At 35.9% G+C, this 131,810-nt stretch overlaps 3 protein-coding genes across 5 annotated transcripts; all 3 read left to right on the top strand.

Annotated features, from left to right (window-relative positions):
- The first annotated feature begins 17,385 nt into the window (after positions 1-17,385).
- LOC128215510 (adhesion G protein-coupled receptor L1-like) lies at positions 17,386-41,490 on the top strand. The gene is made up of 20 exons (XM_052922192.1): positions 17,386-17,391; positions 17,662-17,804; positions 18,348-18,469; positions 18,928-19,547; positions 19,803-19,908; positions 20,065-20,168; positions 22,774-22,956; positions 23,231-23,414; positions 23,786-23,905; positions 24,215-24,399; positions 24,652-24,828; positions 29,554-29,657; positions 30,337-30,420; positions 31,059-31,161; positions 31,893-32,046; positions 36,847-36,913; positions 37,034-37,100; positions 37,490-37,584; positions 38,848-39,016; positions 39,348-41,490. Exons 1-20 carry the CDS (start codon positions 17,386-17,388, stop codon positions 39,534-39,536), a joined length of 2,982 nt encoding a protein of 993 aa, XP_052778152.1. The 3' UTR covers positions 39,537-41,490.
- A 17,799-nt stretch (positions 41,491-59,289) lies between these two features.
- On the top strand, positions 59,290-81,395 carry LOC128214568 (adhesion G protein-coupled receptor L4-like). 3 transcript variants are annotated; one of them, XM_052921101.1, is made up of 21 exons: positions 59,290-59,495; positions 62,308-62,465; positions 63,331-63,473; positions 64,031-64,152; positions 64,629-65,089; positions 65,330-65,435; positions 65,614-65,717; positions 69,519-69,701; positions 69,955-70,138; positions 70,454-70,573; positions 70,862-71,001; positions 71,643-71,819; positions 72,321-72,424; positions 73,547-73,630; positions 74,145-74,247; positions 75,792-75,945; positions 76,893-76,959; positions 77,092-77,158; positions 77,963-78,057; positions 79,243-79,411; positions 79,895-81,395. In XM_052921101.1, exons 1-21 carry the CDS (start codon positions 59,390-59,392, stop codon positions 80,081-80,083), a joined length of 3,036 nt encoding a protein of 1,011 aa, XP_052777061.1. In that variant the 5' UTR covers positions 59,290-59,389; the 3' UTR covers positions 80,084-81,395. The 3 variants fall into 3 exon arrangements, with proteins under 3 accessions (XP_052777061.1, XP_052777060.1, XP_052777059.1); XM_052921100.1 differs by having other exon boundaries at positions 59,291-59,495; positions 64,644-65,089; positions 70,862-71,046; XM_052921099.1 differs by having other exon boundaries at positions 59,291-59,495; positions 70,862-71,046.
- Positions 81,396-99,745: 18,350 nt separating this feature from the next.
- Positions 99,746-123,986, top strand: LOC128215508 (adhesion G protein-coupled receptor L2-like). The gene is made up of 20 exons (XM_052922190.1): positions 99,746-99,801; positions 101,412-101,554; positions 102,064-102,185; positions 102,412-102,626; positions 102,878-102,983; positions 103,154-103,257; positions 104,764-104,946; positions 105,187-105,370; positions 113,708-113,827; positions 114,080-114,264; positions 114,508-114,684; positions 115,715-115,818; positions 117,747-117,830; positions 118,359-118,461; positions 119,806-119,959; positions 121,457-121,523; positions 121,657-121,723; positions 122,808-122,902; positions 123,320-123,488; positions 123,798-123,986. The coding sequence occupies exons 1-20, from the start codon at positions 99,760-99,762 to the stop codon at positions 123,984-123,986; spliced, it is 2,613 nt and encodes an 870-aa protein (XP_052778150.1). The 5' UTR covers positions 99,746-99,759.
- Positions 123,987-131,810: the final 7,824 nt, after the last annotated feature.

Genomic DNA, 131,810 nt, shown 5'->3' with positions numbered 1-131,810 from the left:
ACAGTGACAGTAATTCTTCTCCGTATTCTTGTGTACTGGTACAGTGACAGTCATTGTTCTCCGTATTCTTGTGCACTGGTACAGTGACAGTAATTGTTCTCTGTATTCTTGTGCACTGACACAGTGGCAGTAATTGGTATCCGTATTGTTGTACAGCGACACAGTGGCAGTAATTGTTCTTCATATTGGTTTAGAGTGACACAGTGACAGTAATTGTTCTCCGTACATTTGTACAGTGACACAGTGGCAGTAATTATTCTCTGTATTTCTGTGCACTGGCACAGTGACAGTAATTGTTTTCCGTATTTTTATAAAGGAGCATCGTGACATAAATTGTTTTCCGTATTTTTGTACATTGGCACTGACAGAAAATGTTTTCCTTTTTTGTTATATGGCAACGTGACAGAATTTGTTCACCATATCTTTAGTTCCACACATAAAAAACTATTGTTTATTTCCCAATAGCACGGTAGCAGAAGACGGCCACAGCCAGACGAGGCGTGACGCAGACTTGGTTGGTACGCTTGCCTGAACCCGCCAACTCACTTTTATAATAATAGCGCATGTGAGGTTACAGTGAACAGTATTAACTGATGTCATTTTCAAAATAACCTCTTAAACCGTATGTTCAGTGATATTCCTATTGATTTAAGGCGGAACCGATGTATGTAAAGTTGGAGTGAAGTGTTGGCTCATATTTAAGTGGGCTTTTCCGTATCGTATTAGTTAAAATTGTGAAAATAACTATAAGCTGCTTAATATGATGATGTGACTGTTACTTTTGAACGTTAATTGTTGGAAGGATATATTCTGATAAAACAAAGAGTATAATTATTTTAAATCATTAGAGAAGGCTAGTTGTAACAATTGTTCAAAACAATGGATTTCAAAAATCTGTGGATCTTTATTCTGTTGATAATTTTGAAAGAAGGTAAGCTACCGATACCATTTGTAATTGTTTATATGCAAAATGATGAGTAATATCTAAATCCGGCTTAAGCAGTCATTTAAATATTAACATAACGACACAGGGAGTGACTTTTGGTGTAATGATGTTTATAAATACGTTTTAAAATAGCTTTACAATATCATCGATGAAATGTGTTTAAAAGAAGAAATGAAATGTCTTAAGACATTGTTATTGACACACGGACTTAGATTAACTTTTAGAGAAAATGTATGATTTTTTTGTATATTAGACCAACCTGATAGTTATACCAGTATTGTATAGCCTAGTATTTTTAGTTTTTGAAATAATGTTTTATTCATGTATATATTGATATAAGGACAACCTTTGCTTGTAACGGCTTGTTATTGATACATTTCATGTTCCTATCTCAATAAATATACTCATTAACATAAAAAGTAAACACATTCTTAACAGGTAGAATGAAAACACAGAAAACATTGATTTTACCACAAATATTTTATAAGGTAAAGAAAAGAACACGCAGATAGGAAAATATTGACTAATTCTCTCATCGCGTTAATTGCCTCAGGTGAATACTTTCATAAATTAAAATTGTTTGTTAAAGGGACCAACTCACATATTGTATTTCGGCAAACGACCTTTTAAACCCCTGTTTTATGAACCAAGCAGCAACTGGCAGAAATTAATTTGAACATGATTTTGTATCAAAATAGTATGGCAAACTTGTTATCTTTTTATCTCGTTAAAACGACTTACATTGTAACGAGATAGATATAAGTAGTCAAGATAAAGATACTTAGTCGTTTTAATGAGTAAGTAAAACACGTATGTCACTTGTATTCCATTGTAATTTTGTCTAAGGTAAATATGTTTAAAGTGACACTCTTATTCAAAATCAATACATACACATGTATAACAAGCATACTTTTTGAGTGATAAACCTTTAACTACTTACTAAATAATGCCATAATGGAAAATATTTATTACTTATCAATATTGTAACGTGTATTTAATAGCTGAAAACGCAAAAATATTAAATGATTGGTGAATGCTAAAAGATTTACTGTGATCTACTATAGTCTCATAACGTGGAAATACCGTGTTTTATGCACATTTCTTTCAAATTAAACTCGGTATCCTTCCTAAGAACCATTGGTTTCGACATTTAGTCATCCTTTTTGGAATATTAAAACAAAAGGTTTAATTGTGGTAAATCTTACATGGGAATAAGAGTGCATCTTTAATACGTCATATATCTCTAATTTAAACTTATAATGATGATGATTTATCATTGAAACCATCATTTGGTTCGTTTATCGTTGCCTGGCCTTTTAAAGCGTGAATGTGTCCCTTTAACCTCAAATCAGTTGTAAACAGTTTCAGTTACCCACGTAGTATTAAACATCTTTTAAACGCCCTGTTTTGATAAACCTAACCACCAATAGAAATATGTGACACTATTATAACGTAGTTAATTTACAATTTTTTGCATGATTAAACAGGGGTATGAAATTGCTACCGTATAGCCGCAAATATTTCAAAACTAACATTTATGGAGTCTTTTTAAAACGAGAACCCCAGTCAGGTTTGATATTTTTTCTTTAGTTCATGGTTCAAAAGAATTCATTAAGTCCTCTTAACTATTTCATCTATAATTAAGGTATCGTGTGATATCTATACACCGAGGTTTTACTAGCTATGTTGTATCATTGAATAGTGGGGAGGGGGAGGGAGACATTTTCACGACGCTAGAGGGAAATTCATCAATCAGCGTCGGACTAAGTTGGAGTAGTGTTCTTTTTAGGTTGTGGACCATAGTACACAGATAGGGATTTAACCTTGTTTAGGGCGACTTTGGTTCTTTAACCTGTATAACATTATTACGTGTGACACCAGTTAACGTCCCTCCAAGAAGAGTGTTACTTTTGTAATCCCCATGATTGAACCAGTGACCACTGCACTGGCAATCCTGTGTCTTGCCACTTGATCATTGAAAACATGACCAACTGAGGCTGACATGTATATACGGAAAGTCAATTACCAGCAATTTCTTGCAATCAGTTTTCTTAATCAACTCATTAATTGCTCTAGATATGTTTCATTATAGAAATCTAAACTAGAGCGAACCTCTGTATACGGACGACGATTAATTACTGAAATATGTAAATGCACACAGTCTAGTGTCGTAAATAAGTATATGCACCAAACCTTAACCTGCCTGTCCTAAAACTAGCTTATGTAAAGTAATTCACTTTTGAAATACATTTTAAATGTACATGGTTCTTTAAATATACAATGTTGCTTTAGATGCTTAGTATGCAGGCTCATGTCTCCGTCACTCGGTTTCTGTGGTAGGAATCACATTTAATCATTTAGAATCTGACGAAAACAACCGCATTTAGTCATTAATTGGTTATATTGCCAAGATTCCATTTAGTTATTAGTTTGTTTTATTTCAGTGAGGTTTAAAAGCCGGCAATGACTAGTATAGAGTCATTCGATATCAATTTCGCGCTGAACACTAAGAATGTTAGCATTTATTATTTGTCTTCTTAACAACTAAGACTACAGGCCGCGTACAGTCAGATACAGACTTAATCGTTAAGAATACCAAAAATAAACATATTATTTCATATTTGTTATGCAAATCTAAAGCTCTTTAATTACAAGGTGAAACAGATTCCATGCACAGAGAGAGTTGAATTCAAGAATTCGTTCTCTCTTGTACACGAGAAAGACATCTTACAGCCTTGATTTCCTTAGACTGAAATTCAACTCGCAGTCGGAAATAAAAACACATTTTCTAAGAAAAGATTTTCCCACGCAAACAACATCCCTGTTACAACTTAGCTGGGGTCCTTCTGAGTACTTTATAAGCATGCTTATCAAATTATGAGCATTTTTTCTACTAATTGAAAGTCTGGCGTTCTTTAGAACCGGCAGACTATATCCTTTCGAATACCGCTACCGTACATCGACGCGCTACCGTAGCCGCCTAATGCAGACCAACTTTTCAAGGGTGCTGGTTACCGCTACCGTTTTACTGTAGGAATACTGTAGACGACTGAAACGTACCGAAAAAGTAGGTACGTCCAGTTCCACAGCCGCAAAATGCACATTTTTCGCAAATTTGTGGTAAGTTTTTCATTGAAATAAGAAGGATTGTGAATTTTTAAAACAGCATTAATACGCTATGGTACTTTGTCTTAGAAACAGTTACTACACTACGGTATTTCTTTCAAATATAATAATCATGCAAAAATAAGCAACGGTATTTCTTTAAAAATCGCCATTCACCATTATTCGCCTCTGGCTTTAGTAAATTTGCTTTAATAAAACAGCATGCTTAAGCTTTTCCTCTTGTATCAGGAGTACGCTGTGGTATCACTGTTAAATTTAAGAAATGAGCAAAACTGCGCAGTGGTATTACTATGATATTTGTTTTACGGACTGTGTGTTAACTTCGATAAGGTAGACATTTCATGTTACTAAATCAGTCACTTAAGTGCACTTTGGTAGCGTTCTTGAATCTAGAAGTATGCAAAACTACGCAACGGTATTTCCTGTATAAACATAATACGTAATCAACATAACACAACCCATTTCAAAGGCGACGTTGCCTTTGAAGGTCATTTAACACTAGTTACGCTTCCTTTTAAAACTGTTGAAATATATGCTATAACTTTCTTATAAATCCAACCGGACATCTATTACGTGATCTCTATAAAGTTATCATGGAAACCAATAGTGACTGCAAATATATCAATATATCAACAGAACATCCATTAAAAAATAGCTGTCACAGTTGCCATGAAAACCACTGCAATAGACAATAAACCAACCGGACGAATATCACAAGGTCGCATCAAGGTTACATTGGAACCACAGTGACCCCTGTTATGAAAGTTGTATGGGAAAGGAGCATGACTTAATACAACGTGCATCAATACATATCTGTCGATGAAACAATGATCAAATGTCACGGTCACCATTCAAGAATCGTTGGTGCTCCATGTGTCATGGGGTATCACAGGAATTACCAGGCGTACTTAAGTCGAAAGATAAAAGTAAGGTTGACTCAAACAGTTGTAGAGAACTGAAGAGAAAACATCACAGGATGATCATGTTGTATTTGCCGACAAGTTTAAAACATCAGTTCCTCTTGCGTTTGGGAAAAAAAATCTATACAGTCGTGTCACGCATTAAACACCGGAAGAACATATCAATTGGTCAATCGCAAAATCAGTCCACGAAAAGAGATGGCAAAGTTAGGATGCTCAGCAGAGGAGAACACATGGCATGAAATATTTCGGACCGGAAGCTTATGTCCACTGCATGGGAATAATCAAAACATGTGTGCAACCCGATGACATGTTTCAATCCTATACTATAATAAATAGCCGACAGAACAAGGTTTTGACCGAAGAAGTAAATGCAAAAGGAAAGTGGGGAAAAAACATGCATCGAAGTTATTTTTTAATTCAAAAAGGGCATGGGTGTTGTAGACAGTGAACATTTACAGTGTACCAACACAAAGTGCTTATTTGTGGACCTAATGTGTGTGGGTTTGCCGTGGACATCTGGCTTGTGATTCATCATGTATAAAGCGTCAACCCTCCGGCTACCTATAAGCTGTTTGAGAGAATGGTAATACTTTTTTTACAGTATATTACAAACATGCTGTAGAATGTTAAATAGTAACCATAATCAGGTTTAATATCATGTTGATCTTTGCACGTACCACCAAAATGAAACATGAACAACATCTTTTAAAATCAATCATCTGTTTAATGTTTTATGTTCTGTTTTTAGGTTGCAGAACAACTTATCGGCGGGAATAGCACACGTATAAGGAAATCCAAACAAACAAGTGACATTTTTTAACCTCACCTCTTTGGCGATGTGCAGTGCAGAGTCAGCTTGCACAAGTATAATTCTAATGTTTATAAAATAAAACTCAAATGAAATCTTATTTTATTGAAGGGAATGTTTTATTTCGTATCGTGGCATTACCTCTAGGAAAGGCCGAATGGAGGTCAAGTCCAACAAGACTATGGCTCCAGAAACACACAGGAACGAAAAACAACAACCCATGTATGTAAAACATTTTCAATAATATATGTTTTTTATATAATTGCATTTTGAAATGACCCTTAAATCGAAACAATGAACGGCCTCTGAAGTTCATGAAAATGCATACATTACATTATTTCTACTGTTTAATGGCACATCTTGAATTTCAGAGTCTAGTACAAGAAAGCGCCGTTTAGATCAATCATGTATTAAAATAAGTATTAATGAAATAATCATAACAAAATGTTGTTCAGGTGTCAACCTTTTGTTCCTGAAGGGACGAATAATGTTTGTTTTAATGTTTTTATAGAATTAAACATGTCATACTTAAAATGTGGACATATTTTTCGAAATTACATATATACAATGCAATTGTCGCTAACAACGTGTCTTTATAACAAATATTCATCAATATGTGATTTCTTTTAACAGACCGATGATATTGCATTGCACCAGAAACTCCACTAGACTCTGTTGCCGTTTCGTTAATCGCATGCTGTGATTATACTGGTGTTGTTTCCCGTGACAAATCTGGCGATATTTTTAGCAATATAATAGTTACAGTCAAATACTTTGATTTATGTTTAGGTCTATGTTTTTCTATTATATAATTATGTACATGTGTTCTTTGTTGATTGGAGAAAAAATATTATCATTATTGATTTTTGTCATGTTTGATTTTATCCCTATGTATTCCTCAAGTTCCTATGATGTATATAATTGCTCTATACATTTTATAACCTTGATGTATGAATTAATTGTGAATCCGTATTTGGATTTTAGTCCTATAAGTATACATTTGTATAGGAAATGAATGAACATGTGTGTAAAATATTATGATAGAGAATTGTTATTTTAATTCCTTTCTGATTTATTTAATAAAAAATATATTGTTTTGTAATCGCTTTATGCATGTGTAAATACTAAAATAAACAAAAATATGTATAATATAATGAAAACTACAGGGACAAGCCCATTAGTTGAACAGTAAAAAATAAGCCCTGTTAAGAGGTACAAGTCAAGGACCCAAACAACAATGAACTAGACACACAAACATTGTTACACCACTTCTTAAATCATAAGTTTCACTTTTTATTTTATTACTGAATTTTACATAGAATGACACGTGCCTGGAAAACTGTGATAATGTGATGTCTGCATTAAAATTAAGCATGGCTAAAATAGCGTATTTATACATACATAGTTTAGTTACACATGGCATTCCAGAGAGTGTTTATGTGGATTTTTTTTTAATTTACTCAGATTCAAGCACACACATGCATAATATGATTGAAATAATAAAAACATTTCGCAAAGTTGCCTTACAAACATCTTTTTAAGCATTGTACTTTTGAAATATTTTGGAAAACCTTTTTCTACTACTGTAGTACAAAAATGCTGTTTTAAAAATATCAAATAATAGCCGTAGCGTATTTATGAGGAAAACAACAGACATAAATATCGAGTTACTACAAAAGTTAAAACTGCCATAGTGTATCTATGCATGCACACGTGGTATAATCATAACATTAAACGTCTCCGGCAATTTTGAAATACATATAACTGAAATGTTTGTACTAGAACTACCAGAGTGTATTAATGCATAATATTATCCTTTATGTACTTTAACAACTTGTTCAAAGAAGTAATTCCTATCTACATAACTCGCCTATAGTAGTTTTATAAACATTAAAAAGTAGCCAACACCGAAGATGAAAATTACCACAACCTACATATCACAGGATTACCATTGCGCTGTTTTGCATGTGCGCTTACCTACTGATGATTGTCTTCAATCAAATTACTACAACACACGTCTACGGTTATTTCTACATTTGTTCAAAATTCATCATATCCGTAGTGTATTAATGAGAGTTTTGTATTTTTCCGAAGTCAACCAGAGCGTAGTTATGCCGAAATGTCATATATATTAATAAGTGAATATTTTAATTGCCGTTACATAATAAAACCAATAAAATGCATTTTATTGTATTAATGTGTCTATTAAAGGGTTTAAGTAAAAGGAAAAATGTACATTTTCACTAGAACATTACCTAATTAGGGATAATGAATATGTCACTAATTCGTGAAATGCAAATTTGATTTATAAGGGTGTTATGTTATATAATTTTATGTACTATATATTGTTTGTATTTAATTTCTTTAATTGTGTTATAAATTTATACTGTTACGAAATTGATAAACATTTTACCTAATTGCTAACGCATTTTAATCGGGAGATTTAAGTCTCTGCTTTTAGCAAAACATGTACAAGATTATAAAAATAAGCGGTATTCCCACGCTGTACGATAGCGGTAATCAGAAGCCGAAAATTTGAGTACGGTTTACACTGCTGTGGTAGTTCGCCGGTGTATGATAGAGGTAATGGGGACACCCGAATTTAGGGTCTGCATTAGGCGGCTATGGTAGCGGAAAGGATATAGAACAATCGGCATCATTAGTTTTATGTTTAAATGGTCCGCATTGAATCTGCTTTATACTATTACATCATAATTATACATAAATGTCTTTCAAAAATGATAAATGATTTTATTGTTAACCATTGAAGCTGAATTATTCCTGCTTGTTTTATTTCCAATGAAAAGATGGTATAGATTTGACGATACATTTGCAATATTCAACTTAAGGTATCTCATTCATCATTGATACACAAATTAATTTTAATGTTTCATTTTAAAGTGACAAAAAGTTATGTTTGAATGTTTTTAATGTTTTCATCGAGAAGTTTTTAGTCAATGTTTTTTTTAATGACACAAAGTTATTAAAGAATCAAATTAATAAAATTGCTGTACTCTTACAGTAACATTTTGTTTAATTACCCCCCCCCCCCCTTTGATATTTCATATCATTATAGCAGCGTCGTTATGGTGCCATTCAAAAATGTAATCCGGTCAAAATTAATGAAATGTTTGATCAATACATATTAAACATAGAAATAATCTCGATGTTAATATCTAAAAGGCACTTTCACATCTTTGACTCCAAATGATGGATGACATATCTTAAACAGCACGACGCTGATTAAGAGAATAACGAGTGATTCAGTGTAATGCACGAGAAATTTGGGGGATAACAGAGAAATTAATTTCGTTAAGAGATGATATCAGCAGGCAATCCTCATCCGGTAAAAGATTCGAGATGTCAGCTTCCGTTGTTGTTTCAGAATATATTTCAGATGTCTGGACCTCACTCTATGTTTCTATCACAGTTATTAATTCTGATTAGCTTATCTCCCGCCAAAACCTGTTGTTTTTCTATCCCATCTTCTCAGAATGGGAAAAACTGACAGAACAAAGTTCTTATTGTAGAAGAATCACGCTTCCTTTCGTTCTTTGTTCTTTTGTTTCGAAACAGGATACATTAACTCCGCGATAAGGCACTATTTTCTTTATAACACTCTCATTATTAATTTGAGATTTCCCGATTCTGTCCTGATTTTTATATGATTCATTGTTGATAAATGTCAAGCTGGGATCTGTTTACATCATTATTGCTATGGGCGAACCCAATTTATATACTTACTAATAATATTGTGAGTGGTTTCATGCTGTTTTACAGTCATATTAATATTTTGTGGTCGGTGTAGGGAAAGGAAACGGTTGATATAGTTTTTGCTAATTTTTTAAGTTTTAACCCGGGTAATTGAAAACAAAATGTTATAAAAACACCGGGCCACATAATGTATTTTATGACATTTTGAAATAATGTTTTATATGCTATGACTATGTTCTTTGTCGGTACACGTCAAATAAACGTTCTGTTATATTCTATATTGTTTTGTGAACATTCTAGAAGATGCTTTCGTTCTTGTGTTCATTTCATTGATATACAACCCCCATCACATTTATCATTAACTAATGACACTAAAATGCATAACATTATTATAATTCACGATTTTAAACACACATGGGAGATCAGGCGCGTAGCTACCCATTTGTGTGTATGCGGCTGAATCCACATGACTCTGGTAAAAACATCAGCCAAAGTTGCAGTATGCGTACTTGACCACTTGATCCTAAAACTGTCCATTTTCCAGAACTAAGAAAAGCACATCAGAAGGCCCAGGATGACAAAGATTGCATCATTGTTTTCAAAATTGTCCGAGGGGGCATGCCCCCGAAACCCCTAGCATAATTACGAATCCACATGAATAGAGGGCTAGCTACGTCCATGGACATGTACAAAATGAAAGATGATATTCAGCGAGGGCTTATAGAATAGGCTGTAAAATAATAACTGTCAACCTTCAAAAAACAAGGTTAATCGCCGTTGTTATATAAACATCTAAATAAAAAATACAAACACATCATTTTGACCATCTTAAGATGGTACCATACAAACTTGTATAATTACACAGATTCTGGAGAAAATGCCCCTTTGGGCCAGTATTGGTGGCATTGACATTATGGAGACACCGGCAATCTATTTTCATACTTGTTTCTTTTCAAAGGATCAGATGCCGCCGATGATTGTAAGTACATGTACACTTTCCCACTGCTCTAAATGATATGCAATCAGACGCATGCCCTTCGTAGAAAGAAATACTGTACTTGATATTTGCACACAAATAGTCAGATCTTGAAAATGTTAGCATTCGCAACCATGTAGATGCTATATAGTATAAGTACTCGTAAATTATTTCATCTGCTGTATTTAGAACTTGATCTGGTGCCCGCCTCCCACCCAAGAGGTTGTGGGTTAAATCCCAACCAGTCGAACTTTTTTTGTCACTGAAAATGGACTGAGAGAGATTTTATTAGCTATCGGCTTTCGTCACAATCACGCTGAAAGAAATTAGTACACACTGATTAATTGCAATTCGAGAATAGTTTATTTATAAAAGTCCCAAAAAGAACCCCTTGACAACAATACATGTACACTCTGTTGATGCTTTAGTAACCATGTTCTATGCTATGTTTCGTTTGAAAAGTATAGGTATATTACTATTATTTGAGACTTATAAGGCACGGTTTCACATAACTTACAATTTATACGTTTATATATTTATAAACAGTCAAGAGTGGCAGTTTCACATTTTACATTGCGTTGATTGGTGTATATATTGAGAAACGAACCATCCGGAAAACACTTGTTAAATCGCAGAAGGCTCGCAAACATAACAATCATGTTTGTTTTAAATGTTGAACTTATTTCCCACATCTTTGAAAACACATGTGTGTACGTTGCCTTTTTCTTCTATTTTTTGTTTAAATATTAAACTATTTTTCCCATCTGCTAACACTCACAATATATACCAGGGAGATTGTAAGATTTATGTTATTGTAACAGTGTAGCTTTGTTTATTTCAGAAATATACAGCTATCTAGATTTATGGCATGAAATGTACCAGCATCTTCAACGTAGTCTCTCCAAAACTGTACATACAGTTTAGCGCCTTTTATAGCCCACTTCATCACAGGAAATTTAGTGCCTGCACATATTTGATTGTAATATAGAAATGCGTTATATTTGCAGTCAGTATATCTAATTACATAGTGGCACGCATTTATATGGTAATATACCGTACATATATGGTGTATATGTGTATATGGATTGTATGTATCATATAGTATTGTATACTGCGATAGGTAGTCTTTTTTAAATCATTAAAGTGACACTCTTATTCAAAATCAATACATACACATGTATAACAAACATCAATTTGACTGATAAACCTTTAATTACTTAATAAATAATGCATTTATGGAAAATATTAATTACTGAATACAAGATTGTAACTGTATATTTAATATCAGAAAGCGCAAAAATATTAAATGATTGGTGAATGCTAAAAGATTTGCTGCGGTCTACTTAGTATAGTCTCATAAGGTAGAAATACCGTGTGTTATGCTCATTTCATTCAAATTAAACTCGATATCCTTCATCAGAACCATTGTTTTTTACATTTATTTATCCTTTTTGGAATATTCATACAATAGTATTAATTGTGTTAACTCTGGAGTAAGAGTGCATCTTTAAGGCAGTTTAACTTATTATGCATCTTTTTTGTATTTTTGGAAACCTTTATACGCAGGAGAAATCTAATTAGGAAACATTGATACCACCAAAGGATATTCATTAATTTCGTACAAATAAGTATCTTCTTTATACTTATACGTTTGTTTTCTATTGCACTGCCCAAAAGTTGGTAGGTGGGGATTTTGTGTGGTTAAGTTGTGTCATAATATCATTGTTTCTCTTCAAAACAGCGCCATTGCCTCTGGACTAACGTAATCGGAACTGGAAACTACCGAAAAGATCGGCGATATTGGCGATCAAAAAATAAACATGGCAATATAAAAACATTATATATTTAAGTTGGGTAGGTTGGGAAACCGGAAGCAAACCATTTTTCATACACCTCAGCTTATGTCAATCTGTTATCAGATAGTGGAAAATTCGTTTTTATTAACATCCAGTCTTAATTGGCAAAATCTTCCCCGGCAGCTGTTAACAAACTATGACTAACACTAACCGTAGCTATTATTGTTCGTTTGAAATATGTTTTAATTGTAAAACAACTTCTATCTTTTTCACAGCCTCCTCGGAAGAGGAAATTATATGCGCGGAACCATGGACGCGCATCCACCGCTCATGCATCTTCAACAACAGCACCTTGACGAGCCAAAAGGAATCAGCCGCCATGTGCGACTCCATGGGCGGGTACCTGCTTGTGATCAGTAACGTTGCAGAACGAGTAAGTGCATAGATTATGGTCTGATAGTCAAAAAATATATGATAGAAGTTTCGAACAGTGCGGGTCAGTTGTCGAAAGATATGTATACTTCTGCGAAATAGTATGATGCCTCTATTGTCTGGTATCGTCAATGTGTGTCTATTATCGAATGTTGGCTCTATTGAAAACTAATTTGTTTCTGGCATCGACAATGTGTGTCTATTATCGAATGTTGTCTCTATTAAAAACTGATGTGTGTCTGGCATCGACAATGTGTGTCTATTATCGAATGTTGTCTCTATTGAAAGCTGATGTGTGTCTGGCATCGTCAATGTGTGTCTATTATCGAATGTTGTCTCTATTGAAAACTGATGTGTGTCTGGCATCGACAATGTGTGTCTGTTGTCGAATGTTGTCTCTATTGAAAACTGATGTGTGTCTGGCATCGTCAATGTGTGTCTGTTGTCGAATGTTGTCTCTATTGAAAACTGATGTGTTTCTGGCATCGACAATGTGTGTCTATTATCGAATGTTGTCTCTATTGAAAGCTGATGTGTGTCTGGCATCGACAATGTGTGTCTATTATCGAATGTTGTCTCTATTGAAAACTGATGTGTGTGTCTGGCATCGTCAATGTGTGTCTGTTGTCGAATGTTGTCTCTATTGAAAACTGATGTGTGTCTGGCATCGTCAATGTGTGTCTGTTGTCGAATGTTGTCTCTATTGAAAACTGATGTGTTTCTGGCATCGACAATGTGTGTCTATTATCGAATGTTGTCTCTATTGAAAGCTGATGTGTGTCTGGCATCGACAATGTGTGTCTATTATCGAATGTTGTCTCTATTGAAAACTGATGTGTGTCTGGCATCGTCAATGTGTGTCTGTTGTCGAATGTTGTCTCTATTGAAAACTGATGTGTGTCTGGCATCGTCAATGTGTGTCTGTTGTCGAATGTTGTCTCTATTGAAAACTGATGTGTGTCTGGCATCGTCAATGTGTGTCTATTATCGAATGTTGTCTCTATTAAAAACTGATGTGTTTCTGGCATCGACAATGTGTGTCTATTATCGAATGTTGTCTCTATTGAAAGCTGATGTGTGTCTGGCATCGTCAATGTGTGTCTATTATCGAATGTTGTCTCTATTGAAAACTGATGTGTGTCTGGCATCGTCAATGTGTGTCTGTTGTCGAATGTTGTCTCTATTGAAAACTGACGTGTTTCTGGCATCGTCAATGTGTGTCTATTATCGAATGTTGGCTCTATTGAAAACTGATGTGTGTCTGGCATCGACAATGTGTGTCTATTATCGAATGTTGGCTCTATTGAAAACTGATGTGTGTCTGGCATCGACAATGTGTGTCTATTATCGAATGTTGGCTCTATTGAAAACCGATGTGTGTCTGACATTGTCAATGTGTGTCTATTATCGAATGTTGGCTCTATTGAAAACTGATGTGTTTCTGGCATCGTCAATGTGTGTCTATTATCGAATGTTGGCTCTATTGAAAACTGATGTGTGTGTCTGGCATCGACAATCTGTGTCTATTATCGAATGTTGTCTCTATTGAAAACTGATGGGCGTCTGGCATCGTCAATGTGTGTCTATTATCGAATGTTGGCTCTATTGAAAACTGATGTGTGTCTGGCATCGACAATGTGTGTCTATTATCGAATGTTGGCTCTAATGAAAACTGATGTTTGTGTCTGGCATCGACAATGTGTGTCTATTATCGAATGTTGTCTCTATTGAAAACTGATGGGCGTCTGGCATCGTCAATGTGTGTCTATTATCGAATGTTGTCTCTATTGAAAACTGATGTGTGTGTCTGGCATCGACAATGTGTGTCTATTATCGAATGTTGTCTCTATTGAAAACAGATGTGTGTCTGGCATCGACAATCTGTGTCTATTATCGAATGTTGTCTCTATTGAAAACCGATGTGTGTCTGGCATCGACAATGTGTGTCTATTATCGAATGTTGGCTCTATTGAAAACTGATGGGCGTTTGGCATCGTCAATGTGTGTCTATTATCGAATGTTGGCTCTATTGAAAACTGATGGGCGTCTGGCATCGTCAATGTGTGTCTATTATCGAATGTTGTCTCTATTGAAAACCGATGTGTGTCTGGCATCGACAATGTGTGTCTATTATCGAATGTTGTCTCTATTGAAAACTGATGTGTGTGTCTGACGTCGTCAATGTGTGTCTATTATCGAATGTTGTCTCTATTGAAAACTGATGGGCGTCTGGCATCGTCAATGTGTGTCTATTATCGAATGTTGTCTCTATTGAAAACTGATGGGCGTCTGGCATCGTCTATGTGTGTCTATTATCGAATGTTGTCTCTATTGAAAACTGATGTGTTTCTGGCATCGTCAATCTGTGTCTATTATCGAATGTTGGCTCTATTGAAAACTGATGTGTGTCTGGCATCGTCAATGTGTGTCTGTTGTCGAATGTTGTCTCTATTGAAAACTGACGTGTTTCTGGCATCGTCAATGTGTGTCTATTATCGAATGTTGGCTCTATTGAAAACTGATGTGTGTCTGGCATCGACAATGTGTGTCTATTATCGAATGTTGGCTCTATTGAAAACTGATGTGTGTGTCTGGCATCGACAATGTGTGTCTATTATCGAATGTTGGCTCTATTGAAAACTGATGGGCGTCTGGCATCGACAATGTGTGTCTATTATCGAATGTTGTCTCTATTGAAAACCGATGTGTGTCTGGCATCGACAATCTGTGTCTATTATCGAATGTTGTCTCTATTGAAAACCGATGTGTGTCTGGCATCGACAATGTGTGTCTATTATCGAATGTTGGCTCTATTGAAAACTGATGGGCGTTTGGCATCGTCAATGTGTGTCTATTATCGAATGTTGTCTCTATTGAAAACTGATGGGCGTCTGGCATCGTCAATGTGTGTCTATTATCGAATGTTGGCTCTATTGAAAACTGATGGGCGTTTGGCATCGTCAATGTGTGTCTATTATCCAATGTTGTCTCTATTGAAAACTGATGGGCGTCTGGCATCGTCAATGTGTGTCTATTATCGAATGTTGTCTCTATTGGAAACTGATGGGCGTCTGGCATCGACAATGTGTGTCTATTATCGAATGTTGTCTCTATTGAAAACTGATGTGTTTCTGGCATCGTCAATGTGTGTCTATTATCGAATGTTGTCTCTATTGAAAACTGATGGGCGTCTGGCATCGACAATGTGTGTCTATTATCGAATGTTGTCTCTATTGAAAACTGATGGGCGTCTGGCATCGACAATGTGTGTCTATTATCGAATGTTGTCTCTATTGAAAACTGATGGGCTTCTGGCATCGACAATGTGTGTCTATTATCGAATGTTGTCTCTATTGAAAACTGATGTGTTTCTGGCATCGTCAATGTGTGTCTGTTGTCGAATGTTGTCTCTATTGAAAACTGATGGGCGTCTGGCATCGACAATGTGTGTCTATTATCGAATGTTGTCTCTATTGAAAACTGATGGGCGTCTGGCATCGACAATGCATGTCTATTATCGAATGTTGTCTCTATTGAAAACTGATGTGTGTCTGGCATCGACAATGTGTGTCTATTATCGAATGTTGTCTCTATTGAAAACTGATGGGCGTCTGGCATCGTCAATGTGTGTCTGTTGTCGAATGTTGTCTCTATTGAAAACTGATGTGTGTCTGGCATCGACAATGTGTGTCTATTATCGAATGTTGTCTCTATTGAAAACTGATGGGCGTATGGCATCGACAATGTGTGTCTATTATCGAATGTTGTCTCTATTGAAAACTGATGTGTGTCTGGCATCGACAATGTGTGTCTATTATCGAATGTTGTCTCTATTGAAAACTGATAGGCGTCTGGCATCGTCAATGTGTGTCTATTATCGAATGTTGTCTCTATTGAAAACTGATGGGCGTCTGGCATCGACAATGTGTGTCTATTATCGAATGTTGTCTCTATTGAAAACTGATGTGTGTCTGGCATCGACAATGTGTGTCTATTATCGAATGTTGTCTCTATTGAAAACTGATGGGCGTCTGGCATCGACAATGTGTGTCTATTATCGAATGTTGTCTCTATTGAAAACTGATGGGCGTCTGGCATCGACAATGCATGTCTATTATCGAATGTTGTCTCTATTGGAAACTGATGGGTGTCTGGCATCGACAATGCATGTCTATTATCGAATGTTGTCTCTATTGGAAACTGATGTGTGTCTGGCATCGACAATGTGTGTCTATTATCGAATGTTGTCTCTATTGGAAACTGATGGGCGTCTGGCATCGACAATGTGTGTCTATTATCGAATGTTGTCTCTATTGAAAACTGATGGGCGTCTGGCATCGACAATGTGTGTCTATTATCGAATGTCGTCTCTATTGAAAACTGATGTGTGTCTGGCATCGACAATCTGTGTCTAATATCGAATGTTGTCTCTATTGAAAACGGATGTGTGTCTGTTGTCGAATAGTATGTGTCCTTCGTGGAAAAATGTATAATTTATGTTATTGTAAGTTTGTGTTTGTTAACAAATACTGCATGTCTGTTCAAGAATATTTTGTGTCTGTTTAAAGGATGTGTCTGTTTAAGAATATTGTATTCCTATCAACAATTATTGTTTTGCTGTTAACAAATATTGAGTGAAGTGCGTGTCTGCTTAAGCATATAACATGTCTGTAAACGAGTAGTGTATGTATGTTAACGGTTATTGTGCATGTGTATATATCATTTCTTTTAACGAGTGCGTGTCTATTAACAAAAATGATATATATTTAATATATACACAATATATAATATGTAAGCCTGCGTCTGTAATGAAATTGTGCACGCCTCTCCGTGCAAAAGTTTTGTCTTCTATCGAGATAATGTATGTCTTCCCTTAAATCGAACATGTTACTTTTCCTCTGTTTGGTTTTAGTTTGACAGGAATCCTTTTTTATTTTCAGCAAGGTGTGGTAAATGAACTAAAGAGGTTAGTCAACACGTATAGGTCGACCGATTACCTAAACTGGTGGGTGGGGCTAGAGTTTGGTGGCGAGCCCGCGCAGTGGAGATGGGTTAGCGACGAAGAGTTCAACTCTAAACTAACGTGAGTAGCTTGTCGTAAAGGTGTTGGGTTAAGATTAAAAAGGACCGAGTTATCAGGGGCGGTTCCAGGATTTGACGTTAGAGGGGGCGTAGCCTTTTGACTTGCGCCCCTTCCTCAGAACCGAAACTAATTTTAGTTTAAATGTTGGAAGGGGTAATTTTGAAGTACTTTGCCAATTTTTTTTTGACAATTTCTTCTCCGAAATAGTGCACTTTGGGCGTATTTTATTACCTTTTTTCATCCTATATTGAAATAGAAAAGTTAATTTGGAAAAGTTTCCTCCCCGGGGTCCGCTTGTGGTTATTTAAGAATTTTAGATATTTCATTTTTACGACATAAAGACATACTACGACCTGTGTTGACATTAATTATATCTTTCACATTCTGACTTGAAACAACAACAACAACAACAACAACAACAACAGCAACAGCAACAGCAGCAGCAGCAGCACCATCACCACCACAAACAACAACAACAAAAACAACAACAATAACTTATTCAACAACATGAACCACATTAGTATCATGTAATATTCACTTCAGTGATTGGGCTCCGGCACAACCAGGAGCACCGGCAGACTGTGCTATGTTCGACTACCAGGGGTATCTCATTGAAGAAGACTGTGAATTGCAGCACCCGTTCATCTGTGAACAAAACCGTACAGGTACGTACGGGATTTAACAAGTGAAGGTCGCTCGGTAGTATGCGAAATACAGAAAATATATTTGTGTGAAACCTTGGAGTTTAGGATATAAATGTTCAATTTTAAAAGGTCAGAAGTCATGTTAATCATATTACTTTATACTACGTACGTAACTTAATCATGGATATGTCAATGTCATTCAATATTTCAGTTTCATTTTCCTACTATCAAACGGCCGATTTGTCGTCAATTAATGCTCAATGTTACCGCATGACTTGTAAATTAACTTTAAAAAGTAATTTAATGTCACTGTTTTACAAAAACAGCAGCAAATAATACCCCGCATTGCAGTCCATAGGAATAAATCACCTTTAGCCGTAATATGCAACTTTCTTTCTTTTCTTTTTAAAGCTTTAACAACCACAACGGCCACCACAACTTCAGCTACAACAGTGGCACCAGTCACAACCACTGAGGAGATGGTAACGGAACAGAATCCACTTCCGATGAACCAGAAATCTCAACAGTGCGCACCGGGCAGCCGAGTACTCAGCATACGACACCCGATGTCGGTCCCAACCAGACGACGCGTAACCACACGGATGAACCGACGGAACTTCCGGATGTCAGCAACCAGACTAGCGGTACACCGCGACCCGACGGCGACACCAGCAGCACACAGGATCCTGGCGTTTCGACTACAGGCCAACCGGATGTGACGGATCCAGCTAATCAGGGGACGACTACCGATGGTGAAGGAGGCTCAGGCTCAGAGTCGACGCCTAAACCGGATGTTCCTAGTGGTGGAACCCGACGATCGAATAACGTGACCGGAAATCCGAATCCTACAAACAGACCGACGCAAAACCCGAACATCACAACGGATAACTCTAGTCAACCCACTGATCGCACAGACAACCCAGATGTACCGACAGACAGGACGCAGAATCCAAATAGGCCAACAGACAGGACCCCAAATCCAAACAAGCCGACGGACCGACCACCGAACACCAACAAGCCTACCAGCAAAACCAGCCCGCCAACGCCGACGACACCGTCTGCAGAGAGAGAAAGAGAAATTGAATTGGAAAAGTTTAAGGTTATTTTACCTTGTAATAAAACTGTAATACTATGAAAGAAACACAAAGGTTGAAAAAACTGTGACGGATTATTTTTAAAAATAAAAAAGAACTAGTAACAAAGGCACCCCAACGGGTTTGTCAATTTTGTCTACACTTCTGTCTACATTGTAGTTATTTAAATCAAAAGCTAAATTTTCAATACAAATTACCATATATATAATTAAGAACCCATTTTGACATTCAAATAAGAATTATATTGTCCTCCCCAACAGGACTGTTACGCTGTGAACTACGAGAGCACGTGCCCGCCTGTGCAGGCTTTCGGGATCTCGTGGCCGCGCTCCAGCCCTGGACAAGTGCAGGTTCAGTGTGAACACGGTACGTCACGTGATTAGTCGTATTTCTCGCCCCACTCGATTCTTTCTTTAGACATGTTCGTACACCAACCTATTTCTGAAAACGCATGGGTGAATTTTTATACAGACTACACATTATGTAGAAGTATTGACATGCTTATGTTCACTTTTTTTCCAGGAAATGCAATGTGGCACTGTTCTAGGAACCCTGTTGTGTGCTGGCGAAGAGAGCCCAATGTTCAACAGTGTACTTCCCCGGCTGTCCAGAATCTTACCAGACAGGTAACAGTTTTCTAATAATGTGTAACAGTCAATTACAAATATGGTGTTGGATAGAGCTGGCGGGTAAAGTCATATGACTCGTGTCCTGCAGAGACGTAATACATTGTATATAGAACCAGAAGAACCTCATGCGCTGCCGAGGCGTCATATCTCTCGTGTCTTGATGAAGCTTATAATCCCTCGTGTCCTGTCGAGGCGTGATAACCCTCGTGTCCTAATGAAGCTTGTATTCCCTCGTGTCCTGCCGAGGCGTGATAACCCTCGTGTCCTAATGAAGCGTGAAATCCCTCGTGTCCTGCCGAGGCGTAATATCCCTCGTGTCCTGCTGAGGCGTGATAACCCTCGTGTCCTAATGAAGCGTGTAATCCCTCGTGTCCTGCCGAGGCGTAATATCCCTCGTGTACTGCCGAGGCGTGATATCCCTCGTGTCCTATTGAAGCGTGTAATCCCTAGTGTCCTGCCGAGGCGTAATATCCCTCGTGTCTTGTCGAGGCGTGATATCCCTCGTGTCCTATTGAAGCGTGTAATCCCCCGTGTCCTGCCAAGGCGTATTATCCCTCGTGTCCTGTCGAGGCGTGATATCCCTCGTGTCCTATTGAAGCGTGTAATCCCTAGTGTCCTGCCGAGGCGTAATATCCCTCGTGTCCTGCAGAGGGGTGATATCCCTCGTGTCCTCTTGAAGCGTGTAATCCCTCGTGTCCTGCCGAGGCGTAATATCCCTCGTGTCCTGCCGAGGCGTGATATCCCTCGTGTCCTATTGAAGCGTGTAATCCCTCGTGTCCTGCCGAGGCGTAATATCCCTCGTGTCTTGTCGAGGCGTGATATCCCTCGTGTCCTATTGAAGCTTGTAATCCCTCGTGTCCTGCCGAGGCGTGATATCCCTCGTGTCCTGCCGAGGAGTGATATCCCTCGTGTCTTGTCGAGGCGTGATATCCCTCGTGTCCTATTGAAGCTTGTAATCCCTCGTGTCCTGCCGAGGCGTAATATCCCTCGTGTCCTATTGAAGCTTGTAATCCCTCGTGTCTTGTCGAGGCGTGATATCCCTCGTGTCCTGCCGAGGCGTGATATCCCTCGTGTCCTGCCGAGGCTTGATATCCCTCGTGTCTTGTCGAGGCGTGATATCCCTCGTGTCCTGCCGAGGCGTGATATCCCTCGTGTCCTGCCGAGGTGTGATATCCCTCGTGTCCTGCCGAGGCGTAATATCCCTCGTGTCCTGCCGAGGCGTAATAGCCCTCGTGTCTAGTAGTGAAACTTTATATTCCTCGTGTCCTGTTGAAGGTTGATATCCCTCGTGTCTTGTTGAAACTTTATATCCCTCTTGTCATGTTGAAGGTTGATATCCCTCGTGTCCTGTTGAAACTTTATATCCTCGTGCCCTACAGAGATGTGATATCCCTCGTGATCTGCCGTGGCACGAAATCCCTTATTTATTTATTTTATTAATTTATCTTTTTTATTTATTTATTTTTTTGTTTATTTATTTATTTATTTATTTATTTATTTATTTATTTATTTATTTATTTATTTATTTATTTATTTATTTATTTATTTATTATAATTATAAACCGTTATGCGCGAGTTTAAGCGGGAAAACATAGATCAGACAGCAACATGATTGAGGTGTTTATTATTGTAACCTTGTAAAGTGATGTATCATCGGCCTCCAACCAGCTCGCATTGACAATTCTAGGATTTTTTTGAGGAAATACTGTATTTGCCGATGTTTGGACCATCTGGTGTCTAGTCCCTTTAATGCTTCTTTTTGCATATGCAGTTATTGAGTTCTTGCTCTAGGCTGACGCATTACACAGAAACACGTGAACACCATTTGTGATAAACTCATCTCAGCCGGAATTTATCTCGATGAATATCGCGGAGTTCATTTATCATAATAATTATAATAAAAGAGAAATCAATGGGCATCAGAAGGAATGCAGCTTCATTTAAATCCGTCTGATATCAAGAATTCGCAGATTATTCGCAGCGCTGCATAATTCTGCCGAATGTAAAAGTGCATGCATGCATCATTTGTAGATCCCCGGGCGAAATGTCTTAACTTCACATGTCTGCAAAATCTGTTATTTCATTAAAATGTCATTATGTAATTAAATCACAGAGCGTACACATGTGATGCACTTGTAGATCTAAATGCATTATTGGCTTGGTTAACGTAATCCCGAAGTACAAGATTTAATAATCAGACGCTGGAGTTTTCCATCATTTTCCGGATGCTTTTAGTGATTGGAAAATCTAAAAACGCATCAATGCCAAGCCATGTTCGATTAACTTAACTCCTTTCCAAATATTATTCAATATTCAATTATATAACTATTTTGACAGACAACAATTTCTGGCAAACTTCTTGTATTTTTTTCTTTCATTATTTTAATATCGTCATTGCCGTTCGTGTTAGCCGGAAATTGACAAAGCTTGTAAATCCCACAGTCAAAACCAAAAATGGACGTTTTCCCATCTGCATTTAGAAATTAATACCTACAGCTAAACCATGGCATTGTTTTGATCCTGTTTGGTTTTTCATAATTAGAGACTCTTAGACTCTTTTTGGGCATCTATTTTAATAGAAGTGCACATTTTTTTTTTTCAGAGTGAGGCGTTTCTGGAGGACCCTGATAATGCGGAGGCGGCACTAGCGTTCACCGGAAGTTTGGCGGCCGCGGGCGAAACCCCGGCCATGTCGGAGCAGGATCTCTACCAGACAACCGTCCTCTTGGAGACGGCCGGTCGCGCCAAGCCTAACAACGCCTCACAGGCCAAAACCATCATAAAGGTATTTATATAGTATGTTGCTTTAATATAACATTCAGTTCATGCAGTGCTTTGATTGAATTAGTTCATTACAGAACAGTGTTGTAGCTTACGAATGTGGTGGTGGTGGTGGTTTTGCTGCTGCTGCTGCTGCTGACGATGATTTGTATGATGTAGTGATAAGAATGCTGCTCTGGCTTATAATATAATGCTCGAGAGCGGATCGAAAAGACTTTTAAAACTTTTGCAATTAGATTGAATCCAGAGTTTTTAAAATGTAATAATGCTGATTTAAGGACGTCCTAAAGTGTGGAAGCGGTCTTGTCGCCAATGACAAGAAGAGCACATGGGCGGGAATGGAGCCGGCGTCACAACGGATCGTTGCTGCCTCCCTCATGCGTTCCGTCGAGAACGTGACGTTGGCGATGGCGGAAACGTTCACGGAACCCGGGGTTCAGACGATTGAGGACGAGAACATAGGTAACATTTTGAAGTTCGAAGGAGATATTCTAATAGGAATCTGAGTTTGTATTTGTTGAATTAGGTAAACGCAGCGAACAGTGTGTCAAAAATGTCATTGAACTATTTTTTAATATATTTTTTTTTACTTGTTTTAAAGAAAAGGTTAATCGACGGTCCAACAGTATTGTTTTCTTATTTAAAAAAAATGTAATAATCCTGCCATGACAATCCGAATGATTACTAAAAAATGTGAATGAATACAGTATTGCATCAGTTTCCATGCATAAATGTGAACTTAAGTTTATACATATACCACACACTAAATATAGTAGTTTGTACATATAATTCACGCTTAATATACATGTATGTATGGACTCGTCTGATTTTAGCCGCTGAAGTGCACGTGTTATCAATGGCGAACACGCTTCCAGGGGAGGGAAATGTGAAGTTTCAACGGGAAGACAACTCTTTCTACATTCCTGAGGAAAATTTATTAGCTCATAGCTCAGGTAGGGTAAAATAAAGTTTAAAATAAACGTGAAAAGATAGTCAGTAACTATGAAGTTGTTCATGAAAAAGGTATTGAAGAAATGTGCAGTTATTTAATGTGATATTTTTTACCTTTTTATTTCTATAATGGAAATGCTTGAGTTGGAATCTTTTTTTTTCAAGGGTAAAATCATATTCTCTTTTTTTATGAAGTAACTCTTATTGCCAAGTGCATAATTATCAAGTGCATAAACATGTACAACATGTTTGACATCTTAAGATATAAGATACCTCTAATTTTCTAATTTAAACATAATCTGCAATTTAAGGCGGCGTTTCGCGGGCGGTATTCCTTGAATATCGAACATTTGGCGGTCTGTTGGAACCCGAGCAGTCAGCGGATGTGACGTCAGAGCGTCGTGTAGCCAGCCGCGTGTTGAGCGCTACCCTCGGAGGAACGGAGGGCCAGGTGCAGCTAACAGAGCCGGTTATAATAGCCTTTAAAACGGAAAAGGTACATTGTTACATGCCTGTTGTAGCTACACCACTAAACCCAGTATAGGGTTACATTCCGACGGAGAAATGACCTTTCTTCTTAGGAACAAATCGCTTTAAACAGACAGCATGTAGTTGGAATTTACCAACTATTTTTCTAGGCACTAATCCTTTGGTACATAGAGCTCTTTCATGCCCAATTGAAGTGTATTTCCATTGGGACTGTGGCAAAAGTGAACAAATGATAAACATGTATTCACTCGATACGCAGGTGGACGGGGTTGAGCGATACCAACACAAATGTTCGTTCTGGAACTATAGCCTTGGTTTCTCGGGCTCCTGGTCCCAGAAGGGCTGTGCCCTGGACAAAACTAACGATACCCACACTTTGTGTCGCTGTGACCACCTCACCAGTTTCGCCGTTCTCATGGACATCCATAAAACAGAGGTATTCCAACGTTCTTACCTGTATCCTTTAATATGTGATCCCATTCGTCGCGGTGGCATGTGACTTATACCAACGCGCCATAAGTTATTTCCTAATCTTTGTGGATAATATCTTTTTAGTAGCTTTCTTATTTAACGAACCACATTGGCGTTCAATTAATCATTGTTTGCAAAGTAATTTAGCTACCTTCAATATGCACCCCAATAAAAGGAGTATCTGTCTTTAAAAATGGATATGCTCATCTGACTCTAAATACATATAAGATCATCTGGCTATATAAAAATATGACCATCTTAATCTAAAACGTATAATATCACCCGTCTCTAATAACATATTTGACCATTTATCTCTAATAACGTATATGCTCGTCCGTCTCTTATAACATATATGATCTTCTGACTCTAATAACATATATGATCTTCTGACTCTAATAACATATATGATCATCTGACTTAAATAACATATATGATCATCTGACTCTAATAACATATATGATCATCTGACTCTAATAACATACATGATCATCTGACTCTAATAACATATATGATCATCTGACTCTAATAACATATATGATCATCTGACTCTAATAACATATATGATCATCTGACTCTAATAACATATATGATCTTCTGACTCTAATAACATACATGATCATCAGACTCTAATAACATATATGATCATCTGACTCTAATAACATATATGATCATCTGACTCTAATAACATATATGATCATCTGACTCTAATAACATATATGATCATCTGACTCTAATAACATACATGATCATCTGACTCTAATAACATATATGATCATCTGACTCTAATAACATATATGATCATCTGACTCTAATAACATATATGATCTTCTGACTCTAATAACGTATACATGATCATATGACTCTAATAACATATATGATCATCTGACTCTAATAACATATATGATAATCTGACTCTAATAACATATATGATCATCTGACTCTAATAACATATATGATCTTCTGACTCTAATAACGTATATGACCATCTAACTCTAATAACATATATGATCTTCTGACTTTAATAACATATATGATCTTCTGACTCTAATAACATATATGATCATTGGTCTCTTATAACGTATATGATCATCTTACTCTAATAACGTATATGCTCGTCCGTCTCTTATAACATATATGGTCATCTGACTCTAATAACATATATGATCATCTGACTCTAATAACATATATGATCATCTGACTCTAATAACATATATGATCTTCTGACTCTAATAACATATATGATCATTGGTCTCTAATAACATATATGATCTTCTGACTCTAATAACATATATGGTCATCTGACTCTAATAACATATATGATCTTCTGACTCTAATAACATATATGATCATTGGTCTCTTATAACGTATATGATCATCTGACTCTAATAACATATATGATCTTCTGACTCTAATAACATATATGATCATCTGACTCTAATAACATATATGATCATCTGACTCTAATAGCATATATGATCATCTGACTTTAGTAGCATATATGATCATCTGCCTTTAATAACATATATGATCATCTGACTCTATAACATATATGATCATCTGACTATAGTAGCATATATGATCATTTGTCTCTAATAACGAATATGATCATTTTACTCTAATAACGTATATGATCTTCTAACTCTAATAACGTATATGGTAATCTGGCTCTAATAACGTATATGATCTTCTAACTCTAATAACATATATGATCATCTGACTATAGTAGCATATATGATCATTTGTCTCTAATAACGAATATGATCATTTTACTCTAATAACATATATGATCATCTGGCTCTAATAACGTATATGGTAATCTGGCTCTTATAACGTATATGATCTTCTATCTCTAATAACATATATGATCATCTGACTATAGTAGCATATATGATCATTTGTCTCTAATAACGAATATGATCATTTTTCTCTAATAACATATATGATCATCTGGCTCTAATAAGGTATATGGTAATCTGACTCTAATAACGAATATGATCATCTGACTCTAATAACATATATGATCATCTGGCTCTAATAACGTATATGATCATCTGACTCTAATAACGTATATGGTAATCTGACTCTAATAACGAATATGATCATTTTTCTCTAATAACACATATGATCATTTGTCTCTAATAACGAATATGATCATCTGACTCTAATAACATATATGATCATCTGGCTCTAATAACATATATGATCATCTGACTCTAATAACGAATATGATCATCTGACTCTAAAAACATATATGATCATCTGGCTCTAATAACGTATATGATCATCTAACTCTAATTACGTATATGGTCATCTGACTCTTATAACGAATATGATCATTTTTCTCTAATAACATATATGATCATCTGGCTCTAATAACGTATATGATCATCTGACTCTAATAATATATATGATCATCTGACTCTAATAACATATATGATCATCTGACTCTAATAACGAATATGATCATCTGACTCTAATAACATATATGATCATCTGACTCTAATAACGTATATGATCATCTGACTCTAATAACGTATATGGTCATCTGACTCTAATAACGAATATGATCATTTTTCTCTAATAACATATATGATCATCTGGCTTTAATAACGTATATGATCATCTGACTGTAATAACATATATGATCATCTGACTCTAATAACATATATGATCATCTGACTCTAATAGCGAATATGATCATCTGACTCTTATAACCTATATGATCATCTGGCTCTAATAACGTATATGATCATCTGGCTCTAATAACGTATATGATCTTCTAACTCTAATAACATATATGATCATCTGACTATAGTAGCATATATGATCATTTGTCTCTAATAACGAATATGATCATTTTTCTCTAATAACATATATGATCATCTGGCTCTAATAACGTATATGATCATCTGACTTTAGTAGCATATATGATCATCTGCCTTTAATAACATATATGATCATCTGACTCTATAACATATATGATCATCTGGCTCTAATAACGTATATGGTAATCTGGCTCTTATAACGTATATGATCTTCTATCTCTAATAACATATATGATCATCTGACTATAGTAGCATATATGATCATTTGTCTCTAATAACGAATATGATCATTTTTCTCTAATAACATATATGATCATCTGGCTCTAATAAGGTATATGGTAATCTGACTCTAATAACGAATATGATCATCTGACTCTAATAACATATATGATCATCTGGCTCTAATAACGTATATGATCATCTGACTCTAATAACGTATATGGTAATCTGACTCTAATAACGAATATGATCATTTTTCTCTAATAACACATATGATCATTTGTCTCTAATAACGAATATGATCATCTGACTCTAATAACATATATGATCATCTGACTCTAATAACGAATATGATCATCTGACTCTAAAAACATATATGATCATCTGGCTCTAATAACGTATATGATCATCTAACTCTAATTACGTATATGGTCATCTGACTCTTATAACGAATATGATCATTTTTCTCTAATAACATATATGATCATCTGGCTCTAATAACGTATATGATCATCTGACTCTAATAATATATATGATCATCTGACTCTAATAACATATATGATCATCTGACTCTAATAACGAATATGATCATCTGACTCTAATAACATATATGATCATCTGACTCTAATAACGTATATGATCATCTGACTCTAATAACGTATATGGTCATCTGACTCTAATAACGAATATGATCATTTTTCTCTAATAACATATATGATCATCTGGCTCTAATAACGTATATGATCATCTGACTCTAATAACATATATGATCATCTGACTCTAATAACATATATGATCATCTGACTCTAATAGCATATATGATCATCTGACTCTTATAACCTATATGATCATCTGGCTCTAATAACGTATATGATCATCTGGCTCTAATAACGTATATGATCTTCTAACTCTAATAACATATATGATCATCTGACTATAGTAGCATATATGATCATTTGTCTCTAATAACGAATATGATCATTTTTCTCTAATAACATATATGATCATCTGGCTCTAATAACGTATATGATCATCTGACTCTAATAACATATATGATCATCTAACTCTAATAACATATATGATCTTCTAACTCTAATAACGTATATGATCATCTGACTATAGTAGCATATATGATCATCTGACTTTAATAACGTATATGATCATCTGACTATAGTAGCATATTTGATCATTTGTCTCTAATAACGAATATGATCATTTTTCTCTAATAACATATATGATCATCTGACTCTAATAAAGTGTATGGTCATCTGACTCTTATGCTGAATTTGACCATTTGTCTCCAATAACGTATATGATATTCTGACTCTTATAACAAATATGATCATCTGACTCAAATAACAAATATGATCATCGGATACAATAACAAATATGATCATCTGAGATAAATAACAAATATGATCATCTGACTCAAATAACAAATATGATCATCTGACTGTTATAACATGTATGACTCTTATATCACATATAATATAATGATTATCTGACTCTAATAACGTATATGATCATCTGACTTTAATTACGAATATGATCATCTGTCTCAAATAACAAACATGTTTATGATGTCTGAACCTAAAAACGTATTTAATCATCTGTCTCTTACAAATTATGCAATCCTCTGTCTCTAGATCAAGGGTGTACATGCGGTGGTCCTGTCATACATCACCTACGCCGGGATCATCATCTCTGCCGTCTGCTGTTTCTTCAGCTGGCTCACTTTTATTTGCCTCAGGTAAATAATTGTTCCGTACGCCTTAAATAAAACGGGGAAAGATCGTGCCATATATTCAGTTAAAATATCATTCCATTTACCTCAGGTAAACAATTGTTCTATATATTCAGTAAAAAATGGATCCATTTACCTCAGGTAAACAATTGTTCCATATATTCAGTAAACAATGGATCCATTTACCTCATGTAAACAATTGTTTCATATATTCAGTAAAAAAATCCTGAATGCATGACATTTTAATAGAGATCTTAAGGGAGCATCATGTAGATAACGAGTCTGCAATGCAGTTATGACTTTATTTATTCCAAAGCATGGTATAATAATGGTTATTGTTCTATACAGCTGCTTGCCTAACAAGATAATTTTGATAGAGGTATACAATACTCTAAGATCCAAATTCTCAAAAATACATGACCCCCTCTCGAAGTGTAAGTGTTTTTGGAAAATTTGTTTACAATGCGGTCTAAGTTTTGTTTAAAGGTTCCTAGAAAAAGCAAGTGTTCTTGCATATTGTACTGGGTATATTTAATATCAATATGATAGTGAAAACGACCCTCATGAATAGTTTTGATGCATCCCGATTCTCATTGAACTTACTAAAGCATGGCAAAAACCAACTTTCTCTTGCCTTGTAAACTAACACGTGACTTTTGCTGCATGACTGGTTCCCGTTTTACAGCTGCCGCTGCATTAAGGGACATCGTAGCAGCGCCGACGAGCGGGTTAACAGTGGCGGTAGTAACTATGCAGGCTCCGCCTCTCGGTACGGTTTACTTCAGGTTTTGATTGTAGATTTGTGTGTGTTTGTTTGCATGCATATTTTATTTAACTGCAAAAAAACCAAAGTCATGCAAAAGTAACCATTTTCATTTAAAAATGCCTATTTATATTTCATGATTTTATTTTTATTGATATTTTCAACGCTGCAAGATCCTTATTTGATCATTCAGTTGTCTGTTTGTTTTCACTTACAAATTATTCGTACCATGACTTATTATTAAGGAACTCATTTAAGGCGTTAACCGTTTAAATAAACTTGACTTCTTACACATAATCTTGCATGTGCATGGTTACAAGTTCACAACTACGCCTTATAATGCACGTGTTTGTGCAAGTTCTTAAGTGGTTCGTGTCCCCTAATTCTTCATGATTCATGAGCATGTATGAGTTAAACGGCGCCAGTCTTCATTTGCTTAAAAACTATCATACCGCACCCGTACTAAGTACTTTCTTCGTAAATAAGAAACCACGGTCGCTTCGCTGCGCGCCGCTCCACATATGGTTACTTATTTACGAAGAAAATACTTAATATACTCAAACCTATACTAATAAGAAAACTAGTTAATTTCTTTTCCAATCCTCAAGCCGCTCTTCACTTTTTGCGTGCCTCGCTTGTTGCAGGTCTGTTCATGGGGAGCGGAACTCAATCCACAAACATCTCGTGTTCACGATCTTCGTGGCGGAAATCCTCTTCCTTGCCGGTATACAGAGGACGGATGATAAGGTATGTACAAGAATAGAGAGTGATAGTGGTCCAGTGGAAGAGGTTGTGGGTTCCATACCCGTTAGGTCGTGGTTGATATTGTGGTAATACTTGTCAGCCTCTCATTCAAAAGGTTTTGGGTTTCGATCCACGCCAGGTCGATAGTGACATAGTGGTAAAGTTGTCCGCCTCTCACCCAAGAGGTTGTGGGTTTCAATCCACACCAGGTCGAGACTGATATAGTGGTAAAGTTGTCCGCCTCTCACCAAAGAGGTTTTGGGTTCGATCTCCACCATGTTAACTTTCGCATAGCCTCCAAAACACACACACACCATCACTGGGTTCTACCTAGGAAACGGAATCGAGCGTGATGCTATAATCAGTTTTCGCCACCATCGTGCAAAATGCCATTAGTGTACAATAAGTTGTACTTGAATAATTTATATCTGCTAACGCTGCAAACATATAGTATTGTTAAAACCCAATACCTTCCGTTTCATATAATATGCCAGAGAAGTGACAATTAAAATAGACTGTGTTAGTATTGAAAGATGGCGAACTTGCGATTTCCGTAGGTTGTAATGGTATGCATATTAAGGTAACTCGTTAGTTTGTACTTGAAACAGGCCCCCTTGTCAGATCAATCGGCACAAACAAGCTTTTTCATGCACAGATCAAACCATGCCTGTTCTGTTCTCGGGTGAAATACAATACTATCTAAAAGTTATAAGTGTCCTTTAAACATATTTCAGATCGCGTGTGCGGTGATCGCGGGCGTGCTGCACTTCTTCTTCACATCAAGCTTCTTCTGGATGTTTCTAGAGGGTATCCACATCCTCTTCATGCTCGTCCAGGTGTTTGATGCCGCCAGATCAAGGGTCAAATACTACTACCTCGTTGGATATGGTACGTATTGTGGCTGGTCAAGGGTAAAAACCTTTTCGTATCGTGGCCGGTAAATTTCTTCTACCTCGTCGGATATGGTACGTATCGAGGCCGGTCAAACACTACTAACTCGTCGGGTATGAAACGTATCATGATCGGTCAAACACTACTATCTCGTCGGGTATGAAACGTCTTGTGACCGGTCAAACACTACTACAGCGCCGGGTATAAAACGTGTCGTGCCTTGTCAGAAACTACTGCCTTTTCGGATATGACACGTTTCGTGTCCGGCCAAACACTCCTACCTTGTTGGATATGGCACGTATCTTGTCTGGCCAAACACTACTACATTGTCGGATATGGCGCGTATCGTGGCCGTCCTAACACTACTACCTTGTCGGATATTGCACGTATCGAGGCCGATCAAACACTACTATCTCGTCGGGTATGAAACGTCTTGTGACCGGTCAAACACTACTACAGCGCCGGGTATAAAACGTGTCGTGCCTTGTCAGAAACTACTGCCTTTTCGGATATGACACGTTTCGTGTCCGGCCAAACACTACTACATTGTCGGATATGGCGCGTATCGTGGCCGGCCTAACACTACTACCTTGTCGGATATTGCACGTATCGAGGCCGATCAAACACTGCTACCTCGTCGGATATGATACTATCGTGGCCGGACAAACACTACTATCTCGTTGGATATGATACTATCGTGGCGGTCAAACACTACTATCTCGTCGGATATGATATTATCGTGGCGGTCAAACACTACTATCTCGTCGGATATGATACTATCGTGGCCGGTCAAACACTACTACCTTGTCGGATATGACACTATCGTGGCCGGTCAAACACTACTACCTTGTCGGATATGATACTTTCGTGGCCGGTCAAACACGACTAACGTTCGGATATAATACTATCGTGGCCGGTCAAACACGACTTCCTTGTCGGATATGTTACTATCGTGGCCGGTCAAACACTACTACCTTGTCGGATATGATAATATCGTGGCCGGTCAAACACGACTATCTTGTCGGATATGATACTTTCGTGGCCGGTCAAACAATACTCACTTGTTGGATAAGATACTATCGTGGCCGGACAAACACTACTACCTTGTCGGATATGACACTATCGTGGCCGGTCAAACACTACTACCTTGTCGGATATGATACTTTCGTGGCCGGTCAAACACTACTAACGTTCGGATATAATATTATCGTGGCCGGTCAAACACGACTTCCTTGTCGGATATGTTACTATCGTGGCCGGTCAAACACTACTACCTTGTCGGATATGATACTATCGTGGCCGGTCAAACACGACTATCTTGTCGGATATGATACTTTCGTGGCCGGTCAAACAATACTCACTTGTTGGATAAGATACTATCGTGGCCGGACAAACACTACTACCTTGTCGGATATGACACTATCGTGGCCGGTCAAACACTACTACCTTGTCGGATATGATACTATTGTGGCCGGACAAACACTACTGCCTTGTCGGATATGATACTATTGTGGCCGGTCAAACACTACTACCTTGTCGGATATGATACTTTCGTGGCCGGTCAAACACGACTAACGTTCGGATATAATACTATCGTGGCCGGTCAAACACGACTTCCTTGTCGGATATGTTACTATCGTGGCCGGTCAAACACTACTACCTTGTCGGATATGATACTATCGTGGCCGGTCAAACACGACTATCTTGTCGGATATGATACTTTCGTGGCCGGTCAAACAATACTCACTTGTTGGATAAGATACTATCGTGGCCGGACAAACACTACTACCTTGTCGGATATGACACTATCGTGGCCGATCAAACACTACTACCTTGTCGGATATGATACTATTGTGGCCGGTCAAACACTACTACCTTGTCGGATATGATTCTTTCGTGGCCGGTCAAGCACTACTACCTTGTCGGATATGATGCTATCGTGGCGGTCAAACACTACTAACTTGTCGGATATGATGCTATCGTGGCCGGTCAAACACTACTACCTTGTCGGATATGATACTATCGTGGCCGTCAAACACTACTATCTCGTCGGATATGATACTATCGTGGCCGTTCAAATACTACTTCCTTGTCGGATATGATACTATCGTGGCTGGCACGTATCGCGGCCGGTCAAACACTACTATCTCGTCGGATATGGCACGTATCGTGGCCGGTCAAACACTACTATCTTGTTGGATATGATACTTTCGTGGCCGGTCAAACACTACCATCTCGTCGGATATGATACTATCGTGGCCGGTCAAACACAACTACCCTGTCGGATATGATACTATCGTGGCCGGTAAAACACTACTACCTTGTAGGATATAATACGTATTGTGGCCGGTCAAACACTACTACCTTGTCGGATATGGTACTATCGTGGCCGATCAAACACTACTACCTTGTCGGATACGATACTATCGTGGCCGGTCAAACACTACTATCTCGTTTGACATGATACTATCGTGGCGGTCAAACACTACTACCTTGTCGGATATGATACTATCGTGGTCGGTCATACACTACTTTCTTGTCGGATATGGCACGTATCGTGGCCCGTCAAACACTACTATCTCGTCGGATTTAATACGTATCGAGGCCGGTCAAACATTACTCTGTTGTCGGATATAAAACGTATCGTTGTATTTCGTCGTATATAAAATGTATCGTGGCCGGTCAAACATTACAATCTGGTCGGATAAGATACTATCGTGGCCGCTCAAACAGTACTATTTTGTCGGATTAAATATGTATTTTGGCCGGTCAATCACTACTATCTTGTCGGATATGATACGTATCGAGGCCGGTCGAACACTACTATCTCGTTGGATATGATACGTATCGTGGCCGGTCGAACACTACTATCTCGTCGGATATGATACATATCGTGGCCGGTCAAACACTACTATCTTGTCGGATATGGCACGTATCGTGGCCGGTCAAACACTACTATCTCGTAGGATATGATACGTATCGTGGCCGATCCAATACTACTATCTCGTCGGATATGATACTATCGTGGCCGGTCAAGCTCTACTATCTTGTCTGATTAATAAGGTTTCCAGCCCTGTCAAACACTACTACCTTGTCGGATATGATACGTATCGAGGCCGGTCAAACACTACTATCGTTTCTTATATGATACGTATCGAGGCCGGTCAAACACTACTATCTTTTTGAATATGATACGTATCGAGGCCGGGTCAAAAACTACTATCTTTTCGAATATGATACGTATCGAGGCCGGTCAAACACTACTATCTTTTCGAATATGATACGTATCGAGGCAGGTCTAACACTACTATCTTGTCCGTTCAGGACGTGAATTTGCGGTTTAAATTAACTGTATAAGTTATAAAACAGACAAAAAAAGGGATACCAGTTTCTATTTGAGGCAATACGTTGATAGATTTTCGTCAGTAAAAAGTACACCTATAACACATCATAATTGTCCTTTTTAGCTCGACTATTCGAAGAATAGGTGGGCTATACTACTCGCCCCAGCGTCGGCGTCGGCGTCTGGTTAAAGTTTTAGGGCAAGTTGGGATTTTCAATTATAAGTCCAATACCCTACATTCAATTGACTTAATACTTCACACAGTTATTCAGGGTCATCACATGATGAGGTTAGATAACTCCATATTATTCTTTACACATGTTATGGCCCCTGATTGACTATGGAACTTAGGTTAAAGTTTCAGGGCAAGTTGGAATATTTATTAATAACTTCTATATCGTTTGTTCAATTGACTTAATACTCCACACAGTTGTTCAGGACCATCATACAATGAGGTTACATAACCCCATAGTATCCCAAATACAAGTTATGGCCCCTGATTGACTTAGGTTTAAGTTTTACGGCAGGTTAAAGTTTTAGGGCAAGTTGGGATTTTCACTTAAAACTCCAATACCATTCATTCAATTGACTTAATACTTCACACAGATGTTCAGAGCCATCACATAATGAGGTTAGATAACTCCATATGATATCTTATACAAATTATGGCCCCTGATTGACTATGGAACTTAGGTTAAAGTTTTAGGGCAGGTTGGGATATTGTTTAATAACTTCTATACCCTTCATTCAATTGAGTTAACACTTCACACAATTGTTCGGGACCATTACCCAATGAGGTTACATAACTCCATATCCTTAATACAAGTTATGGCCCCTGATTGACTTAGGTTAAAGTTTAAGGCAAGTAAAAGTTAAGGGCAAGGTGGGATTTTAATAAAAAAAACACTTCTATACCGTTCATTAAATGCACTTAATAAAATTCAAAATTATTTACGACCATCTTACAATAAGAAACATCACTCCGTTTTAAGCCTAAATAAAAATTATGGCCCTTGAATTATTATTATTATTATTATTTGTTTTAAATTTGAAAGGCATATTTGTATATTCTTAAACATATTTTCATAATGGGAAATTAAGTTATTTGAATGACTTGCGTCATTGTTTGGGCGGGCTGGTGGGAGGGCAGCATCAAAGTCACCTTATGTATCGAATAATTTTAGTTAGGTTTGACATAAAGAGACCAAACTTGGTATTATTACATCGTTATTGTATTCTAAGTCAAAGCGGCGTAGTCGAGCGCGCTGCCTTACGACGGCTCTTGTTTATTGAAGTACTTGCATCTATAAATGTGAATTCCGCATTGTATGAACAATTAGTTTCCTGTAGCTCATGCATTCACTGAATGGAATAGTAAACCATGTTTTTATAGTGTATGTAACATATGAGCAATAAATTGATTTCATTATGCAAATGTTTCATTATCTTTTCAGGATTCCCACTTTTGATTGTTGGAATATCTGCTCTTGTTTATCATGATGGATATGGAACTGAGAAATAGTGAGTTTATTTTTTATTACACGTGTCTTTACAACAACATGGATTTTAGTTGTTCCATTGGACTGCAATATAATGAATATGATTCATGTGGCTTATCTTATATGGTGATTCCTTTTGCAGTTGCTGGTTGACTTCAGACAGAATGTTTTTATGGAGCTTCGCTGGTCCCGTAGCATTTATATTACTGGTAAATTCTTGGAAATAGTTGTAAATCTTGTTCCTCTTAAAACTACTTCGTCAATACTTTAAGAACTATTTAAACTGATTCGGACTGTCAGTCAGTCTTTTTTATTAGAGAGTTTATTTAACTTATATTAAAAACAATCACTTCAATCCTATATTGTAATATGATAATCGATCGGAACAAAAGTTCGTTTGCCATATGAAAGAAACAACAACAAATGTGTACGTAACTTACTGTATTGTTGTAAGAGAGTTGTGTAAGAACTGACCCATTGAAAATGCCTCTGAATAGGAAAAATGTTACCTTCGCTTTACATTATTTGTACATTCCTAAAATTCCTTGTGGGATTTCTGAATAAGATGAACAGTTGGAATTTCTCTTCCATATTGCAGGTGAACCTGTTGATATTGATATACGCCATGACAGCGGTGTGTAAACATTCAGAGTATGTTTTCACGAAGGACAAGTCCCCGACAGGAAACATAAGGTTGGTGGTTAATTAGTCTGTATGATTAAGAATTAATAAGTGAGAAGGTAATGAGACAGGTATGCTGCTATATAATATACAGACTACAGATTAGCTGGCACACACGCATACAGTTTTCATACACATAATGCCAGTATTTTTTTCTACTGAACATTCAGCTGAAAGTCGGCTCCCTTTACAATCCCAAAATCATTCACAAGAAGTAGACTTATTATTTAACTGTTCATTTCTTGACAAGTTCAGTAGCACAGATATGTTTTCATGCAGTCACATTCTATTTCAAATCTACAAACCCAGTATCCTAAACGAGCCTTTGCTTTGGTCCCAATTAAAAGCAAGTTATTGCTATTTCACAAGTCTAGAAGCCCTGGCCCCATTTTCAATAAGGTGATAGAAGTCATTTTAGACGGTTTATTTTTTCCTTTCAAAATCGGAACAAAATTTATACAAAAGAACGTCTTGTGTCCATTAGTGAGGTTGTCTGCATGATACTTTGTACAGGGTGTTAAGACAACTGTTTTCACGGACACTCGTTTGTAGCCCTTATTAATCCAGTTCAATATTGTTTTATCTACTTGTTTCAGCGAAAAACACAACAAAAATGATTTTAATCTGCATACAAACGTTGCTTATTTTAGAAAATCTTCATGAGTATTAATTTATTCTTCACTGATTCTGTTTAATATCATATGAATTGGAACGATGCATTTCCAAAACAAAACAAAACATAATGATCTTAATATTAAGTGTCCTAAACATAGTGTATGTCGCGGATATGACACGTTCCTTTCGTACTCTTAGCGCTTTGATTTGTGAAATTTTGTTCCCTTGATCCCGTTCCAACATTCCCGGTTAAATTATTTTATTAGAAATACAAACAATAGTAATTGACACTACAAAAATTGGTTATGTAAATACGGCCCAAGAGTCTGTTGATTTTTGAAATTAAACGGTTATTTATTTGTCCAACCAGTCATCTTAATCCCATACTACGGACTAGTTTGTAGTTGAATTTCGCGAATAACCAACCGACAATTTCGAATACTCAACTGGCGAACGAACGAAAAATAGTGATTTAAAACAGTATTTGTCACGAAGTTTCATGAATAAATATACATTGAGCGTGTGATTTTTTCACATGTATACCTTGAGACCAGAATTAGACAGAATTCGAATTCCTTATTAACAAATGGTTGGTAGTTTGATATCCATAAACCGATACACTTTTACAATTTTTACACATCATATTTGATATTGTTTTAGGGCATGGATCCAAGGAGCCCTGGCACTTGAAGTGCTGCTGGGCCTCACGTGGGTGTTTGGCTTTTTCTACATCAGCGAGGAGGCCCTTCCATTCGCATACCTCTTCACCATTTTCAACTCCCTCCAGGGCCTCTTCATTTTCGTATTTCACTGTGTCCTCAATAAAAAGGTAGAATTTCCGTATATGCAACATGCGTACATGTACATGTATGATTTTCATTTATTTGATTTGTCGTATTGTTAAACATTGAATATCAATGCGTTTATTTTGGTAAGTATTTCTGTCGGTCGAAAGTAATGTGTGTAACTTACAGTTTAAAGATCATATAGTTATGCAGTGGCATTTTTATGCATGACTTTTATGCCAGTTCTTTTGATTTATTTATAATAACTACAAAGGTACAACCTGTATATTATTTTCATTTGGAAATGTACATAGTTAAAACTTTGAATCAAGTTTTCTCTTCTTTAAGTACAACAATATACACTGATCTTTTCAGATCCGCAAGGAGTACGAACGGTTTATCGACTATCAGCGGCGGCCGTCATCCAGCGGCACTCACTCCTCCAAGGCGAACGCTTCCGGTCACTCCAATGGCCTCCAGCTCCACCGTCGCTCAGAGCCGGGTTTCTATGACCTCTCTAAGACCGCCAACGGCACGGACCGCCGAACATCCACTGATGCGTGAGAATCCGGCTCGTGATATCACGAGGACCAAACTACATGATGCTTATACTCGCAACGTGCGTGATAATGACACGTGTTATATGTTGGTGAAAATCAGGCATGTATGCATTTGCGCTATAACACATCATGTGTGTCTCGTGCACTAACTGTGTCCGTGGATTAAAAGTGACAGCACGATTAATTCGGAGATACGAGGATCCAGATGAGTTCCAAGCCTCGGACAAATTAGTCTAAAAACGAAATAGTCCACTGAACATTTGTACGAAACTTTATATATAGGCCAAGCCTATTAGCGTGTATTATTTAATAGACTGGAACTTAGTACCGGTGTCTCTCTATTTAATGTGGTTGTACAAATTTGTGTGGACCAAACCTCGGAATACCAAGAAAGCACTGCTTCACTAGTGAAGGGGCAAGGTGCTTAAAAATAGCGTTATGTAACGGAACATTATCATCCCTCCTTTGGATAATAGCAGAGAGTTCCGATTGCTAATGTAGTACCGTTACAAAGCGCTGTTTTTAAAGCTACTCGCCTAAGGTCCCATTTTCTCGAAAGTTCATAAGCATAAAAAAGCCTTAGTAGCTTATTTCATTAAACAAACTTTCTTTACCCAAATAAAAAAGTAATTTTTCGCGATTTTTATAAATACAGTTTCCTTTTCAAGTTCAAAAATCGTAAAGAATATAAATATTAAACAAACATTACCTTAAGAAAATAGTGAGCTTAGCTTTATCTAGTTATGTAGGACTTTAGATGTTAATTGGGGCCAGATATTATTTTGTATGTAGCAATATTTTGAAACTCAGAAGGCATGTACTTGTGTTCAGTTAAGAATAAGCCATTGTTTTTTTTTATTATATCTCGTTTTCAATAGATGCGCTGTTCGTTGTTGTGTATTGTTCAAGGAGCTGGTGAATTTCCAAAACAGCACATTATTTACTGTGACTGGGTGGTCTTTAGATAGTAACTTTGCAGCATAACGGTATTCATTTTAGGTTCCAAAAGTATGCTATATAGCTAGTACATTGTATATGTTCATAGTTAGGATTTCAGGTTATATCTATAAATATTGATCCGTTTTTGCATAATACTCACAGGATATTGTCTGTAAATGTGTTTTTCACAATTGAATCATTTACATTAACTATTGAATATAAGTTTATATATTGTCGGTGCTTCTTATTTGATGTTTATGTGCATATATGTCCAACCCCCTTGCCTCAAATGATGTATACGAAACCGCATATTTTACAGATCAATTTAAAACGAAACAAACCTAATATACATCAAAACTCATTCTTGTTCACTTATGAAATTGAATAAAAAAGTAATATAATTTAGGATGGCATTCTACCTGTTTTCGTACAATTCACAGTGTATTATAATATATTAATATGAAATAAGCAATATGCTCCGCTTCATAACAAATACAATCACGTCATTGACTCATTCGAATGTTGAATGTTAAAGATCTGCGACCCTTTCGTGAAGAATCCTGAGAGTGACTTTGTACCTAGGAGCAATTTTGTACCCAGAAGAGATTTTAAATATTGGAGTTATTGTGAATCTAGTTGGAATGTTGCAACTCAGAGCGATGCTGTCTCTTGAAATAATAAAGTTTACCAAAGAGCAATTTTGTATCTAGTATCGATTTTGTAAGCAGAAAACATTCTTTCTGTGAAAAACTTTGCACCTAGAGGTGATTTGCTATTTAGAAAAGTTTTTTACAGTACGGTAATCTTGTTAAATGTCCCTTCTAATATACGATATAGCTCTAAGGTTTCTTCAGAACCTCAGATATAATATATTTTATACAGAAGTTGAACTCATATAAACTCTGTGATATCACTCAGTGTAAAGTCATTTAAGCATATTTTTGTTTGAAACTGATCTTTAAGTATTTCCTTCTATCTGTATAAACATGCTTCAAATGCAATAAAATCTGTAAAGACAATGCCTTGTTATTGTATTTGCTAACAAAGACACATTCTTAAGTATCCAAACTTGGAGGTCACTAGATAACGTATGAAACAAAAGCTTGTCATTATATGTACAGTCATATGATATGGTCCAAAAGTACACTTGAGTCTAATGCCTTAAGAATGGGAAGTGTGCAAAATTTTTAGCTTGTCTGTTTTCGAAAAGAACTTAAGGGTATTGCCAGGGCAACTATTTTAGCGGCATCTTTGCTATACCATGCGCCCTTTTCCAGAGATATTTGAATAAAACTTGGTACACATGATGCCAGGGTCAGTTCACACATGTAACAAAGACAATAGTTATTTTCTTAATTATTTTTGAGTTATGCCTGTTGTTTATGCTAGAACGATATTCCACATGGAGCACTCTTGTTTTTAGTAATTATTAATTCATTCCAGCTTTGCCCAATCATCAAACCCATATATAAATAAATGATATGATAATCAAGTTCCTAATAGATTGTATCTATAATGTTAATGCAAATATTAAATACTATAATAAAATGTAAAATTCAGTACAACTTTGGAAACGAATGTTGAAATTTTATGACTTTTTTTATGACATTCAGAAAATATTTAACTTAGTTCCTTAGTTGTAATACCTGAGGTGACCCATATTAAATAAAAACGATCAAGAAAAGATATACACAAGTATTCTGACAAAGCTTCGTAAGAATTGAATAAAATATATTTATGCTGAAGAATCAACTGGGTGCATATGAGGAAGCCGTGACGATGATGAAGTTCGAGAACCCGTATCTTTTTATAACAATGCTACCGAAATTCTAGTTTTTGCATATTAATAATCTTATTTCCAAATTAGCCATATATCTGTGTTTTGGCAATCTTCAACTCCTTACGAATTTCATTTATTACCTTGATCAATGAAACATTTTGCTGTTAGAATCAAAGAGCGACATTTGAATCATTTGCGCATGTGTTTTATCATTTCAACAAGAAATCATCATGGTGTTGATAATCGTTGGGTTAAAAGCAGAAACTATAACTATATTCTTTTAAGGATGATGAAAACAGCGCACAGTTTTACTCTCTAATAATAAATGCATTATCAATTGTAAAGATTGATATTCTGAATACAACAACATTTCTTCTAGATAAAAAAATCAAACTTTAATTCATTTAGCTTTATCTAAAATATAACTATGAATATTTGGGATCTGGGAAATTCATCCAGAAATATATTTTTATCCAGGTTTTCAACGAAAGCCATGTAATTAGAATGAGAATAAGGGGTGGGGTCAATGTCAGTGTACTGAAAATAGAAAAATGGTTTCTGCCCAATAACTTTAGTAAAAAAAGATGGAATGTGATAACAATTGGTGTGTATGCGGCCTATTTGAAAAGCTAGCTTTGAGTTGCTTTTGACGGGGTCGGGGACATGATCAAGGACGCGGTTACTAAATAGAAAAAAGGTTTCCGCCCAGATACTTAGTTTAGAATAAGTGGATAGTTATGAAATTTAGTGTGTAGGTAGATTGTGTGAAGAGCTAGCATGGGATTGCTTTTGAATGGGTTGAGGTCAATGGCAAGGTCACTTTAACTTTAACTAAAAGGTTTCCACCCAATAACTTAAGTAAGAATTGATAGACAGTAATGAACGTTAGTGTGTAGGTAGCTTATGTTAGCTTTGGATAGCTTTTGAGGGGTTGGATTTAAGGTCGATTATCTAAAAATTGAAAATGTCCACGCAATTACTTTAATAAGAGTTGGCGGATAGTGAAGGATCTTGGGGTGTAGGTAGCACATGTGAGGAGGTAGCTAGAGAATGTCTTTGAGGAGATTGATGGATAATGATGAAAGATGGTGTTTCGGTAGCTTAAGCGAAGAGCTAGTATGAGATTGCTTTAAAGGGGGTCGTGGTCAAGGTCAAGGATACTAAACACAGAAGAAAGGTTTCCGCCCAATTACGTATGTTAAATGGATATATAGTAATGAAAATTGTGATAAGGAAGCTTATGTGAAGAGCTAGCTTGGAATTGCTTTTAAGAGGAGTTGGGTCAAGGTATCAGTTACTAAAAATAGAAAAAGGTTTCCAACCAACAACTGTTAGGATTGATTAATGACTTGTTGTGTAGGTAGCTTATATGACTAGCTAGCTTGGGGTTGCTTTTGAGGGGGTTGGGGTTAAGGTCAAGGTAACTGTAACTAAAAATAGAAAAATGGTTTCCGTCCAACATCTTTAGTTAGAATTGATTGATAGTGATGACAGTTGGTGTGATAGAAGCTTATGTAAAGAGCTAGTTTGGGGTTTGAGAGGGGAGGGGTAAATCTCAAGGTCACTGTTACTTGTAATAGAAAAATAGTTTTCCCCTAAGTTATTTCAGTTTTTGGGGGATAGTTATGAAATATGGTGTGTAGGTAGCATGGGATTGCTTTTGTATAAATAAAGATAAAGGCTACTACATTTTCCCAATTCATACAAGAAATAAGTGGCTATAATACGTATAACCTATATTTAAAACCTGGTTTCGCCACATTGCGGCGTTTCTTATGAATAGTTGCACTGCACTTTTGAAAATTGCTGCTTGGTTTGAATTTAAAAGCTCTGTTTAACTTTTGTGATATATCTATTCATGTATGAGGTTTTGAGTATCGACTCTCAACCGCAGTCTTAAGAGGTTAGTGAATAGAGACCAATTGTCAATTAAACTCCTCCCAAAAAGCGTCTGTATGTTCATACATGTGAAATGTCTAACTGTTAACAAACCATTATGTGCGTGTACATATCTTGATGATGCGGACGTTGCCAGCTCAGTGAATCTCAGATTCCTAGGCGAGTTTCTTTCTCAGAAGGGCAACAGAGCGCTCATATTGCTCCCACTGTCGGCTGTACTCCTTCTGAATATCGTCGCCAACACTCGCAGACCCAGTATGTAAAAACATCCATTATTTTACAGTTTTCAGTTTTAGGATAATGGCGTTAACATGTTGCTAAAAACATCAGCGATATGGAAAAGGTTTTCTAATTTAATTATCTCAAAATATCAAAACGACTCTTTAGTATTTTTGCAACACCCACTTAAACAAAATTTAATTGAGAAAAAACTCATTTTCAATTACAATGGAACATTAACTTCAAATTTTGCAGATAACATCAAAGTTATATGTCTTTTATGTTATTTTCTTCCTTTTTGCTGCAGTTAAATGTCCATTTAGATTGCTATTTTGAAAAGTTTATTCGTCTGTCACCCAAATGACTCAAACACCTCGTCTTTACTTTTTGTACCTGTAGTTTTCTCAATAAATCTTACAAACATACAACATATCACACTATGAATAAGAAAGTGAACATAATAAATGCCGATTGTGAAATGAAACCCTTTGTATTATGACTCATAATTGATATGAATCACTTAAATATTGATAATTATCATATGGAGTTGCCTGTCTTGGAGTGTAATATGAAAATAACATCTTTTTACATTACACTAATGTAATTTAATAGGAATATTAGTACTGCGTTTTGGTCCGGGACGTTGAAATTCTTACAGAGTCTAAGTTCACGAGGCGAAAGCCATTTCTGATCCGTAAATACTAAAATTACAATGAACTACTATAAAATACATTGACTTCATTTTGCCCAAATTATTTCGCGTCAAACTTTTCTTTGAAAAATGAACACACACTTTCAATTTTTTGGGGTCTAATATGTCATGTGATCAATAGAATCTTCCATTCTTTGCCATTTGATTTTAACATTTAAGAAACTCATATTCGAAATATTATTAAGGTTACAAAAGGCTAGCTAACTTTGCCCTAACGTATATAATAACTTTTGTTATATATGGCCACTCGTGTAAAATCCTTTCAAATAAACTAGATCGAGCTAGCGTTACTTTTATCTCAAATCAGTAAAAAAGCAGCAGGAAGTAATGAAAAAATGAGCAATCACATCTAAGGATATATTCCCAACTTCCAATGTCTTTCTGTACGTGTTTAGTATAGAGAGCCTTGAACGCGTCACAACGGCCTCCTTGTCGCATATTAGTGAAATACAAAGCTCACAATTTTGAACATTCGACCACACAGAGCCAATTAAAAGCATCTTACTTTTAGAAACTTGTATAAACAGTCAGCTGTAATTGAAAATTACCAATACAGCATCCATGTAATAAAGAAGACAGTAAGTCTAATAGGGATGGTACAATACATTGCACCCCCAATAGAGACATAATGCATAGATGTTTAATACATTTGACAAATCAAGAGTGCAATACAACGCTGTTTCCGCAATAATTATTCCAACAAAATTTAATCAAAAACAGAGAAAAACAGAAAATTACAACTGTTTTTTGTTTAAGTTCACAGAATATTATCGATTAGATGTTTTTCACCGTTTTGAAAATTTCGACCGTTCTGTTATTTAAATCGATCACCAGCGCGCACTAAACTGGGACACAATATCAACGACGTCATTTCCAAATTTCAGATTGGCGCCTTTTTTCACTGAAATGCAATTTTAAATGTCATTTAATACTACTTTTAGGCATACAATAAAAAGAAAAATAATGTTTGTTTCAGTGTATGATCGCAATGTATTTAACCTTGTGGACATCAATAGGATATGCCGCTCGTGAAATATAACTCTTGGTGCTCAGTCGGTGAAATATATAATGATCATAAACTGAAACAAGCAATTATCCTCTATTTAGTGCTATGTCTTGGTCTTTGGAGACAATTAATTAGTTTATGTTTGAAAATACTCCAACTAATTTTAATCCCCGGATAAGACTGGAACCGGACATACCTTTTATATATGTTCCTTCATGTACATGATGTCGGTCTCGCGCGGCTGGATCTGTATCCAAAGCTTCATTATTTTATACCAAGATCCGACTCGGAACTCTCCACTATTATTTGTAAATCTTGAGTAATGTTCTACGTATGCAGAGTTTTGAGTTTAAAGGAGTTTATTTGGAGATAATCATGATGATTTTTGGTTTCGTTTGGTAAAATCAAATTCGAAGTGTTGGGGCCTTTTATATTCAACACATCATTGTAGCATACATACCAAGGGAGATAATGCCATTCATCTTCGAATATTGTTTTCTTTTCAGTTACTTAAACCACAGTATAAAATAATTATTCGGATTGATTTTAAATCAAAACAACCATGAATTACCATTAGAACTGTAATAAAATAATCTACTAAATATGTTTTGATTCGAAAATAGAAATAGAAAACCATTGAAAAATACGTATATAAGTAAACATTAAATAAGTTTGCGCGTCTCTCCTTATCCTGGATAACTTAGTCACGCTCCTGAATCCCCTTCTTGAGATTGAGGATGTCCTTGTCCAGGTTTTCGATGATTGACCCCAGTTTCGCCCTTTGAGCCTGGTACTTCTTAATCTCCTTCTTGTGGCCGTCATTCACTTTTTGAAACTCGTGAACTGTATTAGGAAACAATGGTAAGAATTATACCTCTTACTTTAACTACAACTTAACTTACTTTTCTCAGAGTAACACATCATTTGTGTGAAATTATTTCTAGAATAGTTTTTTTAAAGTATCTTCTTAAATTCAAACAATACATTAACATCCTTAATCTGGAAAGTACAAAAATATGGGATTGGCCATATAACAGAACATCATCGTTATAAAGCATAGTCAGTGAAATGTGTACTTTAACTGTAAACAAATGTCATCCTTATAAAGTAAGTATGAGTTATTTCGTTTTGCTTTCAAAATAAAAAGTTTAAAGATTAGCACGATTTAACGTTTTATATGATCAGAGGTATTCCGAAGATGTTGCGTTCATTGGGATATAAATTGGGAAATAAGGAAACGCAATGAGTTAATATAGCTGAGTGACTGACTACACAACAGCTGAAAACAATTTTACCATGCCTAAGCGAACTCGTCGTTGTTATTCGGATATATTTTCCTGAATATACATAAATTTGCATTAAGCAATTTCTGGCAAAGACACAATTTCGAAGCACACCAAATATATATCATTTTGCATTGAATAAACATAAGCTCTCCGTCTGTTCTCTGCAAAATGCAAATTAATGTTTATTCTTGGAAGAAAGAGTTACGTTAACTTTCATTTGCTAGAATACCCTTATTGGAAGAAAAAACTGCATTTGAAATCAGCACTGTAATACCCCTTATCTGCTGAATGCCATTATCAGCATTATTCATACAACTGAATAACTACTATTCATACAACTGGAAACGCTTTCTGTAGAAGTTCGACGACATTTCTTTAAATTGTAACACTCCTTTATATCCATTCCGCTCCAAATGGGACGCATAATCATTTGATTGTGTCCATCCGCCCAAAACAGTTTAGTCACCCAATGTCGGCACAGGGTATGGGTGACCAATACTTCTGAGACTTTCATACAGAAATGCTGTTCGGCGTGCAAGTTGTACATCTGATTTTTAAGATAATGGCGACTGACCTCGTGCAAAATTAAAGCACGAAACATGCTGAGAGACTGTAAAAATAATATAGTGGTGTCGAAAATTATTTTGATGACGAAAAGAATTGAAGAGGTGATTGAGAGATTGAACTAACATCAATTGAAAATACGCCAATACTGGACATGACTTATCGGTGTGTGTTATGTGCATGAAGTGCGGTTTGATTGGGGAAATGGTATGATGGTGTATTATATAATTATGAAAGATGTTGTCAAGACGATCAGTAAGTGGATTCCGCAAACATTAAGTGATTTTCACTTAATATCCGTCACTTGATGTCGCAAGTAGTAAGCTGAGAATGATTTATGATATGACACAAATAATACTGTATGAAAGAAGGTTTCACAACATATATTGACTTATAAATACTCTTTACATCATCCACTCGTACATACTTGCAACCATGCTAAGTATCGTTATGTACGCCTCCATCTGCATAGCAGAGATTGTTAGTTCATATCACACGCATCTCGTACACCTCTTCAATTATTTGTTTCAAATCAGACTTTAAAACCCCTGTAATATTCCCTTAGTCTCTAAGCACTTTCAGTGCTTTGTTTCTTGATAACAGTCGCGAAATTGTATACAGCAAGGAGTCGGCACCGACGACATCGATTGCAGAACATGTTAATTTGAACATTCATTTAATATTTAATATGCGATTGCTCGGCTATTTACACCTTAAAAAACACTGCAATATTGCTTATCCATTGCATTTCTGATATTCAAGATAATGAAATATATTCCATTATACTCAATAACCAAGTGCTTTTGCGCACATTCCTTCGCCACAAACGTGGCAGAGTTTTCATTACAAAATTCAACCTAGGGCAGTTGCGAATGTTTACACACATCAAATAGAATTGTATAAATACTATATATATATATAGAGTGACTTATTTCTCTCGACGCCAACTTTACCATTCACCCAATCTTTCAGCACAATCGGTGTTTTGATTTTTGTAAAGTAAAACCTATGTGAAAAACTACAGAAACAAGCTTAGTAGCAAAAAGTTTAAACCCGATTTAATGGCACTTGGTAAACGCCATAGAACAGAAAAAAAATCACGAACAAGAAACACGGAAGAACACCATAAAACTCCACAAACACCACAGTGCATACATACTATATATATAAAAATAGGTATGTTTATCAAGGTACCGCCTTACACTTAATCTATTTAGCTCTGATAGTCTGTGTCAGGTTTTAACTCTCTGTCATTTAAACCTCCGTATTTCTGTAATCAAAGGCGTTTTGGCTAAAAATGTCATTCTGCAAGTTTTTTTTTAACTGAACTTGGACGCAAATGGCATTCTGTGCACATATTTCAAATTGTGGGTGTCAAATTTTTTACTAAATTTTTCGAAGATATACCGACGACTCAATTAAAAAAAAAATAGGCAGAAATAATAGGCAAGACATGGTACATTTTGATCAACCGGATAAGATAAATGCAAGTGATAATTTGGTTTAAATAGTGAAATGCATTACGTTCCTTGTCAAATATCTGACCTTTTAAACAAAGCAACTGGGTCCCAAACCCGTCCTTGCACTTTTGAAAAACACTATCAATTAGTCCCACCCAAAACTAGCTCAATCTGATAGTCGGTATCAGGTTTCCAGTTCCACTGTTTGCCATCCTAGCGTATTTGCGTCTGTAATTTTAAGGCTTTTAAGCCAAAATACCATGGACATTTTGTGTCTTTGTAGACAGCAGACGACTCAATTTAAAGTAAAAATGCTTTAGTTCTGAAAACCAGGAAATAATACCTTTGATCAATCAGCCAAGATAAATGTGTTTATGAGTACTTTCGAGTAATTGACAAACCTGGATGGAAATTGAAAAATGTCATTTATTCACATTAAATGATGTATATCGTTACAAACGAACAATATATATAGCCGAAACAAAGTTGGAGGTAAATAAAACGCCCTCTAATAAAACATATCAATAAAACAAAAGCATTATGTAAGACAAATGGTAAGATAACAGTATAGCAAAGGTAAGATAACATTATAGCAAAAAGTAAACCGATAATAGGAAAATAATATGAACGCAAACTGGTATGGCGTATAAGCGAAAATGGAAAGGACCTTATTAGGTATGATACGGTAAAAACGCACTTGCCTATATATTGGGTGAGATAAGGTGGGATAAAACGCTGCGTAAATCGGGTTAGCATAAGTTATCTGTGAAGTTATTGCGTTGTGTTATCAGCGAGATAAGACGGTTAAAAATACTATCAAAATTGTAAAGTCGGTACTAATATTTACTGCGTAACGAGATATATCCCTTGAAAGTATTATAAATAAATTTATTTCTTAGGCAATAAATTAAATTTTATGACTACTCTCTTAAAAGCATGAGTTGAGATCATTTGTTTCGAGTAATTGACAAACCAGGATTGAAATTGAAAATGTCATTTATTCACAAATAAATTAATTTAATAAAACGCCATTAGAAACCCCAACCTCAACTCATTCGCTTTAAGAGAGTGACAATGTGGACATGATGTAGAAACAATCAGTGACTAGTAAATTAAAATTGACAATTTCAAATATAGTGAATAAGGCGAAAGAGGAGTCCACAACTCCAATCTTTAAATAGAAATAGAACGTAAAAGAGAGAAAGAGCCCACAACTCCAGTCTCTAATTTATGTACCAGCCCCACAATTCTAGTCTCTGAATAGAAATAGCACGTAAAAGAGAGAAAGAGCCCACAACTCCAGTCCCTAAACTATGTACCAGACCAACAACTCCAGTCTCTGCATAGAAATAGTACATAAAAGAGAGAAAAAGCCCACAACTCCAGTCTCTAATTTATGTACCAGCCCCACAATTCTAGTCTCTGAATAGAAATAGCACGTAAAAGAGAGAAAGAGCCCACAACTCCAGTCCCTAAACTATGTACCAGACCAACAACTCCAGTCTCTGCATAGAAATAGTACATAAAAGAGAGAAAGAGCCCACAACTCCAGTCTCTAATCTATGTACCAGGCCCACAACTCCAGTCTCTGCATAGAAACAGTACATAAAAGAGAGAAAGAGCCCACAACTCCAGTCTCTAATCTATATACCAGGCCCACAACTCCGGTCTCTGCATAGAAATAGTACATAAAAGAGCCCACAACTCCAGTCTCTAATCTATGTACCAGGCCCACAACTCCAGTCTCCAATCCATGTACCAGGCCCACAACTCCAGTCTCTGCATAGAAATAGTACATAAAAGAGAGAAAGAGCCCACAACTCCAGTCTCTAATCTATGTACCAGGCCTACAACTCCAGTCTCTAATCCATGTACCAGGCCTACAACTCCAGTCTCTGAAAAGAAACAGCACATAAAAGAGAGAAAGAGCCCACAACTCTAGTCTCTAATCTATGTACCAGGAATCTCAACCAATAAAATCACATCTTTTTACATGACATGTAAGTGACTCTAGCACACAACCTTCATGGTACAATCTTTAATGCTAAAGAAAGACCATTTGTCGAATTGTTGACACTTGTGCATACACACTATGATATAGATGGTTCCAAACCAGTAAAACATGTTAGATGTCAAATAGGTTAGGGAATCCTATGATAAATGTTTAAACCTATGTAATGCTACATGTATGATATAAGTAATGCTTATTCAGAGCAGTCACCAGTCTTGTGGTAGGATGAGTACAAAATTTCGGATTTCATACAAAAAGGTTTATGCATTGCCAAAAACAGTTCGTGTAGACCCAAACCAGTTTCTGACCAGCCAGATCTACCCGCGGTTGAAGGCGAACAGTTCTACTCAACGCGGACTCAAATATGAAGTTGAAGCGTGCTCATGTTTGAACGTACACCATGGAAGCAGGTTACTCAATTAGGGATAGTAGTCGACCAGAAGAACCCATACCTTGCAGCTTGTCCATACTTATAAGATTATAAAGACTTCTACATCAGCTATTGTTATTATAATTGAAGTTTTTAAACACAATGATATTGAATATGTATATATATCTAACGTTCATTCAATATGTTATAACCGTTATGATACTACCACAGAAAAGGTACATACAAAGGTTTCATAATAGTTGTCGAAAGGTAATTCATCTTTGACCAATGAGCTTTAAAGAAAGTAACTGTGTGGCAATACAATATGAAAATGAATTATCAATTTTGAAAAATCTAACAGCATTGCATAATTGTCGTATTACGTCATTCGATACTGGTTGAGAAGCAGTTTCCGACGGAAAGCAGTTTCCGACAAATCGCTTTTTCGCGTACCTTCTTTAGATCTTCATAAAGAAGGTACTGCAATTCAACTATATGGTAACTAGGCAATCTAAAGTTGAAATTCTTACCGAGACACGTAAGAAACTTTTATAATTATTAAATGTTTAATGTTTATTTTTCATTTTGTACACAAACTTGCACGTGGGGGATCTGCACGCGCAGCGTATTGCGCATGCGTGTGAACCTTATTTGCATCTATGAATAGCTACAAGGTTTTCCTTAAATAACTTATACAAACGATGATCATTGTGTACATATTTGTGAACACTGGTGTCATGCTTGTTTCGCATCCACATTCACTTAAATATAAACAAACACAAGTTTCCATTAGAAATGAATAAAAAAAAATCATTGATATTCAGTCTCTGCCTGATTTTCGAGTATGAATTGAATGTCGTAAATTTTAAAGTTTAAATTTTTCGTAAATGCTGAAAAATTAAATAACATTTCTCTTATAACAGTCTTATATTTACTTTATTAAATAAACGGATAATAAAAACACACAACAGGCACCTTAAATATGCCCCGCATTCAAATTGTCGGAAACTGCTTCTCATCATAAGCTAATCAGAACAGTGTAAGTACCCTCTTTGCGCCCCTATTAGATACACTTTATGTGACGTCACACATGTAAGAACTATATCGACAATAGCAGCTTGAGCTGTAGTTATATAAAATATTAACAATTTTAGTAGATATTTAAACACGTTTAAATAATTCAATAAAAACGTTTAAAAACTGTCGGAAACTGCTTCTCAACCAGTACAAATTATCCCACGTTCTTCAGCGATTTATCCTTTACCGATTTTCGGTTTTCTCCTTTCGTCGGTAATTTTCTTTTAAGCTCGTATGCTCGTATGGATCCAGATTCATACTATATTGAGCAACGAATGATGGGATATAATTTAACGGTGAAGCCTGAAGGATTACCCCGACAAAAGAATCCGTTAACATTGTTACTTCTCCAAGACGCTAAGACCGATACTCCCTGAAAGTTATTCGGACCTCTTGATATCTTATCGGATATATCCGCGACCCGATGGTCCTTCGCAGTGACCAAAATGACTGTCAATGCAAACATTATTTATCCATATATTATCAACTTGTAAGAAAAAACTCTTCACTAATTTAGGTAAGCCTTACCAATAGAGCCATTAACATAAAAGGGTTCGAGCCACTGTAAAGGCTTGCATTTGTATAAGTTATTTCAAGCTAAGTTCTAGAGTAGAATACTGTGTTGATACACTTTCACTGCTTTTGGCATAGGCATATGGGTGATGAAGTATTCAGTGTGTGTGCTCGCCGCCAAAACATAGGGTGTTATTGTGTTGGTATATTTTGGAAACTCTCTGGATATATATTGCAGCATATATGCATGCATTGTTCCTGCACTGCCGTTAGTGGAGTGTTTCTGTAATGTTCGTAGCAGTCAGGATGTCCGATTAAGGTAAAACGGGGTTACTGTTATCGACACAAGTTTCACTGGTGTTACTGGCAAATATTGATTCTAGGAGTTTCCTCATCAGTCAGATCGTTTTGGAGTAAATATTTGTGTTTAGACACCGTCCGAGTCGGATTGTGATTCTCCTGGAATGGTCGCCTCTTAGTGGAACATGTAGAACAAACCTGAAATGATAAAATTTAAATAGGATTTATACATAACCAAACAGGGCGGAAAATAGCGGTTAATAAGGTGTATGAAAAAACTTCGTGAATACAAAATCTCCATAAATGATATATTGCAAAATAATATATAAGAGATGGACTTTCTATTCGAATAACAGCAGGTTTGAATTATTGTTTATCCAAGAGTGTTATTTTTCGTTTGATTATGCTTGCTTGTACATTAGAATAATAGAATAAGATTTCTTACCAAATCCTAGCCAGGTGAACTATAATCCCTCCTATATATCTCCTATATATCACTCAATAACTCCCGTTTATTGTCGAGAATCTTCGGTAAACAATGTTGTTGTTTTTTAAAGTGGAAATCTATTTTTTGTCACAAATTGACTTTTACTATCGGTAAAACATCTCGCTGATTGTTGCTGTGTCGTATAATAATCCATTTTTCACCCTGCTTGCTTTGTTAAGCATAATTATCTGATGTTCTGCTTGTTTTAGGCGACAACGCTTGAATTCAAGGGAGATCAATCGTATGGCTAAAGTTCTATATACAGAAAGGAGTTGCTACATCAGTTACGAAATACGTAAATTTCAACAACACTCATATTCGATTGATTTACACTTTATTCCACTTTTATATTGCTGATCAAGTGCCTTTATGTTCATATAAAAGAGTAATAGATAAATTCCATTACAACTCAACATCAAGACATAAAAAATAATTAAATAAAGTCTCCATTATATTTCACTCATATTTCATTGCAGTCGCTCTCCTATACCTTTGGCTAAGTACCCTTTATCGCTTCAAAAGTTAGTCATTGTGTCAATTCGGGTTGATATTGATTTAAATGTGTTTGGCCAGGGATGAATCCGTTACTTTCATTTGGACGAGTTTCATCATGAATTTATAGATAAGCAAAGGCTCGATATAAATGAAATAGAGTTGCGATCATTTTGGAGTTGGTTTTAAGTCAACTAAGCTATAATCCACAAAGTGTCAATGCGCGGCAATCAGTGACAAATATATGGGTATTGAATAATATACGACCGTCGATTGCCTGATTCCCCTTTTGTTTTGTGTATCCGTTGGCACCATCGCAGTAATTATTCTTCATATTAGTGCACAGTAGCATCGTGACAGTAATTGTTCACCATTTTGTTGCATAAAAGCACCGTGACAGTAAATGTTTTCCGGACTGTTTGCAGTTGCACTGTGAGAGAAATTGTTCTCCGATTTTTTGTACATTGGCACAGTCACTCAAATTGTTCTCCGTATCTGTTTCTGTGGCACCGTGGTAGTTATATTTCTCCGTATTGATTTACAGTGGAAATGTGACATTAATTGTTCTCCGTATTGTTGTGCAGTAACATTGTGACAGTAGTTGTTCTCCGTGTTGTTGTACTGTTGCACAGTTACATCATTTGATCTTCGTATTTTTACAATCGCATTGTAACAAAATTGTTTTCCGTATCTTTGAACAGTAGCATTGTAACGGTAATAGTTCTTGATGATATGGAACATAGGCACAATGACAATTGGTGTTCTCTGTTTTGCTGCACAATGGCAGTAATTGTTTTCCGACCTGTTATGCAATGGCACTGTGACATGAATGTTCCCTTTATTAAAGTACAGTGGCACCGTGACAGTAATTGTTCTCCGTATTGTTGCACAGTGGCACTGTGGCAGTAATTGTTTCCGTATTGTTGCACAGTGGCACCGTGACAGCAATTGTTTCCGTATTGTTGCACAGTGGCACCGTGACAGCAATTGTTTCCGTATTATTGCGCAGTGCCTCCGTGACAGCAACTGTTTCTGTATTGTTGTACAGTGGCACCGAAACAGCAATTGTTCCGTATTTTTGTACAGTGGCTCCGTGACAGAAATTATTTTTGTATTGTAGTACAGTGGCACCGTGACAGCAATTGTTTCCGTATTGTTGCACAGTTTATCCGTGACAGCAATTGTTTCCGCATTATTGCGCAGTGGCTCAATGGCAGCAATTGTTTCTGTATTGTTGTACAGTGGCACCGTGACAGCAATTGTTTCTATATTGTTGTACAGTGGCACCGTGACAGCAATTGTTTCCGTATTGTTGCACAGTGTCACCGTGACAGCAATTGTGTCCGTATTGTTGCACAGTGGCACCGTGACAGAAATTGCTCTCCGTATTGTTGCAAAGTGGCACTGTGACAGCAATTGATTACGTGTTGTTGCTCAGTTTCTCCATGACAGCAATTAATTCCGTATTATTGCACAGTGGCACCGTGACATAAATTGTTTCTGTATTGTTGTACAGTGGCACCGTGACAGCAATTGTTTCCGTATTGTTGTACAGTGGCACCGCGACATTAATTGTTTCTGTATTGTTGTACAGTGGCACCGCGACATCAATTGTTTCTGCATTGTTGTACAGTGGCACCTTTACAGCAATTGTTTCTGTATTTTTTACAGTGGCACCGTGGAAGAAATTGTGTTTGTATTGTTACACAGTGGCACCGTGACAGAAATTGTGTCTGTATTGTTGCACAGTGACACCGTGACAGCAATTGTTTCTGTATTGTTACACAGTGGCACCGTGACAGCAATTGTTTCTGTATTGTTGTACAGTGGCACCGTGACAGCAATTGATTTTGTATTGTTGCACATTGGCACCGTGACATAAACTGTTTTCCGTATTCTTGTACAGTGGCACCGTGACATAAATTGTTTTCCGTATTGTTGTACAGTGGCACCGTGACAGCTATTGTTATTGTATTGTTGTACAGTGGCACCGTGACAGCAATTGTTTTCGTATTGTTGCACAGTGGCACCATGAGAGCAATTGTTTCTGTATTGTTGCAAAGTTGCACCGTGACAGCAAGTGTTTCTGTATTATTGCGCAGTGGCTCAATGACAGCAATTGTTTCTTTATTGTTGTAAAGTGGCACCGTGACAGCAATTGTGTCCGTATTGTTGTACAGTGGCGTTGTGACACAAATTGTTTCCGTATTGTTGCACAGTGGCACCGTGACAGCAATTGTTTCCGTATTGTTGTACAGTGGCACCGCGACATTAATTGTTTCTGTATTGTTGTACAGTGGCACCGCGACATCAATTGTTTCTGCATTGTTGTACAGTGGCACCTTTACAGCAATTGTTTCTGTATTTTTTACAGTGGCACCGTGGAAGAAATTGTGTTTGTATTGTTACACAGTGGCACCGTGACAGAAATTGTGTCTGTATTGTTGCACAGTGACACCGTGACAGCAATTGTTTCTGTATTGTTACACAGTGGCACCGTGACAGCAATTGTTTCTGTATTGTTGTACAGTGGCACCGTGACAGCAATTGATTTTGTATTGTTGCACATTGGCACCGTGACATAAACTGTTTTCCGTATTCTTGTACAGTGGCACCGTGACATAAATTGTTTTCCGTATTGTTGTACAGTGGCACCGTGACAGCTATTGTTATTGTATTGTTGTACAGTGGCACCGTGACAGCAATTGTTTTCGTATTGTTGCACAGTGGCACCATGAGAGCAATTGTTTCTGTATTGTTGCAAAGTTGCACCGTGACAGCAAGTGTTTCTGTATTATTGCGCAGTGGCTCAATGACAGCAATTGTTTCTTTATTGTTGTAAAGTGGCACCGTGACAGCAATTGTGTCCGTATTGTTGTACAGTGGCGTTGTGACACAAATTGTTTCCGTATTGTTGCACAGTGTCACCGTGACAGCAATTGTGTCCGTATTGTTGCACAGTGGCACCGTGACAGAAATTGCTCTCTGTATTGTTGCAAAGTGGCACTGTGACAGCAATTGAATACGTGTTGTTGCACAGTGGCACCGTGCCAGCAATTGATTCCGTATTGTTGCTCAGTTTCTCCATGACAACAATTAATTTCGTATTATTGCACAGTGGCACCGTGACATAAATTGTTTCTGTATTGTTGTACAGTGGCACCGTGACAGCAATTCTTTCCGTATTGTTGTACAGTGGCACCGCGACATCAATTGTTTCTGTATTGTTGTACAGTGGCACCGTGAGAGAAATTGTTTCTGCATTGTTGTACAGTTGCATCATGACAGCAATTGTTTCCATATTGTTGCACAGTGGCACCGTGACAGCAATTGTGTCTGTATTGTTGCACAGTGGCACCGTGACAGCAATTGTGTCTCTATTGTTGCACAGTGGCACCGTGACATAAATTGTTTTCCGTATTGTTGTACAGTGGCACCGTGACAGCAATTGTTTGTGTATTGTTTTACAGTGGCACCGTGACAGCAATTGTTTGTGTATTGTTGCACATTGGCACCGTGACATAAATTGTTTTACGTATTGTTGTACAGTGGCACCGTGACAGCAATTGTTACTGTATTGTTGTACAGTGGCACCGTGACAGCAATTGCTTTCGTATTGTTGCACAGTGGCGCCATGAGAGCAATTGTTTTTGTATTGTTGCACAGTTGCACCGCGACAGCAAGTGTTTCTGTATTGTTACACAGTGGCACCGTGACATAAATTGCTCTCCGTATTGTTGTAGAAAGTTACCGTGACAGCAATTGTTTCTTAATTGTTGCACAGTGGCAGCATGACAGCAAATGTTTTCAGCATTGCTAAGGAGTGACATCGTGTCAGTAATTTTTCTACGTACTATTGTTCACTAGCGCTGTCAGATAAACTAATCTACAAATCGTCGTACAGTGGCGTTGTGACAGTAATTGTTCGCCGTATTGTTTTACAGTAGCACTGTCACAGAACTGATCTTCGCATTGTTGTACAGTGGTTTTGTGTCAGAAATAAATATCCGTATTGTTGTATAGTGGCACTGTCCAAAAATTACTATCACACTTAAATTGGTGTGCAATAGCAGTCTGACAGTTATTATTCTAAAATGTATTGTCCAGGAATTTTGTTTTGCAGAAGCATTGTGACAGTCATCATTTTCCGTATTGTGAGGCAGTGGTATTATGACAGGAATCGTCTCCATATTGTTGTCCAGTGGGACTGAAGGAAAAAACTTGTTCTTCGTTTTGTTGTGCAGTGGCTGTGTGACAGAAATAACGGAGTGGTACTCTCAATGAAACTGATCTATCTATCACTGTACACTGGCATTGTTATAGAAATTATTCTCCGTATTGTTTTAACAGGGTCACTGTGACTGAAATTATCCTCCGTATTTTAGACAGTGCCAGTGTGACTGAGTTTTTTCTCCGTATTGTTAGACAGTGGGATTATGACATAGTTTTTTCTAGTATAGTGGTATTGTGACAGAACTTGTTCCCCGTTTTATTGTAGCGGGCACTGTGACAGAAGTCACTTTAAAAATTAACTCTTAAACCTTGTGCTCAGTGATTTTCTTATTGATTTAAGGAACCGATGTATAAAAAGTTGAAGTGCATTGTTGACTCATATTTAAGTGGGCTTCTCCGTACTGTTTTAGTTAAGTTTGTCATAATAAATATAAGCTTCCGTATATGATTATGGGTTTTTTACTTGTGAATGTAAATTGATGGGCGGATAGATTCCAATAAAACAAGTCATGAAGAGTTTATTTTGCAAAAATTTAAAAGTTATTCGTAACATTATTTTAAGAATGGATTCAAAGAATCTATGGATCTTAATGTTGGTGTTTATTTTAAAAGAAGGTAAGTTACCAACCCCATTTTAATTGCTTGAATTCAAAATAATGCGAAAAAACTTATTATGGCTTGAGCATTCACTTAAATAGTAATATAACGACACAGGGAGTATGCTGTTTATAGATACGTTAAAAGTATCTTTACAATATCAATAATGAAATGTGTTTAAACTAAAAAATGAAATAGCTGACATTAATATTTAAACACGGACTTATATTAACTTTAAGAGATATAGTATGCTTTTTGTTTATAAAGAATTTCTGACGGTTATATTAATATTTTCAGATGTAGTTTTTTCATTTTTACAATGATTATGTTTAAAAATGATTTAGTGGTATCTGACCTAATAATATTGTGAGGGGTTCCATACTGTTTTAGGTTACACACTACTTTTAAACTTCCCCATAAATTCGATGCAAACAGACAAGACTTTATATTGGAAATAATGCCAATTTTAGCGTTTCACGTATATGACTACCATACATGTCCTTAATATTCAGTTCCAAACCAATCAAAAACAACAAAAAAGATATATCTACTAAGAATATTCACTTACTTTGAAATTTGCACCTGGCCGGAAGACAGCAACGTTTTTCTCTGAGTGCAGGTATTGGACTGAATTTAAAGTATAACAAACAAAAAGTTGGTTTACACGCAGGATTCAACAAAATGTCAATCTGAAGTAGCATTCTCAATCATAAATATTGAGAGGTATCCTGGTCTACATTTTGTTATTTGGATTTAGTTATAACGTACATTTACAGTCATATCTTTTTTGTGGTCGATGCAGGGAAAGGAACCGGTGTTTTGTTTATCCTAACTTTCTTAACATTTCAAGTTTTACCCGGGGACTTAAGACAAAATAATTCATAATGTGACATTTGAAATTAAGTGTTTACAAAGTCTGCCTATGTTCTTTGTCGGTAAACGAAAATAAAAGTTCTGTTCTATTCTATATTTTTTATGAGCACTGTCTGCTTTCGTTCTTGTGCTCGTACTATTGATAATTATACAATTATACAACTTTCCGCAGATTTATTATTAACGTATGATACTACTATGCATTACCAACATAACTCACCTTTCTGAATATGCACAAGATCAAAAATAAAAAGCAAACGGAAACGCTTAGAAATCAAGCTGTAAAAGAAAAACTGTCAATGAAAATCACAGTTGCAATAAAAGCACCTATATTAAAAGAATTCAAACAAATCACTTTGATCAATCTTCAATGGTTCTGTACAACTTGTATAAAACACTGATTCTAGGAAAAATATCATCAGTGGCATAGACTTTACAGAGATACCGACATTCTATTATTTTCATAATTGTTTCTTTTCAAAGGATCTGATGTCAACGATGATTGTAAGTACATGTATAATTTCCCCTACTGCTCTTAATGATATCCAATCAGACACATGCTCTTTGTAGAATTAAAGAAACTATACTGTACTTGTTTGCACACAACAAAAGTCACCTCTTGAAAATGTAAGCATTTGCAACCATGTAGATACTATATAGTACATTACTCTCAAATTAATTTATCTGCTGTGTTTAGATTGATCTGGTAGGAAAGATATCCCCCTCCACCCAAAAAGAACCCCTTGATAACAATACATGCACACATTGTTGCTGCTTTAGCAACCATGTAGGTTTATCATATGCCATGATATGCTTGTAAATTATTGGTATATTGACTTATATGGTACCATTTTCATCACATATCATGTCTTGAGAGTGTTGGATTGCACGTTTTATCGTCCTTTGATAAGACAAAAAAATCACTATCCGGAAAAGGTGTTAACAGGGGGCTTTTAGGGTAAACCTAAAAGGATATTATAACAATTTCTAGCGAAATGTTGCATTTTGGTCGTACGTTATTATTATTTTCTGATATTGAAATAAAAAGTAAACTTGGACCCTTTGTTGTTGTTGTTTGTTTGTTTGCTTGTTTGTTTTTTATGTAGGGGGTGGGGGGGGTGGAGGGGCCACCGGGGTACCCCCGGATCCGCTTGTGGTATGTATATATATTTGACTCAGTAATGAAGTCTTATACTTAACTCAATAAGGAAGTTATTATACACTGTTGTTTTTTAATTTTAAAAGTACGCACGAGCAAAGTCATTAGGAAACATTGATAACGTTAAAGGACATTAACACTATTTCTCACTATTTTTGTATTAAGTCATTACCTTCTTTATGAATATTCATTTTTCATCAACATTAGATGAAACAACTTTAAAATAATTGTTTGTTTCCTATTACACAGCTCCAAAATGGGTAGGTCGGGATTTTGTGTAGTAAAACTTTGTCTGTACAAATTACCATTGACTCTCTTCAGATCAGCCCCCCAATGCGTCTGAAAGTACGTGAACTAGAGCGCTAGATATTAAAATAATGCATTGAGGTGTCTTTTAAATCATAAATTAACCTAAAATATGATACCAAAGCGATAGCAATAACAACATAAAGGTCTGTATGAAAAAGTAACGGAAGCTCTGGAAACCGGGAACAAACACTTTTTGTTACGTCACACCTTTTATCAATCTGACATAAACAAGTCAGGATGGTAATGATACACATAAGGTTCTATTGGGAAGGTCGAGAACCCGGTAGCAAACGTTGTTTTCATACGCCTCAGCTTCTGTTTATCCGTGATCAGAGTATGGTAAATCTGTTTTATTTGCTTTCAGTCTTAATTGGCAAACTCTTTGCTGGCAGCTGTTAACAAATCATGACCAAACCGATCCATAGTTGTTGTTTTTTTTGTATATGAAATAAGATTTGATTGTAAACAGTACCTGTCTTTTTTTCATAGCCTCCTCGGAAGAGGAAATAATATGCATGGAGCCATGGACGCAAATATACCGCTCATGCATCTACATCAGCACCATTTTAAAGACCCAATCGAAAGCAGCTGCCACGTGCGACACAATGGGAGGTTATCTGCTTGTGATTAGTGAAGTTAAAGAACGAGTAAGTGCATATTGTTAAATAAAATAAATAAATGTGTTGCCTGTGTCTGTTATTCGCAAATGAATGAATGCTGTAGAAAATGCATGTAATCAAACAGTGTGTAAACCTTAACAAGTAGTATATGTATGTTAACCAGGTGTGTGCTATTGTTAATGAATAGAGAGTGACTGCTATTATCGAATAGTACCTGTCCGTTAACGAAAAGTGTGCGTCTGTTATTAAAAACTGATTGTCTGTTAACGAAAAGTATGTATTTGTCAACAAATAGTGCGTGTTTGTTATCGAAAAGTGAGGGTCTATGAACTAAAATTGTATGTTTGTTTTTGAATAATGTGTGTATGTTATCGAATAGCATGTGTCTATTCTCAAAACGTATGTGTCTGTTAGTAAAACATATGTGGTTATTATCATAGCATTTTTGTTTGTTATCGAAACAGTTGTGTCTGTTAACGAGAGGTGTCATCTTGAATCAAATACTGTGTCTTTATTGAGTAGTATGAGTCTGTTATCGAAACATTTCTATCTGTTATTAAAAAATGAGTGTTTTTGGATCGAATAGTGTGTGTGTGTGTGTGTGTGTGTGTGTGTGTGTGTGTGTGTGTGTGTGTGTTCGTGTGCGTGCGTGCGTGCGTACGTGCGTGTGTGCGTGTGCGTGCGTGCGTGTATACGTACTTGATAAGTGAGTAACTTATAATTTGTTCGCTGTTATCTATTTTGCGTATCTATAATGAAATTGTTTGCGAATAGTGCATGTCTGTTAAACAATAATGCACGTCTGTTTTCGGATAATGTGTGTCTTTCCTTAATCGTCATATGTTATTATGTTTTGGTCTTTCGTGTTTAAAATAGCCCATATCTATTGCAGACTGGTATAGTTGCTGAATTGTTGACAGTATTTCCCCTGCTACAGTCGAAGAAGCACTACCACTGGTGGGTGGGGCTAGAGCTTGATGCCGAAACCGCACAATGGAAGTGGGTTAGTGACGAAGAATTTAGCCAGAACCTAACGTAAGTAGCTTTACGTATTTTAAGGGTTTGCTTTTAGATTTAAGATACTTAGGAAAGAATTACGATTTATGATAACTAGTTATACACCGATTTTTCTTCCTCTTTTCTTTCTCAAAGGCAAAGGTCATATTCGGCGGTCAATACACGACACAAGACATATGCGTCCAAATGCAGCTAAAGAAAGGTTAAAGAATAAGTTTTGTGTTGGATTATTATAAAAAAATCGTTTGTGGAAACAATTAAATTGTTTATATTATCATTATTAATATATTATTATTGTTGATATTTCATAAAGACATACAACCAGCGATTACCTTATGTATGTACAACTTTCACATTCTGACTGGAAACAACATCAACACCACCACCACCACTAACAACAACAACAACAACAACAACAACGATAACATTAACAACATCAAACAACAACAACACAACTTTAAAACAAGAACAATAACAACAACAAAGCAACAACAATAGCAGCAACAATAATAACAACAACAGCAGCAACAACCAAAACAATAGACCATAATATGCCATATAAATATTTACTACAGTGAGTGGGCCCCGCCGGGGTCACCGCAGAAGGAGAAATGTGCTGTGTTCGACTACGATTGGAATCTTAGGGATGAAAAATGTTTGATGAAACACCAATTTATCTGTGAACAAAACCGTACAGGTAAATACGGGGAATCCAATATTTAATTCGCGATTGTTTATAAATTTTTTTTGATCTTGTTGCTTGGTAGCATACGAAAAAAATCAAAATACCTTTGTATGAAGCCTTCAAATCAGGATATAACTGTGCAATTTCAAAAGGTCAGAAATCAGATTAAACATATATTAACTTCATAAAAATGTATGTTATATATATATATATATATATATATATGCACATATCGTTCGGTATTTCAGGTTACTTTTTCTAAATATGCAATGACGGATTTGTCATCAATTAATGATCTGTGTTCCTGCCAAAAAAGTAAATTAACTTCAAATAATGATTTGATGTTACTATCTTACGAAGACAGCATCAAATAAAACCCCGCATTTCAGTCCATAGACTATAGACTATTAGTAATCAATCGCCTTTAGCCGTAATATTGCTTAATCTTTCACAAACTCAGATATATCTTTCTTTCTATAAATCAAAAGCTTTAACAACCACAGCCGCCACGATAGCTCCCTCCACTACAGTGGGACCAGTCACCACCACTGAGGAGATGGTCACGGAACAAGAATCCACTTCTGTTGAAAAAGAAATCGTAACAGAGCGGACCATGCAGCCGACCACTCAGTACACGACACCCGATGTCGGTCCCAACCAGACGACGCGTAACCACACGGATGAACCGACGGAACTTCCGGACGACAGCAAGCAGATAAGCGATACACCGCGACCCGACGGCGACACCAGCAGCACACAGAATCCTGGTGTTTCGACTACAGGTAAACCGGTTGTGACGGATGCTGAGAACCAGGGGACGACTTCAAGTGGTGAAAGAGGCTCAAATGCAAAACGGACGCCACCAGACCCTAAAATGTCTACAAGCAAAATCAATTTGCCAGTGCCGTCTGCAGAGGAAGAAAGGGAAGCTGAATTGGACAAATTTAAGGTATGTTTACCGTACAATAAAAATGTGACACGTCTTAAAAAGTACAAAGGTTGACAAAACGATACCGCAAGTTTAAATACTAGTAACAAAGGCACTCAAACGGGTTTATCATTTTTGTCAATACTACTGTCTACATGTAGTTCTAAATTTATATCAAAAGCTAAACATTCAATATAACCATATACAATTATCAACCCTTATTGCACTTTGAAATGAGAAACCTATTGTCTGTCTCGACAGGGCTGTTACGCTATTAACTACGAGAGCACGTGCCCGCCCGTACAGGCGTTTGGCATCTTGTGGCCGCGCTCCAACCACGGACCCGTGCAGGTCCAATGTGAACACGGTACGTTACGTGATTATATAGTATCTGTATTTCACGCCTCTACCCTTTCCTTCCAAGATAGCCTGGAACCTTTCGTACATAATGTTGTATGACATGAATGATTAAATTTAAGATAAAAAAGTATGATCAGACATGTTTTCATGATTGTACAAATAACAAATTGTTTACATTTACATAGGAAAAGCAATGTGGAACTGTTCTCAGAACCCGGTTGTGTGTTGGCGAGGAGAACCAAATGTTCAACAGTGTACTGCACAGGCTGTCCAGAGTCTTACCAGACAGGTAACAGTTTTCTTATTATGTGCAAACAAGGTACCAAATGTATCTGTCTCTTTGGCTGAGGCTGTATATATAGAATAAAATGTATCCCTCATGTCCTGCCGATGAGTGATGTATAGTACCAAATGTATCAGTCGTGTCGTGCCGAGGCGTGATATATATCACCAAATGTATCAGTCGTGTCTTGGCGAGGCGAGATATATAGTACCAAATGTATCCCTCGTGTCGTGTCGAGGCGTGATATATAGTACCAAATGTATCCGTCGTGTCATGCCTAGGTGTGATGTATAGTACCAAATGTATCCGTCGTGTCCTGCCGATGCGTGATATATAGTACCAAATGTATCCGTCGTGTCCTGCCGAGGTGTGATATATAACACCAAATGTATCCTTCGTATCCTGCCGAGGCGTGATATATAACACCAAATGTATCCCTCGTATCCTGTCGAGGCGTGATATATAACACCAAATGCATCCCTCGTATCCTGCCGAGGCGTGATATATAACGTCAAATCTATCCCTCGTATCCTGCCGAGGCGTGATATATAGCACCAAATATATCCCTCGTATCCTGCCGAGGAATGATATATAATACCAAATGTATCACTCGTGTCCTGCCCAGGGGTGATATATTGTACCAAATGTATCCCTCGTGTCCTGCTGAGGCGTGATATATAGCACCAAATGTATCCCTTGTGTCCTGCCGAGGCGTGATATATAGTACCAAATGTATCCCTCGTTACCTGCCGAGGCATGAAATATAGTACCAAATGTATCCCCCGTGTCCTGCCGAGGCGTGATATATAGTACCAAATGAGTCCCTTTTGTGTGGCTTATGTGTGTGTTATGTTTGTCAGTTTACCAAAAAAAGGCAAAGGTTTGTTCATTGGCAAAAGTTTATCAGTGGTGTGATGGAACATTAATGGTATTGTTTACTTATTATCAAGTCGATCCCGGTTCGAATCTCATTCCAGGCTTTGGAAAAAATGTGAAAACATGGGAAAAATACTGTAGTAAAGTGTATGAGAATTCTGGAATTATTCTCGTTTGGTCTATGAATAATTCTTTAGATTTAGTTAATGATTTTGAAAATAGACGGTGTAAAGTCTCAGTACTTAATACTTATGACTTTTCAACGTTCTATACATCTATTCCACAATCTTTAGTTACAAACAAATTGACTTCTCTTATCGAAAAAACTTTTGCGAGGGAGAAAACTACTTACCTGGCAGTTAATGTTTAAAAGGCTTCTTTTACTAATGATCACTCAAATAAATATATCTTACTATTGGACATGCACAGATGTCATTGAAGTTTTAAATTTTGTACTCAATAATTATTTTCTTAAATTTGGTAAATGTTTATATAAGCAAACTATTGGAATTCTTGCAGACCTCTTTTTATACTGCTATGAAAGTGAATATATGTTAAAATTATTTAAGTCTGGAGATCTAGCTCTTGTTGATAAATTCAATAGCACGTTTAGATATATTGATGATATTCTAAGTTTAGATAAACCTGTGTTTACAGATAACATTCATTCGATATACCCTTCACAATTGCAACTTAATAAATCTAATACATCCTTTTTAAAAGCATCCTATTTTGATTTGCAGCTAGAAGTAAAGGAAGATATATTGAGCATCAATCTTTATGATAAACGTGATGATTTTAATTTTAAAATAATCAATTACCCTTCTTTAGATGTTGATGTTCCTATTTCACCATCATATGGGTTTTTATAACACAGTTGATACGATTTGCTAGAATATGTACAGATGTAAATAAAAAAATCAGCTCTCGCAGTAAACGTATGACGCAAAAACTTCTAAAACAGGGTTTCAGATATTTTAAATTAAGGAAAACTTTTTCAAAATTTGGTCATTATAATCTCATATCAAAGTACAATAGTAGTCTTAAATCGCTCATTGATGATAGTATAGCTCATCCCGATGTTTATGGTGATGTTTTAAAGAAAATTCGTAAAATTAAAATGTTTCCAGCATGTAGTTGGGCAGATAGACGGAATGAATTACTTGGATTTTATTTAAACCGTGGATATAAAGGCAATATTTTGAAGATCGAAGATGAATACCTGAAACAAAATATTGGGTTGAATATAGCATCCTTTCATAACTAAACTTTCATTGCTTTGATTTTTATGAAGGATTTGCTAATTCATGTTATCTATAAAACCTTTTTTGGCGAACACGTGTTCACTGACTCCGAGTGTTTTGGCTGTGACTTAATTTTCCTTAAATATTTTACGTTTTCAAATCATTTGGAAGGAGAGAATAGCATATACAAATCGCATTCATTTTTAATAATGTTTTTCTTTATTTGTTCCCAGTTTTAGTACAATGATGCTTATGAAACTCTATGATCACACAGTTTTAAACCTTTTATTTTATAAGGCACACTGTGTGTGATGTTTTTGGTTTCTAACGATGACTGCATCGTATCGTTAAAAAGTATTTACATTAGGTGCTCTGAATTGTTTCCCTCCGTCTGCAGATAAAGTTGGGATCTCTAATCATAGAAGTACTTGGGGTTTTCTTTTCGTTTATTATTATTATTTGTTTTATTGATAAGTTTCCTCAGGTTAATGCATACTTTGATAAGATTTACCATTTGCGTTTTATCTTTATTAAGGATTGTTGGGATAAGAGTGAGGTGTGTGCACATAAACTGGTTTAAACCCCCAGTAAATTTGTTTGCTACTGAGCATGTTTCTGTAGCCTTTTGCATAACTATTTTGGCGCATGTGAGTTTGGCTAGTGGTCACCAAGTCGGTCACGTGGGTTTTCCCTGGATACTTCGGTTTCCCCTTAAACACAAGACCACACACTCGCGTAACATCTTGCCTACTAGAGTGACGACTTCGGAATAGTTATCATAACTTTCTTAACAATCGCAAAATATATAATGTTTAAACTGACATGCCGTATATTGTCACATTAATGCAGAACCTCAATACCTGTTGCTTTTTCTACATGCAGTTATTGTGAGGGTGTCTGCTGTAGGATGACGATACGATACATGGAAAGATGTGAAAATCGTTTGTGATAAACGCATTTCAATCTTGATTTACTCTATTAATGTTGTTTAGTTCGTTTATCAAATATAATAATGGAGAAATCAATGTATTTAACAATGAGTGTTGCTTCATTTAACTCCGTCTGATATCAAGAATATACTGGTTATTTGCAACGCTACATAATTCTGCTGATTGTGAAAGTAATGCATGCATACAACAGCTATAGACCCCCCGGTAAACTGTCTTAAATGTTCATGTCTGCCGAATCTGTTGTTTCATAAAGTTGCATTATACAATTAAATGCATTTGTAGATCTAAATGAATTAGATGCTTGGTTAATGTAATTCCGGCGTACACGATTTAATCATTAGACGCTGCAGTTTTCCATTATTTTCCGGACGCTTTCAGTGATTGAGAAATCTAAAAATGCATTAAATGCAATGCCATATCCTATTATCTTAACTCCTTTCCAAACATTATTCAATAATTATATAAACTGTTTTTAACAATTTCTGACAAATAACTCGTATGTTTGTGCTTTCTTCATGTTATGGCCTTCATTACCGTTCGTGTTAGCCGGAAATTGGAACTGAGGGAGTTGGTCAATCCCGCAACCACTGTGCCAATTTGCATTTAGAAATAAATTCATAGAAACCCTGGCATTCCTTTGAGTATGTGTCCCATAAAGCATCAGTGACGTGATTTACACAATCGTTTGTTTTGGTATTGATTAAAAAATGCACATTTGTTGTATTGTTTATTTTCAGAGCGAATCGTTTCTGGAGGAACCCTGTAACACAGAGGCGGCGCTGGCGTTCACCAGAAGTTTGGCGGCCGCGGGCGAAATCCCAGCCATGTCTGAACAGGATCTCTACCAGACGACCGTCCTCTTGGAGACGGCTGGTCGCGCAAAGCCCAACAACGCATCACAGGCAAAAACCATCATAAAGGTATTTATTTAGTGTGTAACTTCAATATTTAACATTCAGACCATGCAGTGGTAGGGTTGCTTTAGTTCATTACCAGATAGTCCTGTTGTTTACGATGGTAGTTATGGTGGTGGTTATGGTGGAGGTGGTGCTGCTACTGCTTCTTCTACTACTACTGCTGCTGCTGCTCCTGCTGCTGCTGCTACTATTGCATCGTAACTTGTGCAATTATATTGAATCCACAGTTTTTGAAATGTAATAATGCTCATTTTAGGACATCCTAAAGTGTGGAAGCGGTCTTGTCGCCAATGACAAGAAGAGCACGTGGGCGGGAATGGAGCCGGTGTCACAACGGATCGTTGCCGCCTCCCTCATGCGTTCCGTCGAGAACGTGACGTTAGCGATGGCAGCCACGTTCACGGAACCCGGGGTTCAGACGATTGAGGACGAGAACATAGGTAACATTTCGAAGATGAAAGGTGATGTTCTTATACTTAAGCGACATGGTGTTTGGTAAATTAGGTAAACGCAGGGAACAATGTGTTAAGAAAGCAATTCAACTAGGGTTGTTGGCTGTATAAAACGATTTCTTGACGGGTCAACAGTATTCCATTTCTTATTTCAGCGTCAATGTTAAAATCTTGCCATGACCATCGGAACGGTTACACAAATATATTATTAAATAACAAATTGGAAGTGTTTCCATGTAGAGATGACTGAAATTTGTACATATAATACACGCTAAATATATGTATGGAATCGTCTGATTTTAGCGGCTGAAGTGCACGTGTTGTCAATGTCGAACACGCTTCCAGGGGAGAGAAATGTGAAGTTTCATAGGGAGGACAACTCTTTCTACATACCCGAGGAAGATTTATTAGCTCATAGCTCAGGTATGGTCAAATAAAGTTTAAAATAAACCTGAAAATATATTCAATATTTGTTTAAGTTCACGAAAAGGTTGTGAAGAAATGTTTAAATATTTAATGTGGTATTTTTACCTTTTTATTTTTAACATGGAAATGGCTGATATAGAATAAGAAATATACTGTTGAAAGTAATACCATATTTGTTGTTTTTAGAAACTCTTACAATCAATTACATAAACATGTTCAACATGGTTGGCATTTTTAAATATAAGATACCTCTTTTATTAAAATAAACATAATCTGCAATTCAAGGCGGCGTTTCGCGGGCGATATTTCTCGAGTATCGAACATTTGGCGGACTGTTGGAACCACAGCAATCAGCTGATATGAGGTCAGAGCGTCGTGTGGCCAGCCGCGTGTTGAGCGCCACTCTCGGAGGAACTGAGGGGCAGGTGAAGCTGACAGAACCAGTTATAATAGCCTTTAAAACGGAAAAGGTATTTTGGTACATGTCGGTCGTAGCTACACCGTTAAACCAAGCATAGGGTTACATTCCGACGGAGAAATTCCATTTCATGAGAAAACCGCTTTAAATCAAATAAGAAAGTTTGAATTTACCAACTATTCATATGTTTCTACCTGAGATTATCTTTTAAGCGCAATATATATTATTTTAATTTCTATATTGTAGACGCTAGTCTTTTAGGTGTATTAGATATCTTTCTTCCACCTACCAAGTGTATTACCATGTATAAGCGTATCCAGGTGGGTGCGCGTCCCCCATAACCGCAACAAATTGTCCAAGTTTGCATTTTATTTCAATATAAGAAAACAATAAGATCAAAATACACCCAAAATGCACCATTTTGGATCACCACTTTGGATAAGAAACTGTTCAATCTTTCGTTGGGTCCGGTATACTTGCAAACACCCATGCCAACACTTTAGTACATAACAATATCGGTTATGAGGAAGGGGCGAAGGTCAAAAGGTTACGCCCATAGGTAACGCTCCTCCTACGTCTAATTCTGTATTCGTCCATGTCATGGAAACTGTGGTGCACTAATGATAAACATTTTTACTTGGTACGCAGGTGGACGGGGCTGAGCGATACCAACAGAAATGTTCTTTTTGGAACTATAGCCTTGGTTTCACGGGCTCCTGGTCCCAGAAGGGCTGTGCCCTGGACAAAACTAACGATACCCACACGTTTTGTCGCTGTGACCATCTCACCAGTTTCACCGTTCTAATGGACATCCATAAAACAGAGGTATTCAAACGTACTTCTATTCCTTTATATCGCGCTCTCATTCGTCGCGGCGGCAGGTGAGCACATTTGCGTTGAATTAAGCATTGCTTACAACATGTTGCAAAAACATACAATTCGATCATCTCTCTTTTAAATGGATATGCTAATCTGTCTTTAAAGATAGTTACACTCATTTGACTTTAATAATCTATATAATAATATGTTTCTAATATCATATGTTAACAACTTTTTGTATATAATGTGATCATATGTTTCTAGTAACCCATATAATCATTCGTCTCGAATAACCTAAATGCTTACCTGTCTATAATAGCATACATGCATTTGACCATCTGTCTCTGGAAAATATCATCATGTGACTCTAATAACGTATATGATCATCTGAATCTAATAACGTATGTGAACACATGTCTCTAAAAACAACTATAATCATTTGTCTCAAATAACAAACATGTATATGGTCGTCTGACTCTTACAACCCATACAATCATCTGTCCCTAGATCAAGGGTGTACATGCAGTGGTCCTGTCATACATCACCTACGCTGGGATCATCATCTCTGTCATCTGCTGTTTCTTCAGCTGGCTTACTTTTGTCTGCCTCAGGTAAATAATTGATCTTATTTTTTAAACCTCAGTTAAACAAATGATATATACACTTCAGGTACACAATTGATCCATATGACTCGAGTAAACAAATGATCCATCATATAGCTTAGGTGAAAAATTGATCCATATACCTCAGGGAAACAATTGATCCACATATCTCAGGGAAACAATTGATCCATATAACTCAGGTAAACAATTGATCCATCTACCTCATTGAAACAACTGATCAATATACCTCAAGTAAAAAATTATCCATATACCTCAAGTTAATAATTTACCCATATGCCTAAAGGAAACTTTCGATCTGTATACCTCAGTGAAACAATTTATCCATATACTTCAAGTACACAACTAACCCATATGCATCAGGGAAACAATTTATCCATAAACCTCAGGTAAACAATTGATCCATGTACCGCAGTGAAACAATTGATCCATATACCTCAGGGAAATAACTGATCCACATACCTCAGGTAAAAAAATGATCCAGACACCTCAAGTAAACAATTTATGCATATACCTCAGGTAAACAATTGATACACATTCCTCATGGAAACAATTGATCCATAAACCTCAGGTAAACAATTGATTCATATACCTCAGGTAAACAATTGATCCACATACCTCAGGTAAACAATTGATTCACATACCTCCTGGAATTAATTGATCGATATACCTCAGGGAATCACTTGATCCATATATCTCAGGGAAGCAATTGATCCATATACCCCAGGTAAACAATTGATCCATAAACTTCAAGGCAACAATTGATCCATATACCTAAAGGAAACAATTGATCCATGTACCTCAGGTAAACAATTGATCTATAATCTTCAACGAAACAATTGATTCATATAACTTAAGGAGACAAATGATCAATATACCTCAGGGAAACAAATACTCCATTTACCTCAGGTAAACAGTTGATCCATATACCTCAAGGAAACGAATGATCCATATACCTCAGATAAACAGTTGATCCATATACTTCAAGAAAACAATTGATCCATATACCTCAAGGAAAGAATTGATCCATACACCTCAGGGAAAGAATTGATCCACATACGTCAGGTAAAAAATTAACCCAGGCGAAAAGAAGATATTTTTAAATTTTTACAGTTGCCGCTTCATCAAAGGACATCGTAGCAGCGCCGACGAGCGGGGTAACAGTGGCGGTAGTAACTATGCGGGCTCCGCCTCTCGGTACGGTTTACTTCATATTTAATCGAATGACTGTCTTAATTGTAGAATTTATATGCATGCAACAGCAAATTAAACCAATCAAAAAGTAACTATTTTATTGAAAAGACCTGTGTTTCTTGAAGTCATGGATTATTTTGAATAATATTTTCACGATTTAAAATCTATTTCGAACAACTTATTTGTTTTAGACTACTGGATGCCTCAGTTGTCTGTGTTCTTCTTTACTTACAACTTACTCATTTCATGTATAAGGAAGTTAAGTAACTTAAGAGCAAACACTTTATCTAACCTCTTAGCGTGTACACTATAACAATCGTCTGTCAAGTTGTTATAAAGTGGTTTGTAGTACCCTGCCTTTCCTTTTTCATGGGCATGCATGAGTTAAACGGCGCTAGTAATCATTTGCTTAAATAATATAATTACGAAACCGTACTCACTTCTTTCTGTATTAAGAACACACATTATATTGCAAACCTCTACCCCATAATCTCCGTACCGACCAACTTTGTTTCAGATCCGTTAACGGGGAGCGGAACTCAATCCACAAACATCTCGTGTTCACGATCTTCGTGGCGGAAATCCTCTTCCTTGCTGGTATACAGAGGACGGATGATAAGGTATGTACAAGAATAGAGGGTCAAAAGGGATATTGTAGTATAGTTGCCTGCCTTTCATCCAAAAGGTTGTGGGTTCGATCCCTGCCAGGTCAAGAGTGATATAGTGGTATAATCGTCCGCCCCTCATCGAAAAGGTCATGGAATCGATCCCCGCCTGGTGGAGAATGATATAGCGGTTTAGTTATCCGCAGCTCATTAGAGCGGTTCTTGGATTCGATATACGCCAGGTCGAGAATGACAGAGTGTTAAATGAGTCCGACTCCTACCCAAGAGGTTATGGGTTCGATCACAATATGGGGAACTTGTGCATGACTTCTCAAAATGAACACCAGTACTGGTTTCTACAAAGGTAAAGGAATCGATCGTGTTTCTAAAACCAGTTTTCGTCACGTGCAAAAATGCCTGTTTACATTCAGTTGTATTTGAATGATTTATATCTGCGAACGATCTAAACTTATGTTACTGTTTGTACCAAAGACTTTCAGTTTCAGATAGTATGTAATGCCAAATTTGTGACAATTGACATAAACTATGTGTCTTAGGAAATGGTGGCGAACTGGCGATGTCCGTTGAATTGTCATGGCATGCCGATTTAAGGTCTAGTTTAAAGGCCTAGTTTGAGGAATGTTTGGCATAATAATCCCCTGCTGTGCATCTCCTGCTAATTGCTCTGATGTCACCATAGGGGCCAATTTCATGTGTGTTCGTTTATTGGCTGAGGGCCATTTAGGGCCCATTTTTATAATAAAACATCCCAAACTACACAGCAGGATTCTCAGATTGAAGATCTGATAAGACAATTATGCAATAAGATTAAGACTAATTAACAGAGGTTGTGTTGTACAAATACAGGGGTGGGGGGGGGGGGGGTATCTTATAGAAGGCTTAAACTAGGCCTTTAAGAAATGTTTGGCATGATGATTCCGTACTGTGCATCTCTTGTTAATTGCCTTTGTGTCACAGCAGGGGCGATTTCCTGTGAATTTGTTTATTGACTTAGGGCTATTTAAAGTTGACGACACTTTTAGAATAGATAATCTCATTGTCTCACAAATACATTACTAAATCTTGTTTAAACAAAATGCATTGGCAATACATTCCAATCATGTTGTACACGTGTGTATTATAAATCATATGTATAGGCTTTATTTTATACAACGTAGTATTCTCAATATTCTAAAGCACTGCTATAATAAATTTAATATAATTTGTAAAAGTGAACAAATATACTAGTATGATATTAAGATGTTTTTTGTTTTATTTCTAATAAATCTACCATTTCTTAAAAGTCCTGCAGGACATTCAGATCCTGAGATCTGATAGAAAGTTTAGGGCAATAAAGATTAAGTTAAAGGGGGGGGGGGGGGGCGCACTTATAGAAGGCTTAAAAAACTTTAAGAAGGCTGAAAATAGGCCTTTAAGGTCACTCGTTAGTTTGTGTCAGGCTCCTTGTCAGATCAATGGGGACAAACAAAGCTTTCTCAACTTAAATATTTCTACAAGTAATCGTTTAACAGATTTTCTGAAATGACGTCATATTTAAGATCGCGTGTGCGGTGATCGCGGGCGTGCTGCACTTCTTCTTCACATCAAGCTTTTTCTGGATGCTTCTTGAGGGTATCCACATTCTCTTCATGCTCGTCCAGGTGTTTGATGCCGCCAGGTCAAGGGTCAAATACTACTATCTCGTCGGATATGGTACGTATCCTTGTAAATTGTATACTAAAATTGTACCATCTCGTCGGATAGCGAACGTATCGAGGCAGACCAAGAATCAAATACTACCATCTATATTTATGCAAAAAGCTACAGAAACATGCTCAGTAGCGAAAAGTTTAAAGATAAACCCGGTTTAGTGGCAATGGGCAAACGCCAAAGACATAGAACACAAAATCACAAACAAGAAACATAGAACAGCACAAAATTCTACAAACAGCACAGTGCATAAATACTATATATATATGTATAAGAAAATAATTGGTATGCTTATCAAGAATTGTTAGGTACCGCCTTGGAACAGTCAGTAAAATGTAAATTTACTGGTGGTTTAAACCAGTTTATGTGCACAAACCTCACTCTTATCCCAATAATCCTTAATAAAGATAAAACGCAAATGGTAAATCTTACCAAATATAGTCGGATATGGTACTTTCCGGGGTAAAATACTTCAACCTCGTCGAATATCGTATGTATCGTGTTAGGTCAAGTGTCAAATACTTCATTCTTGTCGTCTTATGGTACGTACCTTGGTAAAATACTACTATCTCGTCGTATATGGTACGTACCGTGGTAGAATACAACTTCTTCGTCGGATTTGGTACGAACTTTGGTCAAATAGAACTACCTCATCGGATATGGTACGGTTCGTAGCAGGTCAAACACTACCATCAAGTACGTGACGTGTGGCTGGTCAAAACACTAATTCCTCGTCGGGTGTAATACGTATCGTGGCCGTTTAAATAATACTACCTCGTTGGGTACGGACGTAATTTTCTCGGTTTGAATAATGTATATCAGTAATCTATATATAAATATAAATATATATAGCTAACACACATAAAATAGCAATGTTTTTTTTTATAAATAAGTTTACATATGAGCAAAATAATTTTATTTCATTATGCAAATGTTTTGTTATTTTTCAGGATTTCCACTTTTAATTGTTGGAATATCTGCTATAGTTTATCATGATGGATATGGTACTGAGAAATAGTGAGTTTTTCTTTCCTAACAATCATTTTTACAACAACATGGATTTAAATGAGTTGTTTCATTGTACAAAAGAAAATGTGTATTGTAATATATTAGTATTTGACTTACCTAATATGGTGGTTCCTTTTGCAGTTGCTGGTTGACATCGGACAGAATGTTTTTATGGAGCTTCGCCGGTCCCGTAGCATTTATATTACTCGTACGTATGTTGAAAAGTAGCTGTTGTTGTTTTTGTTGTTATTGTTCTGGTTTGATACCGTTTGAAAATACTTCTTCGTAAATAATTTTAGCACTTTTCAAACTGATTCGTACTGTTATTCAGTCTTTATACCCCCGACAAACGAAGTTTGAGGGAGTATATTGGAGTAACCTGTTGGATAATCGACCGTTACATTTTTCCTTTTTCGAAGTACAACTTAAAAACTACTGAATGGAATTGAATTAAACTTCATACGAAAGTAAAGCACAACGAGCAGAAGTGCAGTGAAGAAGAACCATAACTTCCTGTTGCTACATTTCTTGTCCGGAGCATACTTTGAAAACTACTGGATGTAATTTAATTAAACATACGATGGTAAAGCGAGGATTGAAGTGTACAAGAACCATAGCTCTATTTATGCTTATCGCAGAGTTACTGTCCTTTGTTACCTTGTCTTGTTTGGAGCATAACTTTAAAACAGCCTGATAGAAATCATAAAAAATTCATACAATGATAGAACATAACGAGAGAAAGTGTAATGTTCAAGAACCATACCTATATTTCAGCTAACTACACAATTAATCCCCTTTGTTACATCTATATCCTATATTATGATAATTGTAAGGAACAAAAGCCCGTTTGACATTTAAAAGTAGTAACAAAAGGTGTGTACATGTTATTTTTGTTAGAGAGTTGTTCTATGAACTGTTGTTACATTCGCTTAACATTACTTTTACATTCCTATACTTCTTGGTGGGATTTCCAATTCGGATAAACAGTTGGTATTTTTCTTCCATATTGCAGGTTAACCTGTTGATATTGATATACGCCATGACAGCGGTGTGTAAACATTCAGAGTATGTTTTCACGAAGGACAAGTCTCCGACAGGAAACATAAGGTCGGTAGTTAATCAGTATGTATGATTATGAAATAATAAGTGTGACTGCAATAAGCCAGGTATGTAGATATAATATATATAATATGCATAGTACAGGGTATTCGGACACATATATGTTTCAATGCAGTCTTAGACCATCCTTAAAGTCAAACCCAGGATCGTATATGAAGCTTTGCTTTGTTTCTTTGGTTAAAATAGAATTCACAACCTTTGGAATTTAGTAGATATATCACAAATCTCTGAGTCCTGTCCCCATTCATAAAAAAGGGAGGAAAAATATATATACTATACTAATTTCAGCTGATTCAAAGCAAATGAGGCTCGAGTTCGTTCGTCCTATCGATATAAATACAAATGCAAAAACATGTGTCTGCATGATACTATAGAAAACGTTTTATTTGTATAAAGAAAAAATGCTTTCACAGAGATTCGCTTGAGCCTGCATTGATCCATTTAAACATTGGTTTATTTTACGTTTTGTCGAAAAAACAACAACAACAGTTTCAATATGAATATGCATTGCTTATTTCAGAATTTCTTGAAGAAAATAAATTTATTCTAGACAGGTTCTTTTTCAATTAAATGTAAAAAATATATTGTAAAACGTGAAATGTAAATGATGTGATACATTCTCACCGCACTTTCAGCGCTTTGGTTTTAACATTTGTTCCTGTTTTCAAGCAACCTTTCAAGCAATATGCACCGTAAGAAAAAAGTGTTTATGTCAACACGCCACAAGAGATACCTTCAATGTTTACACTTGTGCATGTCGATATGGTCATTCATTTGGTGTGTTCATTTGATTGCGATGTACGCCAACAGTTTTGCTTTTTTTGTGGACTGTCCACCTACCTTCACCATATTTACAACCGTATATGTCATGCCAAGGTGTGGCTTAACGAATTAGGTCAGTCTTTGAAGCGTGTCTCGGAATTCGGAAGCCTAATTTACCGGCCGCCCTCGTGAACAAAGCTGAGTTTTGGAAAGAACGCCATGTTGATAAAGATCCCAATAAAAATGGTGTCATGAAACAAGTTTCTCGTGGGCTGTAACATCTTATTGTTAAATCCAACGCCCTACTTTTCTTGTGGACGAACCCAAGAGCAAAAGCAGAGCATCAGTTTAAGAGGCCCGGTGTCGATTTGACCTTATCGATCTTAACCATATTTAATTCCTTTTTTTCAGGGTGTGGATCCAAGGAGCCTTGGCTCTTGAAGTGCTGCTTGGCCTCACTTGGGTGTTCGGCTATTTCTATATCAGTGAGGAGGCCCTTCCATTCGCATACCTCTTCACCATTTTCAACTCCCTCCAGGGCCTCTTCATCTTCGTATTCCACTGTGTACTCAATAAAAAGGTAGAAGTCTTGTAAAAGCAATAAACATACCTGTTTTTTTTTTCTTAATTTGATTTGTCGTATCGTTTAACATTACATATCGTTGCGTTGTATTTGGTTTGTAGTTATGAAGGTCTAAATTAATTTGTTTAACATAGAGTATAAGTCCCGGTATTGCTTATGTATGCCTATTATGCCAGTTATGGTTCCATTATAATACCTACCGGTCAGCAGCCAATTTCATAAAAACGGTTTTCGGTTTAGTCAAAGTTATCCATAATGTTTAGTCGTTGGTCATTATTTAGCCAATAATAACTACTATGCAATCAAATCAGTTTAGTGAGTCAACTGGCCGAAAAGTAACCTGAGGACACTTTATCAAAGTGTAATTCAATTGGCTGTTATTCAGTTGATAATTTAATACTTGAACATACAACTTTGCATCTCTCTGAAGGGTCAACGATCCCTTTAATGCACATGTATAGCATACACTTGTCGTCTCAGATCCGCAAGGAATACAAGCGATTTATTAACTTCAAGCGGAGGCCGACGTCCAGCGGTACCCACTCCACCAAGGCGAACACTTCCGGTCACTCAAGCGGCCTCCAGCTCCACCACCGTTCGGAGCCAGGCTTCTCCGACGACTCTAAAACCGCCAACGGCAAGGACCACTGCACGTCCAGTGATGCGTGAACGTCCGGGTCCAGGTGTCACGAGGACCAAATTACATGATAATTATTTACTCGCCACGTGCATGATAATGACACGTTGTCTATGTTGTTGTAAATCATACCTTTATGAATTGACTCGTTAACAAACCACGTGTGACTCGTGCATGATTATGACACATGGTCTATGTTGTTGTAAATCATACCTGTATGCGTTGACTCTTTAACACTTTAACGTGCGCTTCGTGCAATAAGAGAATTGTGGATTAAAAGTGACGGCATGTTAAATACATTCAAATATGGATGAGGATCCGCAAAAGTTCATGAAGAAATTACTCTGAAAATAAAATATTCGTATGAATATATGGACGGAACTTCTTGCCAAGCTTAACTGTGTGTATTATTTAAAAACTGATAATTATGTACCGGTGTCTCAATATTTAATGTGCTTGTTCAATATTGTGTGGATCAATTTTGTTTGTTCAAAGAATGCTAAGAAAGCAATGCTTAACTAGTGCTGGGGCGAGTTGCTATGTTGTACCTTGGACGCATTTTGTTCCTAGGAGCGATCTTGTACCTAGGATGCATTTTGTTCCTAGGAGCGATCATGTACCTAGGACGCATTTTGTTCCTAGGAGCGACCATGTACCTAGAACGCATTTTGTTCTAAAAAGCGATCTTGTACCTAGGATGCATTTTGTTCCTAGGAGCGATCATGTACCTAGGACGCATTTTGTTCCTAGGAGCGACCATGTACCTAGAACGCATTTTGTTCTAAAAAGCGATCATGTACCTAGGAAGTATTTCATACAGAAGCGATCTTGTACCTGGGAGCGATCTTGTACCTAGGAGGTATTTTGTATCTAGGAGCGATCTTGTTACCTAGGAGGTATTTTGTACCTAGGAGTGGTGTTGTACCTAGGAGGTATTTTGTACCTTAGAGCGATGTTGTACCTAGGAGGTATTTTGTACCTTAGAGCGATTTTGTACCAATGAGGTATTTTGTATCTAGGAGCGATATTTTACCTAGGAGCGATATTGTATTTAGGAGGATTATTGTACCTAGGGGCGATGTTGTACGTAGAAATGTGATAATTGTGATTGTCTACAATGCAATAATCGTGTTGAATTACCCTCTTAAAGTACAAATTCGCTTTAAGGGTTCTTCAAGAACCTTTGATATATTCTATTTTAAATCGAAGTTGAACTCATATAAACGCTGTGATATCACTCAGTGTAAAGTCATTTCAGCACACTTTTTGTTTGATACTTATCTTAAAGTATATACTTTTATCTGTATCGACATGCTTCAAAAGCAATAAACTCATTAAAAGCAATGTCTTGTTACAGTATTTCCTAACAAAGAAGTGTCCAAACTTGTAGTCACTAGTCGCCGTACAAAACATAGGCTTATGATAACAGTCATATTGTCCAGCAGTGTACTTGAACAAGAGTAGTTATAATGAAATATGGGATACAAATTGACTTAATTTTTACCCTTACAGATAAAGAAAGTTCACTCACAATGATGCTTTTAGATATCAAAATATTATTGTATTAAAGATTTTATATATTATACTTTTGTGCAAAAAATGAGTCCAGTGAAGGAAAGGGACATTTTCCAGTAATGCGACTCATTAGCAGTTAATTGTAGCTATTTTTCATATTTGTTTCATTTTGTTTTTGCATGTAATGATATAGCTTTGATTTTTGGTCCAATCACTTGGTTTAATATCGTTTAAAGTTGATAATTAAAAAAACTCCCATGACAGGACTCTTTACTGCTAACGACTTTTTATTACTTAAAACAACCTTCAATACATGTATACTTATAATACTATAAATTATTAACGTTTGGAATGTTAAACATTTGCATAGGTTTTAAGACCATTCTAAAAACACATATTATTACAATAAGATTCACATGTATACAAACATTAACAAAAATGTATGTGTTAGGAGGAAGTTAAATGTAAAAGTGACCAAAGAAACAAACTGCAATTTTTATCTTAAATAAATAACATCAGAACGACAGTGTAGATATCGGGATATTCTCCACCTTTTTCCTTCTTCATGTTCTGTTCTTCGCAGCATCAAGGTCATGGATTTGTGTTCTGGACATATTCAAGTCCTTACAAAGATAATTTATTTCCTTGATCAATGAAACATTTTCCTGAAAGAATTAAAGAACAACATTTGAATATATTAGCATGCGTTTTATCATTTTTACCAGAAATAATCATGATGTTGAGAATCGTAAAGTATAAAGCAGAAAATAAATATATCAATTATCAAGGATGAAGAAAAAAGTTGGAAGATAAATGTAAAAATTGAAAGTCAGAAACCAACAGCATATCTTCTCGATAAAGATATTTCAAACTTAAATATATTTAGCTTTATATACTGTATGACTAAGAATACTTAGGATCTGGGGGCTGTTTCATCCAGAAATTTATTTTAAAAAGTTGTTCTGTACTGTTGAAAATTTCGTCTTGTTTTCAAAGTGAATTTTTAAAGGTTTAAAATATCTTTAATATAATAATTTGGACGAAATATGTTTTCCTGTTTGTAAAACATGTTATTTGAAACAGCTACAGTATTAAATAGTTATTCTAAAATAAATTTAAATTATGAAATGTTGAGTCTCGAGTCTTAACCTCGGCCTCAAGACGTTAGGGACCTTTTTGACTCTCCGAAGCGCATCTATATAGTACGTACATGTAAAGTGTCTAACAGTTTATAAATCATTATGTACGTGTGCATAACTGCATGATGCGGACATTGTCAGCTCGGTGAACTCAGAGTTTTTTCCTCAGAGACGCCTGGGAGCGCTCAAGATCCTCCCGCTGTCGACTTTACTCCTTCTGAATATGGGCGACAACACTCGCAGACTCAGTCTGTGAAAAAAGGAAATATTACAACAAACAGGAAACAACTTTAGAAAATGTTTTGCATGTTTGTGCATGCTCAGTCAAAATCAGGAAACAGTATTAAAATTGAAATTATTTGTGATATTAGGGACAATCTTAATTTATGGATGTATTTCGATATTGAGCCTATGCGATGATAATCTCATTTTGCTGAGAGCATTCCTATACTTTTCAATATTAACACATTTTAAATCATATTTCAATATAAAAATGTGGCCCGAGAAGAGTCGTTAAATCTACCGTGAACACTTTGGAAAAAAATAACTGTTAGTTTTTTTTTTAAAAGTTGCAACAATTTAAGGTAATCTCCAACAATTTGTGATAACCAAACATAATAGAATCCGAATAAACTTAGAATAAACTTCACTTGTTTAACCCAGTTATTTTTAAAGGACGATTTTCAATATCATCTAGCATATGTTTAAAGATAATTTTAATGTATTTTTTTCCGGCGAACAGATTACTTTAAACCAGTACTAAATCATGTTTAATGTACTTAACGTGATATGGTCTAGTCTTCCCGTCTCCGATAGGATAACGTCGTTCTGTGTACTGTTTTTTTAATGTAATTTAATTTTGATCAGTTGCATATGTATTCTTTCTATATGAATTATTTTCATGGAGCCCCATTCTTTAGATCCATACAACAAAGTTGGTTAAACAAGTTTATCAAACAGTTCAATTTTATGATCAGGAGTAAGACTGGAAAACATATTAAAATACTTTCATAACGTGTATATTACCTTTTGCGCTTGACCAGCTAGTGTTTTTTCTGGCCTGTATAAAAGATCCTCATGTTGTAAGAATATTCCAAAGTAAGTAAGATTAATAAAAAATTCAACGGTGGTACCATCATTTGAGCTTTCTAATGCTCTTTGTAATATTCCGCCTTTTCTGAAAATTAGCTGTTTTTATTCATATTGACCTAAAGCTTCTATTGTTTGCAGTGACTGCAGTAATTGCATAATATATCAAAATTATATTGAATTTCCTCTACAGAATTGGCAAAAGTTTCAATATCATTTGCGTACAAAAGTAAGAAAATATTCATAACCCAGTTTTGACTCCTTTGGATACTTTCAGATAAAGTGCAACTTCTAAATCATTAGTATAAAGAGAAAACAAAAATTGGAGAAAGGCATTCACTCTGCCTTAACCCAAGATGACTTTCGAATGTTGAACCTTTGTCATTTTGAAGCTTAATTCTTGTTTGTACATGGTTATACAATGACTATATAACATTAAAAGGTCTACCACGAATACCTTTTCTATATATCTTAGACAAAATATTTCCCATACAATATGGTGAACGGCTTTAGTAAAATTAATTAATGTGCAGAATAGTTGCATTTTTTGGTTTATAAATAAGTTATTAGTCCATGCAAGGCAAATATATTGTCTGTTGTTCCCATCTTAGCCCTTAACCCTGCCTGAGCTTCAAGAAGTACATATTAATTGTCTGCCCAATTTGACATTCTACTATTACTTAAATTCGTTAAATTTCGAATTACACGTAACAGTGTAGATCCCATTAGATCTGGTCCTGCATTTCTTCCAGTACTCATACTTACTGATATATCCCTTTGCATCATCTAAAATGGAATATCCCGTTCTTCAAACATGCTGATTCTTTTTTATAGTAGTATTAAAATAAATAAGAGAGAACCCCAATTATAAAATAGCCATTGTTTATATTTACTTTAACACTCATTATTTAAATAAAATCTCTGCGGAAGGCCAACTAAAACGCTGAACATGAGCTCTTCAGCGACAATTGATCGTAGCATAAAATTGACTGTGTGGACAGCGTTTGCTACAATGACGTCACCTTTTTCATGGTGTCTCAATCATTTAGCTGAATTACGTCAATACGTTCGCATTGAATGGTTAGGATGCAGATCACGTGCATGCGTCTTGATGGTCGCTACATACATACTAAAATAAAACGTCATTTGACATCGTTTTTGTAAGATCAGATGTATTCTGAAGATGTTGATTTCATCGGACTATGAATGCAATTGAATGAACATGCTTTCAACAAAGGAAGCGCAATACTAGCAAGTGTTGATTTCTATGCACACCGAAATAAACATAAATTTGCATTGAATAATCATTAGCTCCGACATTCATATGGCGAAAAAATGTTTAAAAAAACTGTGTCTGTTCTCTGCTAAATGCAAAATGAATGTATACATTAAATTACTTTTCTTCAACGCAAGAGTAGCATGCTTTTTTATTGGAGTCCTTTGCTTGAAGATCACTTATCGGGAGAACATATCTGCCTTTGGATTTAGCAATCTCATACTTCTCATCTGCTGAATGTAATATTATGCATTATTCATATAACTAAATATACATTATTCAAACAACCGAGAACGCTTTCTACAGAAGTTTGACGACATTTCTTTGAATTTTAACATAATTTTATACCCTTCCGCTTTGAATGAGAAGCATATTTATTTGATCTTGTCCGTCCGCCCAGAAATTATTAGTCACCATATGTCGGAAGAGGGTTAGGGTGACAAAGACTTCTGAGGTTTTCATACAGATACGCTGTTCAGCGGGCTAGAGTTCATTTTAAAGGTTATGGCGACTGCTGGCCTTGTGCAAAATCAAAGCACTTTTTAAAGATGCACACTTACTCCCAAAAACGATTTACCAGAATTGATACAGTTGTATTACAATACCAAAAAGGATGAATGAATGTCGCAAACAATACTTCTTGTGAAGGAAAGCGAGTTTATTTGAAAGAATGGTGCAGAAAACACGGTATTTCTACCGTAGGAGACGATAGAAGATCACAGTATTCAAGCACTCACCAATCGTTTAATATTTTTGTGTGTTCAGCTATTAAATACACGGTAACAATCTTGTTATCAGTAATTAATATTTTCAATAAATGCATTATTTAATAAGTAGTTTATTAGATTTATGATTGTTACACATGTGAATGATTTGATTTTGAATAAGAGTGTCACTTTAAACAAAAAGGTTTGGCCCAGACCTGTTCCTCTACTTGTTATGAAATACTCTATCATTTAGTTCCACCGAAACCTAGTTAAATCTGATAGTCTGTGTCAGTTTTCCAGTTTGATTTTCAGTCATCATTTAGTCTGTAATTTCAAGGCGTTTTGGCCCAAAAAGCCATTATGCCAGGTGTTTCGACTGAACCTGGACTCAAATGGCATTATAGGCATCAAATGATGCAGTTTTATACGTCTTTTGACATTTTACAAGTTCCCGCAGTCAATATTCCGCCAGATGGACATTTACCGTAGGAATTCAGACATGATCAATAGACGTTTAATAATAAGCCCTGTTAATTACAATATCAATGCTGCGATACATTAAATAACCACCTTTTACTATGAAGCGGGTAATAGGATGATATTCGATCCCCAAATACATACGATCAATGCAGCCTCGATGGTGAGATGAGCGGTAGGATTTTCTTAAGAGACAACTATGCTTATTTACGCAAATTTCGCTCTACAAACCAGGGCTATACGAGGCGTGTCCAGGAAGTTCGCGGATAAAAACTGTAAAAGGCAAATATGTTCTTCTATTTCCCTGAAATTGTATGTTTGGGTAGTCTGATACAGTGATTTCTTTTGTCAGAAATCATATCCATTTTTTATAAAAGTCAAATAAAAATACAGTTTATTTCCGCGAACTTGCCGAACACCACTCGTATAGTATCTTTCTGTAAATACATGGAAATACTACTTACTCCACAATCATCTTAGAGTGATGCACATGACAAATTATCTGCACAAGCACATATAGGCATTTATTTTAATATAGAGCTTTTAGAGACATTTTGGAGCATTTCGAACAAAATAATTATTCATACTTTTTGATAGGACTGTTTAGCTTATTTTGCGTTATAGGTCGCAGATTTGGGATAATAGATATATTGATACCATAGAGACAATTCAAAATAAGTTTTGCAAAACACTTCTGTATATTAAAAGACATGCACAACTCTGGTCTGAACGTCTTCCTCTGTGTGTACCTTGCTTTGTTAATTGCATTAAACATTGGTGTAAGCTTTTAACTATGTCTTATCATAGATACCCTTTACACTGCTACAAAATGTTAAAATCACTAAATGACGCCGGGTGTAATTGTTAGGCATCTAATATTAATTCTTTGTTCTCCATATTAGGTTTTGGATACATTTATTTTGCACAAATTCTAGGTAATATAGATCTATTTATATTACTTTCGTCGAAAACTGACATAACCATGTTAGTATTTCTTCAAAGTATCACTATTATAAACATTAAAACACTTTTATTAAATACAGAAATGTACCTACATCTGGACATTCCATTAAAATATAAGATTGCTTTTACTAAATATCGCTGTTAAAATCATAAATTGAACATCGTAATTATATTAATATTCCAAAGACTTATCATATATTTTCTAAATAAAAAACTTGACAGTTATTTATTGTGAATATCATGCATTCTTTAAATGTCCTTAATGCGATACTATTCGTAGACAATATTTTGTGAATTGATATTCATCTGATAATAATTTAAATGATTTATACTCTTTAATGTCTACTTCAAACGTTAAAAGAAGATTTAAAGTTAACAATACATGTATGTTCAACTTCTGTTAAATATTCTTGAATGAGTTCATTGTGTAGGTAAATCCAATAGATTGATAACATATTCTTCAAACACTACACTTACTTTTTAAAGCTGAAATTTTCGTCCAACACTGTGGACATCATCAGAGCAACTGGCCTGACTATCGCTCACTCGCAGCTCTGACACTCGGGACTTCCCGCCGAATTTCCGTAATCCGGCGAAAAGTGGGTTGTAAATCCCAGAAAGGAAGGCCCCCTCGTCCCGGTTCATAACTGCCCCCTCAGTTTTGATGCAGATAGCCTCCTTCGTTTTTCGCACTCTCCAGTCTGATTCTCTCTCTATCACGCGTGCCCCCTCCCAGTCTATTTCATGATTGTTTATGTTCTGGTGATCTGTGATTGCACTTTTTCTATTGTCGATTCTGATTGTTTTCTAGTTGATCTAGTAAATGCCTTATTTGAGTTTGTTTCACAATCTTTTTTGTGTTCATTCAGTCTTATTCCAAATTTTCGCCCCGATTCTCCCACGTAGACTTTATCACAATTTTTACAAGGTATTTTGTAAATTACTTCTGCTTTCTCTGTTGTTTCCTGTTTGTCCTTGGGGTGCACTAAGATGTTGCGTAGTGTCTGATGTGGGCGCATGGCCGTGGCGACTCGATGTTTATTAAACACCCGGCTCACTGCTTCAGATAGCCCTTTCACATACGGAATAACCACCATCCCTTTAGATTTATTGTCTCTATCTGTATGTTTCACTTTTTTCTTGTCCTTGTTTTCATTTTTTCTTTTCAAAATCTCGGTCTTAACCCTCTTTATTGTCCAATCAGGGTACCCACACTGGCCTAAAGCTTGTTTTACATGTTCTTCCTCTTTATCTCTATCTTCAGTTTCGGTGACGAGGTTGTAGCACCTGTCTAATAGAGTTCTGACCACGCTCAGCTTGTGCTGTAATGGGTGGTGGGATGAAAAATTCAGATATTGGTCCGTGTGGGTTTTCTTTCTATATACTAGCAGTTTGATACTACCATCTTCCTTCCTGGTGATGAGAGTATCCAAGAATGGAATGGCCCCGTTGCTTTCTTCTTCGTGGGTGAACTTGATGTTATTGGTAACGTCTACAGTGTTGAGGTGGTCAGTGAGGTTCTGTAGTTGTCCTCTCTGAATCTTCTCTAATATGTCATCTACGTAGCGTTTCCACAAGGTTGGTTTACATGTCACCGGAGCAGTTGCAATGGCTTCTCTTTCCAAAAACTCCATATACAGGTTAGCCACTATCGGAGATACTGGACTTCCCATAGCGGTGCCAAACTTTTGTTGGTATATGTCACCTCTGAACTGAAAGTATGTTGTAGTCAAAATAAAGTCTGTTAGATTCATGATGTCATCCACACTCAGCTTGGTTCTCTTTTTTAGGGTCTTGTCTTTCTCTAGGCGGTCTCTTATGACTGATAGGGCCTTGTCGATGGGGGGTGTTGGTGAAAAGTGACACCACGTCATGTGAGGCAAACACTTCGTTGTCTTCAATCATCACTGTACTCAACGAGTCTGACAAATGTTTAGAGTTTTTCACATGGTACTCACTTAATCCCACTAGTGGACCTAATACATCTGCTAACAGCCCCGAGCTGTTATAACCGATAGATCCTGTATAGTCGACGATCGGTCGGAGTGGGTTCCCCTCCTTGTGAATTTTCGGAGTGCAATACATTCTAGGTACCTGCTCTGCTGTAGGGTATAAATGTCTATACTGTCCTTCTGTAATCTTGTCATCATCTGGCCATGCGCCCACATCAGACACTACGCAACATCTTAGTGCACCCCAAGGACAAACAGGAAACAACAGAGAAAGCAGAAGTAATTTACAAAATACCTTGTAAAAATTGTGATAAAGTCTACGTGGGAGAATCGGGGCGAAAATTTGGAATAAGACTGAATGAACAAAAAAAGATTGTGAAACAAACTCAAATAAGGCATTTACTAGATCAACTAGAAAACAATCAGAATCGACAATAGAAAAAAGTGCAATCACAGATCACCAGAACATAAACAATCATGAAATAGACTGGGAGGGGGCACGCGTGATAGAGAGAGAATCAGACTGGAGAGTGCGAAAAACGAAGGAGGCTATCTGCATCAAAACTGAGGGGGCAGTTATGAACCGGGACGAGGGGGCCTTCCTTTCTGGGATTTACAACCCACTTTTCGCCGGATTACGGAAATTCGGCGGGAAGTCCCGAGTGTCAGAGCTGCGAGTGAGCGATAGTCAGGCCAGTTGCTCTGATGATGTCCACAGTGTTGGACGAAAATTTCAGCTTTAAAAAGTAAGTGTAGTGTTTGAAGAATATGTTATCAATCTATTCTGTTAAATATAATCAATATATGTAAATCTTATAACAATACTATGTTATTTGTAATTGTTGTGTATTTGGGCCGGTGGCCTTTGTTTTTTCTCCGTATTGTTGTCCAGTGGCACTGTAAGAAATGCTATTCTCAGTATTGTTGTCCAGTGGCACTGTAAGAAATGCTGTTCTCAGTATTGTTGTCCAGTGGCACTGTAAGAAATGCTGTTCTCAGTATTGTTGTCCAGTGGCACTGTAAGAAATGCTGTCTCAGTATTGTAGTACATTGGCATTGTGATTAGAACTTTTATCCATTTTGTTGTATAGTGACATTGTGACACATATTGTTTTCGGTATTGTTTTGCTGTGGCAATGTAACAGAAATTGTTTTTCGGTATTGTTATTCGGTGGCACAATCACTGAAAATGATCTCAGTATGTTTGTACATTGATATGTTGATAGACATTATTTACCCTATTGTTAGACATTGTTATTGAGACTGCAATTTTCCTCCGTATTGTCTAGTGGCACTGTGACAGTAATTGTTTCTCCATATTGTAATACAATGGCATTGTGATTATAATTGTTCTCCAATTTGTTGTACAGTGCTACTCTGACAGTAATTGTTCTCCGATTTGTTGTACAGTGTCAATCTGACAGTAATTGTTCTCCGTATTGTTGTGCAGTGGCACTGTGATAGTAATTGTTCTCCGTATTGTTGGACAGTGGCATTTGTTTACACTAATTGCTCTCCATATTGTTGTACAGTAGCATTGTTACAGTAATTGTTCTCCGTATTGTTGTACAGTGGCGCTGTGACAGTAATTGTTCTCCATATTTTTGTACAGTGGCACCGTGACAGAAATTGTTCTCCGTATTGCTGTACAGTGGCATCGTGACAGTAATTGTTCTCCGTATTGTTGTACACTGGCACTGTGACATTAAGTGTTCTCCGTATTGTTAGACAGTGGCATTGTGACAGTAAGTGTTCTCCGTATTGTTTTACAGTGGCACTGCGACAGTAAGTGTTCTCCGTATGGTTGTACAGTGGCATTGTTACAGTAAGTGTTCTCCGTATTGTTGTACACTGGCACTGTGACAGTAAGTGTTCTCCGTATTGTTGTACAGTGGCACTGTGACAGTAAGTTTTCTCCATATTGTTGTACACTGGGACTTTCACAGTAAGTATTCTCCGTATTATTAGACAGTGGCATTGTGACAGAAATTGTTCTCCATATTGTTGTACAGCGGCACCGTGACAGTAATTGTTCTCCGTATTGTTGTACAAGGGTACTGTGACAGTAACTGTTCTCCGTATTGTTGTACAGTGGCATTGTAACAGTAATTGTTCTCCGTATTGATAGACAGTGGCATTGTGACTGTAACTGCTCTCCGTATTGTTGTACAATGGCACTGTGACAGTAATTGTTCTCCGTATTGTTAGACAGTGGCATTTTGACAGTAATTGTTCTCCGTATTGTTAGACAGTGGCATTGTAACAGTAAGTGTTCTCCGTATTGTTAGACAGTGGCATTGTAACAGTAAATGCTCTCCGTATTGTTGTACAATGGTACTGTGACAGTATTTATTCTTCGTATTGTTGTACAGTGGCACCGTGACAGTAATTATTCTCCGTATTGTTAGACAGTGGCATTGTGACAGTAATTGTTCTACGTATTGATGCACAATGGCACTGTGTCAGTTATTGTTCTTCGTTTTGTTATACACTGACACAGTGACAGTAATTGTTCTCCGAATTGTTGTACAGTGGCACCGTGACAGAAATTGTTCTCCGTGTTGCTGTACAGTGGCATCGCGACAGTAATTGTTTTCCGTATGGTTGTACAGTGGCATTGTGACAGTAATTATTATCCGTATTGTTGTACAGTGGCATTGTGACAGTAATTGTTCTCCGTATTGTTGTACAGTGGCATTGTGACAGTAAGAGTTCTCCGTATTGTTGTACACTGGCAATGTGACAGTAAGTGTTCTCAATATTGTTTTACAGTGGCTTTGTGACAGTAATTGTCTTCCGTATTGTTGTACAGTGGCATTGTTCCAGTAAATGTTCTCCGTATTGTTGTACAAGGGAACTATGACGTTAATTGTTTTTCGTATTGTTAGACAATGGCTTTGTGACAGTAATTGTTCTCTGTATTTTTAGACAATGGCTTTGTGACAGTAATAGTTCTCAGTATTGTTAGACAGTGGCTTTGTGACAGTAATAGTTCTCTGTATTGTTAGACAATGGCTTTGTGACAGTAATAGTTCTCAGTATTGTTAGACAGTAGCTTTGTGACAGTAATAGTTCTCAGTATTGTTAGACAATGGCTTTGTGACAGTAATTGTTCTCTGTATTGTTAGACAATGGCTTTGTGACAGTAATAGTTCTCAGTATTGTTAGACAGTGGCTTTGTGACAGTAATAGTTCTCTGTATTGTTAGACAATGGCTTTGTGACAGTAATAGTTCTCAGTATTGTTAGACAGTGGCTTTGTGACAGTAATAGTTCTCTGTATTGTTAGACAGTGGCTTTGTGACAGTAATAGTTCTTCGTATTGTTGTACAGTGGCATTGTTCCAGTAAATGTTCTCCGTATTGTTGTACAAGGGAACTATGACAGTAATTGTTTTTCGTATTGTTAGACAATGGCTTTGTGACAGTAATTGTTCTCTGTATTGTTAGACAATGGCTTTGTGACAGTAATAGTTCTCAGTATTGTTAGACAATGGCTTTGTGACAGTAATTGTTCTCTGTATTGTTAGACAATGGCTTTGTGACAGTAATAGTTCTCTGTATTGTTAGACAATGGCTTTGTGACAGTAATAGTTCTCTGTATTGTTAGACAATGGCTTTGTGACAGTAAAAGTTCTCAGTATTGTTAGACAGTGGCTTTGTGACAGTAATAGTTCTTCGTATTGTTAGACAGTGGCATTGTAACAGTAACTGTTCTCCGTATTATTGTACAGCCGCGTTGTGACAGTAATTTTTCTCCGTATTGTTGTACAGTTGCACCGTGACAGAAATTGTTCTTCGTATTGTTAGACAGTGACATTGTGACAGTAATTGTTCTCCGTATTGTTGCACAATGGCATTGTTCCAGTAAATGTTCTCCGTATTGTTGTACACCGGCACAGTGACAGTAATTGTTCTCCGAACTGTTGTACAGTGGCACCGTGACAGTTATTGTTCTCTATATTGTTGAACATTGGCACCGTGAAAGTAATTGTTCTCCGTATGGTTGTATAGTGTCACCGTGACGGTAATTGTTCTCCGTATTGTTGTACACTGGCACTGTCTCATTGATATGCCTGCCTTTATCCGTCAACTCACTTGCATAACATAAGCGCATGTGATGTTACTGTGCACAGAGTTAAATGAAGTTATTTCTAAAATTTCCTCTTAAACATTGTGCTCTATTGATTTAAGGCGGAACCGATGTATCGAAAGTTGAAGCCAATTGTTTGCTGATATTTAAGTGGGCTTTTGAGTATCGTATTAGTTAAGTTTGTCGTAATAACTAAAGCTTCTTAATGATTTTTTTGTTTTTTACTTTTCAATGTTAATTTATAGAGGATATATTCTAACAAAACAATACATTAAAAGTTTATTTGAAAAGATTACAAAATATAATTGTCAAAAATTTCAAGAATGGATTTAAAGATTTTGTGGATATTAAATTTAGTGATTATTTTGAAAGAAGGTAAGCTACCGTTACTATATGAACTTGTTTAAAAATAAAGAATACTAGCTTATAATGGCTTAGCAGTCATTTAAACATCAATATTACGACACAGGGAGTGACTTATTATGTATTATGTTCATAAATAGCTTGAAAATATCAATGATGAAACATGAAAAAGTAGAAATAAAATAGCCTTAGACGTTTACAATCAAACATGAACCTATATTAACTTTTAGAAAAATTGTTTGATTTTTGTATATATACGGCCAACCTGATAGCTATACCGGTATTATTTTCAGTAGTATTTTAAGTTTCTAAAATAATTATGCTATATTCATGAAACTATCGATATGAGGACAACCTTTGCTTGTAACGGAGTGTTATTGGTACATTTTATGTACTCATGTCAATAAATATACTCATAAGCATAAATTTTTAAAAAGTGTCATTTACAGTCAGGAGGAAACCACTGAACACATTGATTTCAGCACGAATAATTTATAAGGTAGAGAAATAAATGGAACATATTGACTGATTCTCTTAATTGATTGTCTTGGGAATTAAAATGTGTTTATAATATATTGAATATTGATGACATTAAAAAACAGATTTTTATAAACAAAACAGATTTATGGTTTTTTCAAACAAACACAAGCCATATGCCTTTTTACATTACAGTCAAATGAGTTTACCATATTTATGCAGATAATTTATAAAGCCACTTTTGTGAATTTATCTAGACTTTTAACGTTTTATGTAGCTCTTGCTGAAACTCAACATGATGTTTATCATGTGCATAATTTGTAAGAAAAGAAATCTTGGTAAAGGGCCACTTAATGAGATTATACACCAAGTATCAAAGTTCTGAGAATTGAGATGTCAGAGAAAATGATTTTCAAAGATATTATTATATAATATACAGAAACATTACACCCTTGGCGCATGGCCACTTTAGACATCAGGGCCATGATTTGAACAATAATGGTAAAGAACCACTAAATTAGACTGTATGCAAAATGAAAGCAGATGTGGTAAAATCTTCTGTAACCGCCCGGATAGCTCGGTACCTCTACAAATGAATAAGGTGGTAGGTTCAGTATTCCCCAATATGTCATACCGAAAGAAGACGCTGACAATGGATACCAGTTGATCAATTTCCTTGCACTCGGATTTAAATGAACATTGACACATAGAATGCTCAGTATTTGTTTTAAACTCAGAAAACATGCTTCACGCATGTCGGTACTTTGCATTGAGCAGGTACTTTAACCCGGCAAAGGTCTATTAAAAATGCTAGAGTTTCGCAAATTATTCATTGTATCTTTATAGAACAGTGTTTCAATACTTCTGATTTAACTAGATGTGACTAAAATAACACCAACTTTGAACTCAAATCTTGATGGCGTCTCAGCTGATCAACCAATAATGCAGTCTTTATTTCACATACAACACAAATTAATATACGAACATTTTCTTTCAAACTAACATTTTATATCTTTTGATATAAACCATTCCTTTATATCTTTGATAATTCGTGAATCACTAAAATTTCATGTCTGAATTGAATCGTAAACTATTTATCTGGACAAGTTGTCCTGTACGTTTGAAAACCTAGTATACCTAAAGACGAAAGTGTAAAACACGTAATACCATACAAAGTCATACCTAGCATACATTAAGTATACCATTAATTTCTATTCTTAAGTTTTAGTCCACATTAGCTTTAGTAACATTAATTTAGCAATGAATTTAAACATTTTGCATAACATAGCAATACAGTATGATTTCTATTAGTGACGATCAGAGATTTCAAAATTTTCTTCACGTACAATCAATAATTTAACTATTAGAACAACTATTCTCATCATATTTCTAATCAATTAATTGTTTCAAAAGGCGGAAAAGTGGGGATACTATATGTATTATATGTAGAGGTAGCTATCGTGTTACTCGCGTTGTTTTATTTCATTTAAGGGATGGATTGCGGGGCTGATGTCTTTATCGGGTTATTAGCGCAATAGGGCTGGTCAAAGTATGTGGAATCCGAAAGGCAGTTCTTTTTAGGAATGGAAGTTGAGGTGTTAATATTATGCAATAACTTCGTAAAAATTCACAAAACTAAGATTGAAAGGAAGAAATAAACATGCTTATCATATCTACCATAAGAATTTGTTCAATGGAAATTGACAATCAGGTTTATAATCAAAATTTTCCATCTATGCAAATGATTAAAATCAAATTACAAAACGTGTATTAGGTATGACTGTTATCATTCAATTTTGTAACCTACATGTTGCTTGTGATAGTAATTTTGCATTTCATTTAATTTTGAAAATATTTATTGCAAAAAAACAATACGGGTTTTATAATAATAAAGATAATTAATCAAAACTGTATAAAATAAGCTATTTATCTTAAAGAAAAGAATAATAATAGCTGACTCCATCAAGTTTAGACATCTATTTTCTAAACAAACATTGTGGATGTTTACTTTAGTTTCCAAAGGAAAATTAATACAGGTTCTGTTTACCTAGCATCTTCGACAGGGATCAATAACATCCTACTCCCAGCTGACATTGAGTTTCCTAATAGAGACTTTTCATCTTTGTAACAAAGGTTTGAAGTTATAACGTAATACTTTTCTTTTGCCTTTTACACATGAAACTATGTCTACCTAAATCGAATATGAAATTTAATCAACAATAAGCAAAATAAATATTGTATTTGCTTTTAATGTTTCGGGTAACCAATTTTATCTTGATCTAAATGCCAAGCAGAACTTCTGTATATTCTTATTATCTGATTCTTTGTACTAATCAGATGGCACTTACTTGGGGATCACGTGACAAAGTTGGCGTTGTCCTATGGCTATCAACATGATGTCAATGTGTCAGGTGCGTGCTTAAACCCTCATTCTAAATACACAAGCCAAGCGGTTGTCTAGTTTAAAATCGCCAGATTTGGCAGTCTCGCTCTGACTTGTTATGAATAGTGCGTTAATTTTATTTTGTGGCAATGTGTATTTCACTGACCGTACCGTACCGTACCGTACCGGCTCCTTAGTATTTCAACAGTTCCAAAAGATGAGATTGAACTTTGAAACATTTTGAAATGCCATTTAAAACTTGCCAATGGGAAATATTAAGATTATAATTTTAGCATTCCAAAAGAATTGAGCAATAAACTGTAAAGGGAGTTAAACATAAGTGAGGTCTTACATGTGAGGTATGCATTCCGACATCTTCACTCTGAATTTGATATCGGGAAAGTAAACAAATAGTTATTAACAATATTATTGTCATTTATATCTAAACAAAAGCAATTTGCTGACCTTTAAGCTGTCTTTTATTACTGACAGACATTAAATCTTCATAATTTAACCACATGTGAACTTCAGAACTGTCACTCAGACGAGCAGAACGCCTTACACCTTTATTCAGATTGAATCCAAATTTTACAGTCAAGACCATCGGACCGATGGCATGGTTAATCGTAATGTCTGTGTTTAATGTATGAAGTTAAAATGTTATTATCCTGAAAAATGTTCCAAAGACTTTTTTCAAGGCGCCAGTTATTTGCCATTATTTTCATGATCTATGTGCATTGTACCTATTCATTCATTTAGTTTCGTTGAGAAAGTTACCATATGAATACATATGATTTTATTTCAGATATGTTTAAAGTTTCTAATCTTATTCCTTTTGTAGAAGAACAATGACTTTGATTTGACATGTGCTTGACCACGTTTTTGATCGTGCAACGAATTTGTATTGTTTGTTATATTTCGTGTCATATGTTTCATGCTACTAACGATAAGTTGTAAATGAATTCGTATAATGATACAAACATTCCAACCATGGGCGGCTTAACTGCTCAATTACTTCTCTTGAACTTGAAAAAAATCAAGTTATCCTGAAGAGGTATTGACATTGTCCATATTTTACAGATTTGATTGACCGTTGTTATATCATTTAATCGATTACTTTCTTTTTATAAATATTACTTGATTATGTCATACATTCTGCTAAGCGTGTTATCATTTGTATGTTGTTGACTTCGTATAATCAAACAACAACATGGCTGCGGTCAGTTTCAGTTTAAGAATGCTCAACTAGAAGAACTATTTTCATCATTTCATGGTCTACATTGTTATCAGATCTGGTACTACTTTGATTATTCAAATTTAGCAACAAACATACAATCAAACTGCAGAGCGTAGTGATACATGACGTAAGTGAAGTGAAGAGCTTGCCAAATACCTGGTTCACTACTTCGAACTGTGCACAAGTGACCTTGTCCAAACAAGAGGGTCAAGATTAAGCAGTAAAGAATAAAGGAAAATCGCCATTGTTTTGTATAATCATCTATAATAAAAGAATTAAAACAAATCATCTGACGATCTATGGTACTACAAAACTTGTATAGATATACATATTCTGGGGGAAAATGCCATATGTGGCAAGGACATTTTGAGAAACATTAAAATTCTAGTGTCATACTTGTTTCTTTTCAAAGAATCTAATGCCGACGATGATAGTAAGTAAAAGTACAATTTTCCCTTCTGCTCTTAATGATATAAAATCAGACGCATACGTTGCGTTGAAAAATATTATTCTTGTTTGCATGTAAAAATAGTACGCTCTTCAAAATGTAAGCATTCGCAACCATGTAGATATTATATAGTATATGTACTCTTGTAGTATTTCATCTCTTGTATTTAGATTGGTTTGATGTTATAGATTTCCATCTCCACACAAGAGGTTGTGTGTTAAATCCAAACCAATGAAGGTGCATCATATGTCATGTTTTGTTTGTACTTTAAAGGTATCTTGACTTATATGACACGATTGATCATCAGATACAATTGATACTCTTACATTACTTATTAACATGAGTGACAATTTTACATTTTATCCAATGTTATGTCTTGTGATTGTTTCATTGCGTGTATATTCGTCCTTTGGAAAGACAGAAACCAATCTTCCAGAAAACTCTTGCAAAATCGACGAAGGGTCGCGAAAATAAAATAAAAGAAGTATAGCACTGTTTATTGCAGAAAACATACGGCTATATAGAATGTACCAGCACCTTTAACGTCTCTCCAAAACTGTACATACATTTAAATGCCGTTTAAAACGCATTTTATAACAGGAAAGTTATGAATCTAAGTGCCTGTGCATACTTGATTGTAATATAGAAATGCGTCATAGTTACAGTCAGTATATTCCAATAACATGATTGCTCGCATTGAAATGGTAATATACCGTATGCATATAACTGAATTGAATATTCATATATAAACATGTATCAATAAGGATTTCTTATATTTGACTCAATAAGGAAGTCTTATATACTTACCTTAATAGGGAAGTTTTATATCCAACTTATTTTGCATTGCTTTTTTTAGTTTTGGACTTCTTTATACGCATGAGCAATATTAGTAAGAAATATTGATACCGCCAAAGGATATTCAATATTTTTCTCTTTTTTTGTAAAAAGTCATTATCTTTTTATGAATATTCATCTCTCATCAAAATTTATCGAAGCAATTTAAAAATAATGTTTGTTTCCTATTACACAGCCCAAACATAGGTAGGTCGGGATTTCTTGTGGTAAAGTTGTGTTTGATTATCGTTGTCTCCCTAAACAGCGCCAATGCGTCTGAATTAACGTTTACTAGAGCGCTAGATATAAAAAATACATTGAGGCGTCTTTTCGAATCATGAAACAACCAGAAATATGGTACCAAATGGCAGTCAGGAAAAATGTCAGATCGCAACATTAGGGTCTGATTCGAAAGGTAACGGTAGGTCGGGAATCCGGAAACAAACAAACACGTTTTGCTACGCCTCAGCTTCTGTCAATCTGTTATCAATAAAATGGTATATTTGTTTTATTTACAGACAATTTTAATAGGAAAAATCTTCACTTGCAACTGTTAACAAACAATTACTAATACGTTACTCTGTTGTTTGTTGTATGAAAAAAACGTTTCGATGGTAAAACAGTACCTGTCTTTTCCACAGCCTCCTCGGACGAGAAAGTTATATGCCGGGAACCATGGATTCGCATCCACCGCTCATGTATCTACTTCAACAACGATTTGACAAACCAATCAGAAGCAGCCGTAACGTGCGACACAATGGGCGGGTACCTGCTTGTGATCAGTGACGTTGCAGAAAGAGTAAGTGCATATTGTTTTATAGAAATAAATATTTCCTTGCTTGTGTCTGTTATTGCAAATGAGTGGCTGCTATAGAAGTATGCATGTTATCAAATAGTGTGAAAACCTTAATAAGTAGTATATGCAAGTTAACCAGCTATTGTTAACGAATACTGTGTATCTGTATATGAAAAGTATGTGACTGTAATTAAATACTGATTGTCTGTTAACGAAAAGTATATGTCTGTCATCAAATAGTGCGTGTCTGTTGTCGAAAAGTGCGGGTCTATTAACGAAAATCGAATGATTGTTTTCGAATAATGTGGGTATGTTATCGAATGGTATGTGTCTATTCTCCAAAAAGTATGAGACTGTCAACAAAACATTTGTTTCGTTTATCAAAACATTTGCGTATGCTAATGAATAGTGTGTATCTGGAATCAAATAATTTGTGTTTGCTATTGAGAAGTATGTGTCTGTTATGATTTTTTTTCTGTTATCAAATACTATGTGTTTGTTATCGTTAGAGCATGCCTGTTATCAAATAGTATGTTTCTGTTATCGAAAAGTGAGTAATTGTTACCGAAGTAGTTGTGCCTGTTATCGGTAAGTGAAAAGTTGTCACCGAAACATGTGTGTCTGTTATCGGTATGTGAATAGTTGTTGCCGAAATAATTGTGCCTGTGAACTAAAAGTGAGTAGCTGTAACCAAATATGGGTGCCTGCTACCGATAAGTGAGTATTTATTATCGAACTATGTGTGCCTAAAATCGATAAGTGAGTAGCTGTTACCGAAACATTTGAGTCTGTTTTCAATAAGTGAGCAGCTGTTACTGAAACATGTGTGTCTGTTATCAGTAAGTCAAACATGTGTGCATGTTATTAATAAGTGAGGTACTGCAACCGAAACATGGGTGCCTGTTATCGATAAGTGAGTAGCTTTTACCGAAATATGTGTGCAGGTCATCGATAAGTGAATAGCTGTTACCGAAACATGTATGCATGCTATCGATAAGTGAGTAGCTGTAACCGCCACATGTGTATCTGTTATCTATAAGTGGGTAGCTGTTACCGAAACATGTCTGCCTGTGATCGATAAGTGAGTTGCTGTTACCGAAATATGTGTGCCTGTTATCGTTAAGACAGTTGCTTTTACCGAAATATGTGTGTCTGTTATCGATAAGTGAGAAGATGTTGTCGAAACGTGAGTGCCTATTATCGCAAAGTGTATATATGTAACCGAAACATTAGAGCCTGTTTTCGGTAAGTGAGTAGCTGTTACCGAAATAGGTGTGCCTGTTATCGCAAAGTGAGTTGCCGTTACCGAAACATAAGAGCCTGTTTTCGATAAGTGAGTAGCTGTTACCGAATCATGTGTGTCTGTTATCAGTAAGTGAAAGATATGTGCCTGTAATCGATAATAGAGTACCTTGTAATATGTACCTCTTTTCGATAGTGCATGCCTGTTATCAAATTGTTTGCGTTAGATTTCGAGTATTGCATTTCCGTCTAACAATAAGTGCGTCTGTTTTCGGATAATGTGTGTCTTTCCTTATTCGGTAAATTTCATTTTTTTTTTTGGGGGGGGGAGGGCTTTTGGTGTTTCAAAGAGCCCATATTTTAAATTGCAGAATGGTGTAATAAATGAAATGAAGACGAAATTACTCAAGCTTCGGTCAAACAAACACCTGGATTGGTGGATGGGGCTAGAGTTTGATAGAGAAACCGCGAAATGGAACTGGACTACCGACGAAGACTTTAACCGAAGACTTACGTGAGTAACTTGACGTATTTTAAAATGAGAAGGAATTACGATTTAATTATTACTATATAATATGTTATATACCAATCGTTTTCCCTCTTTTCTTTCTCAAAGTTCAAGGTCACATTTGGAGGTCAATACATGACACAAGTAATGTGCGTCCAAATGCAGGTAAAGTTCAGGAATAAGTTTTGACGGTGAATTATTATTTAAAAAATCATCTCTGGAAGCAATTAAAATTTTTACATTATCAGTTTTATTTACTATTATTGGTGATATTTCATTACTTAGGACATACTACGACTAGTGTTAAACTTATGTATATACAACTTTCAAATTCTGACTGGAAAACCCAACAATAACAACAACAACAACACCAATAACACCACCACCACAAACAACAAACAACTACACAACAGCAGCAGCAGAAGCAACAAAAAACTATAACATTAATAACAACAACAACAACAACAACAACACAATCTTAGACCTTAAGATGTTTATAGAAATATTTTCTTCAGGGAATGGGAGCCGGGATGGCCGAGGAATGAGTCCTGTGCTGTGTTCCACTACACACAGTGGAGTCTTAAGGATGACAAATGTACTATGGATCACCCGTCCATCTGTGAACAAAACCGCACAGGTATATAAGGGATTTTGCCTTGTGAAAAAGAATTCTATAATCTTAGGGTTTTTTTAACTTTTAAATGGCCGATAGTTAAGGATAATTCAACATAACTTTTAAATGATCTTTAAATAGTAATTTAATATCACTGTTTTACGAAATCAGGAAATAAAACTAAGATAGCCGTCATATTCCTAAGTATTTAACATACACAAATATAACTACCTTTGTTTTCTTTTTAAAGTTTTAACAACCACAACCGCCCCCACTCCCACTATTACTGTTGCGCCAGTCACCACCACTGAGGAGATGGTAACGAAACAAGAACCAACTAAAAACATAACTGGATCAACGGGTAAATCACCGAACACCAACAAGCCTACCAGCAAAACCAACCCGCCAGCGCCGACGACACCGTCTGAAGAGAGAGAAAGGGAAGCTGAATTGGAAAATTTTAATGTATGTTTGCCGCTCAATTAAAATGTAACACGTCGTAAAACGCACAAATGTCGACACAACCATACATTATTGCAAATTCAAAATACTATCTACAAAGGCAACCCAATGGGTTTGCAATTTTTTTACTACACTACTGTCTACGTGTAAATTCTAATCAAAAGCTTAACATTCAAAAATAAAAATATAACCATATCTAATTATTAACTCATTTTTTTACTTTCAAATGAGAAACCTATTGTCTAACCCAAAAGGGCTGTTACGCTGTAAACTACGAGAGCATTTGTCCACCCGTGCAGGCATTTGGGATTTCGTGGCCGCGCTCAAACCCCGGACTTGTGCGGGTCCAGTGTGGACACGGTTAGTTACGTGATTACATTGTATCCGTATTTCACGCTCCGCTTCCTTTCTAGATAGTTTAGTACCTTTCGTACAACAACGTTTTATATCATAAATGATTAAATTAATAATAAAAAGTATGATCAAACATGTGTTCTTGTACAAACAACAAATTGTTTACATTTACATAGGAAAAGCAATGTGGCACTGTTCTCAGAACCCAGTTGTGTGCTGGCGAGGGGAACCAAATGTTCAACAATGTACTTCACCGGCTGTCCAGAGTCTTACCAGACAGGTAAAGTTTTCTTATTACAATGTATGTGCAAAAAATAAACCAAGTATATCCCTCTCTCCGGTTGAGACCTAGTATATAGTACTAAATGTATCCCTAGCTCCGGCTTAAGCCTAATATATAGTACCAAATGTATCCTTTGTGTCCTGCCGAGGCATGATGTATGGTACCAGATGTATTCCTCGTGTCTTGTCTAACAGTGATATAAAGTACCAAATTTATTCATCAAGTCTTGTCGAGGCGTGATATATAGCACCAAATGCTTCCCTCGCGTCCTGCCGATGCGTGATATATAGTACCAAATGAGTTCCTTTTGTGTGGCTGATGCGTGTGTAATGTTCGTCAGTTTACCAAAAAAAAGGTAATGGTTTGTTCATTGGCATAAGTGTTTCATTGGTGTGATGGAACATCAATGGTAGTGGTCACTTATCAACAAGGCGACCCCGGTTCGAATTTCATTCCCGGCCTGGGTGCATGTGAGTTTGGCTAATGGCCACCAAGTCGGTCACGTGGGTTTTCCCCGGATACTTCGGTTTCCCCTAAAACACAAGACCACACACTCGCACAACATCTTGCCTACTAGAGTGATGACTTCGTAATAGTTATCATAACTTTCTTAACAATCGTAGCAAAATATTCAATGTTTAAACTGGCATGCCGTATATCGTCACATTAATGCAGAAACTCAATAACTGTTGCTTTTTCTACATGCAGTTATTGTGAAGGTGTCTGCTGTAGGATGACGATACGGAAACATGTGAAAATCGTTTGTGATAAACGCATTTCAATCTTGATTTATCTCGATGAATGTTGTTTAGTTCGTTTATCAAATATGATAAAGGAGAAATCAATGTATTTAACAATGAGTGTTGCTTCATTTAACTCCGTATGTTATCAAGAATATACTGGTTATTTGCAGCGCTGCATAATTCTGCTGATTGTGAAAGTAATGCATGCATGCCTCAGTTATAGATTCCCCGGTAAAATGTCCTTAATGTTCATCTCTGCCGAATCTGTTATTTCATAAAGTGCCATTATGCAATTAAATCCATTTGTAGATCTAAATGCTTTAGTGTTTAGGTTAATGTAATTCCAGCGTACAAGATTTAATCATTAGACGCTGCAGTTTTCCATTATTTTACGGACGCTTTCAGCGATTGAGAAATCTAAAAATGCATTAAATGCAATGCCATATCTTATTATCTTAACTCCTTTCCAAACATTATTCAATAATTATATGAACTGTTTTTTACAACTTCTGACAAATAACTCGTATGTTCGTGCTTTCTTCATGTTATTGGCTTCATTGCCGTGTTTGCCGGAAATTGAAATTGAGGGTGATTGTTCATCCCGCAACCACAGTGTCAATCTGCGTTTAGAAAAATATTCAGTTAAACCATAGCATTCCTGTGAGTATGTGCCCCATAAAGCACCAGTCACGTGATTGACACTGTCTTTTGTTTTGGGATTGATTTACAAATGCATATTTCTTGTTTTGTTTATTTTCAGAGCGAATCGTTTCTTGAGGACCCCGGTAACGAGGAGGCGACGCTGGCGTTCACCGGAAGTTTGGCGGCCGTGGCCGAAACCCCGGCCATGTCGGAGCAGGATCTCTACCAGACGACCGTCCTCTTGGAGACGACCGGTCGCGCCAAGCCCAACAACGCCTCACAGGCCAAAACCATCATAAAGGTATTTATTTAGTTTGTTACTTTAATATTTAACATTCAGACAATGCAGTGGTCGGGTTGCTTCATTTGATTACAAGACAGACCCGTTGTTTACGATGGTGGTAATGGTGGTGGAGATGCTGTACTGCTGCTGCTGCTGCTGCTGCTGCTGCTACTACTGCTGCTGCTGCTACTATTGCATCGGAACTTCTGCAATCAGATTGAATCCACAGTTTTTGAAATGTAATAATGTTCATTTTAGGACGTCCTAAAGTGTGGTAGCGGTCTTGTCGCCAATGACAAGAAGAGTACGTGGGCGGGAATGGAGCCGGCGACACAACGGATTGTTGCCGCCTCCCTCATGCGTTCCGTCGAGAACGTGACGTTGGCGATGGCGGAAACGTTCACGGAACCCGGAGTTCAGACGATTGAGGACGAGAACATAGGTAACAAGGCGATGATCTAAGATGTATCTGACGTGGTGTTTGGTAAATTAGGTAAACAAAGGTTCAATAGTATTATTTTTTTTAATTTCATCGAAAATTCAATAAAATTGCCAATATAAGCCAAACGGCTACACAAATATGTTATTAAATACAGTATTGAATGTGTTTATTATTTGAAAGCTTCCATGTTCAACATAGTTGAATAGCAAGTTTGTATATATGATACACGCTAAATATATGTAGTTAGTATATATAATACACGCTAGATTTATGGAGTCTGTACATATAATACACGCTAAATATATGTAGTTTGTACATATAATACACGCTAAATATATGTAGTTTGTACATATAATACACGCTTAATACGGGCTTGAAGAGGAAAGCATTTGTCTGAACAAGCCCTCTTACGATTTGTACGTGTATGCAAGGGAGTACTACCTTTTTGCCGGAGTGATAGGTATGAAGAAATTATGGCACCACTGAACCATGAAAATGAGAACCAGAAAAGTTTGTCATACATTTTTCATATAAAGTGCTTGCATGCCGGCAAGCAAATTGTACATGTTTTGGGCGGGGTTTGACCCCCGTTAACCAATGAAAATTGAACACGGAAACACCCGAGGTACTTTTTAGATCAGAACTTCCATAAATGGATATGCGTTAAATAGTACTGCATTTAATAGGAAAGCGTGTTCCACTTCTGTGCAATACAGTATATAGCAAAATGGTTTTTGTCATTGCAGTTATTACAATCAACAAATTCACTAAGTATCGCTGAAACTAAATGCTCATGGAATCAATCTTGAACATATTAATCCGCGTTTCACGCTACAATGAACTTGATGAAGATTTCAATCGAGCATTGGACGCAATTGTGTTTATATATGGAAATGGAGCCATAACAAATCCTGGAATTTGGAAGCAGAGCCAATAAGTCTGGTTTAAATCTGTAAAGGTGAGTTTATCTGAGATGTTTTATTTTTTTATTTTTTATTGAATTACGTATTTTGAAAACTATTCACTAGAAACTTCACGTTTTATCTATCTTCGCGTTCCAATCGAGGTACGGGGTTTCCCGGATTTATGGAGATTTCATACTAGTAACCACTACACTATCGTTTCAGGAGCATTCGCCGATAATTCGGCTGGAAAGAATGTTAAGATATGACAGTGGTATGATATTGAATGGGTACGAATTTTTCGACATCCGTTTTCCTATACGCTTCTGAAACATTGTAAATATTGCCTTTTCTAATTTTATTTCACATGTTTTTCTCATTTGTTGTTTGAAAGCATCAGTTGAAACGGTTTAGTATCGGTTTTACAACGTTTGTTTGGGGTATTAAGCTGCTAAAAAGGTTCAACAAGGCCATAAAGTAAGTGAAATAATTGTTGATGTCATGCCGACGGCTGCGGCAATTTTGAATATTCAGAACGATCTGCATCGTGACACATAACACACAAACACAAACCAGAAACGTTACTTAGGCTGTATTTTCTAAATATGTGAGTCGCAATGCTTTTCTTTTTTAAGATTGAATGAATTAGTGAATGAAATAAAAGAACAGTAATTGAGCTAGTCTTATTTAATTGCAGTATTGTTTTCAACTGACAGGTACACATTGCAAATTGTGATATGGTTCAAAAGAGAAATCAGCGTCCATTTAAACCTAATTTTGTACATGTAGATCGTATGGTTTGTATATTCATGTGTCTTTTTGATCTTATATAAACAACTTCTGCACTAGTCAATTGTAACCACTGCCCCCCCCCCATCCCCTGGTCCGGGGAATAGCGGGACTTCAGCTGTAGTCCAGCCTAGGAGTAAGATTGAATTATTGGTACCAGGTCCAGCCAATCCCAGTAACATCCCTGCCCTGCAGGGACAAACTGCTGGTAAAATCCCCCCAAAATAGCCAGGCAACCGGGGAACATCCTAGGTAAGACCCTTTCCTGCATTTTTTAGCACAAAAACAAAACAACACGCATTTCCCCAGCTATCCCCGGACTAGCTTCAATAATGAGGGATAATTTTTTATTATTTAGACATTTGTTATGTATCCCTGTCTTGAGTCTACGGTAGTAAACAAAACGTCAAAAGACTCGTTGATGGCCATTTAAGTGGACTAATTCCTAGTCTAAAATAATAGACGTGTTATACGGGGTTCTTTAAATCCCTAACTACGTGATTGAATTGCCATATCATAAATCGTAAAAAATCTGTCAACGTTCAATTATTTGGACTAGACTAACCCCTTGACCTTGAGGAGCCGTAATAACAATTGACTGGTGCATGACTGACTTTTGTATTGATTATAAGGGCTTTAATGATTGTAATTTATGGTAAGTATTTGGTGGTGGTTGGAATTACCGAAAACACTCTTCAAACCCTACCCCATCCTCTCACGCACACAATAGTCAGTACATTCAATAAGTAATACTCATTTTACATTCCGACCCCCAATGTCAACTCAGTGCTTCATTAAAAAGAAATGTATGGAAATGTCCAACAATATCAGTGACTTGATTACTATTTTGTATAAGCTATATAGGTGCTAAATTTAGAATATACTTTCAGCTCTGTTGAATGATGATTGTAATTGCAATTTATCATTTCTTTTATCAACCTGTGGGTTAATATTTTGTGAGGGTTAGAAGTAATTGTCTGTAATTACGCCTTGATAAGTTTTAACTTCTCTTACATAATGGGTCTTACATGATATGGTAATTTGGTTTTGACTATTTCCATGCTTAATTCAGAATAGACTTGATGTAAAAAATGTTAAGACAAGGGCAGTAATGTCAGGTGCGTCCATGTTTCCTGGTTCATGGTTTTGGCTGAAAAACGTCCTCGATTCGGTGAGTATTTACACAGTTTTCTATATGGTTTAATGATATTCTTTAGAAACGTCCTTGTGCACCGAATGAAGAGCAATTGCTTGTTTACAATGATGCTGGTTTTCAATGAAATTTATGAATGTATTAAGATATCTCGTGAAAACAATTCACGTACTTACTAGGCTAACCGACTCACTCAATGCATTTTATTCTTCAAAACAACGATTTAGAGTCATTCTTTTTCGTGCAAACCTCATTCAATACCTTGTTTTGGTCAATGATAGCATTATTACTATACACTTGTATACTATGATAAGTTTACATTACTGAAACATATCGGGCTTTAAAAGTGTAGAAAATTTAAACATGAATTTATTCATAGAAAGCTGTAAAAATATGAATTATTTGAAATTTAGTTAATTTTGATCATTAAACATGATGTTTGTCAAATTCATTTTTCATTTAAAACACAAATTATTTTAAATGTTTATAGAAAACATTAGATAATTCTGTAATGTAAGCAGTATTTGTATTTGCCCTTAAAATCTAAACAACACATTTTTTCATATTTAGCATTTGCAACCTTTTTTTGGGTGGTTATGTTTTTTTGTAACAAACAAATAATATATTTTGTATTCTCGCTGAGATGTTTTGCAGATGTTTGCCATGTTTTACCATCATATTTAAATGGATATTTGCCCATTTAATTCTAGTAAATATATATTAAGCCCTGATTGTAATAAACCGCAGTGTAACATTATTGTTATGAGATCATTTTTAATTATTTTCTGTTTGTAACATATTCTTCAATTGCGTTTGTATACTTGATCTCAAATGCATAGTAGCTCTATTTAGGTTAAACAAGAAGAACAACTCCAAACTTCCATATAATATATATAGAAATGCATTTTATATAATGTATACAATATTATTGTTGATGATTGTGAATCTACTAAATAAATTGCCAACAACAGCAGAAGTGCTTGTTAATTAAAATGGGGTGGAAGACTTCCAAGTTTCATTAACTTCTACGAAAAACGTTTCCCTTTTACTCCTAGTATATTTCACTTAGTCATTAAGTAAACTTTAACTTAAAAGTGTCCGGCAATAACACTTCAAACCCGTAGAGGCAGCGCCTTAGTTCATATTAATTAGGCTCGCTCCACAGAGAGAGCCTTTTTTAGTGATTGTTTTATGAGATCGCACTGGAGACGGAAATGAATGATTTTAGCCTTTCGATTTTAAGTGTATGCACAGAAAAGTGTTGTTGAAAATTTAGAATTAGAGAATGATATTATTTTGACTACTGTTTGAGTGATATCTATTTTTTTTTCTTTTACCTAATTGGCAAAAAGTGTAACGAAATAATGTAATTTGTCTATTTCGAGGCGTATAAACAAGGGCCCTGAGGTCAATAACTCCTTTCAATTCTTGAGCATGCGCAAAGTAATTCTACGCATGCGGTGCGGGGTGATACAGGAATCCAGTGGATCACGTGAAATCACTCAAAACGTGAAATCCATTCATAACTCATTTAATCTAATGAATAAATTATTTTTGTTGTATTTATTTTGGAAAGTGCCCATGAAGGGTATATGATTTAAATTTTATTGAAATCTGTCAAACTATGAAGAAGTTAGAGCATTTTTTCGAATTATTTTCGAAAAAAGATCGGAAATCGAGGTGAAATCCAGATTTCGAGAAGTGATATCCACTCATAATTCATTAATTTTAATTAATTAATTTACTTTTTTTGTAAACATTTTGGAAAGTGCCTCATAAAGGGTTTATATTTTAAATTTTATCGAAATTGGTCAAAATATGAAGAAGTTAGAGCAATTTCCACAGGTGCAAATCACTTTTTACGGCTATATATTGACATTGCAACTTTTGCAAACCTTAGTATTTGAACTTTCGCTTTTTGTTTTAAATACTTCCAACAGTTGCAAATCACTCTTACGGCTATTGGCATTGCAGCCTTTGCGAACCGTAGTATTTGAAATTTCGCTTTTTGTTTACAAATACTTCCCACAGGTGTAAAGCACTATATTTTGCACACACCTAAGTATTTGAACGTTGATTTTATGCTAAGAAATACTCTGCACAAGTGCAAATCCCTCATAATGGCTATTGACTCAGCCACTTTTGCACAACTTTGTATTTGAAGTTTCGATTTTTGCTAACAAATACTTTGCACAGGAGCTAATCACTCTTTAAATAATGACTATTGACACACCAACTTTTGCTCATTTTAGTATTTTAACTTTCGAACATGTTGAACAAACTTTGAACAGGTGCATTTAATCTATTTTATTTACCATTGACACAACAACTTTTGCACTCCTCATATTTAAACTTTCTGCATTTTGACACCAATATTAACACGATGTGCACGTTAATACACAGATTGCTTTTAAATACATGTATGTTATTTAATGGACATTATTTTAACTTTGTATGTGTGAATTTCAACACAATCAGTAAATATGTACCTTACTACGTACAATTATGTTTCATTTCTTTTTGTAAAAATGCAGTATCATTATAAAGTATTTGAAATGTTAATTTGATATACATGCTATTGTTGCTGATTTCTTAATATTGATCATCAGTAAAATTTTGCCAAATCGTTGTCCAGTCTTGACAGTTAAAGGCAGCAGTTCAATTTGCATGCTATTAACTGATTTTCAATATTGATTTCCAACAGAAATTTAGCCAAATTGTTGTATATTCTCTGACCGTTGAAGGCCGCAGTTTGATTAACATGCTATTGTTAACTACTCTTCAGTATGGATCTCCAACAGTAATTTGGCCACACTTATACTTGTATAATGTCTGACGGTTGAAGGCCGCAGTTTGATTTACATGCTATTGTTAACTACTCTTCAGTATTGATCTCCCACAGTAATTTGGCCACACTTATACTTGTATAATGTCTGACGGTTGAAGGCCGCAGTTTGATTTACATGCTGTTGTTAACTACTTTTCAGTATTGATCTCCAACAGTAATTTGGCCACACTTATACTTGTATAATGTCTGACGGTTGAAGGCCGCAGTTTGATTAACATGCAATTGTTAACAACTCTTCAGTATGGATCTCACACAGTAATTTGGCCACACTTATACTTGTATAATGTCTGACGGTTGAAGGCCGCAGTTTGATTAACATGCTATTGTTAACTACTCTTCAGTATTGATCTCCCACAGTAATTTGGCCACACTTATACTTGTATAATGTCTGACGGTTGAAGGCCGCAGTTTGATTAACATGCAATTGTTAACTTCTCTTCAGTTTGGATCTCCAACAGTAATTTGGCCACACTTATACTTGTATAATGTCTGACGGTTGAAGGCCGCAGTTTGATTAACATGCTATTGGTAACTACTCTTCAGTATGGATCTCCCACAGTAATTTGGCCACACTTATACTTGTATAATGTCTGACGGTTGAAGGCCGCAGTTTGATTAACATGCAATTGTTAACTACTCTTCATTATACTTGTATAATGTCTGACAGTTGAAGGCAGCAGTTTGATTTACATGCTATTGTTAACTACTCTTCAGTATGGATCTCCAACAGTAATTTGGCCACACTGATACTTGTATAATGTCTGACGGTTGAAGGCCGCAGTTTGATTAACATGCTATTGTTAACTACTCTTCAGTATTGATCTCCCACAGTTATTTGGCCACACTTATACTTGTACATTTCACACATTCATTTTCTTACATGTCCTTTTTAAACATTTTCTTTAGTTTTCAATAACTATTTGCCAATGTATAAAACTGTGTATAAAGTTGGTTTTTTTGTTCTCTTAATGAATGCTCATAATGTCACTCTATTGTATACCAACATTTCCGTTAAACTTTTGTTACACAATGATAACATTCATTTGTGGAAACAACTAAATTTATTCCATTTATAAGATTTTTCAATAATCCTTTACTATTGCTTTAAATATTCTGACATGATCATTCCCATTTGTTATCATCGAACGGCTAGAATAAAATGTAAAAACCTTGCACATTTGCAACAAATGTTCATTTCACTAAAATGTTCCTACAAATTGTTCTGCTTCTTTACCCTTTGAAAGCATTCATTTGTATGTTAATGTTATTCACATTCAAAAAATTACATTTGTTTTGCATTTCCTTTTAAAATTTTGAAATCATCTATTTGTATGTTGTTGTTAAAATTCTTCATCTTAAAAACTAATGTACTTTAATCCTTATTTCTCAAAACCAATCCTGCCTTTTGTATTGGACTCTTCTAAATACTGCTTCACTGCGTTGTGCTTTGTTGTATATAAGTATGTATATATGTTAACATCCATTTATCCAATTTCAAACTATTCATTTGAAGGGACTGTAAACCAGATTGGCACCAAAAAAGGTGTTCTTTTTGAAACATTTTTTTGTAAAAGCAGGACAATTATTGAACAGAATGTGTTACGCTTTGATAATCATAATTGAAGAAAAGGAACCAAAATGTAAAAAAAAATTGTGTCGGAGACCGGGTTCGAACCCGCGTCGCCAAAATTGCAGTCAAGTGTCGTACCCACTGAGCTACGAACGCTTACTCTGATATCAAGACATAATTAAGCTATACACCTAACTCGGTAATAACACGTGATAACACCAACTAGCAAATCACGCTAATTTAATGGAAAATACGAAATAACTGCTAAACTTAAATAAATTGTAAACTATGTGGTACCTCAGTTAGTAAGTTTCAATGCATTGTACACATCAATACCAAGTTTATGACAGCTTTCGACAATTTTCTTTTTTCCGCAATTTTATCATACGGACTTTAAGACTTTAAGATTGCTATTTCTCAGGGGTTTTATTAGTACCTGTATATGTAATGAAACTGTGTATTTCATGTTGCATATTTCATTCTTGAAGGACACATCTGTGTTTCAAAACCATATATTGTTGATTGCATTCTGATTATCATGTCACCTTCAATTCTAGTCACTTCTTTTTTAACTTGCATTTATATTGTTTCAATTTCAAATTTTGAATAAAAGTGCCATTTTTTATTTCTCAGTTCATTTTGCCCCATTTTACATTGTTTTCCTGACTAACATGACTAGAACATATTAGCCTTATAGTCATTTATAGTGCTATTCGTTCTAATTTCAGCACTTTAAAATACACAAAGTGCAGCTTTTTTTATTTCTTCAAACAAAGTTCTCATTACAAAATGTTTAATGTATATTACTCAAAATCTGTCTTAAAGTAAAATAAAGCTTGAAAGATGTCCTGCATTATTTGAATACGATTTGTGAACTCATCCATGTTTGCATTATATATATATATATATGTTATAAAACGAACCTAGGCTGATTAAAATTTCCATGTGTTAGTACTGAAACTGTCCATTTCACAAAACACTATCTGTACATTGCTATGGATCGTTTTAGAGCGAGCCTTTTTTGCTGTCTCCTACAGCAATTTTGTACTTGTATTATGAAGTCGTTTGGTTTTAGCCGCTGAAGTGCACGTGTGGTTAATGGCGAATACGCTTCCAGGGGAGGGAAATGTGAAGTTTCAACGGGAAGACAACTCTTTCTACATACCTGAGGAAAATATACTAGCTCATAGCTCAGGTAGGGTCAAATAAAGTGGAAAAATAAACATTAAAAGATATTCAAAATTTATAAAGATTCTTTATCAATTTCACGAAAACAGGTTTGAACAGATGTTCAGTTAAGTGCTTTTTTATTTTTTATTGTTATAATAAAAATGGTGTATATCGAATTATAAATAGTATTTCAAAAGCAATACCATATATAGTGTTTAAATGAAGGAACCCTTATAACCAAGTACATAGACATGAACAACATAATCTGCAATTCAAGGCGGCATATCGCGGGCGGTATTCCTGGAGTATCGAACATTTGGCGGACTGTTGGAACCCCAGCAGCCAGCGGATGTGAGGTCAGAGCGTCGTGTGGCCAGCCGCGTGTTGAGCGCCACTCTCGGAGGAACGAAGGGCCAGGTGCAGCTGACAGAGCCGGTTATTATAGCCTTCAAAACGGAAAAGGTACATTGCTACATGTTTGTCGTAGCCACAGCACTTAGCCTACGGTAACCTTCGGACGGATAAAATGCTATTTCTTGAGAGGAACAAATAGCGCCGCCTATAAATTATATCATGCTAATTTACACAGTATAGGGTCGACTTTTTAGTCCTTTGGTATATTAGAGCTTCCAATTACCAAGTGTACTTCCATCGGAGCTGTGTCAAAAGTTAACTAACAAAAGCATGTATTCACTCGGTACGCAGGTGGACGGGGTTGAGCGATACCAGCACAAATGTTCGTTCTGGAACTATAGCCTTGGTTTCACGGGCTCCTGGTCCCAGAAGGGTTGTGCCCTGGACAAAACTAACGATACCCACACGTTGTGTCGCTGTAACCACCTCACCAGTTTCGCAGTTCTCATGGACATACATAAAACAGAGGTATTCCATTGTACTTACCAGTATCCTGTATATCGCGTTCCCTGCGGCGGCAGGTGACCACATTGGCGTTGAATTACGCATTGCTCTAATCATGTTTAAAAGATACAATTGGATCATATTTCTTTTAAGATATATGCAAATCTGTTTTTAAAGATAGTTATACGGATCTGATTTTAAAGGGACTATACACCAGATTGACACCATTTTTTTATTTTCTGTAACGGATACCAGGGCAATTATTTAATAAAATGTTTTACTCTTTGAGATCAGAATTGTAAAAAAAAATACCAAAATGTAAAAAAAAATCGAGTCGGTCAATCGGGTTTGAACCGGTGTCGCCAAAATTGCAGTTCAGTGATGTATACACTGTACTACGAAGTCTTACATTAAACCGTTGGAATATTTAAGCTATATACCTAACTTGTTAATATCACGTGATAACACCGACTAGCCAATCACGCATAAGAATGAATTCTACTAGGTAAACATATTTAGTAATCTTTTTTAATTGGAAAAATACGAAAAAACTGCGAAAATAAATTATTGTAAACTATGTGGTACATCAATTAGGTAGTTTCAATGCATTGTACACATCGATACCAAGTTTATGTCAGTTTTCGACAATTTTCTTTTCTTTTTCGCTATATCATCATACGGTGTATAGCCCCTTAAATAGGGTATATAGTAATATAATAATATATTTCTAATAACATATGTTATCATCTTTTTCTAATAAAATTGGATCATATGTTTCTAGTTACCCATATAATCATCAGACTATGATAACTTATATGCGTGTCTGTCTATATATAATAGCATACATGCATATGACCATCTGTCTCTGGAAAATATCATCACGTGACTCTAATAACGTATTTGACCATCTGAATCTGATCAAGTATATGAATACATGTCTCTAAAAGCAACTGTAATCATTTGTCTCAAATAACAAACATGTATATGATCGTCTGAGTGTTATACCTAATATGATCATCTGACTCTTACAACCTATACACTCATCTGTCGCTAGATCAAGGATGTACATGCGGTGGTCCTGTCATACATCACCTACGCCGGGATCATCATCTCTGTCATCTGCTGTTTCTTCAGCTGGCTTACTTTTGTCTGCCTCAGGTAAATAATTGATCCACATACCTCAGTAAAAATGATTTTAAACCTCAGTTACACAAATGATCTATTTACCTCGGGTAAACAAATTATCCATATAACTCAGGTAAACAACTTATCAATATATTCGGGTAAACAAATGGTCCATATACCTCGGGTGAACAAATGATCCATCAAATACCTCAGTTAAAAAAATTGATCCATTATTCAGCTAAACAATTGATGTATAAACATTCGGTAAACAATTTGTCACCTTAGTGCAAGAACTCAATATCTGCTTCTATATATATATGCAGTTATTGAGTTATTGCAGTAAGGTGACGAATTGATCCATATACCTCAGGGAAACAATTGATCCATACACCTCAGATAAACAATTGATTCATAAACCTCAGGGAAACACTTGATCCACATACCTCAGGTAAAGTATTGATCCGCATACCTAAAGGAAATTATTGATCCATATATCTCAGGTAAACAAATGATTACTAATGATCTATATACCAGGTAAACAGTTGTTCCATATACCTCAGGGAAGCAATTGATCACTAAAGCTCAGGTAAACAATTGATCCATATACGTCATGCAAACAACGGATCCATTTATCTCAGCTAAACAATTAATCCATATTTCTTTGGGAAGTAATTGATCCCTATTCCTCAGGCAAACAATTGATCCATACATCTCAGGGAAGCAATTGATCCATATACCTATGGTAAACAATTGATTCATATACCTCAGGTAAACAATTGATCAATATACCTCAAGTAAACAATTGATCCTTATACCTCAGGTAAACAATTGATCAATATACGTCATGTAAACAATTAATCTATTTATCTCAGCTAAACAATTGATCCATATTTCTTTGGGAAGCAATTGATCCACATACCTCAGGCAAACAATTGATCCATATATCTCAGAGAAGCAATTGATCCATATACCTCAGGTAAACAATTTATCCATATACCTCAAGTAAACAATTGATCCATATACCTCAGGTAAACATTTGTTCCATCATTTACCTCAGGGAAACAATAGATCCATCTGCCTCAAGGAAACAATTGATCCATCATATACCTCAAGGAAACAATTTATCCGTATGCCTCAGTGAAGCAATTGAACCATATACCTAAGGTAAACAACTGATGCATATATCTCCGGGAAGCAATTGATCCATAAACCTCAGGTAAACAATTGATTCATATACCTCGGGTAAACAATTGATCCATATACCTTAGGTAAAAATTTGATCAATGCGAAAAGAAGATATTTGTAAATTTAGGGCTTATTACAATCGTGTTTGGTAATAATGTCCACTTCCTGTACGTCTGTGTAAGGATTCAACCCATTTAATATTTAAGATTAGGAAAAACTTAAATATAATGTTTTCACATGTGGTTCTTTGTTTAGTAAATGTTAACACTTCATTGTGACAGTTATAAAATAAATTAAATCTTGTAGGGTTCTTGAATGCATGACGGTTAAGTAGGCAACAGTTCTGTTCAGGGAATATGATGTAGATGATGTAGATAACGAGTCCGCAATGTGATGATGACCTTATTTGAGTTATACCCAAGCACTGTAGATTAATGGTTATTGTTCTATACAGTTGCTTGCCTAACCAGATAGCTTTTGTAGACGTAAACCTTAAGATCTTAAATGTCTTAATTAAAAGAAAATCTTTCACAGAGTGCATTTTCTTGGACAAATGTTTACAATGCAGTCTTAGTTATGTGTTAAAGGTTCCTAGAAAAGGCCAGTCTTTGTGCATACTGTACCGGACACGGTTAATATGAATATGTTAGTGAAAATGAGTATAAATACTAACAACCCGGTTCTAATTGAGTTAACTAAAGCATGGTACATTCCAACTATCTCGTCTTGTGAACAAACACGTGGCATTTGCTGCATGAGTGGTCTTCGTCTTACAGCTGTCGCTGCATCAAAGGACCCCGTAGCAGCGCCGACGAACGGGGTCACAGTGGTGGAAGTAGCTACGCGGGCTCCGCATCTCGGTACGGATTATTTCAGATTTAGATTGTAGATTTCCAGGAGTGTATTTGCATGCAACACCATATTAAACCAATTCATTCAAAAAGTAACTATTTTATTGAAAAGACCTGTGTTTCTTTCATGGATTTGCTTAGATAATATTTTCATGATTTAAAAACTTTTTCCAACAACTTATTTGTTCTAGACTACTGGATGCGCAGTTTTCTGTGTACTTCTTTACTTACAAATTACTCATTTCATGTATAAGAAAGTTATGAAACGCCTAAAAAGTTTAAGTAAACTTAAGAGCCAACACTTAATCTTACCTCTCAGCATGTGCACTATAACAATTGCCTATCAAGTTGTCCTAAGTGGTTTGTCTCCTGCTTTTCGTTATTCACGGGCATGTATAAGTTAAACGGTGCCAATCATGTTTTGCTTAAATAATATCATACCGCAGATATACTAAGAAAACAAGATAATGTCTATTCCCAACCTCTACCCCATAATCTCCGGGCCAACTAACTTTACCTGTGCCACGCTTGTTGCAGTTCCGTTAACGGGGAGCGGAACTCAATCCACAAACATCTCGTGTTCACAATATTTGTGGCGGAAATCCTCTTCCTTGCTGGTATACAGAGGACAGATAATAAGGTATGTACAATAATCGAGGGTGATGGTGGTCTAGTAGAAGAGGTTGTGGGTTCGATCCCTGTCAGGTCGTGGTTGATATTGTGGTAATACTTGTCCGCCAACCATCCAAGATGCTGTGGGTTCGATCCCCGCCAGGTCGGGAATGATATAGTTGTATATTTGTCCACCCCTCATCCAAAAGGTTGTGGGTTCGATCCCCGCCACGTCGAGAGTGATCTTGTGGTAAAGTTTTCCACCCCTCATCCAAAAGGTTGTGGGTTCGATCCCCGCCAGGTCAAGAGTGATCTTGTGCAATAGTTGTCCGCCTCTCACCCAAGAGCTTGTGGGTTTGATACCAGGTCGAGAGTAATCTTGTAGTAAAGTCGTCCGCCTCTCATCCAAACGGTCGTTGGCATGGCCTCTGAAAATGGACACCTTTACTGGTTTCTACCTAGGAAAAGGAGTCGATCGTGATTCTATAATCAGTTTTCGTCACGTACAAAAATGCCTATATACTCTAAGTTGTACTTAAATGATTTATATCTGCGAACAATCCAAACTTATGTTATTGTTAGAACCAAATACTTTCAGTTTCATATACAAGTATGTAATGCCAGATCAGTGACAATTGGCATAGATTTATATTTTGGGAAATGGTGGCGAACTGTAGATGTCCGTTGGTTTGTCATGGCATACCGATATAAAGGCCTAGTTTAAGGAATGTTTGGCATGATAATCCCCTGCTGTGCATCTCCTGCTAATTGCAATGGTGTCATAGTAGGGGCCATTTTCCTGTGTATTTGTTTATTGGCTCAGGGCCATTAAGGGTCCATTTCTATAATTAAACATCCAAAACTGTACATCAGGATACTCAGATAGGAGATCTTATAAGACAATTAGGCATACTATTCCAATCATGTTGTATATTATAAATCATATTGATAGGCTGTATTATATACAACGTATATACTCTCAAGATTCTAAAGCACTGCAATAAAAAATTTGATATCATTTGAAAAAGAGAACAAAATTTACTAGTGTGATATAAAGAACTTGTTTTTATTATTTCTTTAATAAATCTACCATTACTTAAATTTAGGCCAACAGGACATTCAGATCTAAGATCTTATAGAAATGATAAAAATTAAGATCAAAACACAGAAATTGAGTACTTAACCAAAAAGAAATGGGGTGGGGGGGGGCACTTATAGAATGCTTTAACCAGGCACTTAAAGTTATTCGTTAGTTTGTGTTTGAAAAATGCCCGTTATCAGATCAATCGGGACAAAAATAAAACAAAATTCAACTTGTCAAGTACTACCAGTAATCTTCAAACGGATTTTCTGATATGACGTCATATTTCAGATCGCGTGTGCGGTGATCGCGGGCGTGCTGCACTTCTTCTTCACATCAAGCTTCTTCTGGATGTTTCTAGAGGGTATCCACATCCTCTTCATGCTCGTCCAGGTGTTTGATGCCGCCAGGTCAAGGGTCAAATACTACTACCTAGTCGGATATGGTACGTATAGTGGCCGGTCAAATACTGCTACCTCGTCGAATATGGTACGTGTAGTGGCCGGTCAAATACTACTACCTCGTCGGATATGGTACGTATAGTGGCCGGTCAAACACAACTACCTCTTCGGATATGGTACGTATCTTGGCCGGTCAAACACTACTCCCTCGTCGGATATAGCACGTATCGTGGCCGGTCAAACACTACTACCTCTTTTGATATGGTACGTATCTTGGCCGGTCGAACACTACTACCTCTTCGGATATGATACGTACTGTGGCCGGTCAAACACTACTACCTCTTCGAATATGATACGTATCTTGGCCGGTCAAACACTACTACCTCTTCGGATATGGTACGTATCGTGGCCGGTCAAACACTACTACCTTTTCGAATATAGTACGTACTGTGGCCGGTCAAATACTACGACCTCGTCGGATATGATACTTAGCGTGGCCGGTCAAGGATCATATATTGCTTCCTCGTTGTATATAGTAGGCATCGTGACAGGTAAATACTACTCTCTCTTCGTATATAGCACGTATCGCAACCAGTCAAACATTACTACCTCGTCGTTATGGAACGTATCATAGCCGTTAAACACTACTTCCTCGTCGGATATGGTACATATCGTGGCCGGTCAAACACTACTATCTCGTCGTATATGGTACGTATCGTGGCCGGTCAAACACTTCTACCTCGTAGGATTATAAGTATCTTCCATGGCCGAGAGTTAAAGATAGGTTCATTCCGACCAGAGCGTAGGGTGTTTTGCGGAAACGAGGTTTACCGAGTTTCTGCAAAACACCCTGCGCGAGGGTCAGGATGAACCTGTCTTACACGAGCGGCTATGGTAGAAGCTTTTTCTCCCCCCTCAGTTAAACAAAATTAAGGAAAAATGTATTTTTTGCTGGAACTCTTTTCTGCTTAGTGAAATTAATTGCGTATGGATATGCGATAATTCGTGGTTATCATGGAAACGCGCGCAGTGATTCAGATTATGTTAATAGTCAAATCAGTCTTTAAATAGTTTTAAGGAGAGTGAAGCATTATTTCTTGAAAGGTGCGTGAAAACTGTTTTATGGTGACATTTGAAGCGAGAAATGATTAATTAGCGTTTTAAATATTGCCAAGGTTTCCATGGTGCTACAGACGACAGTTTGGGAGGTAATTACAATGTGGCGACCATTAAAAAGGAGGAATGTCACTCATCGTGGTCAGTCACACACTACTACCTCGTCGAATATGACACGTATCGTGGCCGGTTATACACAACTTCCTCGTCGAGTCCGGACGTGAATTGGTGGTTTGAATGAAATGTATAAGTAATCAACACACAGAAATAGGGATAGCAATTTATCTTTGAGGCACTAAATTGATAGTTTTGTATCACTGTATTGTATATTGTTTTCTGGGTAAACCATGTTTTTGTATAGTTTATATATACATATGAGCACAATGGATTGATTTCAGTATGCAAATGTATATTTAATTTTTCAGGATTCCCACTTTTGATTGTTGGAATATCTGCTCTTGTTTATCATGATGGATATGGCACTGAGAAATAGTTAGTGAATATTTTCTTACAATCATCTTCACAACAACATGCATTGAAACTGTGTTGTTCCATTGTGCAAATGCAAATACTAATTGCAATATACATGTTTGTGACTAATCAAACATGGCGGATTCTTTTGCAGTTGCTGGTTGACATCGGACAGAATGTTTTTATGGAGCTTCGCCGGTCCCGTAGCATTTATATTACTGGTACGTATATTGAAATATTAGTGTTGTTTTTATACGTTTTGTAAATACTTCATCGTAAATACTTTTAGAACTTTTCTAACAGATTTGGATTGTAACTCAGTCTATATATATAACCGACAAAGCAAGTTAAAGGGTGTTGTTTTTTTAGTCACCCTGTGGTTAGTCGTTCGGTCGCTCGGTCGTTGCATTTTTTCTTGTCCGGAGTATAACTTGAAAACTACCGAATGCAATTGAATAAACCTTCATACGATGGTAAAACATAATAAGAGGAAGTGCAGTGTTCAAGAACAATAACTTCTTTTTGTTATTTTTCTTGTCAATTAAATTCCATATAATAGTATAACACAACAAAATGAAGTGCATTTAATAAGAACCATATCTCCTTTGTAGCTAATTACAGAGTTATTGCCCTGTGTTTCATTTTCTTGTCCGGAGCATAACTTGAATGAAATCTACTTGCCGGATTTCATTTAAACATCACACGATGGTAAAGAACAACGAGCTAAAGTGCAGTGTATAATAACCATAACTCTCTTTCCGTTAATTACAAAATTATCGGCCTATGTTACTCTTCCTTGTCTAAAACATAACTTGAAAACTACTGGATGGGATTTAATTAAACCTCATACGATGGTAAAGCAAGGAAGTGCAGTAAACAAGAACCATAACTCTAGTTCAGCTTATCATAGAGTTATTGCCCTTTGTGTCCTTGTCTTGTATGTCGATAAATTCAAAACAACTGTATATAATTCATTAAAGCTTCATACAATGATAGAACATAAATGAGAGGAAGTGATATGTATAACAACCACAACTCTATTTAAACTAACTACAGAGTTATTTCACTTTGTTACTTTTTCTTGTCGAAGCGTAGTTTATAATTTTATCAATTAATAATAATTAAACAACACACATTGGTCATGCATGATAAAAGAAAATGTAGTGTGCAATAAACTCGGAGCTATACATATTTTTGTTAAAGAGTTGTTCTATGACCTGAACAGTTGATAAATTCTTTTGCATTAAAATAGTTGTGGAATTTCCGATTAGGATGAACAGTTGATATTTCTCTTTCATATTGCAGGTAAACCTGTTTATACTGATATACGCCATGACAGCGGTGTGTAAACATTCAGAGTATGTTTTCACGAAGGACAAGTCCCCGACAGGAAACATAAGGTCGGTGGTTAATAGATCTGTATGATTAAGAAATAATATGTTTGAGAGCAATGAGCCTGGTATGTGGATATATTGTATGCATATTGCAGGAGATTTGTGAACGAATTTAGTCAGTGTTCGAAGCTTGCATCATAGTTTGGAAGCATAATTTACCGGGTGAAAAAGCTTGATTCTGGAAGGATCGCCATGTTGTTGAAGCGCCCAAAAGATCGATAAAAAGATTGGTGCCATGAAAAATATTTCTCGGGTGCTTTTTCGTACATGCAGTTCTAGGTCAAAGTTTACAATTAATCTTCCTAAAAATGTGGCTGTCTAATTGTAAAATCCCCCGTCCCAGTTTTCTTGTGGACGAACGCAAGAGCATCATTTTAAGACCCTCAGTTTGACTTTATTGAACTTTAACATTTTTGACTCCAGGGCGTGGATCCAAGGCGCCCTGGCACTTGAAGTGTTGCTGGGCCTCACGTGGGTGTTTGGCTACTTCTACATCAGCGATGAGGCCCTTCCATTCGCATACCTCTTCACCATTTTCAACTCCCTCCAGGGCCTCTTCATCTTCGTATTCCACTGTGTACTCAATAAAAAGGTAGAGGTCTCTTACAAGCAACAAACATACTTGTATTACTTTTCCTAATCATGCCTAAACCAATGACACATGCCTTATTGTAGAAAACCGTTTTCGGTTTAGTCAAAGTTATGCAAAACGTTTATTGGTTGGTCAATATTTATCGAATAATAACTAATAGCCAATCAATTCATTTTTATTAGTCCACTTGCCAAAAGATAACATGTGAACAACTTTTCAAAGTGTAATGCAATTGAATGCCGTTCATTTAATTTGATACTTGAACATACAACTTTGCATCTCTCTGAGTGGTAAGAACCCCCTTTCCAGATCCGCAAGGAATACCAGCGATTTATCGACTACAAGCGGAGACCGACGTCCAGCGGCACCCACTCCACCAAGGCGAACGCTTCCGGTCACTCCAGCGGCCTCCAGCTCCACCACCGCTCAGAGCCAGGCTTCTCCGACAGCTCTAAAACCACCAACGGCAAGGACTACCGCACGTCCACTGATGCGTGAACGTCCGGTATCACGAGGACCAAATAACAAGATAATTATTATACTCGTCACGTGCGTGATAATGACACGTGTTCCATGTTGTTGTAAACCAGGCCTGTATGCGTTGGCTCTTTAACACATAGCGTGAGACTCGTGCAATTAAAGAATTGTGAATTATAAGTGCAAGCACGTTTAATACGTTGAAATATCGATGAAGATCCGTAAAAAGTTAATCTACAATTTTTTTTTGAAAATAAAATATTCGTATGAACATGTGGACGGAGCTTTCTTGCCAAGGTTAACTTTGTGTATTATTTAAAAACTGAAAATTATGTACCGGTGTCTGTCTATTTAATGTGCTTGTTCAATATTGTGTGGACCATTTCTTTTTGTTCACAGAATGCTAAGAAAGCAATGCTTTACTAGTGCAGGTACAAGTTGCTATGTTTGTCCCTCCTAAAATACGAAATCGCTCCAAGAATTCTTCATGAAAAAACCTCTGAGTTTTAATCCTCTTTTAAACCGATGTTGAACTCATATAAACTCTGTGATATCACTCACTGTATAGTCATTTCAGCCCACATTTTGTTTGATACTTATTCTAAGTATATTCTTTTATCTGTACCAACATGCTTCAAATGCAATAAACTCATTAAAAGCAATGCCTTGTTATAGTATATCCTTACAAAGACATCTTCAAGTGCCCAAACTTGTCACTAGTCGCAGAACAAAACATAAGCTTATGATAATAGTCATTTAGTCCAAAAGTACACTTGAATAAGAGAATTATGATGTATGGGATAAAAGATGACTCAATTAGTACATTTTGCAAAGACCCATAACTCTGGCTTTTATAAATATTGAGTTATGCCCTTTGTTTAGCAGAAAAACAAGGAACGAGCATTCGCATTTACATCCGGTTCTCTTGTTGAAACTAATCATTAACTCACTCCAGCTTTCTCCCTTCATCAAATCCTTGAATAAATAAAGTCTGTGAAAATCAAGTTCCTAATAAAGTATTATGTGAGTGTAACCTTAAAATGAATAGATAAAATCCTACAAGAAAAGGTACAATCTGGTATAATTCTGGAAACCAATTTATAAGTATGAACATTTCTTTTAATAGTTTCTTGTTGAGTATGAACATTTCTTTGAATAGTTTCTTGTTGAATCTCAAATTGTTTTGGACAATTATGATTTAATCGTTATAAAAGAAGAAATATCTTTTTCAAGATGCCTATATTTTTTAACTCAATAATTCAACACATTAAACAGTTAACAGTTTTTCCATAGACAAAATAGGACGGTGTAAAACAATATCACAGATGAAAAGTAAGTACATTCACATTGATGCTTTTCAAAATCAAAATATTATTGTATTAAAAATTTAATATATTATACTTTTGTGCAAAACATGACCCCAGTGATGGAAAGGGACATTTTCCAGTAATGCGCCTCATTAGCAGGTAATCATAGGTAGTTTTTTTTTAATTTTCGGAAATTATTTCTATTTATTTTTACATACTGATATTTTTTGGTCCGATTACTTGGTTTCAAGTTGATAACTAGAAAACCTTTCATGACAGGACCCTTTATAGATTAAAACGATTGACATAGAACGCATTAAACAAAAATATCACTAACAAGACACATGAAACAACAGCAAAAAAACACCACAAACAGCACAGTGTGCATATATACTATAAAAATAGATATGTTTATCAAGGATTGTTAGGTACCGCCTTGGAACGGTCAGTAAAATGTAAATTTACTGGGGATTTTAACCAGTTTGTGTGCACAACCTCACTCATATTCTAACAATCCCGAATAATGTAAAAGAGTAAATTTCAAATTTTATCAACGTATGCATTAACTTGAGGAAATGTTAACCCGGTTTAATGGCACAGGGTAAACGCCAAAGACATAGAACACAAAAACAATTATAAACCAGAACATGGAACAAGGGCACAAAACTCCACAAACATCTGTACATATATACTAAGTATTGAAAAAAACACTAGGAATATTTATCAAGGATTATTAGGTACCGCCTTGGAACGGTCAGTAAAATGTAAATTTACTGGGTATTTAAACCAGTTTAAGTGCACAAACCTCACTCTTATCCCAACCTTCCTAAATAAAGAAAAAACGCAAAAGGTATATCTTATCAAAGTATGCATTAACATGAGGAAACTTAACAATAAAACAAATAATAATTAACTTATAGGTAAACCCAAGTACTTATATAATTAGAGATCCCAACTCTATCTCCAGACGAAGAAATACAATTCAGAGCACCTAATGCAAAAACATTTCAAAGATACGATGCAGTCATTGTTTGAAACTATGAGCTTCACACACAGTCTGCCTGATAAAATAAAAGGTTTAAAACTGTGTGATCATAGAGTTTCATAATAAAAAAACATTATTGTACTAAAACTAGGAATAAAGAAACCATTATTAAAAATAAAATATTAGCTAATATTTTCTTCCAAATGATTACCCATGTAAAATATTTGAAGAAAATGACGTCACATGCCAAAACACCCCGAGTCAACCAAAAAGGTTTAAAAGATAACATAAATTAGCTAAATTTTCATAAAATCAAAGGACTGAAAGCTTAGTTATGTAAGGATGCTATATTCAATCCTATATTTTGTTTCAGGAATTCATCTTCAAAAACTAGAAGACAAGCACTCCTCAAAATATAGCCTTTATATCAACAGTTTAAACAAAATCCAAGAAATTCATTGAGTCTATCTGCCCAACTACATGCTGGAAACATTTTGATTTTACGAATTTTCTTCGGGATGAGCAATACTATTAGCAACCAGCGATCCAAGACTACCATTATACTTTGATATAAGATTATAATGACCAGTAACAAATTTTGAGAAAGTTTTCCTTAATTTATAATATCTGAAACACTGTTTTAGAAGTTTTTCCGTCATAATTTTACTGCGAGAACTGAAATGTTTGACATCTGTTCACATTCTAGCAAATATTATCAACTGTGCAATAAAAACGTCATAAGATGGTGAACTAGTAACAACTACATCTAAAGAAGGGTAATTAATTATTTTAAACTTAAAATCACGTTTATCATAAAGATTGAAACTCAATATATCTTCCTTTACTTCGAGTTGCATATCTAAATAGGATGCTTTTAAATCGGATGTATTAGATTTATTAAGTTGCAATTGTGAAGGGTAACCTCATTCTTATCCCAAAAATCCTGAATAAAGAAAAAAAAACGTTAAAAGTAAATCTTATCAGGGTATGCATTAACTTGAGGAAACTTAATGATAAAAACAAACAATAATTAAATATTAGGTAAACCCCAAGTACTTTAATGATTAGAGATCCCAACTCTATCTGAAGACGTAGGAATATAATTCAGAGCACCTAATGCAAAAACTTTTCAAAGATACGATGCGGTCATTGTTTGAAACTATGAGCATCACACACAGTCTGCCTGTGAACATAAAAGGTTTAAAACTGTGTGATCATAGGGTTTCAAAATAAAAAGCATCAATGTACTAAAACTGGGAACCGATAATAAAACATTATTAAAAATAAAAGCGACAAATATATGTCCATTTTCTTCTTGCAAATGATTACATGATTAAATGATGATGTAAAATATGAACACACGCAGACTCAGTCTGTGAAAAAAGGAAATATAAAACAAACAGGCAAACAGTTTTCGAAAATGTTTTAAATGTTTGTGCATGCTCAGACAAAATCAGGAAACAGTATTAAAATTGAAATTATTTATTATATCATGGACAATCTTAATTTATAGATGTTTTTCGATATTGAGCCTACGCGATGATAATCTCATTTTGCTGAGGGCATTCCTATACTTTTCAATATTAACACACTTTAAATTAAATTGGAAAATATGTATATATAAAAATGAGGCCCTAGAAGAATCGTTAAGTCTTCCATAAACAGTTTGGACAAAATTATCTGTTAGTCTTTTTTTAAGAAATAGTAACACTTTAAGGTAATCTCCAAAGTTTGTGATAACCAAACATGATACAATACCAATAAACTTAGAACAAATTTCACTTGTTCAGCCCAGTTATTTTAGAGGACGATTTTCAATATCATCTAACATAAGTTTATAAATAAGCTTAATGTATTTGTTTTCCGGCAATCAGTTTACTTTTAACCTGTACTTAATCATGTTCAATGTACTTAACGTCATATGGTCTAGTCTTCCCGTCTCTGATAGTATAAACTCGTTATGTGTACTAGTTTTTACTGAAAGCTAATTTGTGTAAATTGCGTATGTATTCGTTCCATATGAATTATTTTCATGGAGCCCCATACTTCAGACCTATACTACAAAATTGGCTTAACCAGTTTATCAAACAGTTCAATTTTATGATCAGGAGTAATACTGGAAAACTTTTTGAAATATTTTCTTACCGTGTAGATTGCCTTTTGCGCCTGACCAGGTAATGTTTTTGTGGCCTGCGTAGAAGATCCTTCTTTTGTAAAAACTATTCCAAAGTAAATACAATCTTTAATAATTTCAATGGCGGTACCATCATTTAAATTTATCTTATGCTCTTTGTGATATTCCGCCTTTCTGAAAATTAGCACTTTTTTATTTATATTGACCTCAAGCTTCAATTGTTATTATAATATTGAAGTTTCTCTGCAGAATTGGTCACATTACCTAATCATTTGCGTACATTAGTAAGACAAATTTAATAACCCAGTATCGACTCCTTTGTCTCCTTTCAGATAAAGCGCAACTTCTAAATCATTAATATAAAGAGAAAACGAAATTGGAGAAAGGCATTCACCCTGCCTTAACCCTAGATGAGTTTGAAATATTGCACCTTTGTCATTATGAAGCTTAATTCTTTTATATATACGGTTATACATTGACTTTTACCACGAATACCTAATCTATACATCTTAAACCAAAGGTTTTCCTATACAATATAGTCAATGGCTTTAGTAATTAAAAATAAATAATGTGCAGAATAATTGCATACTTTGGTTTATAAAATGAGTTATTATTAGTTCATGCAAGGCAAACATATTGTCTGAGGTTCCCATCTTATCTCTTAAACCTGAATGAGCTTCAAGAAGAACATGATAATTTTCTGCCAAATTTGACTTTCTACTATTAATTAAATTCGTTAATTTTCTAATTACACTTAAAGTGTAATATCTCTTAAGAGTTTTTGATCATTGATACTCCGTTTTCTATGAATTGACACAATCAGGCCTTTAGTTATTGAACAACTTTAACAAGAAAGGTGAAAGTTCATTATTCCCATTGATAAGAAATTCATTCAACATTAGATCTGGTCCTGCATTTCTTCCAGTACTAATACTTAATATACCCCATTTGCATCATCGTAAAAGGGAATACCCCATTCTTAAAACATGCTATTTCTGCACTATAGTACTATATAAATAAATTAGAGAAAACCTCAATTATAAAACAGTCATTGTTTTTATTTACATTAACAATCCTTATTTAAAAGAAATCTCTGCTGAAGTCCAACTGAAACAATAAAAATGAGCTCTTCAACGAAAATTGATCGTAGCATAACTTTGACTGTTTGAATAGCATTTGCTTCAATGATGTCACATTTTTCACGGACGTTAGTTTCGATCATTCAGCTGAATTACGCCAATACGTTCGCATTGAACGGTTAGGATGTAGATCAGATGTATACGTCTTGATGATCGCGATCAAATGCTCGCCACATATTTTGTCGCCACATACATTTGTAGCGTGCGAGCCCTACAAGGGTAACCGTTCCTTTCAGAGAAAAGCTAAATAATAGGTCATTTGAAAACATTTTTGTAAGATCCGGGGTGTTCTGAAGATGTTGAAGTCATCGGAATATGAATGCAATTGAATAAATATGCTTTCATCAAAAGAAGCGCAATACTTGCAAGTGTTGATTTCTATGCACGCCGAAATATATATATATATTTGCATTGAATAATCATTAGCTCCGACATTAATATGGCAGAGCAAAAGTTAAAAAAAAGATGTCTCTGTTCTCTGCAAAATGAAAAATTAATGTATACGTTTTATGCTTATTCTTGAAAGCAAGAGAAACATATTTTTTTAGTCCTTTGCTTGAAGATCCTTTATCGGGAGCACAGATTTGCTTTTGGACTTAGCAATCTCGTGCTTCTCATCTGCTGAATGCAATATTATGCATTATTCAAATAACGAAATATACATTATTCAAACAATTGATAACGCTTTCTGCAGAATTTTGACGACATTTCTTTGAATTGTAACACTCTTTTATACCCTTCCGTTTTGGATAGGACGCATATTCATTTTCTAAAGAGAAAAATTGTGCGTATTTACGCAAATTTCGCTCATCAAACTACTGATCTAAGGCTATTTAAGGAATGTAGGAAATCTTTTAAGATTCATAGCGATGCCAACATTCTTGAATTACAAAAACTAAATAGACAAGAACTAGTCAATTGTCGAAATAATTCATGTCTTGTGTTGAAGAAAGTTATACAGGCGAAAACGAAGCAGTCTTTTGATGCCAGTATAGAAGCCAGATAGTGGAATGATCATTTTCGTAATTTGTTATATGATGATGGAGTCATGCCTAAATCTGCAAAATAAACTATATGCTTAATACTAATATTAATGATAATGATTCCGAGAATTTAACAAGCCTATAACACACTCTGGAATTGACATGAGATCCACAAGCAGCGGAAAAAACGGAATTCTATCTGAATTTTATAAAGCACTTTCGATAGTATTGCGCCTTACTTATTGACTATGTTCAATAGAATGTTTGAATCAGAGATGTTACCAATTTGACTGGGTAAAAGTATAATGTGTCTTATACATAAATCAGTATAAAACACACGATCCTCAAAAATATCGCGGTATCTCACATACCAATACTATGAATCAGATATTTCAGGTATTATAAACAAGCATTTATATCAATGGGCTGAAAATAATAACAAAATAGATGAATCACAATCAGGATGTCGCTTTGGTTATTCAGCCATTAAAAATGTATTCTGCCTCTAAGCAATGGTTAAAAAGTATAACAAAATAGAGGGGTGAGCTTTATTGCTGATATGAATCGTAAAGCTTTTAATAAAATAAATCACCAGATTCTGTTCCAATCGTTGTAAAATAGTAATATATTGAAAGTTCTTACAAGTTTTATAGGAAATGTATAACACAGTGTACTCTTATGTGAAAGTACCAAATGAGGGCTCTGACTCACATTCAAACTAATAACGTCCGAATAATGATTACCGATTTCTTTAAATTTTATTTAGGGACAAGACAAGGAGTAATTTTGTGCAAACATTGTTATGGAATTTAATTGAGACAAAACTGAAATAATAGTTTCTAGAAATGGCGGAACGCTAAGAAACTACGAAAAATGTTATTAGATAGCACAAAAGTCAACCCTGTATCTTTTTATAAATATATGGGTTTACTAGGTTCTCAACAATTATCTTGGAGTGACAAATTATCTGCACAAGCACAAAAAGGCATTCATTTCAATATATAACTATAAGAAACTTTTTGGAGCATTTTCAACTAAAGAGTTATTTATATTCTTTGATAGCATGGTTAAGCCAATTTTGTGTTACCATAGAGACAGTTCAAAACAAGTTTTGAAAAAGACATCTGTATGTAAAATATATATAAAGACATGTATAACTCTGGCCGAATTGGACATCTTCCTCTGTGTGTAACTTATTTTGGTACTTGCATTAAATACTGTTGTAAGCTAATTATGTCATAGATACTCTGCTACAAAATGTTAAAATCACTAGATGACGCTGAGCGAAATGTTTTGG

This window comes from Mya arenaria, chromosome 13 (genome assembly GCF_026914265.1).
Source record: "Mya arenaria isolate MELC-2E11 chromosome 13, ASM2691426v1".
In the NCBI taxonomy this organism is placed as follows: domain Eukaryota; kingdom Metazoa; phylum Mollusca; class Bivalvia; order Myida; family Myidae; genus Mya; species Mya arenaria.
Note: the sequence above shows the minus strand (reverse complement) of the source record. Positions and strands in the feature narration are given on the sequence as shown.

Coding starts and splice junctions, on each gene's coding strand:
- LOC128215508 (XM_052922190.1), top strand. CDS start 99,760: ATGGGCGGGTACCTGCTTGTGATCAGTGACGTTGCAGAAAGA. Junction 113,828..114,079: donor TATACTAGCTCATAGCTCAG/GTAGGGTCAAAT, acceptor CTGCAATTCAAG/GCGGCATATCGCGGGCGGTA. Junction 123,489..123,797: donor ACTGTGTACTCAATAAAAAG/GTAGAGGTCTCT, acceptor CCCCCTTTCCAG/ATCCGCAAGGAATACCAGCG.
- LOC128214568 (XM_052921099.1), top strand. CDS start 59,390: ATGAAGAGTTTATTTTGCAAAAATTTAAAAGTTATTCGTAACATTATT. Junction 62,466..63,330: donor TTAGTGAAGTTAAAGAACGA/GTAAGTGCATAT, acceptor TATCTATTGCAG/ACTGGTATAGTTGCTGAATT. Junction 75,946..76,892: donor CTACTATCTCGTCGGATATG/GTACGTATCCTT, acceptor GTTATTTTTCAG/GATTTCCACTTTTAATTGTT.
- LOC128215510 (XM_052922192.1), top strand. Junction 24,829..29,553: donor TGGACATCCATAAAACAGAG/GTATTCCAACGT, acceptor CTCTGTCTCTAG/ATCAAGGGTGTACATGCGGT. Junction 30,421..31,058: donor TATGCAGGCTCCGCCTCTCG/GTACGGTTTACT, acceptor CGCTTGTTGCAG/GTCTGTTCATGGGGAGCGGA.